Source organism: Enhydra lutris, unplaced genomic scaffold (assembly GCF_002288905.1).
Source record: "Enhydra lutris kenyoni isolate GAN:26980312 unplaced genomic scaffold, ASM228890v2 scaffoldscaffold94, whole genome shotgun sequence".
NCBI lineage: Eukaryota > Metazoa > Chordata > Mammalia > Carnivora > Mustelidae > Enhydra > Enhydra lutris.
This window is the reverse complement of record NW_019154178.1, coordinates 619,677-750,034: the sequence shown is the minus strand read 5'-3', so window position 1 is coordinate 750,034 and position 130,358 is coordinate 619,677. Positions and strand designations below refer to the sequence as shown.

Here is a 130,358-nt window from a genome sequence, read left to right as displayed (position 1 = left end):
CTTTTTTTTTTTTTTTAATTATTTATTTATTTGACAGAGAGAGAGAGAGAGAGAGAGGTAGGTCACAGTAGGCAGAGAGGCAGGCAGAGAGAGATGGGGAAGCAGGCTCCCTGCCGAGCGGAGAGCCCGATGCGGGGCTCGATCCCAGGACCTTGAGACCATGACCTGAGCTGAAGGCAGAGGCTTAAACCACTGAGCCACCCAGGTGCCCCTGGAAACTTTCAAACATATACAGGAAATAGTAAGACAAACCCTACATGCCCATCCTCAACATGGGCAATTCTCGTGGGCATCCCACGTTTGTCTACACCCTCCTACCCCCAGGCCATCCTGAAACAAAGCCCCGGGCCCCACACCACTTCCTGTGCCAGCGTTTTGGTACCCAGCTCCAGGGAACAAGCATCCTGCCCCTAATTCAGCCTCCCGTCCTTCCAGTGAAGCCCAGAGCTTTCTAGCTGTTGTAACAGCTCCAGGCCCCAAGTTGGCCATTTCTGTGAGAAGGCCCGTCTCCTCGCGGGGTACGCGGTGTTTCAGAGGGCACCAGCTGCGAGACCGAGACATCGGGAGGTTTTTAACCCATTTTGCATCATGTGTGCCCCCTGTATTCTCAGCAAGGAGAGACGCAGAAAACCAGGGAGGGTAGGAAGCATGCGTGTGGCTCCTCGAGCAAGTGGTGATCAGTTCCAAAGCTCACTAAGAAGGCACAGTTTCCAGAAGCTGACTCGAGGACAGACGTCTAGATCAACGGAACAGAATGACAGCCCAGAAATAAACTGCCACAATGATGGTCATTTCGACAACGGTGCCAAGATAGTTCCACGAAAGAGATGGAGACGGCAGGATGTCCCTGCGTAGAAGAAAGAGGTTGGCCCCCACATCACACCACACACAGGAGCAAATCCAGAAAAAAAGTCATAGGCCTAAATATAAGTGCTAGATCTATCCAAACGCTTGCGGAGCCTGGGGGGCTCGGTGGGGTGAGCATTAACTCCTGCGCTCAGCTCAGGTCATGATCTCAGTGTCATGAGATCGAGCCCTGCATGGGGCTCCACGGGGGGTCTGCTCGACATTCTCTCTGCCCTCCCTCCCCCTGCTCGTGCTCACTGGCGTTCTCTCTCTGGAAAATAAATATTTTTAAAAATACAACCATAAAACTCTTGGAAGAAAATATAAGTAGAGGCGCCTGGGTGGCTCAGTGGGTTAAGCCTCTGCCTTCGGCTCAGGTCATGATCTCAGGGTCCTGGGATCGAGCCCCGCATCGGGCTCTCTGCTCAGCGGGGAGCCTGCTTCCTCCTCTCTCTCTGTCTGCCTCTCTGCCTGCTTGTGATCTCTGTCTGTCAAATAAATAAATAAATAAAATCTTAAAAAAAAAAATTCCTCCATCTCTTAAAAAAAAAGAAAAAAGAAGAAGAACCTCGGTGATCTCGGGTTAGGCAACAGACTGTGGATAGGACGCCTGACGCACGAGCCCCTGAGGAAGACACAGAAACGCCGGAATTCGTCAGAACTAAACAGTCTCGCACCACGGAGCAGCGACGAAGGCTGCGAACACACAGCCGAGGGGAAGGTCCGCGGCCACGGCTGTGGTGAGAAACTTGCATCCAAAAGTGCGCGAACTCTCCCCCGTCGGTGATGAACAGACAGACCAGTGAGGCCCGAGCGGAGGACTGGAGGCGGTTCTCTCGGGTCAGCAAGCAGAGAGGATGCTCCGTTGTTAATTCCGGGGCTCCTGCAGGGCTCAGTCAAGCGTCGGCCTTCGGAGTCCTGGGATGGAGCCACGTGTGGGCCATCCCTGCTCGGCCGGGAGCCTGCTTCTCCCTCTCCCTCTGCTGCTCCCCTGCTTGTGCTCTCTCTCTCTCTCTCCGTTAAATAGACAAAATCTTTAAAAATAAATAAATAAATACAATCCTACTGCTTTGGGGCGCCTGGTCGGCTCAGGCGGTGGAGCGTGAGACTCTTGATCCCAGCTTGTGAGTTCAAGCCCTGCACTGGCCGCAGAGATGACTAAGATGAATTAAGTAAAAGTAAAATAGTGCGGCTGCTCCATGTCCGGCAATCAGCGGCAAGCTCTGTGGGGAAGGCCGCTCCCTTCCTGTGAGGCAACAAAGACCACAGGTCCCCGAGGCCCCCACGCGCGACCACAAGGCCAAGCAACGCCCGGGAGCCAGGTCTTGAACCAGGACGCCCGGCGGCCCCACCCAGACACAGATGCCACAGGGGCCCCGTCCACTCTCACCGTCAAGTAACAGGTGGTCCCAGCCTGAGCAGAAGGGAGGAGGAATCAGCCCAGCACTCGATCAGGTGCTAGGAGTCCCCCAACCCACACCTTTGATCATGATGTCACTAACTAAAATGAATCACTTCGTGCTCTGGGCCGTGTCCCTCTTCGTCAGACGAAGACACGACAGGTCTATCTCCCACTTACCCAACCCACTGGTCGTGTGGTTTGGTGCTGGGGGCCAACGGGACAGGCACCAACCCCTGGCTGAAGATTCAACCTCCAGCTGCCTCATCCCCACGACGGAGACACCAGCCGCCCCAGGGCCGTCACAGGACTTCAGGTACAGCAGCGCAGCGACGGGCCCGTCTCCTGGAGCGGGCGGGACGGCACAGTGAGCGGCACCGGAGGAACCGAGTACAACCCAGCGGAGCGCTTTGCCACCGGGCGCCGAGACTGGCAAATTCTTGACACAGGTTTGGCCAGCAGCCGGGGCCCCGCGAAGGCTCCTCTTATCCTGCCTCCCAGACTGAACTTGGGACTTGGGGGCGAGAATCAGGTTATTTGTCATAAGCAGGCTGAGCCCCTGTGCAAAGTAAAAATGCTCAAAAAGACGGTCACGGGCAGGCTAACTCAGGAGGTGACACCGGTTTTCCATCCTTCCGCACCTCGGACGCACTTACTACAAATCCCGGGCACTCGCGCTGCTCTGCGGTCATTTCGGGTTCCGGGGTCTGGCCTCCCGCACAGACACAAGACCCGGGGCTCGAAGGCCACAGCTGTGCTGTTCTCTGAGGTGCGGCCGACCCTCGGAACTGGTTCGCTCCAACATGAAACGGGGGCGGTGTTCTGGCTGAAGCGCACCCCCCACCTGAGGCCGGGCCGTTGCACCCCACAAGGCCCCTCCGCCCAAAGCAACAGGGAGGGCGGCCCCCACCCAGCTTTAGGTGGGACCGGGCAGGACACGGGACCTTCAGCTCCAAACCGGCAGAGTCCGGGGCAGACGGGGAGGGATTTGTCAGCCTCGTCGCCAACCAGCGACGGCCTGCAGATTCATTGTCTCAAACAGCTTTAAATCTGGTGACATCAAGTTACTGGCCAGTTACTAATGAGCCGTATGGGGGCGACCAGCGAGGGCAGCCGAGCCCCGCACCCGTCCAGCCGCCGACGTGCACTTCGTTCCTCTTTCCCTGGGGCCTAAGAAGGGAAACAGTGTCTAGAGGCGTAAGACCAGGGGCTTTGGAGGGTCAGAGTGTGGGGTAAGTGACACGTTTCAGTGGGAACACCGCCCAACATTCCTCCCCCGGGAACACTGCCGCTATGCCGTGCTTGACCACTTGGCAGACACCTGGCCAAGTCGTGGGAGCAGCCGGGCCCTGACCGCCACAGGGGACACCACGGCCTTCCAGCGGACGGGCAAGGCTGGGGGTCAGAGCACGCCAGCAACCCAGCGCTCCCGGTGACGTCTGAGTGACGTGGGAAACAAAGGCAGAAGAATGATTAAATCTCCTTACAACCTACAGCCCATTGACAAGTTCTTGAAACAGGCAGAGGGACCTTCCCCTACGGACTCAACGGCCCCGATGCTAACACTTCGCTGAGGGCAAAAGGCTAACCTAGCCTCACCCGGACCCCCCACCCCCAGGATCCGGTAAGTCTACTTTAACATGTAAAATTTCCTTTGGAAACTTCCTTCATCTCTAAACCCCCCAAGATCTGTTTGGCAATCATCCCCCAAGCAAATGCCCACGATGGACATCTGAGGGGTCTCGTGACTCAGGTTTTATTAGATGGTACTAAATGGCTTCTCCCAGCAGCAGCTAACCCCTCAAGGCCCTGGAAACCTTGCTTCCAAATCCGTTACAGACTTACCTTCTCCCTAAGCCCCTCCCAACTTGAAAGTACATAATGGGTCCCTCCGCGCGACCCCGGTGCTGATCTCCCTGTCCCCCTGCTTCAATAAAACCACCTTTTTGCAACAAAGATGTTTCAAGGATTCTTTCCTGGCCATCGGCTTCAAGCTCTAACGTCTTTCCTGCATCATTAGGACGGGTTTCAGGACCGCAGTGTGTTTCGGAGCTAACGTGAGGAGGAGGGAAGGAAGGGCGCGGTGCGGGAGGGAGGCTGAAGACCCAGGCAGAGGCGCCTGCGAAGGCCAGTTGGGGAAGCTGCGTGTCGCACGCACGTGGGCCGCAGGCCGCGTTGAGAGAGGATGCAAGACAGCAGGCGGGGGCGAGCCAGGAAGTCCCAGGCTGTCCCATCGCGCTCACGGCCTGCTCTGCCTGTGCTCAAGGGTTCCAACCTGGGAGGCCACACCAGCCTGCTGGACTTGAGAACGACCGCTCCAGAGACCCCGGAGGGCGGCAGGGAAGGCAGGAGGGAAGAACGGGGGAGAAGCACGGAGCCAGGAGCAGGTGCCAGGGGTCTGCTCTGGGGCCGCGGCGGGGGCCCGGTGCCACGAAATCAGCTGCCGATGGGGGCAGAAGCTGAAGATCCCACGTTTCAGGCCCGAACAGACAGAGTCCCAGTCCCAGGATGTGGACCAAGGCTTCCATACCCCGAGACCAGACCCTCCAAGAGCCTCTACGCCCCTCCTCCTGCCAGAGCAGTTTCCAAGCCAGGAAGCCCCCAGTGGACATTCTGTCGCCGAGGGTTACAGCACATTTAGGGAAAGGCTGGGTGACCCCGGAGCTCCAGCACAGTGAGCCAGGCGTGGGAAAGCCACGGTGTGGGGTGGAAAAAGGATTGCTTATCAACAAAGGAGGCACCGCGGGTGCTGTGGCTTCTTCCAGCAGGCTCTCCCCCAAAGCCAGTGGGACAGGCCAGGGCAATTCACCGTCTCATCACTACTGCACGGGTCCTGGGGCTGGCAGAAGAGCCTCCCTACAAAATGGCCCATGTCCTAACCTTTGGGAGATAGTAAGGCGTCCAGTCAACAACTCCAGTCTGGGGAGAAGCGAGCTCGCACCACTGAGCAATTCTCCAGACCCCCAGCTTGGTGGCCTACTCTTCTGCTCCATTCCTGCACCACCTCCCCGGAGACAGCGTCAGATCCCACAGATGACGCGTTCAGTCCCACAGGACCGCCTCCCCACCTTCAGACACCAGCTGCAAGCCCAGCTTGTCCCCTGTGCCTCTGGCTGACCGGGTGCAGACTGGAGGGTCCCACCACCCCCTCCGTGGGTGCAGGTCATTGGCTACAGCGACTCTCGGATGGCAGAGAAGCATTTTCCTTACTAGGATGCTGGTTTATTGGGAAAGGACAGAGCTCAGGAGGAGCAGGTGGGAGAGACGCAGAGGGCAGGTACGTGTGGGAAGGAGCAGAGAGCATCCGGCCCTCAGGGCGCCCCGGTCCCCCCAATTCCCCATGCGCTCACCAACAGGAAGCTCTCAGAGCCCCATCTTCTGGGCTTTTTACGGAGGGTTCCTTACACAGGCATGACTGATAAAGTCATCGGCCACTGGTGAGGTGTTTGACCTCCAGCCCCTCTCCCCTCCCTGGAGGTGGGGGGACTCCAATCACAGGGCTGGGGCCCCCAGGCCACCAGCCTCCATCCTTAGGGGACCTACTGGCCTTCAATGCCGCCTCATTAGCATAACAAAAGACAGCTTTGGGGCTCTTATCACAGGAAATTCCATAGATTTTAGGAGCTCTGTGCCCACAGGAGGATGAAGACCAAATATATGTTTCTTACTATAAGCCACAATATCACAGCACAGATGTGTTTGGTCAAATGACAAGCAGGAACCGAGTCACCAGCTGATCTGATCGGGTGGGCCTAGCGCGGTCACTGGGGCTGGAGAGTGACGAGGCGTGGCTGACAAGGGTGTGGTCCTGCCCCTCTGGGAGCTGGAAAGGCAAGGCCGCTCAACCATCGATTTCCCCTGAGACCCAAGACCCGTGTCAGAGTTCAGAACAACAGACGTGTCACTTGTGCTGTTGAAACTACTAAAAAAGAGGTTATTTGCTACGGCAGCAAGTGGAAACCCGAGAGCAGCTCTGAAACCACAGTCCGCTGGGCATGGCGGCCAGGCAGCCCGCGGAACCGCAGACCCGGGCTCAGATGCAGCTCAGGGCCCAGCCCCCACCCCAGAGCTGAGAGACAGTGCGGGAAGCACCTGCCGCAATTCAGAGCAGTCGCTGTGCGTCTGCGGACTTCATGGGCACATTCCTGTGGCCTCGGGGCGGACAGTTTCCCCATCTGACAGCTAGAAAAGGCAAACCTCAAGGACAGCACACGATTTGCTCATGATTATAAGAGCCTGAGGTAACAGGGTCTGTGACTGTAAAGACTAGGTCCTTTTCCTACAGAGAACAAGGCTGTCAAAGTCATTTTTAAGGTTTTTTTTTTTTTTAAATTTGGAGAAACATGAATTAAACCATTAAATTTTGAAAGAAAACGGTAATTCCTGTAAATCGCTCCCAGCGGTGGGGGAAAGTGCAGGCATGGCGGCAACTGCATGGAAACGGAGCCCCGGGTCCTTAAGGCGAGCCGGAGATGCAGGTACAGGTGGACAGAGAGTTTCATGGCAGAACCGGGGCTGTGGTGTGAGGACCAGCTTCCGAGTCATCCCCGGACGAGCCTGTGGGCCGGAAGAGGGCTGGCATCCACCCCTCCCAAGCAAAGGTGCCCTAAATCTTTCAGAGAGGCCTTTAAAGGTCTGTAGGGGCTTCTCTAAGCTGTGAACCCTAGTGGTCTCATACAATCCTCATGGAAACTCAGAGCTAAGCGACACTGCTCCCAGGGCCGGTGAGGCCTTGGAGCTTGGAGATGATGGCCTGGCAACTGGCCCAAGATCAGGCCATCTCTGCTCAGACTCGGAGAAGCCTGTGTTTGAATCTAGGTCTTAGACCCTCAAAGTTATGAGCTTCCGTTCCATTGCTTGGTCGGGAGCAGTACCCTATTTGTGTTTCCAGAAAGACAAAGAATTTAAAAGGACTTATGCAACGCAATAAAAAGAAGACAATGAACTATTTAAAAAGTGGGTAAACGGGGTGCCCGGGTGGCATAGTCAGTTGAGCAGCCAACTCTTGGTTGGTCTGGACTCAGGTCATGATCTCAGGGTCCTGGGAGCCCTGGTGCGGAGCCCAGCTCCGTGCCCAGTCTGCTTGACTGCCTCCCTCTGGGGCGCCTGCGGGGGCTCAGGGGGTTAAGCGTCTGCCTTGGGCTCAGATCCTGGTCCCGAGGTCCTGAGCCCGAGTCTGGCTCCCTGCTCAGCGGAGAGTCTGCTTCTCCCTCTCCCTCTGCCTCTCCCCTCCGCTCTGTGCTGTCATTCTCTCTCTCTGTGTCTCTCAAATGAATAAAATCTTAAAAACAAACAAAATCCATGATGCTAAGGAAAAGAAGCCAGACACAAAAGGCCACGGACTCTGTGGTTCCCATTACACGAAGAGTCCAGAACAGACAAAGTTGTAGAGACAGAAAGTAGATTAGTGGCTGCGGGCGACGGGGATGATTGTTAATGAGCACAAGGTTTCCTTCTGGGGTGGTGGACATGTTCCAAAATTAGAATGTGCCGGCTGAACCGTCATATACTAAATACCTCCGAGCTCTACGCTCAGAGCAGGTGAGTGCATCAATTATATCTCAGTAAAACTTTAAAAAAAAAAAAAGTCAAGATTGTTTCCAAGAACGGCTGTAAGCAGGCGTTCCTTCCGCCGCCGCCTGTCACAGGGCACGGCTGGCGGGATCACCAGCGCCCGCAGCTCGGACGGAGCGCGTCAAGCCCCTCAGAGCGTTTAGATTTTTTAAGCTAAAAAAATCTGTAACGGCTTCGCCACGGCGGGGGGGGCGGTTGCAGAGGCATCTTCAAGGTAAAGTGCCCCCAGCTCCCCAGAGGGCGGTCTCTGGGGTCCGCTCCCACCCACCGTCCCCACCCCGACTTTCGCAGACGCACCAGACCTAGAGCAAGCGGCTGCCCCGGGGGTAACCGCGCGCCCCGCCGCCCCGGGGTGGAAATGGGGGTGCGGCTTCCCCAGCGGCCTCCCAGCGCCCTGGTCCCTCCGCCCTGGCCCGCAGCCTGCGGCCTGGAACCGCCGCGCAGTACCTGCCCGGGCCGCGCGCATCCACCTGCCGCAGCCTCGCCGAGCCCCTCGCCCGGGCTGCGCGCTCCGCCTCCTGGCGGCCTGCGGGGGCGGGGGGCGCCAGAAGGGAGGGGGGTCGGCACCCGCGCGGGGAAGAGCCCCTCTCCGTAGCCCGCACCCCCGGGCCGGCCGTCCGCCGCGAGCGCGCGGAGAGGACGCGGCGCGCCGGGCTCGTGGCGAAGCTGGGGGCCGCTCGGCGAGGGCGCGGGGGGCCGCGCGACCGCGGGGGCCCCGGGCCGGCCCGTGCGGCTGCCGCTGGTCTCCGCCCCCCACCCCGCCCCCCCGCGCCCCGGGCGGAGGCGCTGACCCCGGCGGATCTGGGCGGGAGGCGCCAGCCGCCGAGGGAGGGGCGCGCCGAGGGTGGGCGGCCCGCCGTCGGTCCCCGGTCCGTCGCGGCGCCGTCCCGTGTCTCCCCGGCGAGGGTGGGCAAGGCTGTCCCGCTTCGGTGGGGAGAGCAGGGACGCCCCGCGCCCGCCGCCCCGCAGAGCCCGGCCCCGGGCCCCACCCCGCCGAGCTGCGCGCGGGCCGGCCGGGGACGCGGAGCAGCCCCGGGGAATGAGGCGGCCGCGGCCCCTGGCGCCCCTCCGCGTGTGCGCCGCGCCCCTCGCCCGCCTGCCCCGCGGGCACCCCCCATGGCGGCCCGGTGGTTCAAGGAGTTCCCGCTGAACCTGAAGACGGCGTCCGAGCGCGCCCGGCCCGGTGGCTGCGGCGGCCGACTGCGCAAGAACTCGGAGGCGGGCGGCGCCGGGCCGGCCCCGGGCAAGGGCCGCAAGAACTCGACGGCCGAGCTGGGGAGCGGCAGGGCCGGCGTCGGCGCCCCCAGGGACAGCCGGCCGCCCCGGGACAGCCTGCAGGGCCTGATCCAGGCCGCGGCGGGCAAGGGCCGCAAGAACTCGCGGGCCACGGAGGACGAGCCGCCCCGGGGCGCGGCCAGGAGCGCGGGCTGCGGCACCTACATCAGCAGGCTCATTAAGGTGGACACTCAGGAGAAGAACGGCAAGGGCAGCAGCACCAGCAGCACCAGCAGCAGCTCTTCCTCCGCGTCCTCCTCCCCCGCCTCGCTGGGCCCCGAAGTGGACAAGGGCAAGACCGGGAAGCAGCCGGACACGGTGAGCATGCAGCCGGCTGGGGCCTCCTGTCTGAGGGGGCCGGCCAGGAGCGAGCAGGGCGCACCTGCTCAGCCCTGGGCTTCTCTGTGCGGCGGGGAAGGTGAGGGTGGGCCTCCCTCCGACATCTGGCAACAATTAAGGGACCATTTCACGTGGTTACATTTGATGTTGTTTGTTGTTGTTGTTGTTTTCATCTTGGAAAATCTTTACTCTGAGTGTGGGGGACTTTTCAGAAATGTACCATGCATTTAATTTTGTTAGCCCTTTAGAAGAGTGAGTGAGACGTTCCTGCTTTGTGAAACTTGACCTCCTTATGAATGCGGTTTATTTTAATTTGAAATCCAGGGGGATTGCAAAGCCAGATCTATCTATACGTTTATGCTTTTTGAGCAGAAGGGAAGCATGGATTTCAGAGCCCTGGGGACTAGGTGGAGGGCACACACCCGGCCCCTCCCCTGCTAGCGTGGGAGTCCAGGCATGGTTGCCCCAGCCAGTGCCCCCTCGCCAAGGTACCAGCAGCTCACATCCCATCCGTGAACGTCTGCTGGGCAGCAGCACGAGGAGCACGAGCAGCAGCCGTGCCGGGCTCCATGGGCTGCAGTGGGTACAGAATGGGACACGGAAGTGCCCTGAAGGAAATCACAGAGCAGGAGAGAAGGTGATCCCTGCCTCTTACGCCTCAGAGGTTTTCTGGGCACCGTCCAGTGCGAGGCACTTGAGAAAAGGAGCGTGACTCTGGGAGGAGACCCACTCCATCCTTAGAGAGATGAGCTGGGTTTTGTTTGCTTGGTTTCTTTATTCTAAGATTTTATTTACTCATTTGAGAGAGGGGGAGATGTCACGAATCGGGGGGGGGGGGCAGGAGGCAGGGAAAAGCCGGGAGCCTGATACAGGGTCCTGGGACCGTGACCTGACCTGAAAGCAGACGCTCAGTGACCGAGGCCCCAGGCGTCCCTGAGTGCTTGTTCTTTAAACTCACTCTTCTGGGTGAAAAAGGGGAGAGAAGGGCTCAGACGGAGCTTCCAGGCCCCGGCCCAGGCCGTCCCTGCCTGTCGTGGGAATTCCAACTTCCTCTTGCTCAGGCCCCCACACACGTCTCCCTGCGTGCCATGGGGACCCCGCAGCACCCGCCATGTGTGTCTGCACTGGGCCCTTCTGCTCGTCCCCCCTTGTCCTTCACACCCGTACTGACAGCACACCTGTGCCATGCTGGCCCCCGGCCGGGGTGCGGGGGGGGGACGAGCAATGACCCAGCTCACCCAAATACTAGCCAGTGGTCTCCCTGACTGACTCCGTCTACACAGATCAGGCTGAGTACTGCGCCTGGCGTTCCTGTCTGTCCTGGGAGTGCGGCTCCTGGGGGGGGGCGGGGGGGCAGTGAGAGCTGGGGGCACTCTGCGGAGGCTGCTGGGGCATCACTTGTGGAGGTCCGCCCTTCCTCAGGCTGTCTCCTCCCGGGCAGGCTGCCGCCCCCCCGTGTCTCTCTGTTCATTTTTTTCCTGCCGGCACTGCTGATGCTTCTCTGCTTCTCCAGAAACTCTCTGGAGACCCGAGCCGGACCGGGCCTTTCCTCCCTTGAGTCGTTCACCTTTCTTTGCTCGTTGGCTCTTACCCCTGTCTCCCTCTTCAGCTGGAGTAAAGAGTATATATTATGGGGGCACACTGCTATCCGGCAAGTGTGTGCTTTCTGTCCCCATACAGTTCCCACAAAACTGTTGCCCCCAAGAAGAGCCTATCAGGCTCAGCTGCGGGGCCTCCGTTGTCACCCAGCAGCTGCAGAGTAGAACCGACCACACACACCACCTCTCGGGCCCCTTTCTCTTCTTGAAGACTTGATGCTTTCTCCCGCAGATACCGGCCAGAACTCTGACTCTAGCCCGGGAGTTCCGGATCCCAGAACCCCCCAGTCCTGTCTGGGGCTATCCCTTAGACTTCTTCTGAAGCCCTTCCCTCCAAGGGGTTGCAGATCCCCGGAGGATCAGAGGCAGCCTTTGTCTTCCGGTGACCCCCTCACGGTGTCTCAGCAGTGCCAGTGGACGCTCGGTGTCACGGGGGGACGGACTGACTTAGGTCCGTGTCGCCCACCAGGTTGGCCTTAGAAAGATCAACATCCCAGGGAAGGGGTTGGAGTGTTGATTTCGTTCCGCTCTGCAGTGATCGCCACCCTCCACGCCCACCACCCGTCCTGCCACAGGGCCCCCCACACCCGGAACGGACTGCCGGGCAGTGCTGGGGAATGGGCAAGAGTGTGGGTGAACTGTTGCCAGTCGGTTACGCCGCCAAGACAGATCAGAAGTTTGTCCCCCGGTAACGTGGACAGTAATGTGAGCCCGAGCGAACACTCCAGAACTGGGGGAACCATGACTTCGAGTCTGAGATGATTCGTAGCCATTCTGACACCGGGGCCGTCTGGGTGTGCTAACCCTTGCCGCTCCCCTCTCCGGTTCCTTCAAGGTCATCATTTTAGAAGACTACGCTGACCCTTATGATGCCAAAAGGACGAAAGGCCAGAGGGACTCAGAGAGGGCAGGAGAGAATGACGGCTACATGGAACCCTACGATGCGCAGCAGATGATAACAGGTGAGTGCGAGGGGCGCGAGGGGGCGGAGCCTCACGCGCTGGCAGGGGAGCGGTCCTGACCCCCTGAGTGTGGGGAAGAAGTGACGGCCTGAATCAGGCCATGCTGACTGGAAGAAACAAATCAGACCCAAAGCAGGATCAGAATACCCAGTGAACTTCCTTTCTGGTTCTGTATCCTTCGGTGTGAGAATTTGCAGGATCTTCAGTGTTTTCCTAATTCTGTGTGAAATGACGCTTGTGAGTTTGCGGACGTGACCTTCAGGGTGGAGACTGGTTATGTGCATTTCTCGGCTGCTTTGAAAGCTTTGACGTTGGTAAGGGGAGTCGTGAATCTCTAGCTGGGGGCTTCACGTGGTCAGCAGGTGTGCCCATGACGAGGTCCTCTGTGTTACGGTGCAAGGAGCTCTACGGCACCAGAGCAAAAACAGGAACGGCTGCCCTGGTCTGAGCCAGCCCGGGCCCCGCACACCGCCTAAAACCGAAGTCAGCAGATGCTGGGACTTTTCAAGTTGGAACAGTTCTAACACGAGCAAAGCACTCGCTCTGTAGTTTTTAGTGTCCAGCTTTCCCCTTTTATTCGTAATTCTCTTAAGTTCGTATCAATGATACTTAAAAATATTATGAACTAAGTTACTTAGATTTATTTGGGAAACTTAGAGTAATTTATTCACCCAATTTTTTTTAATGTTCTTTAATCCATAATGAAAAAATGTGTTTCTGAGCACTGACCCACGGCACCCTTGTCTGAGCGTTCCGTGCCTGGGGAGGGACTCGTTGGCCACACGTTCCAGACTCTCCCGTTTGGGAACAGATTGAAAAACCGTCAGGCACAGGCCCCGCGGGCTTGGTCTCAGAGGAGGCGAGCACAGGGGACTCAGCATCCTGGAAGGGTCAGGACAGGCTTCAGAATGAACATGAGCTACAGCAGGAAAGGGGCGCCGTGTCCTGCTTCCCTGCGCACAGAGATAAGGCTGGGGAGGGTGTACCCTGGCCAGGCTGTGACCCTGAAGGTCACTGGACTGTGACCTCTAACGAAATCTGTGAATGAAAGGAAGTGAAAATGAACTTAGTCAGAATTTTAAAAAATATCAGAAGCTTGTAAGGAATAGAGGGAAAGTTTTACTTTTACCTAAAGTTGAGGAAAAAGATATTCTTTTTAAAAAAAAAGATAATTTTGACTTATCTTTATCTTTCTTCTGTCCTTTAATTTTTATTCTTCTCTTTCTCATTAACCGGAATAAGTAATTTATCTACACTGTCCCAGCTGTTTATTCGTGGGGCCTCACTGATAATAGGGGGGAAATGCTCTGCTTCCCCCCCCCCCATAAACTCCTCACAAGACTGGGGGCTCATGGACTCCAGTCCTCTCCTCTTGGTACAAAATCACAGAGACCCGGACTTGTCTGTGCTCATAGACCTAAGAAACAGCAGAAAGTAGACCCAGAATCTCCCCCCTCCAGATTGGATGGACCCCTTTGAAACGATGGGTGCAAAGGCACTTTATTAGGTAAGGCGTCCTTCCACGCAGACCCGCAAAGAGGGTTGTATTGAAAAATCAGAATTGTCCAACATGAAATAAACGCGATGATAATAATAGTGTTTGATATTTGAGGGTTTATTAAGTGTGAGCCTCTGTTTACAGTTTACGTGAATGCGTTTGTTTAGGAATATAAGATTAATTCAATTGGAGATTAAATTCAAATTTATTAAACTTTTAAAAAATTGATAGCTTATTTTGTCTTAAGAAAATCCATGAATTTTAAAGTCTCTTAAAACCTCTGTCAAAAAGCACCTTCTTGATCCGTGCAGAGAGTACACCACTAATTCTCTCCGTAGCCCACAGCTGGACAGAATAACAGGAAGTGAGTTGATCGGAAGCTGGAAATAAAAGATTTGCTACTGGGGTTTTGTTTTGTTTTTGTTTTTGTTTTAAACCTTCTACATTTTTGTCCAGTTGCTTCTTGTATCCTTGGTGCTCATGTCCCACTTCAGAAATGCTTATTTCTTGAAAATATTAGGGATTTTTCTTTATTTTCTGCATTTTTCAGGAGATGGTGAGGCTCTAGGGAACCCCGGGCCCTGTCCGGCCTCGCTGGTCCCTGCAGGGTGGGGTGGCCCGGCTGCCTGAATGCCGCTGGCGATGTTGCTTTCCACCGTCCAGCAGACACTCCTCGGGCGTTCATTCACCGGGTGCCAGGCCCAGCACTGGGCTCTGGCATCCGGGAAACCAGACCCACCTGACCCGTGTCCTCGTGGACCGGCATGAGGACTGACATGCCTCTTACAACCCAAGAGGCAAACAGACCTAACACCAAGAGACCAGAAAATAGGGCCTTGGAAGGTGCAGTGAGTGCCGTGAAGTCAGGATCAGAACAGAGGAAGGAACAGAAAAGGCACTACTTCCTCTCCGATGGCCCAATCACTGGAGGAATCCCTCCGAAACTTTACTCTTAACCTTGAACGCTAGGAATTGCTAAGTTTATAAATAAATTCTTCCTGAGGTTAGGGTTATGAATACAGGCAGTATTAGCGTAAACCTCTCTGTTCTGCTAAACTAGCAGGAACATTTTAGCAGAATCATTAGCAGAAAGTGTACCTAATGGAGCGTCCGGAGCTCCACGGGAAGGGTCTTTGGCAGCTCCGAGACCACGTTATTCGGTAGGAGACCCGTTTCCAAGGCTGGCACCCTGTAAGTCGGCGCCAGGCTCACCGGCCCCCTGCCTGAGCCCCGTGGCCCCGTGCAGGGGTGTTAGAAGCGCCCAGCCTGCAGCGAGGGCGCCCAAGTCCAGAACCGCTCCCGGCCGTGTCCATGTGGACAGCAGAGATGCTGGGTCCTTCCACATCCGCTTTTACTGGTCCATATCCTGTCTCGGGGGGTTTCAGTTTTATTTTTGCCCGCAGAGGGTTTTGTTGGCTTGCTCAAACAGATCCAGAGGAGAACCTCCGTGGGATGCCCATTTAAAAAAACCATTATGGAAAAAAATACAGAAGATTTCTGACTTATGTAATTAGTCTTTACTTTCTGGTAAAACTTAGATTTCAGGGCTCCTGAGTTACGTCTGCTTTTGTTCGGGCATTTAGGTTTATTCAATAAGAAAATACACAAGTCGTTTCACTTATTTTTTAGAGAGCAGGGGAAGCAGCAGAGGGAGAGAATCTCAAGCAGACTCCCCCCGAGCTTGGATCTCACGACCCTGAGATCACCTGAGCCGAGAACCAGGAGCTGGACGCTTAGCCGTCCAAGCGCCCCATTCGTCATCTTATTTTTTATTTTTTTAAGATTTTTATTTATTTATTTGACAGAGAGAGATCACAAGCAGGCAGAGAGGCAGGCAGAGAGAGAGGAGGAAGCAGGCTCCCCTCTGAGCAGAGAGCCTGATGCGGGGCTCGATCCCAGGACCCTGAGATCATGACCTGAGCTGAAGGCAGCGGCTTAACCCACTGAGCCACCCAGGTGCCCCTCATTCGTCATTTTAAATCAAAAGCAATAGTAGGAATAAAAGATGTGACCAGGAACATCCCTTTTCTGATTCTGAGGGAGGAACAGCCTCCAAGCGGGTTGATGGTCGTGCCAGCATGGTGACCGACGCTCGGCGTGAACCACGGGCGTCAGGGCTTCCAACGGCCCCCACCATGCCCGCCCCCGGTTCAGTCACCTGTGAAAATGGGATCACGCGTGTCCCATGCCTGACACTGGTGTAACACGCCTAGTACACGCGTGTCCCATGCATTTAGCCATTGCTCGGACGCCGCAGGGAGCCTTGTGTCTTCCAAGAGAATTCCGGACGAGCGCGGAGGACCCGCGTCTGCCGACGACAGCCGGCTTAGTGAGGGACCGGCTCCGTCCTGCGCGGGCTCCTGCGGCGGGCGGTGGCGTTCGTCTGCACTCTGTTGTCCCCGCAGTAAATGGCCTCTGTCGGCAGGGCCGGGGCGTGGCTTCCTCTCTGCTTCCTCCTCCTCGGCCGTTTCCTCCCGGGGCCAGCCCTGCACGTCCCGGGCGCCTCTCCCCCAGCAAGGCCGGCTCCCGGCTCCCGATTGTTCCTGTGTCCACAGCGTCCCAGGTGGAGGACAGGGGGGGCTGGGGGGGGTGGAGGGCGGTGCAAGCCCTGGTTTCCCCCGACGACACCTTGTTGAGAGGGGCTACCCGAGGCCGGCTGCCCGCCCGCCCTCTGGGCCTCCCCCACCAAGTCCCGGGGGCACAGGCCCTTGCCGCGCGCAAACACACGTAGTAAGGACTCTGGACCCTCATTATCGTACTTATTACAACACAAACCTGGAACTTTCCTTGTGAGCAGGACTTCTGTGTCTTAAAGTTGGAATCGACCCTCTGTTTCAGTCAGCCGGGACAGAGTTGAGGGCAGGACCATGGGAAAACGGACCCCTGCCTGCCCAGGCCGTCCAAACTGAGGGCACACTGAGGTTTTGATCAGAAACTTACGGTTTCTAAGTTCACCCTCTGAAGTCTGTGTCCTGTCTTTCCTTTCTCTTAGCTCTACAGAGACGCTCTTGTTAAGTTCCAGCCCTGTCTTCCCGAACCAGGAGCAGGTTGTGCTTCTCATTCCCTATAACTCCATCTAGAATAATGTAAAGGAGGGGTGTGGACGGACAGGCAGCCCCACAGGGCCTCACATGGCCCCAGGCACCAGCCTGGCCCCAGGGTGGGACCTCCCACCCTTCGATGTGGGGGTTCAGACCCAGGGAGAACCCTTCTCCTTGCTGGGGAGCTAGCAATGACGGGAAGGCTTGGGGGCAGGAGGAGCTCAGATGGAGGCCCTGGGGACTAGGGAGTGTGCAAGGGCTTCTCAGGCTTCACGTCCCGTAAGAATCCCGTGCCCCAGACCGGCTAGCTCGGCGCCGGGACCGGGCAGTGGGTGCCTCCGACACCACTGACGCAGGGTGCCTGGCTGGAGCGGGCTACGGTCGGGGCCCCGTGCAGTCTCACTCTTTTGAATTTAGTGTCCTGATGTTCTCACTTTCCCTTGAGCGTTTTGCCCGCTGCCCCTCCTGGTGACAGAAGTCAGCTGCTCTGCACCCGAGTGTCACCGTACCGTTGTACGTTACTGGCACTGCGCCCTTCTGCCCCCCCCCCAGCTCCCCTGGCCCCCATCCGCCCGCCCAGAGCTCAAACAGCGCCACTCTGCCTTTGACCCTCTCCTTTTCTCTTGGTCACTTTTATTTCACACCCTAACCCTTCACTGATTTGTGAGTGGCTCCGTGGTGCCCCTGCGACCTTCGTCTCTCTGAGCCCGCATCCCCACTGCTGGGGGCCTCCTCCCCTCCCTCCTCTTAGCGCGACGGCGTGTCCTCCCCAGGTAAGACGTGACAGTCCCACCGTGCTGGAGGGGCAGACACAGCAGTGATCAGTGTGTGCGCCCAGAGGAGGGCAGGCCCAGAGCCGTGGGCACGTGTGGCCATGGAAGGGGGGTGGCCGGAGAGCCGAGGAGCCCAGGACGAGACTTCGACGGGCGTCCCCGGGACACAGGGCGGGACAGCGTGAACGGAGTACGTCCGCAGTCCCACCTGCCTGGTGTCAGGAAGTGGACTTTGAGGGAGTGGGACGGGCTGGTGTGAAGAGAAGAAATTGGAGGAGAGAGGTGGTCTGGGCATGGCCGGCGTCCCAGGCCATGTGGAGACCGTGGGGGGCTCGCGGGCTTGGGTGGTGCCCTGAGATGCTTGTGCTCAAGGGTTCTTGACTGTGTCCGGGGGCTTGAGGGCTTCCCGGAGGGCCTCTAGAAGGGCCACAGTGAGGGCAGATGCCCCCCCCCGCCAAGGCCTCTGCTGAGTCCCAGGCTGCCGGCTCCTTCCCGCTGTGGCTGCCTAGCTGCTGGGTGCCTTCTGGGGAAGGCAGGGCTGCGGTCGATGGGACCTGTTAGCCCAGGTGTGGGCTGTGTGCCCCTGCCTTGGAGCCCAGCATGCCCACGCTCCAGCCCCCACCCCTGGCCCTCCTGGCCTCTGACCTTTGAACTCACCTCTCATTCCCCCTTATGGGAACAAGCCCTCCGTGGTCCCCAGTGCACTCTAACTCACACAGCTTCCTACCTTGGAAGTGACCTTCTGTGTCGGGGGACACCATCTCCCACTTCTCTTCCACTTGGAGTCCGGCCAGGGGCAGCCATGGGGAGCCCGGCTCCCTGCCCCTGCGTCCAGTCCCTGCCACGTCTGGGTGAGGACAGCGTCCTTCACCCTCTGCCTCAGCCTTCCCTTCTGTAAATTAGGAAGGAGCGGCACAGCCTCGCCGGAGGGTCGGGGACCACAGCCGGTGCCGCTGGGGGTGCTGGCTGCTGGCGTCCGTGCCGCCGTCGCTGGCCAGCAGGGTTAGCTATGACCGTGTCTGGCTTCCTCTGTCTGGAAATGCCTGGAAGTCCCGAACTCTGTCCAGCAGACGTAGATTCCCTCCATGCGTGCGGCCGGCGCTGGGAACAGAGCGAGCGCTGGCGGCGGCAGAGGACGTCCTGGGGTCTGAGCCTTCCACCAACGTGTAGAAACGGGGCAGGTGAAAACCACGCCGCCTGGGGGGGGCGGGGAGCAGGTGCCCGTGGCCTCGTGGCTTTCCACAGACTGTGGAATGGGTCTTCAGGGACTCCCCGCTCATCGGGCTTGCGGGACAAGCAGCTTCCCTGCAGCGCCCGTGCAGCCCGCCGGAGGCCCAGCGGGTCCGGGAGGGGCGTCCGGGGCCTGCTGCACTCCAGCTTCTGTCCGCGCGTGTCTTCCAGAAATCCGGCGCCGAGGCTCCAAGGACCCCCTGGTGAAGGCCCTTCAGCTGCTCGACGGTCCCTGCGAGTCGGGCGAGAACAGCATGAAGGCGGAGACGGCGGCCAAGAGACGGAGCTCCAAGGAGCTGGTGGGGAAGGCCCCCCAGCTCTACGACACGCCCTACGAGCCCCCCGACGGGGCCCCCGAGCGGAGGGCGCGGCTGCCCGCGGAGGACGAGCGGCCGGCCGCGGAGTACGAGCAGCCGTGGGAGTGGAAGAAGGAGCAGATCGCGTGGGCGCTGTCAGGTGAGGGCCCAGCCCGGGCTCCCGGGACCCCTGTGCGCGGGGTCCCCGGCTGAGGCCCTGACACGGCGCCGCTGAAGAATCCCTGTCCGGCCGCGGCCTCCGTGCTCAGCCACTCGGACTGCCGGGTCGGGCCACGGGACCAAGTCCGCTCCCGCCTGTGGAGGGCCCTGCGAGTCCGCGGCGGCTCCGCACCTGGCAGACTGGGATGCCCGGGAGGCCTGGGGGGGGGCCAGCAGGCGGTTCTGCCGGTCACCCTCCCCCAGGAGTCCGCCCTTTTAATGCGCGGAGGGACTCGGGGGCGGGAGATGGGAAGGGCGTCCAGCACCTAGTTTGTCGCTGAGCCAGAACCTCCTCTTCCTTTGAATTAAAGACGTCAGGGGTCTCTCCCCCACCAGTAAAGCCAGGTTGGCGAGGGGCAGTGCCGGCCATGTCAGGACTGGGCGGACAGGGTGAGGTGCGTGACCGCAGACCCCCGGGTCCGTTCTGAGGCCGGCTCTGGAACATCTGTGTTTGTCCAGCCCAGATGCCACCGGCTGCCCAGGAGTTTCTGTCCCCAAGCGTGCTTCTCTCTTTTACCATTTCCTGGTGGAAACGGCTTATTTGGTTTCATATAATGACACGGTCTTGCATCGTTTATTCTAAATACACTGAAACTCCCGGTTTTTAGAAGTCACGGTAAACGGGCCCATTCCAACACGACTGGGCACAGAGGAGCGTCTCCCAGGAGGGTGGCCGTCGGGGACCCTTGCGGTGACGCCCGCCGTCCGGGGTCAGGCAGGCACCTAACAGTCGTGAAGCCAGCGGGGAGGGGGTGTCTGAGGCCTGCACAGTTGGCCCCGTGGGCTCTGTGCCCGACGAGCCTTCTTTCCAGTTCAGTTTGAGGGCTCGGACCGGCCGTCCGTCAAGGAGGACCCAGCGAAGCAGCACCAGCGGCAGAAGAGCTGGACCCAGAAGGTCCTGAAGCCGGACCACGGCGAGGGCGAAAAGGTGGCCCTGGGCCTGCCGCTGGGGAAGCAGCCGTGAGTCCCATCCGTGTCCTCTCACAACAGTGACCAGGAGCCTCTTGATGGGGGGGGGGGCCCGCTCACCCATTTTACCTGATTATCTTTGTTCATGAATTCTCGTCTGGGAGGGGCTTGTGAATGAGAACCTGTGTTCGAAGCCCGTTGCGCTTGTGCAGAACCGAAAGCGCGCTGCCGCCCGCGAGCCCGACTTCACGTCCTCCTGCACTGACTGCAAACTTTTCAAGGACCCTAGTCCTCTTAAGGCCGCTTGCAGACAGATTCGGTGATCCAGATTACCCCTGTCTGTCTCCGTCTCTCCTGAGCGTGAGACAGGGTCTGGATCAGGCCACTGACCTTCCGAGAGAAGTGCGTTGAAAGCCTCTGCCTTCGGCTCAGGTCATGATCTCAGGGTCCCGGGATCAAGCCCCGCATCGGGCTCTCTGCTCAGCAGGGACCCTGCTTCCTCCTCTCTCTCTCTGCCTCCCTCTCTGCCTACTTGTGATCTCTGTCTGTCAAATAAATAAATAAAATCTTTAAAAAAAAAAAAAAAGAACCGTCCACGGTGTGAGGCCCCACCTGGGTTTGTGTTTTGACGTGGGCGCCCCCCTCACAGTTGGTATCACCCCCCCACAGTTGGTATCACGGCGCCATCACCCGCGCAGAGGCCGAGAGCCGACTCCAGCCCTGCAAAGAAGCTGCTTATCTGGTCCGAAATAGCGAGTCGGGGAACAGCAAATACTCCATCGCCCTGAAGTGAGTACCGGAGCCCGTGGGCTCTCCCTGGGGGTGGAGGACGGGTCCGAAAAGAGCTGATCTCAGGGTGGCCCGCGGGGTACGTACTGTCAGAAAGTAGGGTGCTTTCGCTCGGACCACAGGATTTGAGAGGCTCGGATCCGAATGCAGGGCCGGTCCTGGTAGACGTCCCCGGTCTCCTGTGACTCGGATGGCCTCTCTCCTCCCGCGTGACTCAGTGCGTGCCACCTGTGACCTGACCTAGCCCAGGCCCTCCGCGAGGCCCAGCACAGACGTAATCCCAGACAGAAGGGAGAATTTCCAGGGGGACAACTCGGTGACTCTCTTGTTCCCTAGTGTTCGGGACTTTAGTGAGTCTGATCCCTTGACGTCAAAATGCCGCCACACCTCGGACACCAGCTTCTCCTGGGGAAGGAGGAGACGCTGACTTGCTGTTCCTCCCCCTCCTGATTCTGCCAGAACGTTCGTTTTGCCCAGTGGGCCTGGTGGGGCTTGTATCATGGAAATTCTCGTGGCTCCGCTGCTGGGGCTCCGGGGAGCCATGACGGAGGGTGATTGTCAGGCCCAGGCAGCGTTTCCTTCCTGAGGAAGCGGGTCCCAGCAGCTGAAACAATCAGACTGGAGGGAGGAGAAGCTGGGGGTGTCTGAGCAGCGTGGCTCGGAAGGCCGGGCCGGCCACCGGACGCACGGCGCCCGGAACAGCCGGGCTGCTGAGATCCCGGGCCCCCGTGGCCGGCTGTCGCTATCCACAGCGGGAGCAGGCTTCACGGCTTGGGGGATGGGGCAGGAGGGAGGAGGAAACCAGGGGTATTATTGTTGTTGTTGATATATTCTTTGGGGAGGAAAGAAAGCGGAAACCTTACATACGTCCTTGTCCCGTGATGAGCGGGGAGTTTAAACCGCACCCCAGTGTTCTCATTCACGGCGTAAGCGCTAGTTGGTGATCTAGGAGACAGGAGATGGGAAATTGGGCTTTTTCTTTTGTTTTTTTTTTTTTGTTCTTTCTTGTCCAGGACCTGATGACTTGTGTGTTTTAGGGACAAACACCCCAAGGATGACCCACACTGAGCCAAGGGCCTCGGGGACTCTGGGAGCCCCTGGAGAGCTGAGTTTGGAGCAGTTCTGGGGCAGGCAGGAACTTGCCTGCCGTTCACTCTGGCTGGGAGTGCTGTCGGGGGCAGGGACCCCTGCTCGCTCACTCCTGTGTCCTCCATCCTGTTCTGTTTCAGGACTAGTCAAGGGTGCGTCCACATCATAGTGGCCCAGACCAAAGACAGCAAGTACACACTGGATCAGACGAGCGCCGTCTTCGACAGCATCCCCGAGGTGGTGCACTATTACTCCAACGAGAAGCTGCCCTTCAAGGGGGCAGAACACATGACCTTGCTCTACCCAGTGCACAGCAAGGGCCACTAAGGTCCAGCCAGCAAGAGCCCTGGCCAGGCCCCTCCTCCTGAGCAGGGCATCAGCCCCAACCAGCACCGGGGGACAGGGCTGGACTTCCCCACAGGGATCGGTGGGAAGTGGGAGTCTCCACCTAGAAGGCAAAAATCTTTGGCCTGACAGCCATTCCTCGACACTTGGTTACTGACCTGTTGCTTTTCTACAATAAGAAATCCTAATTCACCAGCTGCCTCTGCTCTCTGGAGTAGGTGTTCTGTTTGCGGGGGTACTTTCAGGAAAGGTAAGTCAAGAGTCCAGGGATATTAAGGTTTTCCAAAAATGCACTAGGTGTTCCCTGGAACACGGCGCTAAGCAAACCCACAAAAAAATGCAGCTGGCTTTATGCGGGGCAATAAAACTTGATCACGTGGACCAGAAGAGCGTGCACCACGGACCCCTTCCTGGGGACAAAGACGAATAGTGGAAAACACGTGGATATGGAGGACTCGGGGAAGGCGTCCTGGTTCAGCTCTGGAGTCCACGAAAATCCACAGCCCCGACGAGAGTATTTGGGTGGTCAGCCTGCGAAGAAAGTTTTATTTTCTCAATCTCTGGGGACTTTTCCATCATCTTTACTATATACGTAAACAGGAAGGAAGATGCCCCCAGATTAAGAATCAGCAACAGAAATTAAACATCGGCATCATTATAATTCTGAATTATAGAATAAAATAATTTCATTTCTGATTTTTTTTTTAAATCTGAAAAATGTGCGAAGCTCAGCAGCCGTTTCCTTACAGGAAAATCATTCGGGACTTCGGATGTCTTTGGGGTTCACCTTCCGGCATTCCTGTGGTTAGGGAACGAGTTTTAATTTGTGCCCCCGGTTAGATTTGCTTTGTATTTTTGGAGTAAATTTTTAGTACATACATCCCTGTCCCTTGGAGCTGAGTGCCTGTCCTGTGCAGATCAGACCCGTTCTCACCGCACAAAACCATCTTAAAGAGGCGGTTTCTGTTTCACATATTCCCTTAATAGTCATAGTAGCGTTCTCTTTGTGGTTTATCGTGAACTTTAGTTGCCAGTTTACTTACTGTGAAAAAAATAAGTAAGAACCCATGAGAATGGCGTTCCGGGAGGGGCCCCCGCCCAGTGAAGCAGCCACAGTCCCCCGAGCAGCGGCGTCCGTGGTCTGGCCTTGCTGGTGGCCCCCAGGCCTGGACCACAACATCCCTGAAGAATTCACTGTTGTCGCCTCTGTTACAGACACACGAAAGGTTGATTTGGTTCAATTTTAGGAAAGCCTGTCCTTCCAGCTCTTAGTCACCATTCTGCTGTTAAAATTTACACATTAGTAGACACTTGCTTCTCTGTTAAGGTTGTAGCCAGATGGTCATGTGATCTTTGATTTAAAAAATGGGAGGGGAACCTTTTCTTACTGAATCTCAATGATTTTATTAATAGACTGTTTTTTTAAATACTGATAGAATTTTTTAAATGTGCATTGGTTCATGTGTGACATCTTATTGTAAGATTTTTTTAAAAAGCATTTTTAGCACCTGTAGTTCCAATTCCATTCAACAAATATTTATTATCTTCCATATACAAATAATTCATTTATTAAACTTATTTTTAGTTCAGCATTCTAGAAGTGAAACCTGATTTTTTACTTAAACCTATCCCACAAAGTATAGCAGTTATCCTAATCTTGATGCCAAAAAGTTCTACAGCCTTTCTCTGTGCACTCTCAATGGTTTTCGGCGGACGCCCAGCAGCCGTGATGAACATATAATGAGACAGCGGCTTGAAGGCAGACCTGATGTGTTAAATGTTCATGAAGCTTCTGTCGTGTGCTTTCTCTGCACTGTTTTCCCGTGACATTGTGTCTTGTTCTTTGTGGAGATGAAAGTGGAGATGTGGAGTCTGAATGTGGTCTAGTCCCTTCTCACCGTGAGGGGGTTGGAGGAAGAAGAAAGGTCTAGAAGGAGCTGAGCTGCCGTTTTCTCCCTGAGGCCATGAGTCACCGGCAGCCGCAGAGGCCTCCCCAGCAGCAGGTGCCTGTGCTCTGAAAACAGGCCAGGCAGGTGTCCCTCGTCCCTGATGCTTCCTCATGGGGCCTCCAGGGCCACTTATCCAAACCCCTGTGACGCCTTTCCTCTCTGAGCTCTGAATGCTTGGGCTTTCTGTCATTTTGCCCTGGTACACGTGTTTTCCCATAGTCTCCATTCTTCTCCGTTACCTCTGTCTCCCAGAATCTTCTCCGATTCCTGCTGAAGAGAATACTGCCCTTTAGCAAACCCTTGCCTGGAACATGGCTCCCCAGACCCCCCTCCCGGGCTCCTTCTCCAGCACACCCCTTCTTAACAAATGCTCTGCCCGGCTCAGGAGACGACTTTATTTTGTTGCTTCTTCTCAGGCCTATGGGACATTTCCATCTACTTTGCTGCTGTAGTGGTTTCCACCAGGATGGACTCCAGCCAGTGGAGTGTATATTTAAACAAGGAATAAAATAGTGGAGCGGTGTATAATAAAGGAAAATATCGGGGCTCCTGGGCGGCTCAGTTGTTGAGCGTCCACTTTCAGCTCTGGTCATGAACCCAGGTCCTGGGACTGAGTCCCGCATCGGGCTCCCTGCTCAGCAGGGAGCTGGCTTCTCCCTCTGCTGTTCCCCCTACTTGTGCTCTCTCTCTTCCTGTCAAATACATAAATCTTTTTTAAAAAGAAAAGAAAAGAAAAAGGGAAATAAGGTGCACCTGAGTGGCTCAGTTGGTTACATCTGACTCTTAATTCCAGCTCAGGTGCTGATCTCAGGGTCATGAGACTGAGCTCAGCGTCGAGTCTGCCAGAGTTCCTCTCTCTCTCCCCTTGTCCCTCCCCCTACTCGTCTCTTTCTCACTCTCTCTCAAATCGTTCTTTTTTTTTTTTTAATGAAAATACTGATATGCCTACTGTCTTTTGGGGAGAGGAGTGTCCTTTTAAGTTACCCAGAGTACTTTCTCAGGCATTTATAAGAAGAGCCTTTATTCTCTCCTGAATCGTTACTCATTTTTGGGGTCTGTCTCAGGATGGGGAGGTGGGCACCAGGGGTTGGGACAGGCGGGGCAAGAGTCATAATGTGCCCATGGGGTTGGTGACGGCTATTACTCTCTGAATGGCCATTGCGAGTAAATGTTAACGCTCGATTCAGAAGAGCCGAGCACTTGAGACTTTCTTTAAACAAGCTGGCATTTCTGCTGCGGTCAAATGTCCGTTTTCAGTCACAGATAACGCCTCACTTTTCCATGGATCTGGGGGGAAACAAGGCGTCGCGTGTGGGCTCCGTCTCGCCCCCGCGCGAGAGGCCGTGACGCTTCCCCACGCAGGGCGGCTCTGTCCCGGCCCGTGACCCGCGCCCGGTCTCCGCGATCGCCCTCCACGCCGGCGTCTGATCTTTGGTCCCCGAAACCTGTCAGCGACACGGGCCGCACTTGGTCGCCCCAGGCCCGACCCCGCAGGGAGCGGCGGTGCACTACTGCCACCTGGCGGCCGGAGCGCGAACTGCGGGCGGCGGCGGCGCGGCGGGGAGAGGATGCGCGGCGGCCGCCGTCTTTCCCGGGGGAGGCCGCCTTGCGGCCGGGGCAGCCAGTGCGGCGGGCGCCACGGGGCCCCTGGGTGGCGGATCGCATCCTCGTCCTGGAGGTCATTTCGTCCTTAACCATTCCGTTATTTTGTTAGGGGCTTTGACCCGTTCACATAACTAACCCACTCCTCCAACTCCGGAAAACCTCTGAAGACGGCCCGGGGCGCCAGTGCCTGCCTGTGGCGCGCTTTGGTGCTTTGGTAAATGATGTCGGAGAGATTGTGTAACATTTCTGGATGTGTCGCCGCGGCCAGTACCCCTGGAGATGGCGGGCTCTGAGATGTAACTTTAAATGAGCACTGTTCCAAGAAAACCGGTGTGTTTGCTTGATTTGCTTCCTTAGGGGCATCCCCTCCCTTTGCAAATGCTTCCTGGGAGGGAGCAACGGTGCGGGCTGTCCCTCACCTGCAGCCATGGCACACAGAGGGCAGAGGACACCGCAGACCCCCTGGCCGACCTGATGGCAGTTGCCTCTCTCAGGTCACCAGCCCTTCTTGCATGGCTTCCTCCCAGTTGGCTGTGGCCCTGGGAAGCTTCACCCTCAGTTCCTTGGCATCTTCTTGAGCCGCCCTGGGAGCCAGCCTCACCCTGCTCTGAAGGTCTGCTTTTGTTCCTCTGTTATTCATACCAACGCCCGTCCCACCCTTGGGAGTTGATGCTTTAGTCTGTCCTGAAGCTTGAAATCTGTCATTTTTTAAACTTCTACGAGGTGATTTTGATACTCTGCCATGACCGAGCACCACCAGTGGAAGCTACTGTTTAGAAACACGCAAATACATGCATCTGAGGTTCTAGAAGGTTCTAGAAGGCTATGGTACTGAGTCTTTCAGGATCAAATTTTTAATTTCCATTAAATATTCACATAAATTGCCACTAGGTGGTACAAGTGCCTGCCAAGTTTGCCCATCTCTGTGTCAGAGATGTTGGACACCCACACCCCCCCAGCAATCAGAATAACGTTTCTCAGAGTCCAGGTGGTGCCCGTGTGTGTAAGGTCCTAGGGTTCGGCGCTGCCGCGTGTCAGATCCCAAACCTGTGGAAGGTCACGGTGTGAGCAACGAGACTAGACCTCACTGCCTCCCCTGTGCTGCTGCAACAGTGTCTGCCTTTAACCCCTCACCTGCTGAGCCAGGGGCGGCCTTGTTCAGGACACTCGTAAGAACCCAATACCTGTCCTGGGTCCGTCGCGGAGTGCGTGCTGGGGTGCAGACCGCAGCCTCCTGCACATTCCTGTCCACACAGGAGGCCGGCAGAATCCCCCACGTTCGAAGAACACAATCAAACCAGTGGGACAAAGGCTGTTAAACGAGACGCTTGGCATTAGTTAACAAGAGAAAAATAACATTTGGAAAAAAAACACAGTAGCCAAGAAGTGGAAATCAACCAAGTGCCCAGGACAGGCAGACAGATGGATGGAGAAACCCGGAGTGCCAGCCACACAGAATGGAGGATCCGCCTCCCAGGAAAGTCTGACCCCACGAGAGCAAGGGTGGAGCTTGAGGATGTCCTGTGGCGTGACGTGAGCCAGTCCTGAGAAGACAGTATGTAAGACTCCACTTCTATGAGAAACCCAGTCAAATTCACAGATATGGAGTGGTGGGCACGGGGCCTGGGGAGAGCGGGGACATGGGGAGTGCTTTAATGGCTCGGAGTTTCGGTTTTGCAAGATGAAATGTTCTGGAGGTTGTGTACACGGTCACGTCAGTGTGCTTCACACCACTGACCCGTACACTTAGAAACGCTTCAGTGGGGGGACACCCGGTGGCTCGGTCCGGGAAGCATCTGCTTTCAGCTCAGGTTGTGACCCATGTGGTCCCAGCCACATGCCATGCCCCCGTCGGGCGCCCTGCTGGGTGCGGGTCCTGCTTCTCTCTCTCCCTCTGCCCGCCGCTCCCCACCCACCTGCTCCTGGTCTCTCTCACAAATAAATAAAATCTTTATAAAAAAGAAAAAGGGTTCAATGGAAGATTTTGTTACGGTCTTCTACCACGGGGAGAAAAAAGTAACTAGAAACGATGCCCAGTGCCGCAGACATCAGAGACCAACGTGCTCTCTCTCCCCGCGTGAGCCCGGTGGACCCGGGCCGGGGACATGGAATCGGGTTTGAGGCCTGGAGGCTACGGCTGGGCAAGCCCACGCTGGGTCTGAGGGCCTCGCCCTTCCCCAGCGTGGGGGAGGCGGCAGCACGGAAGCCCTGACAGCCCACGCGCCATCAGCTGCGGAGGAGCCGCCCTCAGGAGCACGTGGATCGTCACTTCCCAAACCCACAAGGAGCCCCAGAACGGGAACCCCTGGGGGGCCGGCCACGCCCTCCGCTTGCTGTGGACCCAGATGCCTCCCGAGGACATTTTACTGATTCAGCAAAATGACTCTGACTGGGGTTCATAAACAGGACCGCTGGCGTGGATTAAGCCAGAAGATGCGTTAGTATGTGCGCGTGGAGGCTTAAATCATCAAGGTGTCCACCAGCGGTTGTCCACGAGTGAGAATCGCAGTTTACGTTAAGGACAGTTCCAACAGACTTGCTCAGGGGCCCCTGTGGCCTCTGTCCCTCTACACGCAGCTCCACCTCCGAGCTGTGAGGTCGAGCCCCACATTGGGTGTGGAGATTACTCTAAAAAATAAAATCTTGGGCCCTTGGGGGCCTCAATTGGTTGAGCACCTGCCTTCGGCTTGGGTCATGATCCCGGGGTCCTGGGATGGAACCCCACATTGGGCTCTCTGCTCAGCGGGGAGCCTGCTTCTCCCTCTCCCACTCCCCCTGCTTGTGTTCCCTCTCTCGCTGTGTCTCTCTCTGTCAAATAAATTAAAAATCTTCCAAAAAATAAAATAAAAATAAAAAATAAAATCTTGAACAAAAGAAGATGTGTTTATATTCATTTTGGATTGTTTTAAATGGCATGTTTGCAAGTGAACCATTCTCCCCAACGTCCTTGCATTTTCTTTTTTTTTTTTTTTTTAAGATTTTATTTATTTATTTGACAGAGAGAGAAATCACAAGTAGGCAGAGAGGCAGGCAGGGGGCGGGGGGGAAGCAGGTTCCCTGCGGAGCCGAAAGCCCGATGTGGGGCTCGATCCCAGGATCCTGAGATCAGGACCTGAGCCGAAGGCAGAGGCATAACCCACTGAGCTACCCAGGTGTCCCCTTGAATTTTTTTAAATGGAGAACATCAAGACTTTGGAGAGACTCACCTAAGACTCTGGCTGCTTTGCACTGGCTATCTCCATCCTGCTGTGTGTAGCCTCTGGTTCCCACCTACTTCTACTTCTCAACCAACACTCTTCACAGCACAGTGTGGCTGAGCTGTGCAGGGGACTTTAAGCGCTTAACGAAAAGCTTTCTTTAACTGTAAAAACATATATGCCCATGAAAAAGTGTTTCGTGTGCATTGCAGAGCTGGGTATCTAGTCTTTAGTGACTTCCTTGCTTTTGAATATCACAAAATTGTTCAACCCAGTGTGTGCACGAGGCAGCCCCCAAACTCCCACCAGTAGCCCAGCCAAGCTGTGCCCATGCAGCCACACTCCCCAGACCCGTCCCCCAACCCCCACAACACACTGGCTGTCTGCTCCCAGAGGGAGCATGACCTCTGCTCATGAACTCTGGCAGACGGCCAGCAGCCCAAGGAAGCTCTGGTCCCTCCCGTGCCCCAGCAGCCGGCACCACAGTTCGGGAAACTGTCCTCAGAAGTCTCACCATCCAAAGAGAAGCGCCACTTTCAGCATGGTGACCACGACCTTCCAGAGAGAGTGGGTTACTCCGGTCCCCATGAGCACACAGGGAGCATTTCAAGGGAGTTCACCCAAGTGTCCACCAAGGAAGCAGCAGGAGAAAACCAGACCGTCACGCGGAGCTCGAAGCGAGAGCTGGTACCGATGGGGGAGGTGGCGGTTTGATTCAGCTTCCCACCAAGGGTCGCCACCAGTAAGGACCTGGCAGCTACCCCTGCCGTCCACAGCTCATCTCTTGGGGTTTGCCTGCTGCAGGGACGTGCCTTGTGGGCTCCCGACTCCCACAGGCTTGGCCTCCAGCCCCCGCTGGCACGACAGGGTGACCAACCACATGGGGCGTTGGGGTGAGTGGGCCTGGACCCCACCCGCACGAGGGCTGGAAAGAGGGCCATGCTGGTGGTCACCAGTGCCGGGGAGGGGGGAGGCTGAGCCACAGCACGACAGAGCACTGACTGGTCTTGGGCAGACCTGGTTCATGGCCTCCGTCGGGCTCTCCCCTCGGTCCCAGCCCATGGCCTTCACCTCGGCCGCCTCACCTGCGAGCGGCGAGAACACTTCCCCTGCAGCGCCATTCGGCTGAGAAAGCAAACCCCGTTTGTGAAGCACGGGGTGGAGGCCCACAAGGGCAGCTGTCATTATCCGCTGACTTTAGCACCTTTCTACCGAAAAGGGGCCAGGGACTTCCAGGTGACAGCAGGGCCAGTAGTGTCCCTCTTTGCTGGCCACAGATTCTGTTTCCCAATTAACACCACATGTTGCCACGGAATCCCACCTCCGGCCTCGAGGTCCGGACCCCGGCACAGCGACCCTCAGCGCGGCCTGTGCGGCAGGGAGACAGCACGGCCGGGGTCCAGAGGTCTGCTGCCGGCGCCCGAGCTGCTCCTGACCCCCAGACCCGCTCCGCCATCTGCGGAGATGATCCACCAAAGGACGCCACGCCCTCACGTGGGACGCCCCCAGCAGCCACCTCACCCCAGAAAGGGCCGTGGTCATCCGGGGGTCCCTCACCACCTTCCTCTGAGCCATCTGGGCATTACTTAGCTTTCTGCACCCACACTGGGCCTACTAACAGGAGTCCCTGCCGGTCCCCTCTGTGCCCCCTCCCTCTGCCAAGCAGGGGTCTGTGGGGTGCCGCCTGCCTCCCCACTGCCCCCTTCTTCTCTGGGCACAGACTCCCGGGGATCACGCTTACAACATCCAACATTTCAAAATCCCTCCTGCACAGCACTTCAACTTGAAAACCAGAACACCGCGCCGCTGTCCTCCTGAGGAATTCTTCTCGAAGTCCTCCGGGCGCTTCCAGTGCACAGCACGTCCCCCGTGAACACAGGCCGCCATGTGGAGCGATCTGAGGTTGTGCTGGAACACGCTCACATGAGTATTACACACATCTGGGGTGTGAATGTGCCAGGATTTTACTTAATTTTACCCACATTTCGGATTACCACCCAGGACTACTGGTGTGATTCGGACCTGGCTAGGGTGTCGATCCATCCGCGCTGTGACAAGCAGGGACGTCCACAAGACACGAGGGACTGGTCAGCATTTGAGGACAGCACAGGGCTCAAGGTTGGCAGCCCTCACTACGTGTGAGCAGCCCCTCAGGGCTCCCAAGGTGCCGGGGGCCACCCTGAGCCCCAGGACCCCTCCAGCAGCAGCTCAGGTAGGCTTCCTGCCTGTAGCCTGCCCTTCTCTTGGACGTGGGGAAAGTCCTGGTCTCCTCCTGCTCCGAGCACTTCCCTCCACCATCAGCCAGTGACTGGGTCCTGTCCGGCGACCCCCGCGACGCTCACCCGTGGCTCCTGGGTTCTGGCAGAGAGAGCCTCATGACCGCATCAGCCCAATGGGCAGGACATGTTCCTCCTTCCCTTTCCTGTCCTCATGCCCGCGCCCTGCTCGGCTCACACGGCCCAGCCACCAGGGGAGACATCTGTTTCCTGGGGCACTTTCTGCACCGTGGGGACCGGCCTCGCAGGGATGGTGGGTGGGCGGGCGCAGCCCCGTGGTTTCTAGGCCAACATGCGCTGTCTCTGGGCTCCCGGCCTGGCTCTCATCCACCCGGCAGCCGCACGATGGCTCTCCTGTCTGAAGACAGGGGAGGGCTGTGACCCCAGGTTTTCCTGCCAAAGACCCTTTCAAAAGGGGACAGGCTGAGGCTGACGAACAAGAGGGCAGGGTCCCTTTGTGATGCCGCTCCCACCCGGTTCGATAAACATCCGATGAGCAGAGGCCCCTCCTCTTCCTTCCCCACACGCCCGGCCCTGGGCTGCCAGGCTAAACGCAGCAGGAGCACCCACACCCTTCCAGAAAGCCCAGGACTCATTTTGGGAAACATTTTCATAACTGAAGTCTTTCGAGAAATTGCTATTGTTTCTGGAACCTCCTTCTAGAGGTAACTCAACCATCCCCAGGAGGAGGCCCACCCAGTCCCACTTCGTTTCAAGCCTGTTCCTCCAATCCTGCCTCCTTATTGGGCAAGTCTTCCCTCCAAACGGCCCAAGGGCCCAAAGCATAATTCCGTCTCAGGCACCTTTTTAGAAATTATTTATTTCAAACATTTACAATTTTCACTTTGAATGGAAAATAGCTGATAAAAAGAAAAATATTGAAAAACATTATACTGACCCTTTGCCCCATATACAGATATCAACCTTTGGTATTTGCTTTCAGGTAATTAGAGAAAAAATAAAAACAAATATTAAAACTATTATTTTTCTCAAAAAAAAAAAAAAAAAGAAAGAAAAAGAGTTGAGGTATTACATTTGACAGATGTGTGATCCGCATCCGACACGGCTCTGCCCGTTCCCAGCCCCGCTACGTGCTGTTCCGCCCGCTCCCCGCAGCAGACTCCGCGGCAGCACAGGCTCATGAAACTGGTGTCCGTCATCATCCGTATGGTTGTCCTAGAAACTCCCGGCTCTGCTGTCAGGCCACACTGAGGGCGCGATGCTGGAGGGACGCAGGGGACACGCAGGCAAGACACTGGCACAGACACCCAACCAGCTGGCCTGCATCCCAACAACGCCCCCCACGGACGCCTGCCATGTGGGAAAGCCGGTGTGACCTCTGAGGGGCCATCACACCTGCTTCTCCAAATGCTTCTCACCAACTCTGTGAGACCAGAGCACAGACTCCTCCCCAAGTGGGTCAACCTTCAGTACCTCTGAGGCGGCAAGACATCCCTCACCGTTCTGCAGGAAACCCACAGACCGTGACCCGGCCCAGCCTGCCCCACACGGCTCTGCTCACCTCCCTTCTCCCGGTGTCCTGCCCCCGGGACAGCAGGAACGGGCAGAGGGTCTGTGAGCTGAGCCTGGCAAACAGGCCTCAAGGGAAAGACCTCGTCAAAGTAGAGAGCTATCGGGGTCACCAAAGGCTTCGTCGGTCCACTCAATGCCACCCCTTGACATTTCAAAGAATTTTCATTAATGCTACAAGAATTACTGACCACACAGATTGAGACCTTGGACCAGCGTATTTTCAGCTCGTCCCACCCAGCAAGAGGAGCTGTCCTCCCACGTCAGGCTGTGCTCCAGGTCGGGGGTGGGGGTTTGGGGGCGGAGGTAACACGGGGAGGAGAACACACAGCAGGTGCCCCGCAGGACACAGGGGCGGTGGCCGTGGCTAGGACCACTCAGGGCACAAAGCTTAGAGGATGCACCTGTGCCCGGGGCCCAGCCCACAGCCCAGAGAAAACACTCTTCCTTCATCTTCACTAGCTTATATAGAACTCGAGGGAGAGGCCCTCTCCAATACAAAAAAAAAAAGGCAGCTTCATTACAATCATAAGGAGAGCAGTGACGGTCTGGAGATCAAAGCGGCCGGGGGCCAGGCACTACCTGCGGGCCCATCTTCCGTCCGCTCCACGCGGCCCGCCCGCGCCCAGCGAAACCCAGCCTCCCCGGGAGGTAAAGACCTCTCTCAGGCACATTCTCCTCCTGCGTATTTCCCTTTGACGGCATTTTTGCCGTTCTCAAAGAAACGTTCGAGAAAGACAACAAACAGCCTGCCTGACCCTGGTCAACCGGAGGCCCAAAGCCGAGGGGCCGGAGCGGCCGCTGGGCCGCAGCACCAGCACTGGGCAAACCCAGAGGAAAGCGGCCCCTGTGCCTTCTCCCCACCTGTCTGGGGCTGGGGCAGCCGCTGTAGCGAAGCGGCCGCTAGGAAAGCCGTCTGGGCGCACTCCGCGGCGGTCACGAGGCCGGCTGTACTCCCAGCTGCGTCCTGGGGCACCCTGTGCTGCCCGAGGGCCCCGGCTGGGTGACCCCGCGCAGCCCCAGGTGCCGGAGCCCGGGTTCAAGGAGAGGGTGCCAGGGCGGCCGGCGGCTGCGGTCCGTCAGTGCTCCCATCCTCGCGAAGCTGAATCACATCACGGAACTCAGTAAGACCACGACCCTGAGGCAGGGGACTTTGGAAGGGCTCCATGGGGGTGGTGGAGTCTGGACACCCCCTCCTCCGGGCTGCCTGGGGGACAGTGGCTGCTTTCTCCTAAGTCAAGGGAGACACACACTACGTTCCCACAAACACAATGTAGAAACGGGACTTCCTGCTCTAAAAGGAAAATGGTCTTTTCTCCTCCTTCGCACCTGACTCAGTTTTGTGCTAAACAAGGTGGTTGTGCTTTTCCCCCAAGTTATTCATACATTGGCCCTGGCTCTGCCCACCCTCTAGATAAAACAGTAGTTTAAAAAAAAAAAAAAAGTTGAAATACATTCTTGCCGGGTTCTTTTTGTCTTTTCACATAAACCTTATCTTCCCTTGCTTCTCGGGCTCAGCTGAAAACAGAGCAGAGGAAGCTGGGGTGCAGCCGTGGCGACCGCCGTCCCCCCACAACCCCAGCTGCTGGTCCTCCTCCTGGGGGAGCTGGGGAGGACAGGGGAGGGGGCTTCCAGAGGCAGGTCCCCCTGGCAATGCCGCCTCTGGGCAGGGCCACCTCCGGGGAGTACGCGGAGGCCGGTCTCCAAGCCCCTCCTTCCTCTGCTTCTCTCCTCCTGAGTCCTGGGAGCCGAAGAGGGACTTCAACCCGAGCACCAGCTCCTGGATTCGGTGAGGGCCGAGGCTCGCCCTTCACACTTAGCAAAATGCCACTGAGGAACTGTTTCAATTCCGCTTCAAACCACCAGGCCGAGACACTACCCAAGCCCCTGTGCAGGGAAGCGGGCCTCACGCCTGGAAAGACAGACGGAGAAGGCAGGCGGCTTTGAGAGCGGGGGCTGGAATGCGGAGCTGCAGGACAGGCCAGCAGGAGCCCGGGGGGTCTGGAAATCTGTCCCCCCTGACGCTGGCCGCACGGGTGGCCTGTAGCTCGTCCACCCAAGCGTCCAGCACAACGGTGACCTGCCTTCTCTGGGGGTTCCCAGTGGACTCCAGCCCCTTCAGTCACTGGGGAAAGGCACAAGCGGCAGAGGCAGCAACCCGGTTTGGGGCAGTGGCGCGCCTTCCGCAGGGCCCCGGCACCTGAGACGAGCCGGCCTGGCTTCATCAGTCCCGCCAGGCGGGGGCCCCGTGGCCGCTACCCGGGGAAGAAGTAGTCTCTGTTGCTGACGTCGTAAGGACTCTGAGGGCCCCTGGCATCTGGTCGGCTGTGCCTCGAGGCGCTGTCGGACCCAGGGCTGCTGGGGGACACTGGCGGGGAGATGAGGGGCACCAGCCCCGGGGTGGGCTTGGGCCTCTCGGGGACCAGCTGTCCCAGCGAGTGTGGCGGGCACCCGCTCGCCTTGCCGGCCTTCAGCGCGCGCAGCCTCCACGTCTTCCTGAACCTTCGCAGGGACAAAGACAAACCACACAGGTGCTTAGATCCCCCCCGTGACGAGCCAAGTGAGAAAGAGCAGCTCTTGGCTCAGAACAGGGACACCACTCATTTCCTCGCAGAGGCACGCGACTCTCTGAAGAGCCGGGGCTCTCAGCGACACTCCGGGGACAGCAGGCATCACTGGTCCCGCTGACAAATGGGGAAACCGCGGCCTACGTGACCGCAAGTGTCCCTTACAGCACTAGTGACTTAACTGGTCCCGTTCCAGAGCTTGGTACACATCCATGGTCCCAAATGCATTTACTTACAGAAGCAGAGACAACTCTTCCCATGTGGAGGGAGAACGGGCCCCTCGCCTCTGGGGCAGGCGAAGGCGGGTGGGGGCAGGGAACGCGCAGTGGGCAAGGGCCGCCCCCGCTCCCTCAGCAGCCCTGCCCCTCGGGCAGGTCCTCCCGGGCTCTGCCGTGGGCACGGCGCAGGCACAAGTGACTCATCGGGCAGGAAAGGGGACGCCGAACAGGAAGGAGATAGACATCTCTGCCATCACAGCTTCCCTCATCAGCTCTGCACCAGGCCCACGGCCAGCGCTCAGGAACCCAGCAGCAGCCCCCGGCAGAGCCGAGCATGAGCTGGACACAGCCGCCTCCAGAGTTGCACCAGGGCCCCTTCCCGAGGCCCCCGGACCTCGTCCCCTGCTCTGCACAGTCCCCCACCAACCCCAGAGCAGGGCCACACACCTCCCTCAGTCCCACCTCACATCAGCCGCTCCGGGAAGGGCTCGGAGGGAGGAGGGAAACCAAGGTCAAAAACAAGGTTCGGGGGTTTTCCTTGGGCTTCTTTTTATATCAACAGGCTATTCCTGTCCCGGTGACGATAAACCATTGATAGTTGGCTCCAAGTCGGCCCCTGGCATCCGGCCTGGGATTGGATGGAATAAACAATGTGCGGAGTGTGGCTGAGGCTCCCCGCTCGGGCACCGGCACCCCCGTAGTGGGGGCTCTGCGGCCGCCAGGCCTGGGTGGGGGGACTGCCCTCCCTCGGGACACGCGAGCTTCCAGAGCACTCAGACCCTCCAACCCAGGAGCTCGGCTTCCGGGGACGCACCAGGAGGAAAGCAAAGCCTGACACACGAGGCCATTCCACACCGTGTTGTCTGTGACAGCAAGCCCCCCACCCCGCCCAGAGCGGCCAGGGCACGCCCGAGTGAGGGGCCGGGCATGCCCACGTGGCGTCCTGCATCGAGGTAAGCCAGCTTTTACGGTGGAAATGTGTTTCTGTTCTAGCTGATGCTAAAGGTGAAAGGCAGGACTCGGGTGTGGAAGCCGTGTCCTCACAGGGACATGGAAACCCCAGGAGAGCTGTGCAGCAAGCTCGCCTCCACATGAACTCGTCTCCTCTGGGCACACGGGCAAGGCTGTGCACACCTCCAGCACGCTCAGGAGATGCACACTCGGGACCTGAGCTTCCTGGGTGTGTGCTGGACTTTGGTCACACTCACGTTTTTAGAAATCAACAGTGGCTGTTTCCGGAGAACATGCGAGCTTTTCTGCTTTCCAGTTGTCGCTACGTAGCACGTGAGCACGGATCACAATTTCTTTTAAAGTCTCTAGCGGTGTCCGACCTCTTTCTCCAAAGCAAGGGACTGGATGGTAAGTGAGAAAGAGGAACTTTTCTGCTCTTGAAACGCTCCGAGTGAACGAGACGCTTTCTAAAAATCACTGAGCTCAATGCGCCTTCGGGAGAGCCCGGCTGGGGCGTCTGGCACGGGTGCTGTTCTGGCCGGGGGAGGGGGGGGTCTGGGGGTCCAGAACCCGCGGCCGGGCCCCAAGCTCCTCAGCCGGTGTCTTCTGTCAGCCTTACCCATCTGTGCCTCGTGATGTTTTACTTAAAGAAAAGGGCTGCAAATGCAACAAAGTTTTATAAACCACAAGACGACCGTCGCCTTTTACACAAGTGACAGAGAGACTGAGCCCTCATGAGAAGTGACTCGGGGAGCACCCGCGGACACAGCCACTCCCGTGGCCGGCCACCAGAGCGCCCTATGTTTTCAGTAGTGGCTTCGACTACTGGACCAAGACACACAGTTGGGTCACAAGGATTTAAGCATCCACGACTTAGAACCCCTGCTCCCAAAGGCGCCACACCTGTTTTCAGTGGCACATCTGCAAGTGTTCTAATTGTCACTGATAATGCTGAGAAAACATTTAGGAGAAGCTATGCTTTGAGATGCAAAATAAACACGTTGCACAGAAAAACACGGCCTCACGGGCGGGCGGGTTGTGGTCAGCCGGCCTGTCGCCTTCCGCCAGTTGTAACAGGGCCATCCCAGTGGCACCGCAACTCTTCCAAATACCCAGTTTCCCCAAGTTAATGCACCTTTCTTGACATGTGAGCTTTGGGGAGGGGAGAAGTTTTCATACTTGAAATAACTGGCCGGTCCCCAGTGCATCTGCCGAACACGAGAGAAAACAGAAACTCACCGGCGAGCAGACAAGTCCCTGATGCGACAACACAGGGCACAGCCCGTTCACGCTCCCAGACGCTGGCCATGGAGCCCCCAGCCCGTGTCCCGCACCGCCCATGGCTGAGCACACCGTGTCTGAGGAGTGGGCCAGTCGGTCCCCAGCCCCGCGCTCCGCCATCGGGGCTCCAGCACTCCGCGACAGCGCCCACCTCTCAGCCAACAGTGGACCAGCCTAGTGGGCAGGGACTCTCGGGACTCAGGGTCTAGTCCTGGCTCTGCTGGCAACAAGCTTGCGTCCTTGGGCAAGTCACCTCACCTCTTCGTTAGTCATCTCGTGTTCCCCTGACTGACTGACCCAGGAGGCCCTGTACAAAGAGCTTCGGGCTGGGGTCGGCTTTCTCAGCCCCAGCAGTCGGCTCCTCAGCCCTCCCAGCTCCCGTCTCCTCTTCCACCAGGTGGACACGCTGTCGGGCACTCTGGAGGGTCTGTGGCGGGTCTCCCAGAAGGCAGGAAGAAGGACGCAGCCCGCTGGCATGGCCGTCTCTGGCCCGCACGAGATGGTGAGCTCCGAGCACCCCCACAGGCCAACCTCCACACGTGTGGGGTCTTATCTCCCGCACACGCTCTGGGCGACGCCCCTCTTCCCTGGGACAGTAGAGCAGACACGGCCGAACCCAGTCTGAGATGTCACCTTACTCACCTTCCAACCCAGACCACCTTGGCACCAAAGCTGGTTCAGAGTCTCTGGGGGGTCCCACGAGTGAGGAAATGTCTCTACCCCTTCCTCCCGGACACCCTAAAACCTCCCCTCACAGTCGCCGGCAAGAACCTCAGAAAGCCGCACACGAGGCAAGAGGGACAGACTGAGGCTGTGTCCTGACGGAGAGCCACCCTCCGCGCCCGGCCCGACGGCCCCCGGGTCTTCAGCTCGGGCGCCATCGCAAGGCCCTGCCCTACGGGAGGAGTAGGGCCGGCGGATGTGTCCGCAAGCCTGGGAACAGTGACCAAACGACCAGCCACTGGAGACAAAGAGACATGGAGCGACGTGGCATGGCGCCAGTTCGCCGGCGCCGGAGGATGCGCCCGGACAGAGCACTGGGCAGGGGGCCTCCGGCTCTGCTTGTTCTGGGACATGGAACATCTCCAACGGGGTCTGGCCAGGCCCCTCGGCCCTGCCTGTTCACAGACTTCCGTGGTGTTTCTCACGTGGCCCACAACCACGTCGGTATGTGGCTCTTGGAGGACAGGCAAGGTCACATGACAGCAGCCTCAAGCCTGAGGGGCGTCTCCCAAGTGTGACGGACGCCGCCCCCTCCGCGTCAGCAAACAGGCTTCCCGGTCCCTCCGCGTCACACAGGTTTTCAACCTCCGAATGCCACTGGGACCATCACAGCCTCGTCCACATCTGCCCACACGCGGGCAGTGATCCCCGCCACCTCCCAAACGTGTCCGGCCGGGCTTCTCACAGGCGCCGCAAATGCTGTGCTCCCAAGTCGAGTCTCTGCTGTGCTCGGCTGTCCCCTGCCAGCGGCTCCGCGAGAGTGACAATACGGCCGTCTACTCAACTGCCGAGGCCGGAGACCCGAGGGTCACCCTAGACGTGCCCCCTTCCTTTTCCTCATCTAACGTGTCATCCAATCTCGTCAGTTCCTCCTCTGATACACCCCGAATCAGCCAGGTGAGGTGGCGGCCCCCCAGGCCTCCCCCAGCCCCCCAGCCCCACTCACCTCAGCACGACACCGACGCACAGGAGCGTCCCGAAGGCCAGGCTTCCTCCGGCCACCAGGAAGGTGGGCAGCGGCCCTGAAGGCGAGTCTTGCACTAGGAGAAACAGGAGCAGGAAGGGAGAGGGATGCCGCTCAGCGGGACGGTCCGGAGTCCCGGAGGAACCGCAGCCCCGCAGGAGGGGACGGCGCTGGCCAGCGCTCCCACCTGAGCCGACCCTGGAAGACGGGTCCCTGGCAGAATGGGACCCCAGGATTCCACCCACCAGAGCTGGTAGGAGGAGGAGGGGCACCTCAAGCTCAGAGCCTCCGAGCTCCTGTGGCCACAGACACCCTCCCAGTCAGCATGGCCTTTCTAGTGGGGCTCGGCCTGTCCCCGCTCAGCCTGTCCCCACGAAGCACAGGGGGCGCAGGACTCCGAAGGCTCTGGGTGCCCCACTGAGGACAACATCAGGAGCTCAGGTCAGATGACATTTTCTCCACTGGGTGTCATGTCTCATCTGTCCCTCCACTCGGTCCTCAAGCAGTGTGGAACCCAGCGTGGGGCTTGAACTCACGACCCTGAGATCAAGACCTGAGCTGCGACCAAGGGTCGGGTGCTCAACTGACAGAGCTCCCCAGAGGCCCCCCTGGACCTTACATTCTAATCAAGGGAAAGACAAATCTGTACTATGACCTTAGTAGTGACAGGGCAATGATGAAAATCAGAGGAAGAACAGGGGTAACTGGGACAGGCCCCCTGACAAGGGACATCTGAGCAGAGACCTGGGTGTTGTGAAGCAGCTAGCCACGGGAGGCAGTTATGTGCAAAGGCCCTGAGGTAGGGCATGTGCTGCAGAGCAAGGAGGGCAGAGTGAGCGACAGGGAGAGTAGAGGAGGCGAGGTTAAGGGTGGGGTCCTGAGCCAGAGACCAGAGCTTGGACGTGTGATTTCAGAGTCTCCCTGGCCGCTGGTCACAAGAGTCTGTTGAGCATTAATAGAGAAAGCCGGGAGACCAGCGGACAGCTCCTAAGTCCCTCGGGGGAGGGGAGAGGCAGTGGCAGCAGCACGGCGGAGGGGGTGAGAAGGGCAACTCCCAGAAGTGTCTCCGGGTACAACGGGGCCTGCTAAGGGACTGGAATCGGGCGGGGGTGGAAGAGGAAGCCTGCCTGGACCCCGGCTTGAGCAACCCCATGAACGTGCTGCCAGTCACCAAGATGAGGAAGACAGAGAACACGTCCGGGCTGGCAAGGAGAGGCGGCTTCAAGGGTCCGCTTCAGACCTAAGCTTGTAATTTGTAGAATCACACCCCTCCCTGGCAGGTTACCCAGGCCGCTGGATAGTTGAGTCTCGGTTATCAGATGTGGGATCTGAGTTTGGGAGTCATCAGCCCACAGATGGCCTTTCCTGTTACAGATCCGGCTGGAGAAGCCCGTCCCCCAAGGACCCCATCCCCACTGGAGCCCCGGAGCCCCACCCTGCCTCCCCACTCCCCCCACCATGACTCAAGGCCGGGAACCTTCTGCGATTCCCCCAACTGGACACGCCCTCTGCTATCTCTCAGCTGCCCTTCGATTTATCTCCACCTCTGTTTTGGCCTGTCTCCCAGGCTGTTCCGATTACACCGTCCTCTTTGTCTGAGCCTGACCCCACAGAGCAGAGTCCCAGAGAGAAGGGGGGAGGGTGCAACCTCCGCCAGGCAGCCTACATGGGAGCAGAGGTCAAGGATGGCCTCAGAAAGCCCAGAGCTGGCAGAGCTGCCTCAGGGCTGAGGCCCCGGAGCCCAGACCCTGGAGTCCCGCATGAATGGCAGACCCCAGGCTCTTCTTGGTGCAAATGTTGGTAAGCTTTCCTGGTCTTGCAGGCAACAAAGCAGATCTCTGGGGTCAAGGGCACCCGAAATAAAGGCTTCCCCCAACATGTATTCCATTCCAGACTCCGATAACATGGTCTGTGGCACAGGCATTTGTATTCTGGGCCAACTGAGGCACATTTCACTGGTCTGTGCCCTTCTGTTAATGGTTCCCTCACCATCGTTCAGCAAACGATGTCAGACTTGCACAGATAGAACATTTCTGCCACTGCCCCCTTCCTTCTGCACACTGGCTTCCGGCAACATTTCCAAGTCAGAAAGGACTTTCTGCAGAGAAGCGTTTTGTGCCCCTTAGAAGAAAAAGCACCCAGTCCTCACCTGGGAGGCTGGTTGCATTTGCAGAATTTTCAGAGAGATTACTTCCACTGTCCTCGCTGGTGGTCGGTGCCTGAAAGACAGATTCCCCGTCAGCTGGTTTCCACAGATCCCATCCCTGGCACCCCTCCAAGTCCACCTTTCCTCTGTCTCAGGACCTCTCTGTTCTGACCAGTCACACTCAGCATCTGCACTAGTATTTGCATTAGTTGTATCTACACGTTGCCTGCCCAAGATGGGACTTCTTCCCATCTGCCTCCCCACCAAGAGCCGGGGGCGCAGCCCCTTCCCCAGAAGAGATACCCAACAGACAGGCGAACGCAGCACTGTCCCAGGGAGTATGTGCCACCATCCCCTGGGAAAACCAAAGACTAGGATCCTGGACCCATGCTCACTAGCTCTGCATCCTTGGACAGATTTCGGAACCGCTGTGGGTGTCCCGTTCCTCTTTTCCAGGCACAGCCCTCCTGGCCCTGAACCCCGTTAACAGCTGGAACAAGACTCCAGGTGCAAGCCCAGAGCAGAGCACAGCTGGCAGACCCTCTGCAGGAGTCCGTGCCCACACCCTGGCTTGGCTGGGACCATTGGGCCACACTGCACAGGCCTCCCCGGGAGCTTCTGCCAGGGCCCGGACAGCCCGGTGGTCAGTACGGGTACAGCGCCAGGCCCTGCGCCCCCTCCCAGGGCCACCTTGCTGCAGGAGGCGCTGAACCTCACAGCTCAGCTGGCCCTTCGGGGACTGAGGACCCCAGGAGGACGCGCAGCTGGAAACGAGATTACCCGAGGATTTGCTAAGCAGCTTCAGAGGTAATCCTCTTTCCAGGAAATTATGACGCCAGGAGCCCACAGAGGAAGGGCTTAGAGGGACTGAATCTGAGTCGCCAGCGAGGCCATCAGCAGCGTCCGCCAGTTCGGAGGTGAGACAGCAGCCATGAGACCCAGGGACTTTGTGAGCTGGGCCAGCACTCCGCACATGTCATGAGGGCCACAGCAGATCTGGGACGCCCCTACCCCGTTTTACAGAGGCTTGAGGACGACAGTAACACCCATGCCACATTTCCAGTTAAGTGCCAGAGCTGGGATTTGAACCGACTCCTGTCCGGTGCCAGCCCACAACTGCTCCCCAGGTTCTGCTGCCCTGACACCCCACGAGGACTCAAGCTCACCTGTGTGGAGGAGGACGCCTCGCTCTCAGCTGGAGGGCTCCTGGGTTCTGTGGAGGAAGATGTGTTATGAATGATCCATGGACCCTGAAGCCCCATCAGATGGGCCCCAGGAGCAGAGAAAGTTCATTGCCACATTACTTAAGAGAGCCTGATGTTAGAAATGACCAAATCGTCAACCCCAAGGGATTCGCTGTATAAATGAGGATATACCCAGATGTGGCAACGGTCTCTAAAAATAAATCAGAAAAGGGGCACCTGGGGGCTCACTTGGTTGAGTGTCCTACTCTGTTTCAGCTGAGGTCACGATCTCGGGGTCATGAGATCGAGCCCCACATCGGGCTCTGCACTCAGTGTGGAACCTGCTGAAGATTCCCTCTTCCCCTCCCACCTCCTCCTGCTCACATTCTCTCTCTCGCTCTCTCTCAAATAAATAAATAAATAAAATCTTTAAAATCAATAAATAAATGAAGTAGAAAAACGTTGAGGATATAATGTATAAAAAATGCAAGACTGGGGCACGTGGGAGGCTCAGTGGGCTGAAGCCTCTGCCTTCCGCTTGGGTCGTGATCTCAGGGTCCTGGGATCAAGCCCCGTATCGGGCTCTCTGCTCAGCAGGGAGCCTCCTGCCCTCTCTCTCTGCCTCTGCTCTGCCTACTTGTGATCTCTCTGTGTCAAATAAATAAATAAAATCTTTGGGAAAAAAAAAAAAAGGCAAGACATGGAAAGGCTCATGTGGTCTGATCTAAAGTCCCTAAAGAAACATATTTATAGGGGCACCTGGGTGGCTCAGTGGGTTGAAGCCTCTGCCTTCCGCTTGGGTCGTGATCCCAGGGTCCTGGGATCAAGCCCCACATCAGGCTCTCTGCTCAGCGGGGAGCCTGCTTCCTCCTCTCTCTCTGCCTGCCTCTCTGCCTGCTTGTGATCTCTGTCTGTCAAGTAAATAAATAAAATCTAAAAAAAAAAAGAAAGAAACGTATTTATATCATTATTATTGTGCATTATATCATACCCCATAACACATATTCACACACAGGAGGAAAAAAACACAAGGACACATCACCAGACAGAAGCACTATTAACATCTGAACGTTCTCCCACTCATCTTTTGCAATAAAAAACATCTGAACAAGTTCTCATGTGCCTGGGTGGATTTGGGAGGCTTGGCCCAAGAAGGGACGTGGATCGGGCACACACATGAAGCCCCCCTCCTGGGAGCAGGATTTCCGCAGAAACCGACCCCCACCCCCCGCAAGCATCAAGAGGTCAAGCATGGAAGCAGGAGCAGGAATGCAAGGCCGGGCAAATGTGGGCCCAAGGGACTCGGAACTGAGCTGTGACAGGCAATGGGTGGAATGCTCTGGATTTTAAAGTATTTTCTTTTCAGTCCATCATGTTTCCATCTAGAAATTAAAACCACCACAGAAATGGTTCACACAAAGATGTGGAGCCTCCCTGAGGTGGGAGTGGAATAAGGGACAGAGGAGAAGTGCTCCTACTTCTGCTCAGCGGAGAATTTCCAGCAGGACAGGCCTGTCCCCAGGAGGGGAGGAAACCAGAGCATGTTCACGCCTGCACTGTACAGAGGAAACAGAATCCCAAAGAGGGAAAGCAACGTGTCCAAGATCACACAGCAAGCCAGCCCCAAACCAGCCTGGGGTAACTGGGAAGGATCCAGTCTGATTCCCGGGTGCTCCTCCCGAGCCGAGAACGGGCAGACCCACAGCAGGGGTGACTGGAGGAGGAGCAGAGGGTACGGGCACCAATAACAGCGAAGACCGGGAGTTGGGGCAGCCCTACTTAGGGAATACAGCTGATCGCAGATGGCCACTGGATCCAGGGCCTCCCACACTCAGCCACATGCAGCATCATCTGTGGCCTCAAGGGGCTCCAACCTTGCCCTATGGCCTCCAAATCTGGGGGATGGGACCCAGACATCAGGGGCTCCTAACAGCTCTCCAAACCCACAGAGACGCTTCAGTCAGAAAGGGTGACCCATCTACTCTCTCCTGCGGCTCTGACGCCCAGCGTGGCACGTGACCCCGAGTAGGGTGCTTAACTTTTGATGGCTTAGATTTCCGGGTACAACGTGGAAATTTTATCTCAACCCAGAACAAGTACAATTTTTCTAATGCATATCAGAATTAAATCTTACTGACAAGACTTGTTAAAGACCCCCTAGATGGCCACGGAGCCCCCGATGCAGACCATCTTGTCCCCAGACATGGAAGGTAAAGCATGTCTGCATTGTTAGGAATAATCGTCATTTCATTTTACAGACGAGGAAACAGGGCCCGAGGGACGTCAGATGACTGCCACTGGGAAAGTGTCCCTAAATCATCAGCACCCCTCTGTGGGCAGCTCCACCGGCCACATCCCGGCTCATCTGTGCGCGCTGGGTTCCATGTCACGCTCCTGTGGTGCTTGTGAGGTGGGCCCTGCCATCTCCATTTTACAAAGACCCCGAGGCTCAGCATTTAGGCAAATGTATTTCCTATTTCCTAACGCCTCCCTTCAGCAGGCACGTTGGGCAAAGAAGGGAAAGGAACGGACAGCCATGGCCCCCGAGTGCCTCGAAGTGACTGGTGGCAACAAAAGCGCACCAACTGTAACCATCTCCAGCATTTACTGAGCACCTGATGTGTGCCAATCTCCGCACCTCCCATGGATCAATCTCTTTAGTCTCCACAACAATATTCGGGAACAGTATCACGATATTCCCCATTTTACAGACGGGGAAACTGAGGCATGGGCAGCTAAAGAACTTGTCCAAAGTTTTGTAAGAAATAAGTGACAAGGGGGCGCCTGGGTGGCTCAGTGGGTTAAGCCTCTGCCTTTGGCTTGGGTCATGTTCCCAGAATCCTGGGATCGAGCCCCACATCGGGCTCTCTGCTCAGCAGGGAGCCTGCTTCCCCCTCTCTCTCTCTGCCTGCCTCTCTGCCTACTTGTGATCTCTCTCCCTCCGTCAAATAAATAAATAAAACCTTTAAAAAAAAAGTGACAAGTCTTTCTGGCTCTAAGAATGATTTTTTTTTAAGATGTACTTACTTACTGGAAAAGGAGAGGGAGAGCATGAGCAGGGGGAGGGGCAGAGGGAGAGAGTGAGTCTCCAGCAGACTCTCCGAGGAGCACGGAGCTCACAGATCTCCTGACCCCAAGATCATGACCTGAGCTGAGGTCAAGAGTCACACGCTTATCAAACTGCGCCACGCAGGCGCCTCTGGGCTTTTTTTCTCCTTTATTTTTAGAACCATCTCTAGATTGAGCATTCCTCAAATTCAGAGACTGTACCGTACTCATCTTTGTGAGCACAGAATTTAGCACATCTTGCCAAAAAACTATGTAGTTAGTAAATTTCAATTATGGAAAAGCATTTAGGAAAGACTATTAGGAACCTTAATGGTAGTTGCCACCGTGTGTTCTCCTTGTGTGAGCACCTCCGAGATTACAGGAGACACTTTCACATTCGTAACAGAATGAATGACAAGACCGACAGACCACACAGGAGGGTTTGGGTTTTTTTGTCCCCACAGGAGTTTTTAAAACAAGAAGCTCATTTCCATTAACTTGAGGATTGGTTTGAGTTCACGCGCTTGGGTTTTAGGATAGAGAAATCCAGCATGAAAGGCGGGAGAGGCCCCCGTGACAGATAAGTGATCTGGGTTAAGACACTGAACCTCTCCTAGACGCCGTTTCTTCATTTCCGGCCCAGCCGCTTCCTCCGACACACCCGCGCTGAAGGGCACAGAGTCCCGGTAAACACCGAGCGCGCACTGACCCTCAGCGCTGGGCACGGAGGGGGCTGTGCCGCCGGGAACGGACAGATCCCCACTGCGCCTCTGGGGGCGGCCGGGAGAGGGGACCTTCACGTCCTCACCAAACGGAAAGACACCTGCAGCACCTCGGTGAGGGACGCTAAGCAGACGAATGCGTCAGCATTCGGCAACATAGTATCAAACTCCTGACACTCACATAACTTGGTGTTACAGGTCGATTACACTCAATACAGATAAGAAATGTGGGGGCGGGGGAGCAGAGAATAGAAGACATTTTTTTGTGCTCGTCAACTGTATTATGACCAGTTAAGGGCAGGGCTTGGGGGCAGGAGCCCAGAGCGGGAAGCGGGACGAAGAAATAAGGAGGTGGAGGGTGGTGGCAGGGAGGCGATCTGAGGTGGGGCGGGGAGAGGGGCTGACCGAGCAGGAAGGGGGCCGGGAGGGCGGGCTTCCGGCAGGGCCTCCCCCTCCAGCTCGCGGCTTCACACCTGCGAACCACCCACCAGCAAGTCAATCACTGCCGGCCTTGCCTCCCGCCTCCCGCCTCCCGCCGCCGCCCCGCCGCGGACACCACAAGCAGCAGCGGGAGGTCTGCGGGGGTGGGGGTGGGGGGGCCGCTCTGCGGGCCCAGGGGAACCTCCCGCGGCCGCGGACACGCACGCGCCCCAAGCGGCCCCCTTTCTGTGAAACGGCCAAGAGCCGTTTCCACTTAACTGTGTACGTCCTTCCTCAGCAGAATCAAGCGGCCACTGGCCACGGTCCCCAAACACGCCGGAGCCCCAGGGCCCGGACCCGGCCAGTGGGAGAGAGCAGCGCACCCGCAACTGCGGCCGGGCCGGGTGTGCGCGCACGTGCGTGTGCGTCTAGACCGGGTGTGTGTGCGCGTGCGCGTGCGTCCAGGCCGGCTGTGCGTGTGCGTGCGCGTGCGTCCAGGCCGGCTGTGCGTGCGCGTGGCCAGGCCACTGTGCGTGTGCGCGTGCGCAGCCCGGCCGGCGGGAGGGCAGCAGCGAGGCCCGGCTGGTGAGGCGGGTTAGGAGCGGCGCTGAGCGCAGCGGGCACGGTCTCTCCGGAACCGCGTGCCGGGGCTCTTGAAGGCGCAGACTCTCCCTCGCAGGACAAGAAGGGGGCCAAGGGTCTGAGCTCAGGGCACCCAAGGACCCTCGGTGTCACTTGTCTGCTGAGCGCGGGTAAGCAGCGAGACCAAGCCCACTTACCCCCGCGGGCTTCCCGGGCCCCTGCCCGAAACTCTCCCTGCAGAGGGGCTCCGGGGCCGCAGGCTCGATAGAGGGAGGAGAGGTCCGGGGAAGCCCTCCCACTGGCGAGAGGGGCGGCGGCCATCCAGCTGTGACCCGTCCTTCTGGCCGGACGTCAGGGGCACCGTCTCCCTGTGTCACTGCTGCAGGTGCCGGCAGGGGTGATGGCCTTACTGGACGGAGTGGCCCCCCTTGCCCCTCTCCACCCTCTACCCCACCTGCAAGGAGGCCTTCCACCATGGGCGTGCACCTGCCGGACCCTGTGGCTCTCACACCTGGGCTCCAGCCTGGCCCAAACCCCCCTTCCCACCTGTGCGCAGACAGCCTATAATCCCTGTCTCCATGGAGACACTCCTCCACCGTCTGCCACCCAAAGACCTCCTCGGGAAGCGTTTGCTCCTCCTCTCGGCCCCGCAGCCTGCCAACATGAGGGTCAGGGACGCGCGGCCCCCACCATCCATAACCACCGGGGAAGTCTCCCCACTCTGCCCACTCCACGCCCCCTCCATAGTCTGAGTGGCTCGGGGTCGGTGTCCAGGACAGTGATCCTGGGACACCCACAGCCTTCCTCCTGTCACCCCAGGGACCAACCAGCACCGTGTGGCAACTGCAAACACCCCTGCAGCAGACACGTCACTATCCCTGGAGGGTGTCTTCTCTCTGCGCTCACAAAAACTTTCGCAAGGGGCCTCCGTCCCAGCCATCTTGGCAGTGGCCCTTGAGGTAGGGAACAAAAAGTCACTACAGTCCATTATCTCTAGGCTCTAGCGTTTCAGGAAAAGGGGATAGCATGTGCCCAGCCACAAGCAGACCCTGAAGATGACCAGACAGGCAGAGAGAGACGGGCCGTCCTCCTCAGCACCTGCCTGGACCGGGGTAACGGGGACCAGAGCCACACACACATCCACCCATGCCGGGGCCCCTCCCACCAGGAGCGGCACACATGGGAGATGGCCATCACCTATGCAGACGTGTCTGCTGTCACGAGAGGCACGCCAGAACAAGCTGGTGACAAGTAAATCACGCAAAGAATTTCTTCAATGAAACCAGCCAGAGCTTGTTTTGAAAACAGACCTGGAAGGGAACCAGACAGGTCTCAGCATCCCCACCTCACATGGGCAAGGCTCAGGCTCTGAGAGGCCCTACAGCCTGACTCCCGGGTCCAGCGTGTCTCCCATAACCTCCCTGTCCCCCAGAGGTCACCACTCCCACGCCAAGGCTGGGAGGCAGGAACGGCCTGCATATTTGGGTCCCGGGTAGCTGGGACGCCCACTGGTGCCCCAAAAGCCAAGGAACTGCCTCCAGACAGCTCCCCGCTCTCTCGCACCGGCCCCCGGCCCCCCACTGCCCTCAGCAGGGGGGACAGCCAGCTTCTCTCTTGGGGGGCTCTGAGGATCCCCCAAAACCACATGTGCATAGGACAGGGGGTCCCGAAGGCTTCAGTCACTGATGGGAGACGCCACCAGGTGTCCTGTCCAAGCCTCTGCAGTCACCGCAGCAAGGCACAGCAGCACAGCCACCCCAAGCTGGAAAGTCAAAGACCAGATCCAGTGCTGGCCAGGCGGCCCAGCTCTACCGCCGCCCACTGTGGGGGCGATGTCCGTAATCTGAAGAGGGACAGCCACCAAGGACACCAGGTGCAGAGGAAGGGAGCACAGGCTCTCCGCATGGCAGCCAAGGACGAGACACCTGAGAAGACACGGGTCCTTGGGAGCCGCCGAGAACTTCGGAAGACCAGACCAGTGGACTTGTCTCGGGACTCGTCTACCCCAGAGGACAGGGTGGGGCTCATGTGAGAAAGAACTTTCTTCCTGAGCAGACATGTCTCCAAGGAAGACACACAAATGGGCCAGAAGCACACGGAAACGTGGTGAACATCACAGCCCTGATGGAAACGCAGACCAGCCTCACACCCACTTCACGCCCGGGGGTGCTCTTACCAGCAACCAAACACAAAGAACAGAAAATGCCGAGTGTGGAGGAGGCCGTGATTGGAACCCTGTACATTGCCGGTAAGAATGTAAAATGGTGCAGCCACGGAGGAAAACAGTGCGGTCGTTCCTCAATAAATTAAGAACAGAACTACTGTCTGAGGCAGCAGTTTTTCACTTCTGGGTATTTACTCGAAAGATCCGCAAGCAGGGACCCAGACAGATGCTGTCCAGCGGCGCTCACGGCAGAGTCCGCCACAGGTGAGTGCGCAAGCCACACGTGGGCCACTGTGCCCCGAATAGGCCTCAGCCTCAGAGGAAGGAAGCTTGGACACTTGCTACAACACGATGAACCCGAAGGACATTACACTACGTGAAACAGACCTGTCACCGAAAGACAGCTCTCCCGGTTCAAGAGTGCGAGTACAAACCTCTCCTTGATGAAATGACACAATTAGATACTTCAACATGATTCCTTACAATCTTATCAATAATTATTACTCTATTTTCTACATTTCAACCAGAAGTATCAAAATGTAATTTTCCAGAAAACCGTGAACCAAACTTAATTTCAGCATCAATTAGCACTTGATCGGCACTTCCGTGAGGAGCGAACCTCAGAGACAGCAGGTGGCGGTCCCCTTCGCATCTAATGGGGACAGTTTTGGTTTTGCAGCAAGAAGAGCTCTGGGAGCAGACGGTGGGACGGCATGTTAACCACGCAAATGTGCTTAACGCCATTGAACAGATATTCAGAAACGGCTACAGTGGTCAAAGTTGAGTTACATGTGTTTTACCACATTCCAACATTTTTAAAGACAAAGAAAGAGCTTTCTAACACAAACAGAATTCCTTAAAGCTGTTTGTGACCGTCTGAGCAGAGGGGTAAATAAACAAGCCTCAGCCTGAGTCCGAGACATTCCCTCCGCACAACGCTGTCAGCCATTTGCCCCCACGCCAAGGCTTCCAAGGCCACAGTAAGGTTCGGCATTCGGACGATGAGCCTGCTCTGGCTCAAAATGTACACGAATCACAGAAAGTCACGGACAGGTCAACACGAGCTAGCCTGAGGACGTTCTGATGCATTTACACGGTCTCCCTGTGGGAGACAGACCAGTTAGGCCTTCCCCGCTTCCTGTCCGGGCCTTCGCAGGAAAGGAGCTTTTGAGAAGAGGGTCCGACAGAAACCTGCCTCCTGCTCTCCACGGGCAGCGGCAGGAAAAGGACCAGCTGTGATCTGAGCCCGCAACCTCACGTGCGTCCAATTCAGAAGCTCCTTAACCCAGGCCTTCTCTGGCTCCCCCAGGACAGGAAAGAAGAGCGTCACGCGGCAAAGCAGGAAGAGGAAGAGCCACCATGCGCCAGCCTCCTCTCGGGGGCGGAATGCCAGCCTCTCTGTGCCAGTCTTCTCCCCAGGGCCGGGGTAGGAGAGCCGGCAGGGCAGGGACGGGCCCGGCCGTCACTTCTATTCCTGTCTTTCTGTTTTACCCACACGTGATCAATGCACGGGTACTGTATTTTCTGTTTTAATTAACTGGTACTTAAGAACAACTCTTTTGGCTCAACCCTGTTGCCGGGCTAAAGAGATGTGATGCTGAAGCTGCCACCATTCTAGGACGCGGACACCAGGAGCAACGGAATGGGCTCCTGGAGTGGGGGTGAGCCCTCCATCTCTGGAAGCATTCAACCAGACACCAGATGACCCTCCCCCCGGCACTATAATCCAGGAAACTCCTGCACTGGGTCTGGGTCTGCTCAATCCTAAGCTTTCATAGGAAGGAATCCAAAGATGCCTTAAATTGTTTTCTCAGGAAACACGCGTAACAGTTGTGTTAGCTGCTGCTCCGTAGGCACCAGGAGAAGAACGGGAAACAGAGGCCAAGCAGCTCCCTCTGGGAGGCAGGACTGGACACGGGAAGGGTTAGGACAAGAGGCACTGGTATTAGAAACCTTCCCAGCTTCTTGGCTGTGAGAATGTACTAACTTGATAAGAATTTCAGCAGTTAAGGGTGACTTGGCTCAGTTGGTTAAGTGTCTCCCTTCGGCTCAGGTCATGATCTCTGGGTCCTGGGATCAAGCCCCACATTGGCTTCCTGCTCAGCGGGGAGCCTGCTTCCCCCCCATCCCAGCCCCACCCCGCCTGCCTCTCTGCCTACTTGTGATCTCTGTCTCTGTCAAATAAATAAAATCTTTAAAAAATTTTTCAGCAGTTAAAAAAACACATTAATCACAGTTACTAAACACATTTTCAAAAAACACCTGGTAACATGAGAGCACTCACGGTGTTCTCCACACACATACTTGGAAAAGGAAAGCAGCACACTGAAATGTTCTCACTGGGTTTCTCCAGGTGGTAAAAATACTGATAATCATCATTTTTCATACATTTGTGGAATGTTTCACGTTTTCTATCAAGCACAGTTATTTCAGTAACTCCCCAAAGGCAGTTTTATCACCTTTAACACCTTTTTAAAAATGAGAGATTAGTAACCGTGGACACTAAGTACAGCTACATGTTCTCCGCGGCTTCCCCATGAAGCTGGGGTGCTGCGTGCCCCGCCCCCCATCCCCCCCGCACCTCTGCAGCCAGGAAGGGGACCCGCGTGGTCAGAGCCGAAGGCCCCAGCTGCCAGCAGCACCACAAGCGGCGTGTGCGCCCCACACAGGAGCTGGTGCCGGCCTCCCTCCCAAACCCGGGTGGCTGCAGGCTCGCCGTGACAGCACCAGTTGGGGGACAGTAACACAGCGGACACTTCCCCGCCACGCCCACCATGGTACCTGTCCAAGGGGTGCCGCTGGCCTCAGGGCTCCAAGCGCTCCAGGAGCCGTGCCCAAACTCCTCCCGAGCCCGGAGCTGCACCACGTGCCGCAGGCCCTTCCAGGCATCATGGATGGTGCACTGGTGCCGGGGCTCCTGGACCTGTGGGCAGGGGGCCCAGCAGCAGTGGGTGAGGCCAGGGGGCACCAGCCAGACAGCCCTCCCCTCCCCCCCAGCGGCATCCTCTGTCAGACGCAGGGAGGGACCAGCTGCAGAGGTGCTCAGAGCCTCTGCGCAGGACCCCACCAGCCATGCCCTCGCCCTGCCCACGGCCCAGCTGCCTATCCCGGGCACGCGCATCCTCTCAGGCCGGTGAAGGCGCGGGACAGCATCCTCACTGCTGTGCGCTGAATGAGACAACCCAGCCTCCCGAGGACCCGGGCCTCACCCACGCCCGCACAGCAGGGAGTCACATGACCACAGAGAACGGGTGTCTCATCCCAGGAACCCTGAGTACCCAGCCACTCTTCTCCGTAAGTAAAAGGATTTACCATCCACGTGGTAAAGGTCTTCGAGCGCTCAGCCCGGTACCGGAGCTCAAACTGCAGCCTGTAGAAATAGGAGTTCCAGGAGGGGGGGTCTCTCCAGGTGACACGGAGCCAGCGGGGATTTCCGTCCACAGCCGTGACGGTGACGTTGGCCGGCGGGTCGGGCTGCACTGCGGGCGAGGAGGGCAGGCTCCCATGCAGCGGCAAGCATGGCCACCGTCCCCCCGGAACGGGCCGGAGACACCCCAGTGCCCAGACCAGCCCCCCGGTGTCACCTGCCAGGGCACAGGAAGCCCCCAGGGCACCAGCCCAGCACACCACAGCGCCAGCCCCTGCGCCCCCCAGCCGTCTGTGAGGGGCGTCAGAGGGGCAGGGGCGTCTGGCCGGGGCGCACAAGAGCTTACTCACGGATTCCATAGCCCTCAAATGTGAGGAGCCTGCTGGACTTGGTCCCAGCACTGCTACTGATGCACAGGGACACCACGTACAAGGAACTGTCCCCCTCCGGGACCTCCAGCTGGCAGGAGAACTTGCGGAGCCCCTGGGTGTAGGGGCACGGCTCCTGGGAGTCTCCCAGCGGGCGGCTCTGACTGTGGACACAGGACGAGGACGGGCTGGCTGCTGGCGTCCGCCCTTGTTCGGGGCCGCGAGGCTGAGATGCCCCACGCTCAGCAGCACTTAGCAGGTCTCGTGATTTCTGTCGATTATCCAACCTCACCAAGCCTCTATTTTCTCATTCAGAAATGGGAATATCGGTAACACCCACCCCACGGGGGCATGTTAGGATTTGCTGACCAGAGAGGGAGACAATCAGGTTAGTGCCTGCGCAGGCAGGTCCCAGCGCCGAGCTAGAGCATACCCCGCCCCTAAGGCATTGGACGAGGGAGCCTCCGGCCTCTGTCCCCAGGGAGGGGCAGCAAGGAGCCCAGGGAGGCCCCCTCCCCAGCCCTGAGTCTCTAACAGAAACCACTTGGCCTCGGGGGACGAGGACAGCCCATGGAACAGCCAGGCACCTGCTCCCCGGCTTCCCAAGGAGGCCAATGAGCCCGGAAGAGAATTCTGGGCAGCTACAGACATTCAGGGTGAGTCAGACACTGTCCCACTGGGCCTGGAAGCCTGACGCGGCCATTTAGGACATGTGTGGGCGCAGGAGGGGCGGGCAGCCACTCACCCGGCCGCTCGCCGGGGCTACAGGTCCCTGCTGATTCAGGGGCCGACCCCTGCCCAGAACAAGCTTCCCCCTGCTTGTCCACTCCCAGGCAGAGTCAGAGCCTCCATCCCACCTAACGCTGAGGGAGGGTCACCAGGGGTACTGAGGGTGGGCGCCTCTCCAGCCGTCCTGGTGAGTACGCAGCCCAGGGCCCGCGCTGGGAAGAACGGGAGAGCCAGCACCGCGGGGCGAGCGTACCCGGAGCAGGAGCAGCGCGCACCTTCCCCCCACAGACTGGCAGCTCTCCTCCCACTTCCCCAGTCCAGGAGCTGCTGTGGGGACCCATGAGCCTGCCCGGTGTTTCCGTGGCAGGTCTGGGCAGGGCAGGACATCCTGTCTGGGGACAAACACCTTCTAGGTCCCAAACGACGACACCCATGACCCGAGTCTGCGTTCCGGAGGTCCCGATTACCCCTATGGGCTGCCGTGCCACTCGCAGGCGGTCTGTGGGCTCAGTTGTGCACAGAGAACGGGCAGTAAGGTCGGCCCCTGACGACACTCGGCACACAGACACCAGCAGAAACCAAGCCCTGGAGTCACTGCCCGGATCTCTGACCCTGACGACCTCCAGCTTACACTCAATAACCAGCACCCGGACACGTGGCCAGCATCTCCCCCCACAGCCTTCCCAGCTCCTCCCGGGCCCCGCGGAGCCCCCCGCTCCACACCCCGACCTCCCTCCGCGCCCCCCCCCACCATGGCTCTCAAGGCCTCTCCTAGGGAAGGGGCCTGACAAAAGGCTCACACCCCACACTTCTCAGGAGCTGCCAGCTCGGGTCAGAGCCAACCCCAAACCTGGCATTTTGAATAAACTCAGACAGACTGGGCTCTGACCCTAGCAGAGCCACTTACAAGCAAGATGACCTTAAAGTGAGTTCATGGATGGCTAGACATCAGCCTCTCCATCTGCTGAACAAGGGAAGTGACACTGCTCCCCCCACGGCTACGGGGTCACGTGGTCACGAAGCAGCACCGCCCAGCCGGCAAGTTCTCTTTCTGTCCCCCAGCCCCTCCGTCATCCCCAAGTGGTGAAGTCTGGGAACCCCTGCCCAGCCTCCCACTGAGAGCCGGCACCCCTCCAGGGGCCTCCGAAGGATGGGGAAGATGGACACACAGCCTGGCCCAGATACTCACAACTTCCTCACCAGTAACGTGGCCCTGGTGGTTGGGGAGGGTGGGTTCCGGGGAGCCCACTCACAGGCTACCTTGCTGAGCGGACTCTTCCGAAAGCAGGTGAGCTCGGGCTCCTCGGGGGGCACTGAAGGGAGAGCACAGCCAGAATGAGGGGGAACACGGCCCTGCAGCCCCCCAGCCAGCCCCAAGACCACACCGAGCCCCCCAACACACACACACACACTCGTACAATCTTTGCCACAACAGTAAGGTAATAAAATTAACCACACGAACCACCAGGGACACTGGGCACAGGGGTGACGCTGTGAAGGAGGAGGAGCCCCCAAACCCAGGCCTCAGGCTGTGAACCGCTGGCCTCGGCCCTAAGCACTCGGGCCAGGAGGAGGGTGGGGTCCCTGCCGGCCAGATGCCCCCGCCAGCCCCGAGCAGCCTCATCCATCTCAGGGCTGGCGGGCGGCAGTGGATCTTTCCTGATTTTGTCAGGCCAAGGAAATCACAGGCGTTTAAAGGGACAGCTGGGACCCGTCCCCTAGCACTCTGAGCTCTCAACTCACCGTCCACCAGCAGATGCACGGTTCCGGCCAGGCGGCCGTCCTGGTAACAGGAATAGTTTCCAGAGTCGCTGAGCTGCACAGACCTCAGAAGCAGCCTTCTTCCCACAGCAGCCCAGCTGCCCCGCGGGGAGCCGGCCACAGGATGCTCCAGCTGCCAGTGAACGGTGGCGTCGTCTCCCGGCTCCCCGCCCGGGCAGGTCAGGGTCACGCTGGCCCCAGGCAGGCTGGTCATCGCACCGCTCGCCACCTCTGTGGAGGGAGAGGACGCTCAGTAAGCCCACAGTGGCCAAGAAGGGCTTTGCTCCTGGTCTGGAAAGTCACGGGGGCTTCAGAACCACACGCCTCTCTAGCCCAGCCACTGGTCCCAGCCACGGCCCCCCAGGGGCCTCGGGAAGCCACCTGACTCCTCTGATCGGAAAACCCTCGGGGTGCCTGGGGGGCTCCGTAGGTGAAGCGTCTTAGGCTCAGGTCATGGTCCCAGGGTCCTGGGATCGAGACCCATGTCTCCGGCTCAGCAAAGAATCTGCTTCTCCCTCTGCCTCTCCCCGACCCCACACTTGCACTCTGTCTTCCAAGTGAGTAAAAAATTTAAAAATAAGTAATAAAATCTTTTTTAAATGTATAAGTGAAGCAAAAAAATAAATGAATTTTTAAGAAAAGAAAAAAGAAAACCCTCGGGGGCCTGCCACTGGCCACAGCATGAATTCCGAGCATGAGGCCTGACGCACAGGGCCTTCCACCACCCGTCCCCGCAACACTCGCAGGCCTCACCTCTCCCCGTGCCCCTCGAGGGTACAGAGTCCCGCCGCTGCCCCCATGACCTTCTCTGTTAGGTCTCCATACCGCCCACCCCAGGCCTTCCCTCACCCCCAGCTGGATCAGGTCCCCACCGGCGCCGCCCTCCTCGCCCGGCCCCCACCCGCTGCCACAGGGTTACCACATCTGCCCCCGTCTTCCCTCGAAGACTCTAATGCCACAGGAATCGACAGCCTGTGCTCTGATCTGTTCCGTGTCCGTGCCCAGCCCGCTGCTCGGCACACAACAGGGGCCGCTGGGCACCCGGCGGGCGAGCGACTGAGCGAACGCACACACCCAGCTGCTCAGCAGGCGCAGGGCCGCACCCGGACTCTCAGGACAGCAGGGGACCCTTCCACACGCGGTCAGACGCGCAGGCGTCAGGAGGCTGCGCAGCGGCGGGGCGGCCCCTCTGTCCGGGGACCCGCTCCTGCTATGAAACCTGCCGGACAAGGCTACTTTCATCCTTGGGAGCAAACCAGAAGGTAAAAAAGAACAAATGTGCTCCCTCCCCCTGAAAAGTATCATGTATGTGCGACTCGAGAGAAGAATACTGAAAATTAAAGAAAGGTGAACTTTCTTCAGTACAGGTTAAACAGAGTCGCAGAATTTGAGATAAAATTAGTCAACCAATTAACTAAATGCATCCCCCAGCTAGGGGAATGGAAGCCAGGAAATACAGCCATTTTCTTATTAAGCACACTTGGGGGTGCCTGGGTGGCTCAGTTGGCTGGGCGACTGCTTCGGCTCAGGTCATGATCCTGGAGTCCCGGGATCGAGTCCCACATTGGGCTCCCAGCTCCATGGGGAGTTTGCTTCTCCCTCTGACCTTCTCCCCTATTGTCCTCCCTCTCGCTCTCTCTCATATTAATAAATAAAATCTTTAATCAAAAAAATAATAAAAGCATACTTGGCCCTTCCAACCATCTGTTAGCAGCAGCAGCAATAAATCCCACCAAAGATTTAGGAAAAGCCCGGCAGGAACCGCCCTCGCCTTCCCCCAGCTCCCGGCCTGAAGGGCCAGCATCAACGGGTCTGACCTGCTAAGCCTTCCTCTGGGGAGGAGGAGCTCATGTCACACTTGGCAGGCTGTCCTTCCTGCTCCACCACATCCAAGGTGGCAGACAGAGGGACTAAGGGTCAGTGAGACCCCCAGTTGGAGAGCACCCCCAGAGCGACCGCTGGACAAGGCACGGCCTTCAAGAGTCCTCCTCACTTCACCACTTGGAGCCTGACACGTCCCTCCCCAGCACCCTCTACCCGGAAGCTGGCCACTCGGGGATGGGGACAGGGGCAGGGTAGCCACCGGTCCTCACCGGGTTTCTTCGCCAGAGCTTTGGACTCTGGAAAAACAGTCGAATCTCACCGTGCAGGGAGGGCCATTCGGGCTGGTTCGTTACACCCCGCGGCCTTGATTTCTCCTCCCTCTCTGACCTACATCCCACAAATATTCCAGAAGGACCCCAAGGAGGAGGACACCGTCTGGCAGCAGAAAGACCCTGCCCTCGAGACAGGAGATGCATTCCCCACGGCGGAACGGGGACTCGGGAACCAGGCTTCCCCAACAGCAGCACAACCCAGCCCCTGAAAGCCCGGGTCCCCTGAGGATGCCTCCCTGCCCAGATGGCTCTAGAAGCCCGAGCCACAGCACACCCTTCATGTGGGACCCTCGGTAACGGTCAGATGCTGTTTCTGAAGCCACTGAAAAATACGGCCCCCACCATGGGAGCACACGTCCCACCACGAGAGCCCCAGCGCTCGCACAGCCACCACCCAGAAGGCACCCTGCCTTGGCAGTGTTCCAGTGTTCCAACCCGTCTTTACTGTTAAAAATAGGTTCGCTGCACACAGATCCCTAATTTTTTCTGGGCCTTGATTGATTTGGAAGCTTTCTATAAAAGATGCACACACAGTCTGCTGAAGCGAGCTTTCGTCATTCATTACGGGTCTGGGACTCATCCAAGAGCAGCCGTAGCTCACCCCCTTGTGCCTGCGATACCCGCCACCGTGGTTCTCCCGCCCAGGGAGGGCTGGGAGCTTCCAGCGTCTGCCGCATCAGAATGCGGCTATCGGCTCCCTCCCACCTGCTCCTGGTCATTTGCGCAGGACTCTCCGGAGTGGGGCCACTGGTCCCAGCATGTGTGTCACATGTGTCCTGTTCCTTCATGACTGGACACGCAGCCGAGCGTGCGGACGCCAGTGGGCACCTCATGGGCACGTCTGGTCCAGAGTCCACAACGACTTCCATCTGTGCCCGATGAAGCTATGTTTAGAAGACCCACCCAACGCTGCTTCTTTTGGAGATTTTTTTTTAAAGATCTTACTCACTTGACAGAGATCACAGGTAGGCAGAAAGGCAGGCGGGGTTGGGGTGGGGTGGGGGGAGGGGGAAGCAGGCTCCCCACTGAGCAGAGAGCCCGATGCAGGGCTCAATCCCAGGACCCTGAGATCATGACCTGAGCCGAAGGCAGAGGCTTAACCCACTGAGCCACCCAGGCGCCCCTGGAGATTTTTTTGTAAGTAACCTCTCTATCCAAGGTGGGAATTGAACTCACAGCCCTGAGATCAAGCCACGTGCCCTATTGATGGGGCACCAGGCCCGCTGTCTTCTGTTCGTTATTTTTAAGATTTTATTTTTACCATCCAACACTTCTGATCACCATGTCCACATTTTGGCTTCTCCATTTTCCACCAGATGAGAGTTAACACAGATGTGACGCTCACGCGCAAGGTACCACCGCTGTAGGAACCAAGATGCAGAAACAGCCGGAGGACCATGCGGGTCGGGGCTGACCTTCCCGATCCCCCTTCAGCTGACGAGCAGAAATCCGACTTCACCAGGCACCAGAACCGACAAACACGACAGACAGACACGGGTGGCTGCAGGAAGGTCCGCGCACGGCTCCTCCTTCCACTGACACTTTCACAGGGCACGGCTCCCATCCCCAGCCGTGACTATGAGACATTCATCAAAGAACTCAGTAGGTGCTTAATACATGTCTAATGCAGGGTGCTGGAGAGGGACCCACAGGGACAGGGCCTCCCCACTGGAAACAGCCAAGAGAGCGCGTCAGAGATGACACAGTGGTCTGGGGCCAACGCTGACCCTGCCCTAGATGGGGGAGCTCGTCAGACCAGGAGCTGCGGGGAGCCTGGAGCCAGAGGGAGCTCTGTCCTGCTTCTGCACTTGCCAGTTCCAGGAGACTTGCTTCTCTGCCCACTTCCCTCCCCCAGGTCAGCCCAGAAGCTGCCTCCGTGTGTGGTGACCAACCGGCCCCTCCCTGCTTGTTCTAACAATGCCCACAGCACTGGGGCAGCTCGAGAAAGAGCAAAGAAAAAGGCTTTTTTTTCTCTTCCACAAAAGCAGAGCTGGGGAGCAAGCTGATGGCCACTCCTTCTGCCAAGTCGCTTGAGTAATGGTTTTCTGAGTCCTTAAAACTGAGTCACCGTTTTTTTTTTAACAAGGAATGATTAATTATAAACCACCCATTGGCAACTATTGCCTGTCCCAGCCCTTCTTCCAAATGCGCTTCTTCTGGGGGCGCCGGGCCGGCTCAGTAGGTAGAGCAGGCAACTCTCGATCTGCGGGTTCAAGCCCCGCAGCGAGCACAGAGGGCCCCTCAAAAAAAAAAAAAAAGTGTGCAAACTGTTTCTTCTAGAACCTGTGAAGAACACTTTGTCAACTACGCTTCTGAAAACACTCTGCGCAGGCTGGTCAAATACTCAGCCAGGAAAGACGGCAAGACAATAAGGGACTGAAGCCAGGGCGGGCAGGGCCGTCCCTCCCGCCGGCTCACCCTGCTCCACCGGGACCTCCACCTCCCTCCGAGCCAGGGCCAGTGACACCCGGGCCTCGGGGCCTCGACCCAGCTCTCTGCAGGGAGGAAGTGCTGGCCCCTCTCAGCCCTGCCCGCCTCTCCAGAGGGTGGGACGGGAAGTGACTTCTTTTTCTGCCTTCAACCTTCTTGCAGATTTTAGATCTGTAAGCCGTGTGGTTCTCAGAACCAGTACGTGTGCATTTAAAACAAAGGAGCAGCACAGCCTGGGCCTCTCCAAGTTACTCTGCCTCAGGAGGAGGAGGGACATGAGGCAGAGCACAAGGGGACTGGGAGGGAGAGAGTGGGCACCTCAGGACAAGTCCCTCTGGGTCACAGAGGGTTCGCCCATCCCCGGGCTCCAGGCTCTGTCCCTTGTCGCCTCTGCTGGGCTCCACAGCCCAGGCCCTCAGCTCTGCCGGCCGGACCCCTGTCTGCTCGAGGTCACAGCTCCTCCCCGTCAGCCCAGCCAGCTCCCCCCAGCAAGCAGGCCCCTCCCCAAGCAGGACTCCCTGAATGAGTGAGCGGAGTGGCCCTGTGTGGCCCCTGGGGCCCCGCCATCCCTCCAGATGCACCTCCTGGCCCTCACTCAGACGCTGGGCGCTGGGCGAGGGGGCGGCAGGGAGGGGGCGGCCCCCACGCTCCAGCACCGACCCGAGAGCACGCGGGGCCGAGCCACAGCTCCGCAGTCTGGGGCAGGGCTGCAAGCCTGCACCCGGCCCTCCGGAGAACGCGAGGGCGTCTGTGTGCCACCACGGCCCAGGCCGGAAGCCCTCGCCGGGGCAGCACAGACAGTCGCCTCCACTGTGCGCCAAGCCTCCTCATCCTCCTTGTCCACGGCGGCACCTCAGACCCCACGACGCCCTGCAGGGAACTCACCACTGCCTGTACCACCGGCCGTCCGGAGCGGCCCCCAGCGCACTGAGGGATCCGGGGACGGGGGATCTGGGTCGGGGGTCTGAGTACTGGGGCCACAGCGACTGGAGCTCTGATGGGGGGAACAAATGGAAAGGGCACCAGAAAGCGAAAGCCCACAGAGGACAGGTGGCCGGAGAGCCCTCAAGGGTGAGACTAGCCTCTGCGGACGGAAGGGCACAGGCCCAAGGCCCCCAGCCCAACCCCAACAGGAGCCAGACTGCGCCTTCCTTCTATTCACCCTCCCATCACCTGGGAACGAGCCTGCTGTCCCCCAGGCCCCAGCACTGAGCACCATGGAGGCAGGGGACAGCAGGCGGCACCAGAGGACCGGGAGCCTCTTCCACTCCTCCCCAGGCTGGCGTCCAAAGCAGGACGGCAGACCCCTCACCCCGGCTTCCTGTGAAGGCAAGGGGCCCACCGGAGACAAAAGCACATCCCCGGGGACTGAAGCCGGAGGTGTCCACTCCGGAAGACAAGCCTCCCAGCAACACCCCCCCGAAGGCCACCGTCCTCAGCATCAGGGCTGGCCCACCACTTACCAGGAACCATGCATCCAGGATTAGGGACAGCCCCCCGGGGAAGGGACAGGAGGCCCGAGTCCACCCCACCCCCCGCCCCCATCTCACCACAATTCTCAGGCAACCTTGGGCTCCTCACAGAGCCACTGGCCAACCCCCTGTCGGACCGTGAAGTGAGCCTTTGGACCCCCACTCCTGCCCCCAGCATCTGTCCGTGTGGACTCATCAGCTCTCGCGGGTCAGGAAGCACGTCTGTGTCTGCTGACCTCGGACAATACCAGCCTGAAAACACGTCATTCATCAACAGGTTTATCATCCTAATAGTGGATGACTTTGGTTTGGAGAGAGTTGACAGCCAGACCCCAGAGCCCTCGGACCAACACTGCTCCTCTCCCTGGAAAGCTCCAAGGGACGGGAGCTCCCACAACCTGCCTGCGTCCCCGTCCTCAAGAGCAGTGACCCCCCGGCAACCAGCCCCACACCTGCAGGCCCTTCAGGCCCAGGCCACCCCACTCTCTGGGACGCGGCCCCACAGCTCTGGGAAATGGGGCCCCTCCCCGTTCAGGACCTCAGGCTGGGTGCCAAAAACCCAAACAGCTCTGCTGTTTTCCTCCTTTTTTTCCTCTTCAAGTAAACTCGCAAATGTCAATAATCAGAAAAACATGCACACGGAGACATATTTCTCAACTCCACCACGGCCCTCTCTGCTGCGGCTGCCAGCAGAAACAAGGTCAGCTTCCCAGCCCCGCTTATGTAAGCAGTGAGCTCGCGACACAGCCAGCGGCCACCGAGCCCGGGCGCGCCTGCTGATCCCAGGGCCCTGGAGGCTGAGCAGGGACTCAGGTCTGGCCGTCGGGCCCCCCCGGCACCGCAGAACAGACTCTGACCTCTTGGGCTACAGGGGCCCGGGGTTTCAAGCAGGTCACTGAGAAACCAGGTCCCTTCTCAGCAATAAAGGCCTTCAACTGAAGGGAATGGCCGAGGCAAAGTATCCAAAAGGGCGCGGGTCCCTGTAACCAAACGCAGAATTTGGTCCCCGGGGGGCCTAGAATACGTCCTCAGTGCTCTCCATCTACCCCCGAAACAGCTCTCCGGACTCACGCGTTGTAATCGCACGCTCATTAGACGACAAGAGCATCAGAACTCCCGGGCCTGTCACTCCTCACAACCTCCTCGCCAGGAAGGGAAGCTCATCCTGTAGGGCGACCCAGGCACCAAAGTTCGGGAACCTGCCAAATTCAAACAGCATGGGCTCCAGGTCTGTCTGGCTAAGGGTCTCTCTCCCCCGGGACAGGTGCCTCTCTGGGCTCCCCCCCAGCTCCCCCTTCTCTGGGCTGCCCGCCACCTGTCACTTCCTGCTCTCCTCCTGCCTTTCCACCCATCACAGCAGCTCGGGAAGGGAGTCCCAGGTGTGAGGGACAAGAGGGGAGCAGGCCTCCCCGGGCACAACGGCTGGCTGGACTAGGGCCCAACCCTGACCTTCCCTAGGGCAGCAGCTTGTAGGACACACACACACACACACACACACTCTCTCTCTCTCTCTCTCTCTCTCTCTCTCTCTCTCTCTCCTGCTCTCACCAGGTCACCCATTCACGTGCCTAAATGCTAAAGTCCGCAGGTCCCAGGGAGAGGCCCTGTCTCCTTCTCTAACTCAGTCCCCAGCCCCGCCCCCCACACCCCGACCTCCTCGGGCTGTGCCGCCCCTCCTCTCTCCTGTTTGCGAAGCTGTACCTGCTCCTATCGGCCTTGTCTTTGGCAGATTTGGTATTGACTCTGGCTCTGCGCCATGGACTACACCCTGCTGGGGAGAGAGAGGAGGCTCCTCGGGACCCGTACAAAGGAGGTGCTGGATGCTGGCTCTCAGACCTGCGTGGTGACCAGCTCCAGGGGGAAACATGTCATCCCGCCCCTGGGGCCTCTCAGGGAATCCGCAGGCCCAGCCAGGAAGGTCTGGCCAGGTCACCTCTCCGAGGTTATCACCTAATTGGATGAAAAGATACCAAACAGGGCAAACAGCCCAAAGGTCCCAGAGGCCCACTGAGACTGACTCTGCCTCCGGCCAGAAAGGGGCTAGGCTGGGGATGCCGCCCCAGAGCCACCCGTGGGGGCTGCGGCAGGCCGGCTGGGGCCCATGGGTAGGGTGGCCGGGACAAGTCGTGTCCACCCCTCAGCTCCCCCCCCCCCCCCCGAACACAGCCATTCCCATCTCTGAAGTCAGCCTCGGTGGTCAGCCAGGAGCCTGTCCTGGGGTGGTGCGTGTTCGCTGGAGGCGCTACGTGGGGCCGGCGGGCTGATCGGGTTCTGTTCCTCGCCGCACTGCTGGCCACATGGGCGTGCGCTCTGTGAAAATGCACCAAGCTGCACTTCCACGCCCGGCGCTCTCTGTTATGCAGGCCCCGAAGTCGGCTCCCGCGGTCCCACCGCTGCCTGAGCTAGGGCCTAGGTCACGCGCCCGCATGCACCTCACCGGGCACACGCATCTCACCGCACACACGCGCCCGCGCACCTCGCCGGTCCCTCCAGCTCACCCGGGGTCCCTGGGAAGGACGTGGCTAGAATCCCGTCCCAGGCCCCCCTGCCCTGCCACACTCTCTGAGACAGAAGACTCGGCCTTGCTGGTGCACCCTACAGCAATCTGCAAATCCCACCTGATGCTCATAAAAAATACTGTCGGGAACGTTTTAGAGCCAGACAGGCTGACTCGAAAGTGAGCAAGGACCACCTGCGAGAATGAGGCGGCGGAGGAAGGAGGAGGGGACGAGCCCTCCGAAGCTGCCGTCAGGGAAGCAGCACCGTGCGCCCCAAACAGACTAAAGTCACGGAAAAACTAGAAATGGCTCAGAAATGACAATCGCCGAAACTCGCTTAGTGTGCACTAATGAACTGCACACTTTAACATGGCTGAGATGATCCCTCTGATGTGTATTTTACCACAATCTTTTACCGGGCGACTGCGGGGCTCAGTGGGTTAAGCCTCTGCCTTCGGCTCAGGTCCCGATCTCAGGGTCCTGGGATGGAGCCTGCTTCCCTCTTTCTCTCTGCCTGCCTCTCTGCCTACTTGCAATCTCTCTGTGTCAAAGAAAGAAAATGTTTTTTTAAAAATTACCGTTAAGGGGCGCCTGGGTAGCTCAGTGGGTTAAGCCTCTGCCTTCAGCTCGGGTCGTGATCCCGGGGTCCTGGGATTGAGCCCCGCATCGCGTCGCATCGTCATGGTCATCGGGCTCTCTGCTCAGCAGAGAGCCTGCCAGAGAGCCTGCCTCCCCCCTAGCTCTGCCTCCCTCTCTGCCTACTTGTGATCTGTCTGCCGAATAAATTAAAAAAAAAAAAAATAGGGCAGCTCAGTCTGAGTGTTGGCTCAGCAAAGACCCTATTCCAGGCCTTCCCCCCCACCCCTCCCAGCAGGACAGTCTGTCTCAGGGATGAGCCTGGATTCAAACCCTGGGCCCAACTGCTCACCACACCCAGAAGCAGGTGAAACCCAAGCATTTAGGCATCTGGGAGACCTGAGAGGTGACCTGCAAACTCAGTGGGGCAAGGGCATCCAGGTGGCTCAGGGGTCTGAGGGACCCACTCTGCATTGCCCCTTGGGTCGTGCTCTCAGGGCTGGAGTTTGGGATCCTGCCACTCTGCACTCAGCAGGGCGTCTGCCAGAGACTCTCTCCCTTTCTGCCCCTCCCCACTCTAACTAAATTAATAATAAAATAAAACCAGCGCGGGGGAAATGATTTTCACTAAATTGTAAAGGGACATTAGGTTATAACTGGGGAAAAACAGCCACTTCTTATGCCTCAGTCTATGATAAACTCAAAACAGATCAAATATTTAAATAGAAAAACCTCTTCAAGCCATGAGGTGGCGGGGGGGGGGAATAATCTTTTAAGATAATATCAGCAAAAGGAAGATCTTATTAAGTGTGAAACGACACCTCGAAGCTGTAGAGACTGCTAAACCCACCTACAGGTTTAAAAATCAGCATGGCGAACACCGTCCCCCCCGACAGTCAAAACACTAATTGACAAACCAGTGAAAAAATTCATAAATCACATCATAAAGGCCTAAATTCCTTAATATATTAGGACTTCCTGTAAACAGTAAGAAAAAGACCAACAACCCAAATTTCTTAAGTTGAGAAACAGGTGATGCAAATGTCTCTCAGACATGGAAAAACCCAACGTCTCCCTCAGATAAGGTAAATGCAAATTAATTCCACACAGACTCCGTTTTCTGTGTAGATGCTAGTTTAATAATACACTCTGGGCAAAGGTCTAGACAGGGGCATTCGCTCATTGCGGCTGGGGGTCGGAACAGGTGCAGCCTGGGCGCTCTCCCGAAATTACAGACTGTCCAGGGCCCGCAGGCTGCAGACTGCCCCAGGGAGCTCACCCCGCAAGGGTCCTCCTCACAGCCCTGCCGTCAGGTGCCCACCGGGAGACTGGGGAAAGGACTCCTGTATCCTTGTAACCTGAAACCGAGATCTTAATCTGCGTTCCTTCCTCCTCGGAGGGCTGCACTGGTGAGGCCAGCCCAGGGCTCAGAGCCAAGTTCCAGCCGCAGGGCACAGGGTGAGGAGCTCCGTGATCTCGGGCTTCTCAGGCTCCTCAGACCCCCCGTCCCATCCATAAATTGGAAATAAAAAGACAACGCACTTCAAAATGATGTTGTGAGGCTCACATCCGGTAATTAAGGTTAAAACCCCAGCCTTATTTTACAGACGTGCCGATCTCTCGGAAATACAAGCCATGGGAGAGGGAGCGCGCGCCAGCAAGCGCAGGAGCGGGGTTGGGGGGGGGAACAATCCCAAACAGAGCCACGCTGAGCACAGAGCCCAACGCGGGGCTCGATCCCACAACTTCAAGACCACAACCCGAGCCGAAACCAAGCCGCTTCACCGCTGGAACAGCCCGTGCGGCTCAGCAATTCTTGTCACCACTGCCCCAGTGGCCTCCGCTTTTCTGCAAGGGAGTCCTTGGGCTCCAGCCGCCCCTCCTCCCGTCCGAATGGGCTCCCAAAATCTGTAACATCCATCAAGCCCCACTTGTGTGTCCACGTCTTGCCTGCCGAGGCTGGACATGCCCTGCCCCAAACTGGGGGGCTGGCGAGCGGCCTGCCGCACCGTTCCACACTGAAGAGGAGGCGGCAGACCCCGCCTGGGCCCCGGCGCGCTCCCCGCCACGCCAAGTCATCGTCTCGTGGCGGGCCTCTGATGCAGGCGCTGGCAAGAGAGAGGCGACCTTGGCATCACGGCCCCTCCAGCCGGGCGGGGGTGGGGCGGGACTTGGTAGCACATGTGGCTTAGGGCAAAGAGCCTGTCACTTCCTTGCGGTGTGATCTCGGGCACCCCACAACCTCTCTGAGCCTCGGTCTCCTCTCGCCCACTCAAGGACGGTTTCCGCGGCTCTCACCTCCATCAACGTGCCCCATCGTTTCCGGCCGCACGCACACAAGCGGACAGTCGTCGTCTTTCTAGAAGTACCTTTTCTTGGCCCCACTTTTCCAGCGAAGGCGCACCCCACCGCCCTACCCATCTACAGCTCACCTCCTCCAAGAGCAGCCCACGCCCGCCGTGCCAGCTGCCCTCCGCCGGTGCCCTCACGAACCCCTCCCGGCAGCCCCGGCCTCCAACCTCGCACTGCAACTCCTCCTGTGAAGGTCACCAAAGGCCTGCCTGTTTCTAAGCACACCAGTCAGGGCCCAGCCCTGCTCCGGCGTGGCCCCCTGCCCCACAGGACACTGTGGGACACCGAGGACTGCTCCCTCCTCTTCCCCAAGCTGTCCCCACTGGGCTGCCAGACCCCAACGCTCCTGGCTCCCTGCAACGTCACCAGTCTCCCCTCCTCGGTCCCCTCCTCCCCAGCCAGCCCAAGCAGGCCTCTTCTCTCCTGTTCCCCAGCGACACTCAGCGCGTGTGAGGCTGGCCACCCTCCAGGCCTGAAATGACAGCTGCCACGAGACCGCTCCCACGGACCTACTGCAGGCGCAGGCCCTGTCCTCATTCCCAAACTCCAGCTCCCACGTCTCCCACTGCCTGATCCATGTCTCCGTTCCCGTATGTCCCAAACTGACCTGATCTTCCCCTCCAACAAAATCTGCACCCGCCCACCCAGCCCCCGCCTGTCCCATGTGGCCTGGGGCAGAAGCCAGCGCTTCTCTGCGTGTGGCTGGCACTCGCGGCGCGGTGCTGCTGAGCAGGGAGGGAAGACCAAGCATGCTCTTCAGGAAAGGCGGCTGGGAGGCAGAGGGACACAGTGCAGGGGCTGGAGGGACAGCCCAGATGCAGGGCCTCAGGAGCACCGCACCCCTACAGGCAGAGCCCAGGGAGGAGCCAGCAGAGGGCAGGTGAGGGTGGGGGGCCCTCTGGGGACCCAGCAGCACACTGGGCAAGGGCGACCGTGCCAAGGGCCGCGGACCTCGTGGGATCTCGTGGCCCAGGAGAGAGTGAATCACAGATTCCACACCCAAAGGAAGCGCCCACTCCAGCCCTCAAGCACTCTCTTACAGACCCTACCTGGATGGCAGCTTCCCCGCTGGTGTCCAAGGGGCACCAAGTGTCCCCACGGAGCCCTCTGCCCAAGAGCCTACGAGGCCCTTGGTACCAGCCGCATCAGGGTGCAAGGCGGCGGCTGCAACTTCCCAGGGGGAGTGCGAGGGATCCCTACTGAGTTCCCTCAGGCCCCCTTCACATGTCACTCTCTCCATGAGAGCCTCCCCTCGGAAAGGCCAGCTCCACAGCCTGTCACATGCACACAGTCCCAGCCCCCCACCCGCTCCTTCTGCCCCCCAAGCGCTTGTCCCCTGTCCCCCACTACCCAGCTCGTTTCCCTCCCCGACGCCCCCACCCCAACTGCGGAACCACTGGTCCACGTATTTAACTCTCGTCTCCAAACTGAAGCACAGGGAGCCTGGGACTTCGGTCTGTTTTGCCCATGTTTGCATCCACGGCTCTAAGAATAGCGTCGGGAACACAAGTAGTCGGAACAGTTTGCTCAAATGCGCGGACTGTCAGCTCTGGGACGTCAGCTCCCCCATTTGCACAGCTGGGCAGAGAGCTGGGGTGCTGAGCTGCTCCCCGTGGAGAAAAGGAGGTGGGGGGAGGGGGGCGTTGGCCGCAGAAGACTCGGGAAGAACCGGTCCCCCCTCCACCCCGGGCCACACGCCCAGGAGAACTTCCCGCAGTGACAGAGACTCTCCGTGTCCAGGACGCGACCGCCACTCGCGCTGCTGAGCAACCGAGGACGGCGGCAGCTGTGACCTGACTTCGCCGTAATTTGTTTAAACAGAGCAGCCACACCTGACCAGTGGCTGCTGGCATGGGGGCACACGGGCTGGGTCGGGGGCACACGGGCCGGCCGGGGCGAGGGGGAGGCGTGCACAGTGCGGAGCGCACAGCTCCCCGGGGACCCTCACACACGCCGCAGTCTGTCCCTGGGGGCTTCCTCCGCACCATCCCGCCTCCAGACAGTCTGTCCTTAGAACGCTGGCACCTCCAGGCCTCAGGCGGCTGGGCTTTCTCGGTCCCTTTCAGGGACTTACTCTTGGCCATGTTCAAGCTCCTTTTAGGGTGGAGTCTGGGTGGCCGGTCCCACACGGGCCTCACAGTGCTTTACGCGGCCTCAGTGTTTGCTCAAGTGAATAAACAAGGGCAGAGCCAAGGCGGGGAGAGACTTCTGGCGACCAGAAGCCGGAGGGCGGAGGGCCTGCCTTCAGCGGCCCGAGCACCACCGGAGCCGGCCATCCCGGCCAGCGAACCGCAGGCACGTGTAGAAAGGGACCCTCCCGGCTTCCAGAGCTCTCTCTGCAGTGGATCTGGGGTGGGGGCCAAAACCGAGCCAACACAGCCTCGAACTCTGGTACACCGAGACCCAAACCACCCAGCTGGGGAGGCCCAACAGGGGTGAAGCTAGGAGGGCAGGCAGGCGCTGCGGCAGGAAGACGCGCCCCGAGGGAGGTTCAGACGCCCAGACAGGACTCTGGAGAGACAGGCAGCTGCACGCGCTTGCCTGTGCCCCGTGGTGCTCCACAGCAGGCGGCAGGAACCTGAGTCACCCGTGTCCAGGCCTTCCACGCCCAGGACCCAAGTCCCAGCCGTGCCACGCCCCTGACAGCGAGGACACCTGAGCGGTGCCCTCAGCCCGGCCACGCGGGCAGCCTCTGACCGCGGGGAAAGTGGGGCCCCGGCTGCACGAGCCCCCGCCCCGAGACCCACCGGATTTCCCCTCTCGCCCAGCTCGGCTTCTGCTGGCCCCTCTCCTCCCCGAGGCGAGATGTGCACACTCATCGGGGGCCTGCTTCCTGGACAAGATCTTCATTTTTACTCCCCAGCTTGTGGGCCGAGTCTGCGTGGGTGTGGGAGGAGAGCGGGGTATTTTCTGCTTCTCTGCATTTTCCTTCTGAACTGGGCTCTCACTTCCTCCCCCAGCTCTCAGTTCTGCCTTTCCTGGGCTGTCTGGGCCTCGAGACCACCACGCAAACAGGGACTGACTGCAACCTCTTAGGAGCCAAGGCAGGAATCCCCCTGAGGCAGGTGCCCTGGGGCGTGGTGGGAGGCGCACAGTCACAAGCAGGGGAGCCCCTTGCAGGGGGCCGGGAAGACAACGGACACCATAGAAGCCTCCACCCCACCCTGCAGGCCTCTGACACCCCCATGGGATGAGCCCAGGTCTCACTTCCCTTCCGTCGGCCCCTCTGGCCCCAGCGCTCAGCTCCCCTCCCCACAAACAGCCCCAGCTCTGCTTCTGGGGGGACATACAGCACTGGAGCCTCAGGAGCCTGGGCCTCCACCAAGGGTCTGCCCACCTCCCTTCCCAACCTCTGTGAACCTGTCTCCCTGGCACCAAGTGTATTTTAGACCCAGCAGAGGATGGGGACACAAGTGTATGGTATCTGCGGCCCCAATCAATGGTGACTGCTCCCTGCAGGGGTCCCCCGTGTGCACTGACAGAGGGAACCCCTTTAGGTCCCTCCACCCAGGGCCAGGGGCACCACCAGCCAGAAGGCAGCCCGCCCCCAGCCTCTGACTCTGGAGTCCTCTCCCGGCAGAGAGATCAGGCTGAGGATGTCTGCCCAGGACAGGAGCCATCGGTTCCCAGAAACCTGCAGGCTGCCGCTCAGAGAAGCCCTCGGAGCCTAAAATAAGCTTCTTGGGAAGAAGCAGTGGCCGCTGGGCTAGAGGAGAGCCTGGACACGCAGCTGGGCATACTGCCAGGGCCCACAGAAGGGCCTGGCTGCCAAGAGCTGATTACAGGCAACAGGAGCAGCAGGGCCCACTGCCCTGCGCCGCGCCCCTCCTCTCTGGAAGGAGAGCCCCGTGTGTGCCGGCCCCAAGACGACCGCTCCTGAGCCGCCCTCCGAAAGCCGGTTCAACGCCCAGCGCCACGGTCTGCCGAGGCCAGTGCGGGCAGCGGGACCTTCGCGGTCGGGGCTTGGGGGGGGGGGGGGCAGAGCCAGTCACGCGGCCCCACGGCTGCCGGCGCAGAGGCGCTGGTACACAGGACCCCCGGGCGGGAGATCCGCGCCCCCAACCCCGCGGGGACCTCTGCCCTTTAAGGACTCGTGGGGGCGCAGGGAGGAGGCTCGGGACGCGGCGTTCCCAGAACACGCCGGGCCCGGGGCAGCGGGCAGCGCGGCGGCCTCCGCGGCCAAAGGCGCAGGACGCGGTAGGGCGCACGAGCGGCGGGTGGGCGCGGGACAGGGGCGCCGCCCCCCTTCCTCCCGCCGGCCGCCCCCGCCCTCCAGGCGCGCGTGGAGCTCTTACCCGGCGCGGGGCAGCCCCCGGGGACTACGACGGCCCCCAGCGCGGCCAGCAGGGCTGTCAGCAGCGCGCAGCGCAGGGCCAGCATGCTTCCTCCACGGCCGAGGCCCCGGGCTCCCGGGGCGGCGGGGCGGGCGGCGAGCGGGCTCCGGCCCCGAGGGCAGCGCCGTGGTCCCCGGGGGCCCGCGCACGGCGCCCGGCGAGTCCCCGTGCCCCCTCGGCCCCGGCTGGGTGGCAGCTCCCGCGGGCTCAATACGCGGAGCCGCCGACCGTCCCGGCGCCTGTGACACTGGAGGAGCGGCCCCCGCCGGCCCGGGGCGCTGTTACGAAAGCCGAGCGCGTGGCGCAACCGCCCCGCGCGCACCCGACCGCGGGGGCCGCTTCCGGCCGCAGCGCCGCACCTGCGGGTCCGCACCGGCGACCCCGGCCCGGCTCCGGCGACCCAGGCCCGGCTCGGCCCACCGTGCGGCGGAGCGCGGGGGAGTGAGCGCCGCGCTGGGTTTTGAATTTTGGTTTCGAGGCCGGGATCGCGCTGTCAAAGCGGCACCCGAGAACCCGAGGGAGCCGGCGACGCGGGGGCTCAGCGGCGGATGCGCCCAGGGAGCCCGGAAAAGCGCAGAGGTCCGGGCCTCCCCCACCGGACCCCCCCTCAGGCTCGGGCGTCGGAAGACCCGCTGTGGTCAAGGTCGGTTCTCTCTCCGGCCTGCCCCCTGGGGCGCGCGCTGTCGGGGGCCCATCAGACCGGGTCCGCACCCAGACCCGGTCCGCACCCAGACCTCTACGGCTGTGTCTCTGATCGCATTTCCGAGTCTCTGGCTTTTCACTGTGTTCTCCTTCCCTATGCACATAACAAAGTCTGTATGACCCCGGAGACGACATGGACACCCCCGGACACAAGTCTGGGCCACAGGTGTTCGCCGAGGTCGGAACGTGCGAGACTTCCCCGCCTGACAGAAATGGTCCTCACTTTCAGGAGCAACCACAAGGACTTTTCAAAAGGATCCACCTGTGCTCCCGGGTGGGGGGGCCTGGACCTGATAGGGGGGCCTCAGAGCTCAATTTGAAGAGGAAAAAGTCCTGAAATAAGGTCTAGGTTGAGAAATTTCTGGAAAACCAACTACTAATTAGAACTAATTAGAATGTGCTTTTCTGCTTTGGGCTTCAAGCTGACCCTCCCCCAAATCTAGCTTCCAAACAGCTGGAACCTGCATGGCCTGACTGGAGCCCCGGGGTGGACTGACCCTGACATGAAGGGACAGAGCTTCTGGAAGGCAGGCCCCAGACCCCATGCACCTGGGTCTCATGGGAAGGCCCATCAGCACTGCTAGGCAGAACCAGGCACAGGCCCTGTCCCAGCTCATGGCGGAAGCTGCTTCCCGTGGCCTCCTTCAGCCGCACCCACAGACAGGGAAAGAGAGGCCTTTGGAGAGCAGATCTTTTGGCCACTGGCCTTCTCTTCCGCTGTTTTAAATGGGGTTGCAGCAGGGCTGGGACGTGGTTCCCACTGCGGCTGCTCCTTCCCCTCCATCTGTAGCAGGTGCACACCTGAGAATAACCAGAGGGACGGGCTGCCCACCTGAAACCAGAACGCGCAAAAAGCCGTCTGCTCAAAGAGGAGGGTCTGAAAGACAGATGTGGAAGCCCAGACCCCGCCCAGCTGCCCTGCCCACACAAAACTGGGCCTCCGTCCCTAATCCACCGGTGGGGACCCTGTGTTCTAGACTCAGACAGACTGAGTTCCCATCCCGGCTCTGCCACGTGCTGACTGTGTAACGTGGGCAAGTTACTTAACCTCTCTGAGCCTCTGATTGCCGTTGTTAGAGGAGAGCGACGCTGTGCCAAGCGCTGGTGTTGTGGTTCCGGTGAAAAGATCTGGCCCGTCTTTATTCTCTCAGCCTCGTTTTCTGACCTCCGTGTCTTGAATACAGTTATGTTCTTACAGTGTTATGTACGGCTCCTCGCCTCGCACTATGTCCTCTACCAGATACTCCGCCCTGTGTCCTGCACCCTGCCCGTCCGTAAGATGCATTGGGATGTCTCCTCCAGGAAGGCGTCCGCTCTCTTCCCCACTTCTGGAACACATTCGTCCACAAAGCCAGGTTACACGGCCCATCTCTGGGGTTCTCCGAAAGCCCACGCCAACTCTGATCACCATCCTGATGGCCCCAACACAACACAAAGCCCATCCGTGTGTCCTCACGGCTGAGCAGGGCCTGGCCCGTGGCGAGGGCCTTCACCTCCAGGGGGATGTGGTCTCCACACTCTCAGACCTCCGTCAAGCCCTGCCAGAATGCTATGCTAAGAGGAGACTCAAGATTCTATTCTGTCTTGTTTTCCTGTTTGTTTGTTTGTTTGTTTGTTTAAAGATTTTATTTATTCATTTGACAGACGGAGATCACAGAGAGGCAGGCAGAGAGAGAGGAGGAAGCAGGCTCCCTGCTGAGCAGAGAGCCCGATGCGGGGCTCGATCCCAGGACTCTGGGATCATGACCTGAGCCGAAGGCAGAGGCCTTAACCCACTGAGCCACCCAGGCGCCCCTCCTGTTTGTTTTTTAAAGATTTTCTTTATTTGAGAGACAGTTAAGAACACAAGCAGGGGAGGGGCAGAGGGAGAAGCAGCCGCCTGATGCGGGACTTGAGCCCAGGACCCGGAGATCAGGATGTGAGCTGAAGGCAGACACTTCACCGACGGAGCCACCCAGACGCCCCTCAAATTCTTGAGACCACATTCCAGACTTTGCTCTGAAAAACACTGATAAAAAAGGTACCTGCCCTCACCCCGTCCTCACCCTGACCCGGTCCCTGGTGCCAGTGCTTGCCTTCTCATCCCTGGGGAAGAGGAGAGACTCATTCCCCCAGGTGAATGGCAGGGTGGGAATGGGGGTGTCACGTCACCAGGAAGCGGGAATGAGAACCCAGTGGGCTGAAGTGAGCCAGGTCCCGGGACCCTACGCTGCGCACCGGGACACGGCAGGGCCTGCCTGCGGAGGCAGGAACACGAGGACCAGATGCAGACCCTCCTCAGATAACCCAACGCCCACAGAGCACTGGGAGACGATGCCCCGGTTTTCAGATGAGCACCCTGAGAATGGGCGGCAGAGGGCGGAGTTCAAGACCCACGGCCAGACGCCAGGCTCTAGTGAAGTCCAGCTCCCGTCGCAGAGCCGTCCCTGCCCTCGGAGCCGGGCTCCCAGACAGACAGGCTGGGAGAGGGGAGCACGAGAGTGGGGACTGGCGGGTGGGACACCCTGCCTCTGGTGCCCCCACCCGCTGCGTGTTCCTGCAGTCTCCCTTCCCCTCCCCCAAGAGGAGCTGCGGGCTGGACCATTTTTCTCAGACCCTTCCCCTGAGTCAGCTCCCCTCCCACCCAGAGCCAAACCTTGACTGAGGTCCTGCAGAGACACCACAGAACACAGGGGATGTGAAATCTAAATGGTAGTTAGCATCACCGGCTCCTCCTCCCAGGGCCTCCAGGGGTGGACTGGTTCCTTCCTACGAAGGTGCCTCAGGCCAAGACCCCTATCCCTTAACTCCAAGGAGTTGTGTCTTCTTCTCCTAATTGCGCTACTCCCATCCCTCGGGCTTGGGCTGTCCTGTCAGCAGCGGGAGTTGGAAACAATACCCTTTGTTCTCGGTCCCCTTTGGAGGCGATGACCCTGAGTGCTGCAGACCCCTCCCCTGACCTCTGGCCAGGACAAAGCAATCATTGCCAGAAGGTACTCATTATTCCCGGAAACCTTCCTTGCCCCTTTCCTGTCAGCCTGGGAAGAAGTGACCTTCTGTGGCTCTTGGGGTGTAATATGGGGACCCCACTCTGATCGGCAGAACTCCACAAGCTAGGCCAGTGACACCCGTACAGCCAAGCCCCCGCAGGGCCCAGCACGTAATACTGTGCCTGTGGCGTCCCGGCTTGTGCTATTGTTAAAGAGTGTTTTCTGCTCCAGGGTTTCAGAACACTTTCCGAGTGTTTCTAGAACTCCCCTTATCCTGCGTTACTGGAGGTTTGTTTTCTATATCATTCTGTATATCATTTTCATGACACATACTCTTGGTCAGCTTTTGAAAGGAAGACCTAATATCTGTGAGCAGAAACACAGAAAAAACGCGTCCTAAATCTACTGTCCCATTACTTCTAACTCACAGACACTGTTACAGAAAACCAAGGAATGAAACTCAGGGTCGTCCCTACGTCTGGCCCTATGAGGGCGGATATCAGGGTCACTGGTATTTGAAAAATACATCATTGACTATTTGCAGTTATGTGGGTCAGAAATCCCATATGAATGAACTAAAGTTACTTTCTGTTTTCTTGAAAATTATCTCTGCTAAAATGAACGCAACCTTTTATTTCTTAAAAACAAACGAACAAGCTAGCACACTATTTCCTAAACCGCGCTCCCCGCAGTCGTAGTGGGATAATTTAATTCACTGTGTGTCTAGAGTCTGCCACCTTGCAAATGTTTCTTCTCTTGTTAAGAAAATAATAAGCAAAAATAAATAAATAAACAATAAAAAAATGGGGCGCCTGCGTGGCTCAGTGGGGTTAAGCCTCTGCCTTTGGCTCAGGTCATGATCTCAGGGTCCTGGCATGGAGCCCCGCGTCGGGCTCTCTGCTCAGCGGGGAGCCTGCTTCCCTCCCTCTGCTGTTCCCCCTGCTTGTGCTCTCTGGCGTGCACACTCTTTCTGTCAAATAAATAAAAAGGTAATAAACATAAAAATTATACATATTTTTAAATGGTGAATATTATCTTCTGCATATTTTACCAGCTTTTTCACAAAGCATCACAACGTTAAGTTTAAACAAACTAGGAGCTTGAAAATTCAGATACACAGAACAGATGCACGTGAGCTGCAGAAGGGGTAACCTCTCCTGTAAGGACATGATGTGACATTCCTTGAGAGAGCGGACTTCCTAAATGCAACACACAGCATCACTGTAGGTATGCGGACCCCGGAGCCAGACGGCCTGGGTTTGGTTCCCCTCTGCCCCTCAATAGTCGTGTGCTCTAAGACAAGGTACCTAATGTCTCTGGACTTTGGGGTTTCCATCTGCAAAACAGGGAAAGTAAAAAACCTTCTTGAGATCTTATGAGAATTAAATTAGTTAACATACGTAAAATGTTATAACAATGTCTGACTCATGGTAAGTCCCATATGAGTGTTTATTAAATAAATGTGAACGTGTAAATTTTCCCAAAACACCTTCTTGCTAGACAGGAAACTCGATCTGAATATGTTTTTAGTGACAGCTCATTATGTCACCTGTCGAACGGACAACTGGAATAGAATTTGGCCCCAAGATGCTCTGGGAAGCCGCTTCCAGCTCGTGGGTTTGGTCATGTTCTGGATTCGAGACCAATTACGGGCAGACGTAGACATCCAACCGGGGTTGCTTCTGTGGTCAGCAGGGGTCCCCTCTCAGACCTGGGGCCTCCGACTCCCATGTCCCCTTTCCCGGAAGACGTTTTGATCTTGGATGCACAGTTGGTTCTTCTACTTCCCAGCAGAGGCCGAATCAAGCTCTGAAGTTTCACAGAATGAGGAAGGAGGAACAGCGACCTCTAGGTCGCTCGTCACCGGCACACTGTGACCCTTGGCGGGCCCCTTGGTGGTCGTTTCTAGATGTGCGGCCGTGTGCGCACTGACAGGCTGGGAGAGCAGGTCCCTGAGTCAAACTGCCTGAACCCAGGTCCTGCTCTGCCATGACTGGATGGGGCCCCTGGGTGTGGCCAGCGGGAATGTAAAATGTAAGCGGGGGTTCCTCGAAGTAAGCATAGTCACCACTCACACAGCAATTCCGCTCCCAGGATACACCCGAGGATACAATACACCCACAGACACTTGTACACCGATCCTCAGAGCAGTCCTCGTAATAGGAACACACAACTCTTCCTGCCTCATGGCCTTCAGAGTAGACTTTTTCCTGTCTTTGGGCTTGAACTAAAACATCAGCTCTTCCCAGGTCTCCGGCTGGCCAGCCTTCGGCAGTGGTTCTCCTGATTCTCTGGCCTTCAGGTGCGGACAGCACGACATCACCGGCTCTCCTGGGCCTCCAGCCAACTCGCCCTGAGGATCTCAGGACTTGTCATGTGAGCCAGTTCCTTTTAATAAGTCTCCGCTATGTGTTGTAATAAATAATATAACGAAAATATATATGAAGAGATCTACTGTGCACATATAAAGGATATATGCATCCCCCATATATGCACCTGCGCTAGACGTCTGTGTGCACATAAAAATACCTCTCCCACTGCTTCTGTTTCTCCGGAGACCCTTGACTAACACCGGCAGGAATGCGAGCAAGAAAGCGACAACCGTCAGCAAAAGGCCTGAGAGTCTGGGAGTTTCTCTCTGGTTTGAGGGAAACAGGCTCCTCGTGGAGCTCACCCTTAGCTGGGCCTTACTGGGATCATTTCTACAGACGGGGGTAGGAGGGCTAGAGAGGTCAGGGAAGAGAGAGGAAATCCCAAGCAGAAGCAACACTGAGCAAATACATAAAGACAGGAAACTTCTGGGTCCTTTGAAAATGCGTGCAGCACTGTCTAGCCCATCCTTGCTTCCTGCCTGCTTGAAGGTCACCCGGGAAGCGGTAGATGGGGACCCCTGGGACCTAAATGGTAATGAACTTGCCAGACATCGCCATAGCGAGTCCTGTTGTAGCTCCCACCCTGAGACCCACGGCCTCTGGAGTCGAACACCATCTACTCGAAACGGTCTGTGGCCCGGCCCCAGCGCGCCTGCCCTTCTCTTCCCCACGGGCCCCTCCAGAGACACCGCACTTCAGCCCGAGAAGGCTCGAGGTTTCCGGAGAAAGCCACAGATCCTGCGTGTAGCTGCAGCTGACTCGGCCAGACTGCGAGAGCCGCCGCTGCTGAACCGCCCGTGACCGCGGGGACACACGGGACCTCCCGGGAGTCGGCGGCCCCGCGGGCTCCGTGCCCGGGCTGTTGGCTGCCCCTTGCCCCCACGGAGGAGACCGGGAGGGCTAATCCTGGACGGGGCAGAGCAGAGGGTCTCCCAGGTGAGAGCCTCCCTGTGGTCCCGGAGCTAGAGGGCGGGCTGTGTGCAGCGGGGGTGCCTCCTCCAGCCGCCGAGACACTGGGGGCCAAACCTTTCCCCTCTGGGAAGGAGATTGCTGGATTCTTCTCCGGGAAGTGGGACCAGCCCAAGAGGGAAGACCTAAAGCTCCAGCTGTTTGGGAATTGTGGCCGCAAACAGCCCCATCTGGACTCCCGCCCCACATGGCGCTGCCCCGGGAGCATAGGGTCCCCACACCCTCTCCAGCAGCCGTCCCCACGGGGAAGCTCCCAGGCCTGGCCCGCCCCAGCAGGCTCCCGCACTCCCCGACTTCTGCTTGGTTCTGCCGGTGTGAGCCCCAGGAGGAGGGGAGGCTGGGGTATGTGTCCCTCTGTTTCCTCAGATGGGTCAGCTCAGCTGCCTTCGTCTTGCAGCCCCAGTGACCTCTCTCCTACCGTCGGCCTTTGTAAGTAAATCCTGACATGATCCTGATTTGAGAGAGCTGGACGGTCACTGCCCCGCCAGTTCCCTGCTTGGGAATGAGCAACAGCCCAGAAAAGATACAAACAAACAAAGACAGGAAGAAGAGCGAGCCACTTGCACACAGCCCGTGTAGGGGGGAAAGATCACGAATGTCCTCAGGGAGACAGCAGAAGATCTGGCGACGGAGAATCAAAACGGGACACTCTTCATAGGGACAGTCAGAAGTCAGAAGTGTGGCACCAGAAATGAAAAGAGTTGAGGTGACAAAGTTAAAGATAAATGAAGTGTGGAAAGATACAGGAACGTCCCGGAAACTAGAGCAAGAAAATCCAAAGAAATGAGGAAAAGATAAGAAAAGTAAACAAACAGTCCAAGAAGTACGGGATTTGAATGATAGAGGGAAAAGGAAAAAGAGAGAAGAAATAAAGTAATTCGGGAAGATTTTTCTGAATTCGGGGACCCTGGTCTCTGTCCTGAAGGAGCCCGCTGGGAGCCTCACACAAGGGACGGGAGTGGACAAACACCAAGGGGCCTTGAAGACAAGGAAAGAGGGACAGTTGCCCCCACAAGGGACCCATGTGCCAACCTCACGCTCCACAGCCTTCAGTGCCTTCTCAGCGATAACCAGGACTCCCGAAGCATTTCTCCCTGCAGAAATGCTCAGCCTCTGGGTAGAAGGAGCTGGAGGGACGTTGAGGAAGGGGCTTTTCCTTGGGTTCCAGCAGCAGCGCCCTCCGTGGAGATGGGTGGAAGGACGCTGTGCCCTAGACACGCACGCCCCCCACCCAGTCCTCCCTTCAGACAGGGCCCTGTGTGCCCCAGGCCTGCTGTGCTCTGCACCCCAGCTGGCTACCAGGGTCCTGAGGCCTTGCTCCGTGCCTGCTCCTGGACTGCAGACCGGCTCCGGCCCCACAGACCCCTTGGCTTCCCCCATGCGTTGCACCGCAACAGCCCCTTCTCCAGTGAGGGGTGACCCATGCCATGGGGAGGGTCCCAGCCAAATGGGTTCTTCCTTGGCTGCCCTCAGCCCTCGGGGACCACAGAGTTCTCTTACGTTGCATCCTAATTATTTTGTCATAGTTTAATATCTCTTTATGGTAAAAGTCCCTGTTTGTTTGTTTGTTTGTTTGTTTGTTTTTAAGATTTATTTATTTGAGAGAGACAGAGCAGGTGAGCAAGGGAAGGGGTGGAGGGAAAGGGAGAACCAGGCTCCCCACTAAGCAGGGAGCGGGAAGCGGGTCTGAATCCCAGGACCCTGACATCACGATCTGAGCCACAATCGAGATTCGGGCTCACCTGACTGAGCCACCAGGCCGCCCTAAATCTCCTGTTTAAATCACTGTGTGATTCTGTCTCCTGATCAGTCCCAGGAGTCAGAATACCTTGACCTCAACAGCGATCCTAAAAGTGACGGAACAAAGCTTTCAGAGTCGTGCCGGGAAACACTTGCAGCTGAGAGTCCTGCACGCGGCCAAAACACGAGTCAGGCGGGCAGAGTCAAGACATTTGAAATAAAGCCCTGAGAGCTTGGTGCTTCACACACGATGTGGCCCGCACTAGAGCAGGCCTGTGGGATCTACAGGAGGGGGCAGGCGGCACAGACCCACAGGCCCACCCGCAGCGGGGCCGTGGGGAGGAACGGGCCGGCTCCTGCCCGCTGGCCGCGGCTGGGGGTCTGCTGCAGAGGGCAGCGCTCGAGGCAGCACCGAGCTCATCACGCTCCAGGCCGGGCTCTGGCCTCCAGACACACTCAGCGGCCGGGCTCACGGGGCTTCCCAGCACTTCCCCTCCCCAGCAGGGCCGCAGCCCTGAGTCCCGAGTTCGACCATCACACCCCGTCCCCTTCCTGGACCCCCACCTCCCACCCCAGGGATGGCGGGAAGGGGAAAGGAGGGGAGAACGCCAGACTCTCATGAGAGGCCGAGAAACTGGCGGTGGGCCGGCTGTTATCAGGGAAGGGCAGCGCGGCCGGGAGGGCCTGGGAAGCTGTGAGTCGCACAGCCCAGCTCGCTTCCACTTTCTATGCCTCAGGCTCCCACTGATTGTGGGGAGGAGGCTGTGCAGTCGGACCAGGTTCCAGAACCGCCACCTTCCGTCTCCAGGTGAGCTCTGGCCGCGGCTCCTGACCGCTGGGCTCCTGATCACTGGGCTCAACGGGCTTCAGAGCTCATGCGCGCTGCCCGGCGTGCATGTGTGTGCTTCTTGCCTGGGGCCCCACACGTAGAGTGCCCTGCAGCAGGCACGCCCCCACGCGCACGCACACGCACGTGCACACGCACACGCACCCGCACACTCAGGTGTGGCGCTGCGCGTCCCCAGGAGGCCATGTGGTTCAGCGTGAGGGCAGGTGTGATGTCTGCCCCAGGAGATCCCCTCCTGGCTCTGGCCCATGGGGACCGTGATGAGTGCGCGTGTCAGGGCTGTTCCTCCCGGTCTAGGAGGAGCCAGCCTGGGGCCACCATCGCCCAGAGGACAACCACAAACGGCTGAACTGAAGCCCACTGACCACTGTTCGGACCTTGCTGACTCCAGCCCGGGGTCAGCAAACGCCCGCCACCCTCACCACCCCCAAGCCCGCATCGGGCCACCGCCTGTGTTTTAATAGCACACGATGGATGGATCTCACAAAAGAAGCCAGACATGAAATTGTGCAGAGTACATGATTCAATTTCTATAAAATGCAAAAACTGGCAAAACTGATCGACGGTGGTTGGGGCGCCCGGAGGGCTCTGCCAGTGAAGCGTCTGCCTTCCACTCAGGTCATGATCCTGGAGTCATGGGATCAAATCCTGCATGGGACTTGCTTCTCCCTGCTCCTGCTTCTCCCTCTGCCCCTCACCCAGCTTGTGCTCTCTCTCCCTCAAATAAATAAATAAAACATTTAAAAAAAAGACATATGTACAAGAATATTCACAGCAAATTTATTCACAAAAGCAAAAGAGTCAAAACAGGGGCGTCTGGGTGGCTCAGTGGGTTAAAGCCTCTGCCTTCGGCTCAGGTCATGATCTCAGGGTCCTGGGATCGAGCCCCGCATTGGGCTCTCTGCTCAGCCGGGAGCCTGTTTCCTCCTCTCTCTCTGCCTGCCTCTCTGCCTACTTGTGATCTCTCTTTCTGTGTCGAATAAACAAAATCTTAAAAAAAAAAAAAAAGAGTGAAAACAACCCAGCCTCCAAGTGTCTACCAACAGGAGAGGTAAACCAGTTGTCCGCTCACAGGTGAGAGCCCGCACAGAAACAGAGAACAGACGATGGATACATATGACAACAGGGGTGAGTCCGCAGCCATTATGTTGAACAAAATAAACCACACACAAAAGATAACATTCCATATGATTCACTGTTGCCAAAATGCAGAAGGGGCAGACCCAATCTGTAGTGTTGTCAAAGTAGTGGTTCCTCTTGTGCGGCGTGGGGACACGAAGAACCTTCTGTTTGAAATAGTCTATATCTTGGTCTGGGAGGGGCTTTCCTGGATGTGTCCTATGCAAAAATTCACTAAGCTGTACACTTAAGTTTAGTGCACTTCATGTCTATGCATAACATATGTCAATAAAAGAAGTATTTAATTTTTAAATTATTTTTTTAAAGATTTTATCTATTTGACAGAGAGAGATCACAAGTAGGCAGAGAGGGAGAGAGAGAGAGAGGGGAAGGAGGAAGCAGGCTCCCTGCCCAGCAGAGAGCCCGATGTGGGACTTGATCCCAGGACCCTGAGATCATGACCTGAGCTGAAGGCAGAGGCTTAACCCACTGAGCCACCCAGGCAGCCCAATTTTTTAATTATTTTTTTTAAAGATTTTATTTATTTATTTGACAGACAGAGATCACAAGTAGGCAGAGGCAGGCAGAGAGAGAGGGGAGAAGCAGGCTCCCTGCCAAGCAGAGAGCCCCACGTGGAGCTGGGTGCCAGCACACTGGGATGATGACCCGAGACACTTAACAATGGAGCCCCGCAGGTGCCCTTAAATTGTAGGAGTTCTTTACACGCTCTGGATACTAAACCCTTATCAAATGAAAGACTTACGAATTATTCTCTCCCACTCCATGTGTTGTCTTTCACTCTTTTTACAGTGTCTTCTTTTTTTTTTTTTTTAAAGAGAAGCGGGGGTCAGCTTTTCCCTCTCCCTGCTGCTCTCCCTTCTTGTACTTTCTCTGTGTCACATAAATAAATAAAATCTTTTTTTTAAAAGATTTTATTTATCTGACAGACAGAGATCACAAGTAGGCAGAGAGAGAGAGAGAGAAAGGGGGAAGCAGGCTCTCCACCCCACAGAGAGCCCAATGCAGGGCTCGATCCCAGGACCCTGGGATCATGACCTGAGCTGAAGGCAGAAGTTTTAACCCATTGAGCCACCCAGGTACCCCAAATAAATAAAATCTAAAAAAAAAAAAAAAACAAAACTCTACGGTTCAAAAACAAAAAGACAAAAAAGAAATGGGGAAAAACTTGAATAGACATTTCTCCAAGAAAGCTATACAAATGACCGGCAAGCACATGGTCAACATCCTTAGTCATGAGAGAAACACAGATGAAAAGCACATGAGACAGGATGGACCTAAGGGTATGACACTAAGTGAAAGAAGTCAGACAGAGAAAGACAAATACCATATGATTTCACTCATTTGTGAAACCTAAAAAGCAAAACAAATGAACAAACAAACAAACGAAAAGCAGAAGCGACTCATAAATACAGCAAAGAATCAGGCAGCTACCAGAGAGGGGCGTGGGGGGCTGAGCACACGGCTGAAGGGGGGCGGAAGGGGCACATTTCCAGTCACGGAATGAACAAGTCTTGGGAATGAAAGGCACAGCATAGAGAAGTGAGTGGTATTGTCGTCGTGCCGCGTGGTGACAGCAGGTGCCACACTTACTGCACAGCGTAAGTACAGACGTGTGGAACCTCTGTGTTGCACACCATTGCACGTCAACTGTACTTCAGTGGAAACATAAAGCACAGGGAGATACCACTTCACGCCCACAGTAGATGGCTGTAATGAAAACTTAAAAAATAAATTAAGAAAAAAGGATAAAAACAAATGCTGGCAAAGATGTGCAGAAATGGGCAGAGTTGCACATTGTTGACGGGACTATAAAATGTTGCGGCCGCTGTGGAAACCAGTTGGTGGTTTCTAGGTAAGTTAAAGACAGAACTGTCAGTATGACCCAGCGATGCCGCTCCTTGTATGTACTCCAAAGAGCCGAAATCAGATGTTCAAACGAAAGCTTGCAAGGAATGTTCACAGCAGCCCTATACACAATAGCCGGAAGCTGGAAACAACCAAATGTTTATCACACGTGAATGGACAAACAAAATGTGGTCTCACACGACGGAATGCTATTTGGTCCCCAAAAAAGAATCAAGTACTTACACGTGCTATAACACAGATGAGCTCTGAAAACATCACACTAAGTGAAAGGAGCCAGAGAAACAAAAGGTCACATATTATATGTTTTAATTAAATGAAATACGCACACTAGGCAAATCCATGGAGACAGAAACCAGACTTGTGGTTGCCAAGGGCTGGGGCGACGGAGAAATGGAAGGGACTGCTTCCCGGGGCGAGGTTTCCATTTAGGATGATGAGTGGGCTCTGGAACCAGATAGTGGTAATGGTGTGAATGCACTTAATGCGTCTGAATTGTGTGTGTTTTTTTTTTAAAGATTTTATTTATTTATTTGACAGACAGAGTTCACAAGTAGGCAGAGAGACAGGCAGAGAGAGAGGGGGAAGCAGGCTCCCCACTGAGCAGAGAGCCCGATGTGGACTGGATCCCAGGACCCTGGGATCATGACCTGAGCCGAAGTCAGAGGCCTTAACCCACTGAGCCACCCAGGCACCCCTGAATTGTGTATTTTTTTAAAAAATTTTTTATTTACCTGACAGAGAGAGATCACAAGCAGGCAGAGAGGCAGGCAGGGGTGGTGGGGGGGAAGCAGGCTCCCTGCTGAGCAGAGAAACTGATGCGGGGCTCGATCCCAGGACCCTGAGATCATGACCTGAGCCGAAGGCAGAAGCTTTAACCCACTGAGCCACCCAGGCGCCCTGAATTGTGCATTTTCAAATGATTATAATTGTAAATTTTATGGTAACCTATTTTGTAGCAATTAAGTTACTGAGGACCCCACAGAACTGTCTTTATGTGGATTATATCTAACAATTGCTATCATTCAGAAAGTAAAATTGAGAATTTAAAAACATGCATACATTGACTTATTCTAAAATAATAATAACTAGACCATTTCAACAAACATATATTTTGTTTTTTTATTTGTTTAAAATAACAGAAATTAGCATGACATTTACATTCATCTCTTTTTATTTTAATATCGGCAAGAAGAGTTGATCTAGAGGCCCCATCAGCACCACCCCCATAGTCCTCACCTATGGAGGAGAGAGGTCTCCCCTCCCGTAAGACAACACAGCAGCAGAGGCCTCCGCTTTCTAGAGCCTACGTTGACTCCTTCTAGAGCTCCTCGAGGTGTGGCTGGCCCCTAACTACAGCCCGTCCACAAACTGCTCGTTGCTGAGCCGCCTGGTGTAAGTATCGAAGCTGAAAGAAAGCATTTGGAAATTTTAGCACAAGACTGTGATTGGAGTCAGAGTTGGAGGACCCTAGGCTCACAGAGTCCCACCGATACAGACGGATAACTACCAAATCATCCTAAATACCCCAGAACTCGATCTGAAGACTGGCAGAACATTTCCACAACTGCCGACGGAGAAGAGGCCGCGGCGTAGGTAGCACGTCTAAGACACAGAGAGGGAGAGAAACAGTGTCTGCTGTGGTGGGGAAGGAGCCAGGGCCCTGGAGAAGCACAAGAGACAGACTAGCACATGGGGAGCCCGGTGTGGGGAGACAATTCCTCATAGCTACTGGCTTGGAAAGCGGAAGGTGAGAGAGGCTGAGTTTCATGAGTTCTTGCAACCACTGGGTCTTAAAGCCTGGAGTTTTAAAGGTCAATGGGCATGGTTCCAGGAGGGCCGGGGTAGGGGCGTTGTGCTGCTCCTGGAGAGAAGGCAGAGCAAAGAGCCACGGACGTACGGCGTGGAAACCGCGAGCTGAAGAGCACCTGGGGGGCTATTGGCTCTTCTCCAGCTGTACCCCAGCATTCACAGAGACCCCTCCAGGAACAAGGGAACCAGCAGGCGCCAATTCCTACCCTGCCTCCTAACACAAGCACAGGGCCACCCGCCGGAACCAGGGCAGCAGCAATACTCCCTACCTAACTGGCTCACACCAAGCCCCACCCCGTCGTGCTCTGGTGGAACGGCCACTCCTGGTCACACTCGCCTCAGTCCTGGAGGCCTCAGTTCCCTCGGTGGTGGCGACAGGTTTTATCTCACAAGAGGACCAGAGCACACCCAGTTAAACTCGCCACATTTGCGTCAGTGCCCAACACCCAGCAGAGAGAGCCTCAGCAGAAGACTGGCCTGAAGGGTAGAGTGGCCAGGACACGACAGCAGGGCACATGCAACACACCCTGGAGCCACCTCTGGAAGTGCCAGGCCTGAGGGAGAGGGGACAGTACTCTGCCGGACACTTCTTCACAAGCCTGTTACCTTCAACAGCAGAAGACGAAGCGGACTTTCCTAACGCACAGAAGCAGGCACAGAGACTTAGACAAAATGAGAAGACAGAAAGCAATGAAGTTCAAAAAAGAGAAAAAAGAATTACACAAAACAAGAATAGACTTAGGGAATTCAGTGACTCCATCAAAAGTAATAACATTTCTGGGGCGCCTAGGTGGCTCAGTGGGTTAAGCCTCTGCCTTCGGCTCGGGTCATGATCTCAGGGTCCTGGGATCGAGACCCGCATCGGGTTCTCTGCTCAGCAGGGAGCCTGCTTCCTCCTCTCTCTCTCTGCCTGCCTCTCTGCCTGCTTGTGATCTCTCTGTGTCAAATAAATAAATAAAATCTTAAAAAAAAAAGTAGTAACATTTGTATGACAGGAATCCCAGAAGAAGAAGAGAGAAAAGGGGGCAGAGTATTTATCAGAAGAACTAATAGCTAAAAACTTCTCTAATTTGAGGAAGGAAACAGATATCCAGATCCAGGAGGCACAGAGAACCCCCAACAGAAGCAAATCCATACCAAGATATGTTGCAATTAAAATGACAGAATATAGTGATAAAGGGAAAAATCTTAAAAGCAGCAAGACAAAAAAAGATAGTCACATGCAAAAATTTTTTAAAGATCTTCTTTGCTTATTTGACAGAGTGTGAGAGAGAGAGCACAAGCAGGGGGAGCAAGAGAAGGAGAAACAGGGTCCCTCCTGAAGCGGGGCTCGATCCCAGGAGCCTGAGATCCTATGCCAAAGGCAGATACCTAACAACTGAACTGAGCCGCAGGTACCCCAGTCACATGGAAATTTTATTGCAATTCGCCTTTGCTGCAACATCCAAGCTCCTGATCATTTTCCTTTGTCCAGTGACGCTAGTGTAATACAGTGTATTGCCAGTACCCTTGCTAATAAAATACATCGTCTTTTGTAGAAATATCAGCCCATCACAGCTTGGAGACTGAAAGACGGGCTGCTTAGCAGAAACCCTTTCAGACCCTGGCATTTTCTGCCCAAGTAGCCCTGAGCCCACTGCCCGGGTCCCTGCCTGGACCTATGCTGTCCTCAGGTGGGCAGCCTCTCGGTCAGAGTGCACACTGGCCCCACCGGGGTGGGAGGTGCGGGCTACTGGAGCCTGGACTTGTGAGCTCGGGTGTCGGCTTGTGTGCACACAGGTCTCTCCCAGTGCAGAAGAGAGAGGGGACGGGGGAGGAGATGGGAAGAAAAGAGCACAGACTGAGGGTCGGGAAGCCATGGGTGGCAAGTTCTAAATACAAACCTGGCCTTCCAAACTGTTGAGAAGATACACCTGTCAGGGCGCTGGAGGGCTTGGTCAGTGAAGCCTCTGCCTTCAGCTCGGATCACCATCCCAGGGTCCTGGGATCCAGTCCTGCATCGGGTTCCCTGCTCAGCCGGGAGCCTGCTTCTCCCTCTGTCCTTCCGCACTGCTCGTGCTCTCTCTCTCTCTCAAGTAAATAACTAAAATCTTAAAAAAGAAGAAGAAGAAGAAGAAGAAGAAGAACCATCTATTAAGATAGGGGATAGACCCTACTCTAACATCTGTTAGCCTGAACCCTTAAGTCCCTCAGTACTTACGCAAGTGGTGTGCGGACCTCCTTGTGTCATTCGCCCCAGCCCCACCATGCCCCAGGCCGGCCCACCCCGAGTGCCCCAGGACAAGCTGCTAGGAGCCCACGGGCCCCAGACAGGCACCCCAGCGACTTACCGCCCAATTTCAAGGGGCTCCTGAGCCAATGTGGTTAAGAGCCATCAGCTGGGGGGGCGCCTGGGTCAGTCAAGTGTCCAACTCTGGATTTCAGCTCAGGTCATGGTCTTGGGGTCATGAGATGAGGCCCCACACAGTCGGCTTGTCCCTTTCCCTGCCCCTCCCCTCGTGCACTCACACTCTCTATATGGGTATCTAAAATAAATATAAAAATCTAAAAAAAAAAACAACTCTCAGTCAAGAGGCGGCAGAACACCTGATGGGACAAGTTGGCGCCTTCTAGTGTCCTAGTTCCAGAGTCAGGGTCAGGGCTGTCGCTTCTTGGGTGGGGTTGGACCAAGAGAGTGGCCGTCATGGGTGGCTGAGGTCCCCTGTCATCTCCCTGTGTCCGTTCTGTCTTCACAGAGCGGTTTCTGCTTTGCTGGGAGTCGGCGCTTCTCCTCCAGGAGAGACCCCAGCTCCAGCTCCTGCAAACCCAGCTTGCGGGGCCCCTTTCCTGCCCCGGGAGCTGCCGGAGTCCTCCTGACCCCAGCCAGGGCCCTGCATCTGTGGTCCTTTCCTTTCCCCGGCAGCCCCCTCCTCACCCCTGCAGGACCTCAGTGAACCCAGAGTCCCACGCGCCTCCTTCCCATACTCGGGCTCACGCAAGCCATCACGGGGCCCCGGGGGACAGAGAAAGTGTCCTTCCCAATGTGTCTCAGGGCCCCCAGTCATAGCAGGGTGGACAATCTCTGCAGACTCTCAGGCCCAGGAAGACCTCGGGAGGGAGATCGGCCCCTCCCTTCGGCTCCAGAGGGACGGGGCCGGGTCTCTCCCAATGGAGGGTCCCCTGAAGTGGAGGCCACGCCCCCCCCACCCATCCTGGGTCGTCGTCAGGGACCCGCTCCCGCTGGCATGGAGGGGCTGGAGCCACCGCCCGCCTCTCCCCATCCCCTGGCAGGGCCCGGCCGGCCTGAGTGCGGCGCCTTCCCCGCAGAAGGGTCTGTTTTGAGTCTCCTCTGGGCGTGCACGGGGCTGCCGCGACCCGGCCTGGGTCACAGGCCCCGCAGCAGCGGCCAGGACCCCGTGCTCGTACTCACTCCGTGCGCCATCAGGCGTGCGGCCACCTTCCTTGGGGACCTGCGTGGTGCCCGGTGCGGGCGGCCTGAGGACAGCGCGCCCCTCACTGCGGGGTGGGGGGGGGCCTGCGGCAAGACGAGCCAAGTTGAGGAAAATAATGTCCCGTGTGGGGCGTGTTGAGTGAGAGGAGCTGGGGGGTCCGACCGAGAGCTGAGCGCAGAGGCCCGGGCTGTGCCGGGGGGGGGACAGAAGTCCGTCTGGAGCTGGACGACGACGGTGACTCTCTCACTTAAGGACCTGGAATAAACCAAGGAGCTCAGAGCCCAGAGGAGCACTGGCGGAGAGGAAGCGCCTCCAGGACCTTAGAAGCAGGGGTGAAACCACACAGAGGAGGAGGAGGGGGAGGTGGAGGCCAAGTCGGGGGCAAGTAAGCTCAGGCCTGGAAAGGTCCAGGGGTCACGTGGAGGTCAAAGGTGATCCCAGGGAGGCATTTGGGGGGCGCCTGGGCGGCACTGTTAAGCTCAGCCTTCAGCTCCGGCAAGTTCTCCCGAGGAGGGGGCGTCCTCTGTCTGCCGTCTCCCCTCCCGACTTCACACCTGCTCAGAACTCGGAGAAGACGGTCACCGTGACAGGAAGGGCTGCTTAGGTCAGCGGGGAACCGAGGGCTGCTCCCAGCACACCCGGGACACAGCCTCCCCTGCTCTGCTCCCGCCAGAAACCTCCCTTCGTCTGGGAATCTCAGACTGGGTCTACACCTTGGCTCCTTCATGCTCACTTCTGTGAAAAGCCAGGAAGACGGAGGCTAGGAGGCCGGTGCCCGTGGGAAAAACAAGACGTCGGGGTACAGAAGAATCAACACATATTTACCTGGTTCTTTCCCTCCCCCAGCTACCACGCGCTAGGAACGTGTAGGCGGCCTATTTGAAAAGCCGATGGTTCCAGGCCCTGAGTGCCCAGCCTGGGCGCACACGGGGGCCCCGGTCTGCCCACGGCCCCGTCCGCCGAGACTCAGTCCCAAGACAGGTGCGAGACCACCCGGACTCCGCTTCCTCCCCTCAGCACAGATCCACCCACTGAATTCTGTTTAGGAAAGTCTTTGCGTTTACCACCAGCCTCGATTAAAGATTAGAAAAGAGACAAACTACACACTTCTCAGAAATTGGGATTTTATAAAAGGCATTTTTTTCTCTTATGTCCATAAAATGATATAATTCTTGCAAGTATAGAAATGTGTCATAAATTATACAGAATGTTCCTTAATTACAGCTCAATGCAACTTGGTACTGCTTCCCTCCCTAAAAAAACGAGAGAGAACCAAAAAAATAATATATATATAACTGTATATATATATATATATATATATATATATATTTATATAATATAGACAAATCAAATATGAAAAAAAAATCATCTCCTCTTTGGTATAAAAATCAGACTCTCACCTTGAGAGACACACAAACAGACATGATGTTGGGTTTGTAAACTGTGTGGCCAAAAGGGATTTCCCTGTTAAGCTTCCCCTCCCCTTGGTCCCTGCCCAGCCCACCTCCCTTGTGGCTGCCACACTGAATGAGACCTAAGGGCCCCTCCCAACTCCACACCAGCCCTCAGCAACCCCTCCACTACCTGGACTGAACTGGGAGCAACTACCCCAGAAGCCCGATTTGGGGTGTGGCTGGTGGGAAGGAAGGACAGGCACGCCCAGGCCCAGCCAGGCACCGCTGCCCCCAGCTGGCTGGTCCAGCCCTCCTACTCCTCCACACCTCTTGCCAGACGCTGGGCCTAGAGGGGAGGGACCCCCATGTACAAGAAGGGAGAAGCAGAGGTCAACTTCCCCTTTCAGACCCGTCTCTGGTTCCAGGTGTAGATGCAGGAAAATGCCAGATGATGTGAGAGGAAGACAGGCAGGACTCTGCTAACGAACTCAGATCAAAATTTAAAATGACAGAAATCTTTTTCTGGACATCTCACATCGGCCTTAGGTCAGAGATGACAGGACCGTGCACCCGGGCTCAGCCCGACACCAGCAGGAGTTACGGACCAGGGACAGACACGTGTGTTGGGGGAGGAAGGAGCACTTCCCTCTCAAGATGCGGAAGGAGACGGCACCAAATCCTCCTCCGTGCTCTGCACACCCCTCGGGCAGACGGGTGCCTTCCTCCCTGAGCGGTGGTTCCTGCGGATCCCCCCCAACCCAGCCAGCCAGGGCACCCCTGGGGGCCGGCCTCCTGTTCCCACAACACAGAAGTCACTCAGTAACCCCCTCTCCTGCCAAATAAGAAACACAAACCCAAACTGGACACAAACACAAATCAAGGAGAGACACACACAACGTGCAGGGCCCGTGGGCCGCAGCAGATCTCTGGCTTCCCGGCGTGATACATTCTTGTGTAATTCAGGAACAGAGGCTCTCGGCCCCCTCTGGGGAGTGGGAGTAAAAAAATACAGAGATTATAGTCTGCCTGCGGGATCCACGCAGGGCTGGGGCAGACCCAATCTCAACTTCTTCAGGTTTTGGTTCCACGTCGGACCCTTCCCTGGGGCGCCCGCTCGGAGGCCCCGCCCCCACCCCGCGCCCCGCACCTGTCCGCAGGTGCCGGCCGCAGGTGCCCGCGGGCAGGACGGAGCCCGCAGGGAGGGTGTGGGGCGCCCCGGGAGCAGCCCTCAGCCCTTGAGGGGCTTGTCAGGCCCCGCGCTGGGGCTGCCCGCGCTGTCGCTCTTCTTGCGCCGCAGGCTCTCGAGCCAGCTAGAGCTAGAGCGCGTGGTGAAGCCGGCCAGCGCCAGGGAGCTGAGCCGCATGTTCTTGCCCGACATGATGAGCTCCCCGAAGCCTTCCTGGTGCGAGAAGGCGTAGCCTGACCGGCGGGAGCTGGTGCGGCCCACGCGGCGCAGGCAGCGGTGCTGGGCCTTCTGCTTCTTCCTCACCAGCTGGCTGTAACGCACCTGGGCAGTGCAGGGAGGGGCCGGGTTGGTGACAGCCTCGGTGTCGCAGGCAAGGGACCCTGCACACGAGGGACACCACCCCCCACGCCCCCAGCCCCGGGCGTGAGGAACCCAGAGCTTCCGGGATGCAAGGCTGCACGGCGGGGGGGGGGGGGGTCTGTCCCAAGAGACAGCAGGGGAGCGCCACCCCACACGCCACCCACGCACGCGTTCCCTCCACAGGGCTCCCTGTCCCGCCCCAGTCCCCCAGAGCACGTGGCCAGCGGCTCACCGTGTCTGAGAGACCCGGCTTCAGGCTCAGCTTGAGGAATCGGAAGGCGACCACGGGCATGACGCAGACAGCCGTGGTGAGCGCGATGGTTAGCCACACCGTGGGCTGCGCCAGAGTGTTCTGGGCATTGCCTGGAGACACAAGCAGCCGGCGGCCTGGGGTCACCCAGAGACAAGGGGCAGCCCTGCTGGCCCCTCTCAGCTCCGGAGTCCTCCCTGCTCCCCAACTCTGCTGCAGGGACCTTCCCCCACAGCCCTCCTCTGCAGCTGGGACCTCCCCTCCACACCCTCCTCTGCTGGGGAAACCCCCAGGCAAGCCCCCTTAGGACTCCTCTACCAGTCCCTCCTCCAGGCTCACTGCCCCCCTTTGTTCAGATTTCTCTGTGCCAACGTCGTCTTTTCAAGGGGTCTTCCCTGACTACTTTCTCTCTCTCTACCCTGCTTGATTTTTTCCCTAAGACTCATTAATTCTAGACGTTCCATTCTGCTAACTTGTAAACTGTCTCACGGAAACATGAAGCCCAGGAGAGTGAGGACTGTGCCTGTCGTCCGCTGCCGCCCCCTCAGCGCTTGGGACCATCAGTGGTACAGAGCAGGTGCCGGCTGAACAGTGGCGAAGAACAGATCGGAACTGACGCACCCCTGCACCCGTCCTTCCCGTCGTGCCTCCTGAGCAGCCCCTCTCTGCTTCCGCCACCCCGCCCATCCAGACGCCAGGCGTCAGTCACTAAGGTAGCTCCTCACTGGCCGCCAGACTCCTCTCTCTGAAGTAACCCTATAACGCCACTCCCCCTCTCCCTCCTCAAAAAAGAGACTCCCACTGGAATAAATCAGGACCCAACAGCCCAGTGTTGGTGCCTCCAACGTCCTTTCTACCTTTCCAACCTCTCACCTGCCCCGTCTACACTTCCGGCTCCCCGGCGTGGAGTGGGCCTCACAGCAGCCTCCCCTGTGGACTGTCCCCCGCCAAGTCCCCCCCGACAGTCACCTGCTGATCATGAGGAGGTCCGCCCTCCCTTTGAGCCCGACCCCCCACGGCCTGGATACGGAGGCCCGCTGAGGCCCGGCCCGCGTCAGAGACGGCCCAATGTGCCCCCAGCCGCTTGCCGGGCACCCGGCGCACGGGGCCAGCATTCCCAGTGTTCCCGCGGTGCTTGTGGGGCGCCCGCCCCGTCCGTGGGGAGCCGCTGCAGGGACGCACCCACAAACCGGAACTGGTTCGGAAACATGTCGAAGAGCCCGTTGCTGTGCATGGCAAAGAGGATGGCGAAGTAGACGGCCAGGCTGCCCCAGATGAAGAAGTGGTTGATGGCTGTCCAGTAGCCGGTGTCCAGCCCGATCTGAGGAGGACATGGTCACAGGCAGGAAGAGCGATCCCCCCACCCGCCCGCCTGCCCCAGTCTGGCCGGCCTCATACCTGCACGCTGACCACAATGACCAGGGACGTGGCCACGGTGACGGCGAATGACTGGTAATCGGCCAGCTGGGAGCCGTCGTCCCGCGTGGCCTCGGCGAACACCCCATACGGTATGAAGAACGTGAGCACGGACGTGTAGATGCCCTGCGCAATGCAGATGAAGAACTCCCGTTTGTTGAAGAGGAGGTTCAGCTGGCCCGGCTCGTAGAGCTTGGGGTACTCCATGCTCCGCTGCTCCGGGACGTCCTGGGCGGGGACCACAGGGGCCTCAGGACACCGAGGGCAGACCCCGTCCAGCTTCCTCCCTTCCAGAGTCTCTGACAGCTAGACCCCACTCCACCCCCCGTCCAGGAAAGTCCCAGGGCGGCGGTAGCCGGGCGGGAGCAGAGCCGTCCCAGCGCCCGCCCCGGCCCCCCTGCCCTCACCTGGTCGAAGACCCCCATGGCTAGGACTGGGAGGGAGGTGTACACAATGTTGTAAAGAGTGATAAAATACTGATCATAGACGGTCTGGGAAGAGAACATAGAACAAGAGAGGGTGAGCACACGCTCTTCCCCACAGACTGGGCAGGGAGAGACGGCTAAGCGGGGCCTCGGGAATCCTCTGGAGCCCGTCTCTACACCCTGAACAAGTGTTCATTTGTTCTCATTCTATTTTCTTTAAGTAGACGCCACACCCAGTGTGGGGCTAGAACTCACAACCCGAGACTGAAAGTCGCAGGACTAGGAGCCCCTGGATACGTGTTTTCTTAACGCACAATCCAGACAACGCTGGGCCCCAGAGGGTGACGCTGCACAGAGGACAGCTGCCCCGACAGAGCTCACAGACGGGACGCAGCGGGCCACGGGCGCCCTACCTGGGCGGAGAAGCCGCAGAAGAAGCCAAACCAGAAGTGGACCATGGTGAAGGCGAAGTTCTTGTAGAAGAAATAGCAGAGGAACTTGCACATGCGCAGGTAGGACCAGCGGCCGTGCACCAGCAGGAGGCGCTGCAGGAACTTGAACTGGGAGAAGGCGTAGTCTGAGGCCAACACAGCCTGGATGCCCTCCTGGCCGCTGATGCCCACGCCGATGTGAGCCGCTACGGGGACAGGTGGTGGCAAGAGGAAGCAGAGGGTCACACACTCGGAACCCCAGCAGGCTGGAGCCCCTCCCCCACACACATCCATACCCACTCTTGATCATGCTGACATCATTGGCTCCATCCCCGATGGCCAGCGTCACAGCTTTCTTGTGTTTCTTAACCAACTCCACCACCTGTGCCTTCTGCAAAGGGGTCACGCGGCAGCAGATGACGGCCCTGCAGGCACAGGCCGTCTCCAGGAACTCCAGCTCCATGTCCGCCTCCAACGCGTGGGCCTGGAACACAGAGCCTGAGAGAGCCCCCTCTCCCCTGGGCAGACCGGGAGTCGCGCTGAGGTCAGGGGACTGAGAGCGAGGTGGGATGGACCAGCCACGCGAAGAGCAGGGCTCCCGGCAGGACGCTCACCAAGCTGTGCCCACTGATGACCAGGGCGTACTCCCCGGCAACGGCCTCCAGGACAGAAGGGAGCTTGGCAGACGGACGCTTCTCCGGGCAGGTGAAGCCATTCCCCACCGCGTGGGGCGAGTCCAGCATCTTCTCCCGGGCTTTTCTGGGGAGGGGAAAGGCACCCGTGGGCTCCAGCACAGAAGCAGGGACTGCAAGGGCAGGACACCTTCCGCCTTAGCCTGCGTCTACCTGAGCTCCTCCCGCACTTCCAGGACGGTGTGGCCAGTGACGATGAACACCTCCGTCATGTCGTCCGTCAACATCTTGCAGGAATAGCCGATGTTCACGGCCGTTTCTACAACAGAGACCAAGGAGCTCGGCACGCTCTCCAGCCTGAGGTCTAGGCTCACGCAAGGGCCCGACAGGGCACTGGGAACCGGGCTCTCACCTTGCTTATCCCCAGTCAGCACCCAGATCTTGATGTTGGCCAACGTCAGGAGGGCGATGGTCTCCGGCACCCCCTGCTGAAGCTTGTCCTCGATGGCTGTCGCACCCAGCAGCTGAAAATACCACAAGGGTTCTGGACAGGAGAGTCCCAGCACAAGCCCCCCGGGCCCCCCTCGGCCCACTGTACAGCCCGTACCACCATGTCGCTCTCCACCTCCTCGTACACGCTGGCCAGCCTGTCCTCCCGGCTGTCCTGGGCCAGGCTGGCCTGGAGCCGTCTCTGGGCCCAGCCCCCGTAGTACTCTTCGTCCAGGTCCTTGTACGCCAGGACCAGGGTCCGCAGCCCTTCCCCGGCGTACTCCTGGGGACAGAGCCAAAAGGGTCAGCTGGCCCCTCCTCACCCACGACGCAAGCCCCGCACCACAGGGCCCGTCCAGACACCTACATTCAGGTGGTCCGTGGTGGTGCTGAGCAGCTCCTGGGGGGAGGGGTGCAACCTGTCCAGCAGGATCGTGTCGGCCCCTTTACAGTAGAGTCGGATCCTCCCTTCTGGATTCCGCACTACGATCGGGGCAGGGGAGATAGTCCCAGAAGGACTCAGGCAGGCCAAGACCCCCAACTGACCTCATCAGCCAGGGCCCTCAGCACCCCTCCCCCGCCCCAGCCCTGCCCCAGCCTCACCGATGACGGACATCCGCTTGCGGATGTTATTGAAGTCCAGGATGGCCAACAGCTGGTAGGTGACGGCTGTGCCCATCTCGTGCACGGTGATGGTTTTGGGAGTGCGAGAGCGGAACACAAAACCGAAGTTCCTGGCCGCGGTGACCAAGGCACCCTCGTCCGGGGACTGTGCCTTGTAGTATAGCTCGCCTGGGAGGGCAGCAAGAGCACAGGGTCTAAGTGGCCACCCCGGCCGTGACCTGCCCATGAAGGCCTGCCTGGCCGCACCCCAGAGCAGACCCAAGGTCCGCCATCGGGCCAGGAGAGCACGAGGCAGGCAGGGGCTCACCTTCGTTCTTCTCTTCAGACATGACGGTGTGACACAGAGAAAGGAGGCGGAAGAACTCGTGCGCATGGGGGTCGCCCGTCTTGACGGCCTCCAGGAGGCTGGGGTCCCAGAAGACGAACTTCTTGTCGGCCAGAGGATTGAAGGAGAAGTCCACAGGCTCTGGCCTCTAGGGCAGGAGGAGGGCCATGAGCTGAGGGCGGCCGTCAGGCTGCACCCCAGCCCCGCCATCCCCACCCCGCTGTTTCCTGCTCTTTTGCAGCCCTTGACCCCACCCGCCACGGACCCCAAGTCACCCTCCTGCTCCCGAGTCTTCCTGAACACACCCACCTCTCCCAGCAGTCTCCACCCCGGGCCCAGAGCACCCCGTCCTCACTGGACCCACAGTGACTGGGCTTACCTCTCCCAATTCGGCTTTGTGTCCCAGGACATCGAACACGTCCCCTACACGCACAAGACAGAAGATGAAGGCGCATCAGCACTAGGAGCCACGGACGAAGGGCGCCAGCGCAGAACCCACAGGCACCTGGAGCCCTCGTCGAGCGCCGCGGCCCCAGCACGCCCCTTCCGCTCTCCTGCCAGGCCCCCAGCCCCCCCAGATGCCTTTCACCCCACAGGCCGAACAACGGGCAAACCCCACACACAAACCACAGGCCCGGGTTAGTAGAGAAAGCGGTGAGCCCCACACACCCCCTGACCCAGGTCACCCCGGGGCCCGGCCACGAGCCCATGGCAGCAAGGCCACGCTGGGGACCACAGTCGCATTCCAGAGACGCAAGAGGGCCCAGGATGCAGCATGGGAAGGGCCGAGCACTCCATCGCCACCCCATATCTGCGGCCCGACCCGGGGCACAAGGCAGACGCTCCCCCGCTCTGCCCCCCCGCCCCACAGGTCCATGCAGGGAGGCAGCCAAGCCCGTGTCCAGACGGCAGCGGCGGCGGGGAGCCCCGGCGCGGCCCTACCATAGCTGCGGCCACTGACGGAGCACTTGCTGAAGACCATGATGTTCTGCGTGAGCGTGCCCGTCTTGTCGGAGAAGACGTACTCCACCTGGCCCAGCTCCTCGCTCAGGGTGGTGGTGCGGGCCTCTGCGGGCGTCCGCTTCTTAGCGCAGAACATCTTCTTGTCCCAGTTGATGAAGTAGCTGTGGCCCAGGCGGATGACCTCCACGCTACACGGGGGACAGGAGGTCAGGCTCGGGCAGGGAGCCACGGACGGGACCCACCCGCACGGGCCTCCGCGGCAGGCCCTCCCCCGCCTGGGGGCAGACAGGACGGACGGACGGACACCTGGGCACAGAACCTGGGAGGGAAGGGCAAGGAGAACCTGAAAGTGGAGCCGGCCACTCACTGTGGCCGCCAGGAGCTCCCTGACCCCGACCCTGTGATGCTCTCCAGACAAGAGGGGGCAAAGGGCCTGGGCAGGTGGGGCACACAGCACAGGCGGAGGAGGAAGGGACTGCAGACAAGGCGCTCGGCCAGCTCTTACCTCAGGACTAATTACACAGAAACCATGCAGAGAAAACAAGAGAAAGCGTGTGAGGGAGGGATGAGTAAGACACGGCGAGGGCACAGGCCCCCATTGCCGGCCGCAAGCACTGTCCTTCCTCCACCGTCTCGCGCGCCACCGCTCTGGCCTGGCGACCCCGGCAGGGTGCCCTCCACCAGGTCCGACACGGACCGTCGGCCCCCCCACGCAGGGGACCGAGCCGGGGGGCGCCGCTGGAGCCCTGTGTGGCCTGACCGAGGACCCCAGCCGGCCAGAGGGGTCTTCTCAGCCTTTTCCCCGAGGAGCGGCTCTCGCCCCCCGCACAGCCCGGAGCCCGAGCAGAAAGTGAGAGGCTTTCCTGGCAGCCACCACGGACGCCTTCCTGGCAGCCACCACGGACGCCGGGGGCAGGGACGAAGCTCAGACAGAAGCCTAGCGTGGGGACGGGCCAGACGTAAACAGAAAAGCGCCTAAGCAGGCCTGAGGGAGCAGCGGCGGCCGGGACGTGGCCCCCACCCCGCTGTCTCATCCTAATGCGCATCTCGTGTCAACGCACCTCAACGCATGGGGAAGAAGGTGGGACGGGGCTGTTCCCACATTACATGCGGAAACCGAGACCCCCAGCGGCCGGGAGCCTCCTGTCCGTGTTCTAGAAAAGCCCAAGTCTTGGCACAGAAACGCCGTCGGCACCAGGACTCAGGGGAGAGCACCCGGGGCGTGAGTGTCAAGGAAACAGGCCGGGCCCTTGGGAAGAGCCCCCCGCCTCCAGACAGGCTTTTCTTGCACAGGTCTCGCGCCCTTGCCCCCAAGGGCAAGGCCTTAGCACGTGGAAGTTTCTTTCTTCCGACTATCTTCCTGCAGCCTTCTCCCGGCCGGCGCTGTTCACACGCTCCGGGCCTCAAGCATCCCCGATGTGCCCGAGCTCCTACTCGCCGCGCTCCGCCGCCAGCCAAGGCTTCAGACCCGTTCCTGGGACTCTTTTCTAAGGACTCTCAGTGTTTACTAAGGACTGACAAAGCGTCAAGACCCTCTGTCAGGAACCAGGTCAGCGGGAACCCGGTCCTGCCCTGTGCTGCTGCCAGAAGGTGACCTTTCTGAGGGTCGCGCCTCCAAGCCTCTGTGCCTGTTCTCTCCCCCAGGCCCCCCTGCACCCGCCAGCCCCCTCTTCAGAGAGGCCCTCCCTGATGAATGGCCCAGGGGCTGAGGCTCCTCACCCCTGTGCTGTCACAGTGGGGCCGCGGGGTCTCGGCGTCTCGCACCCCCTCCCAGCCTGCGGCTCCCGAGGCAGACACAGGGTTGCACACCTGCGTCCCCTGTGCTCACACTCACTGCAGGGGGAGGGACTCCCATAGCACTCACTCCCGTTTCGTTTCAGAAGGCATTTAGATTTTTCTCTCTACGCGACTGAAGCTCCTGCAGGGCACGGGGTCTGTCCCTAACATGTCTCTGTGGCGTGCATGGCCGAAGTCAGCATGCGGGCAACCCGTGCCGGATAAATCGGGCTCTTTCTGTCACGACCATCCAAAGTGCCCGAAAACGGTGACAAAGCTTGCTCCGCACACAAAGGTAAACAGCTAACAAGATGCTCGAGGCACAAGGAGCTCCAGGTTCCTTCCCCAAGGGTCCACCTTCACCGAGAGTCTGCCGAGGGACCGCCCGAGCTTCCCGGGAGACCCAGGCAGAGCGAGCACCTACCTGACATAGAGCGATATGGGCACAACGGTGTTGAGGATGATGATGTAGGACCAGAAGGAGAGGAAGCCAGAGAAGAAGGCACTGTCCACCGCCTCGTCCCAGGGCAGGTAGGCCTGGAAGCGTGTCCCGACCTCATGCTCCCAGATGGCGTTGCCGATGGCCAGGATCACCCCCATGCAGACCAGGAACCCGAAAATCTGGTGAGGAACAGGAAACAGGCGATGTGGCAACTCAGGAGGCCCCCAAAATCAAGTGCATCCCTGAAGGTCACGGCCCATACCCCAAACCCTCAAAGGCTCAGGCATCTTTAAAACGGCGCCACGCTCGCCCGAGAAGCACCCAGGACTGCTGAGAGCACGTGGTCCGCCAACCGTCACATGGTCCTGTCTCTGAGCACCTGTGTCCACTGTGTGATGAGGGAGCCCTTCCCGGACGGTCAGAGGGTGCGAGCACACTCCTCTCCCCGGGGCGCTCACGGCAAATCACCCATCTACTTGAACTAGCTCCCCCGGACAGGAGACAACGCCAGGCTTCTGCGATGTTCATTATCTCATACAGATCGCCAGAAAAGTTTTTAACCAGGGAGACAAATTTTATCTTCATAAATTAGATTTGAAAGCAAAAAAGTTTAAAGATTGTAAAAGATCGGGCGTCTGGCTGGCTCAGTCCATGCAGCATCTGCCTTAGGCTCAGTCATGATCCTGGGGTCCTGGGATTGAGCCCCACAGTGGGCTCCCTGCGGGGAGCCTGCTTCTCCCTCCACCTCCTGCTCCCATTTGTGTTCATTTTCTCTCATGCGCCCTCTCCCTCTCAAATAAATGAAATAATGAATAAAATAAATCTTGCAGTCCCTGAAGCAGGACCATAAGAAAATCCTGGCGGTTAAAAGAAAAAAGAGACCACTGTCTGATTTCAGACATCTGTTTCCAAAGCTATGCTCACCATCCATGCTCTGGAACCCAACAGGAACGACCCAGGTGCCCAAGGACTGCCAGGGGGGCAATGCGAGCCCTCGTGTGAGACTTAACCACTCTCTGGGGTGAGGTTTGGCAAACCCTTTAAGGCCGGGGCGGACCGGCTCTGCAGAGGCCGGTCCAACCTTTGCAAGCTGGCGTGTGGGGGCTGGGAGCAGGCAGCGGGGGCGCCAAGAAGGGGAGGAGAGCCCAACAAGGACCTCCAATTTCCAGGCAAACAAGACAAGAATTCAGGAATGGCCAGAAACTAAAACAGTAACTTTTCCTTTGGGATCCTCCACTCTGAGACGTCAGGGGAAAGACCCGTTCATTATCCAGCCACCAAATGGAAATTTTTCGTTTAACTCCTTTTCCATCCCTGTGAAGGGCTCCTTGTCCCCGGCAAACGCAAACAGAAGTGGACACGCTGTGCTAAGTCGCCACTGTAACTGGAACCTCGAGAAGGGAAGACCTGTTTCAGCTCTGTCCACCCCTGATTCACTCAGGTCCCTAAGGTTCTTGTAAATAACGTCTTCCCTGCCCAAAGAGAGCAGAAAGGAGCCTCTGAGCAGGGAGGAGAGGTGGGAGCAAGGGCGGGGGGGGGGGGGGGGGGGGGGGGGGGGGGGGCCCCCCGGGGGCCGGGGGGGGCCGCGGGGAGGAGCCTTACCCAGAGCACCAGTGTATTCATCAGGCGATCGATGCTCGTTCTCTTGAACTTGGTCCTGCCGCTGTTCTGCATCAGCTTTGTGTCGGGGCCTGGAAAGGAAGGGAAGACGGGGGAAGCCAAGGGAGCAACGGGCCGCCTGGGCCAGGGCGAGGAGCACTGCGAGCTGGAGAGAGGAGGGCTGCGGGCGGGGAGGCTCCGGCCCATGAAGGCTCTGCCCCCCACCTGGAGTCCAGAGAGCTGGGGGGCGCGGCGGCGGGGGGGGGGGGGGGGGTCGCACTCAGGTTCCGTCCTCCGGCCAGAGGCTCGGTGTTATGCGGGCCCGCCACCCCTCCTCTCCCCTCCCCCACCCCTTCTCCCCCTCCCCGCCCGCTCCCGCCCACTCCCTGCCAGCCTCCCCGCCCGCCGCCGCGCAGGCTCACCCGCAAACACCACCAGGCCGAAGCACCACTCCGTGTTGCGCAGCACGCAGCCGCGCAGCAGCATGTTCTGGTTGCTCAGCGGAATCTTGCTCTCCTTCCAGTACAGGGTCCCGCTGAACCTGTCCAGCTTGTTGTTGGGCGGCTCGCAGACCACCTCCCCTGCGCAGACACAGAGCGGACACGCGGCTGCGGGAGGTGGCCGGGAGTAACTCGTGGCCAGGAGCATGGGGGGGGGGCGCAGGAGCGCGGGCGCGTGGGACAAGGTCGCTCGCGCACTCCGGCCTAGGGACCCCACGGGGGGGCCCAACTCTACAGAAGTGACAGCACAGGTCCCCACAGGTTTACTGAAGCCGCCACTGAACAGTGAAAAACCAAAAACCAGAAGCAACTGCGCGGTGGAGGCATGGCCCAGTGAGGCGGCCGAGGAAGGAAGCCAGTCTCTGGGAACTGCCAGGCGCCCACGTGCCTGAAGGACGCAGCAGGTAAGGAGAGGCCTGTGCGGGGACTTGAGGGCCACAGGGCCCCACTGCTTTGTGCTTGGGTTTGTGCAAACACAGAGCATGCAAGGACACCCACTGAAGGGGCTGTGCACCTGGCCCAAGGGTGAAACTGGGGTGCAGGAGGCTCGCTTCTCACACAGAACATGGTTTCTTCCTCTAGCAAAGGAGCAAACATCATCAACCAGGACCAAATGAGAATGAACTGAATTTCTCTCTACACACACAGCCAGGAGGGAGCTAGCGGCTGTGAACTCAAGCAGACGGGGGCCACCCTGCACTGCTGACACTCCCCCACGAAGAAAGATCTGGGGAGCCGCAGCCCAGTGAAAAGGAGCCGGTGCAACTGAAACCCCAAAACCCGCCCCACTTCCTCCACCCAAAAGTCACTTCTCCAAAGTCACTCACCATCAAATTTGGCGAGCCTACTGATGTCTCCCAACTCTGAGGTGACTGGGATCGCCTGGCGCACTTTCATGTTGGTCTCCCTAGAAGGACAGTGTCCCTAAGTTCTGGTTCCCATCCCTTCCTCCAGATTCTACCTGGGAGCACCTGACCTCCGGGCATCACCCACCTCCATATACCCGAAACTCTTCTGATTCCTAAAAATTGTCCAAAGGGTATAGACCCCAGACCTGGGAATCTATTCCAAAAAACAAGCTTTTTACCCTTAAGGAGGCAGGAGATGAGTGGCGCTGGGCATCTGACCTACCCGTCGAGTTCTGCTGTCTCTATGTAACACAGGCCATGGGGCTCACTGCTGGAAAGGAGGAGGAGATCCGCCTAGAGAGAAAATCCAGTGAGGAGCCCAAAGGCCCAACCCTCCACTTGCGATGCACTCTTTGCTGATCCCTACTTCCCCTGAGCCTTCTTGGTTTGCTTAGTCCCAAGCGTGATGGCTAGAAGATGCCAGTCCCAGGCATATTAATATGACACAGAAGCTCCCCACTCAGGGAGCTCCGGGAGCACTGTCGGTTAAGCTCCGACGCTTCATGATCCCAGTGTCCTGGGACCGAGCCCTGCATGGGGCTCTCTGCTCAGGGGGGAGCCTGCTTCCTCCTCTCTCTGCCTGCCTCTCTGCCTACTTGTGATCTCTGTCAAATAAACGAATAAAATCTTTAAAAAAAAAAAGCGTCTGACCCTTGATTTCGGCTCAGGTTGTGATCTCAGGGTTGTGATCTCGAGCCCCATGGTGGGCTCTGCACTGGGTGTGGGCCCCGCTGAGGATTCGCCCTCTGCCCCTCCTCCCACCATTCACACAGGCACGCACACATGCGCTCTCCCTCAAAAAATAAATAAATAAAACATATGGGGGAAAAAAGCTCCACCCAAGGAAGTTCAATCCATGCGTGATTACGAGGCTGCAAGAAATTAGGAAAGACTCATTTCTATCTGCCAATGAAAACGGAAGAGACATGCAGCCCTAGAGGGCCACCTTGTCCCTTACCGCCACAAACTGATTATTTTCCAGCTTGATGATATCACCAACACAGACGTTCATCCACGGCTCTTGCTGGAGGCTGAGGCAATGAGAGGTCAGGAGAGGCTGTCAGTAGCGAGAGAAGTTCCTGGGGAGCCCCTCCTCCTGAAGGCCCTCGGTCCCCACCAGGCACTCACCTCCCGCGGATCAGCACTTGGGATTGCCGGTTATTCACCTGGTTGTCACTCTTGTGGCGGAACTGCAAAGAACGAGACGTCAGACGCCTTCCCCACTCCCAGGCACTGAGACGGTCAGTGGGATGCAAAGCGTGCCGGGTCCCGCCTTGAGTGCACCTGTCCACAGGCGTGCTCTCTCCCTGGCTCCGCCCCCTGCCCGTGGCCAAGGTGCTGCAGGTCTAGGGGCCAGGTGGGGGATGGCAGCAACTTGCTCTCCTCTGTGGGCAGAGGAGAGCAAGTTGGGAGTGGGGGTGAGGAAGAGGGGCAGGAAGGGGAGAATGGAAGCGACTCACATAGTCATCGGTGGCATCTTTAACAGCTGTGATGGCGAGGACGAGAACCAAAGGCACGATGGTGGTGAACCAGGACAGGGAGGACACCTGGGGGATCAGCTGCAAGGGGAAAGAGGGCGTGGCTCCGAGGCCCCGCCCATCCCCCCACCCCCACCCCACCTCCCTCTTCCTTGACTCGGCTTCAGGAGGTGCCGAGGGTCTACCTGCAGAATGAGAAGGAACAGGAAGTAGGTATTGGCAACTTCCTGGAACTGCTCGAAGAGGTTGACAGGCAGGAAGGTGAGGATATTGTACTTGGAGGTCTTGATGCAGTTACTCTGCGGCAGGCAGGCAGGAGAAGATCACCACACAGCCCCCACCCCCACCCCGAGCCAGGCAGTGCTGCCCCCTCCATCCACCCTCCCCAAACCTCTGCCCCCCAAAGCCAGCAAGCACAGGCCTGGGAGGGGGAGGGGCAGCAAGAAGGGAGCCTCCTGGGGTCCACCTGTCCTGCAGCACCACCAGGTGAAGGTGGGAAAAAATCAGCACAGCCTCCAAGGCAAGCGGCCCCGGGGCTGCTTCTGTCCCCTGACCCCCACCTCAAGGGGGCCACCCCCCCACACACACTCAGGAGGAGGGAGCAGGCCAGCCAGAGTCACTCACCGCATACTGGAATTTCTCGTTGTATTCCCGGTCGTTGGCTCGAGCCCGCCTTTCTTCTTCTGCAACAGAATGAGGATGATGCGGCAGTCAGAAGGGGCCCATGGGGGCCCAACACCCTGTCAGGGCTACCCATTTTGTGGGTTTTCCACTGAGGGCTCTTGGCTCCTTCCACAGGACAGTTTGAAGGAGCTGGTGCCCCACCTGAGGTGTCGCTCGTTCTTCCCTCCAGTCCCTCTCACCACCAGCCTGGCCTTTTGGCTCCGCAGGCATTCATTCCCAGGACAAGACCCACAATGTCAAGGTCTTCTGTTAGGGGCACTCAGTTCCCCTCCCCCATCCCTTTAATTAACACCTTAGCCTCAGGGATCCGCAGAGCAGCAGCTGCAGACCAAGAGGAGCCCCTGCAGGCCCAGCCACTGCCCTCCTCCTGACCTGGGGGTGGGGTGGGTGGCAAGCCAGGGGTTCACCCTGCTTCGCAAGTGCTCTGCGGCAGCCTCCCAGCCCCACAGCCCCACGTGCAGCAGCCCCTCTGCTTGTCACATGTCACCCGCAGAGCCTTCTGACTGGCCCACAATGACATCACCTTATTTCAAAGCTCATCTTCCAGTCGGAGAAGGGGGGGGTCAGGGATGCGGGTCATGCGGAACAAGACGGCGATGAAGGAGGCAGGAACGGGATGTGCTTTAAAGGGCTGCTCTGACTGTAACCCTTCCTGTGCCATCTGCGCATCTCACCCTTAACACACCTGCCACCCACGGAGTGACACCTATCCTGAACACTCGCTCATCTGGGGCTGCAGGTACCAAGTTCATGTCCCAAAACGCGGGGCTGTCCTGTAAAGGGATCTCCAGACCACCTCTGGGGGTCACGAGGACCACAGGCTGAAAAGGGGGGCTCCCTGGCGCAGCAGGGAACACAACGCATTCAACCAGCACAGGAGCCCAGTGCTGCATTACAGACCCCTCACCCCTCCAAAGACCCCTGCAGAGCACATCACAGGAACAAAACCTCGGCACAGAGCTCCCTCCGCCTACTCGGAGGGCTCCTTCCCTCCCAGGAACTTCCCCAGCCGGGACCCCTCGCTCTGAGCCCCCTGCGTTGTCTCCAGAGACCGTGCAAGCGAGAGGCAGAGGCCAGACCGTTCCGGAGCCAGATCTCTGGGTCTGGAAAGGAGAGGACCAGGGACAGCTGGGGACAGCCCAATGGGAGAGTGAGAGGAAAAAGCACGGACCCGGGAGAGCTGCTAGGGGCTGCCTCCTGTTACCTGTCCCCCAAGAGGGCTTCTTTCTGCTCCAGGAGGGGGGCGCCCCGGCCCGGGCCCACTTCTCGGGCATCTCCTTGGGGACCGTCATGATCCCAGTTTGAGCGGGGGAGGGCGGGCTGTCTGTCGGTCTGTCCTCGGCCTCAGCGGCGCGGATGCGGCGGCCCCCCGGGCAGGCTCAAGAGCCGCGGCCGCTCAGAGGGGAGCCCCGGCCGCCAGGCGCGCGCCCCACCTGCAGCCCTGGCCATCCCCGCGGCCGCCACCCCCAGGCCCCGCCGCCCGCGCGCCCAGTGGCCCGAGCGCGGCGCGCGCCCCGGCTCCGCCCCCCGCCCGCCCCCCGCCCGCAGGGCAGCGCCTGCCAGCGCCGCGTAGGCGAAGACCGCGGAGCCCCGCCCCCGGGGGGGGAGCCGCCAGTGTTGTCCCGGCAACCGCTTACATCCCGCCCCCGCCGGCAGGGAAAGGGGCGGGGGGCAGGGCGGAGAGAGACTACAAGGAAGGTGGAATCGCAGCGCCCCAGGCCCGAGACTAAGCGCTCGGGTGCCCCGAGAGTGAGGGGAGGAGAGCCCAGCTCAGGTATCCGGGAGACGACTTCGCCTCCTAGGCTCCCCGCCAGGATGGGCAGGGCTGCGATCGACCCTCCTCCAGACTCAGTGCCAGTCGTCCCTCCTCCCTCTGCTCCCTGAGCCATAGTAACACCCAATCTTGATGATCCCAGGGATTCCAATCCCCCTGCCGCCCCCGTCTTACCTGGGGGGCGCTTTTTTGCACACAGTGCCATCTCACCCAGCAAGGTCCCAGCAATCCCATGGGAGACCCTGCAGGAGGGTGACATACGCGTAAGGTCAGAAAGCCAAGGGCAACCCTTCATTCCGCTCTTCGGACCCCTCCTGGAGGTTCTCTTTCCCAGGTCTGGCCCTCCCCATGGTGTCCCCCTCCACCCCCCGCCCATGCCTCAGCCTTCAATGGATGGGGGTGTGTGTATGTGTGTGTGCACGTGTGTGAGGACTGGCAGATTACAGAAGCTGAGACCTACGGGGAAAAGAAGGGGACAGACAGAAGTGGCCAGACAGGAGGGGCACAGCTCTCAGGGAGCCCATCCCTGGGCCCATGAATGCCCCCATGTGCCCTCCTGGTGGTGATGAGTGGTCCCTGTGTTTACTGGAAAGCAGTTTCCACCAAAGGGTGGTGTTGAGGGAACCTGGGCCAGGAAACACCTGGCAGAACCTCAGGAAACCAAGTGGGCAGGCTCCACCCTTCCCAAAATGCTTATAAGGCCCCCATCCCCCCACTGCTGGGCCTTCCATCCTCACCTCCTGCAGGGGAGCTCACGCTAAAGGCATGGTCTGCATTTCCTGAACACAGTCCCCAAACCACTTCCTCTCAGTCTGGGTCAGCTGAGGGGCCTTGCCCAGCGGTGCTGGGGAGTGGCCCTTGCTCCCCCCCCCACCCCCCTGCAAGCCCAGACTGCTAGGGATGGCAAGAGGTGCAGGCTCTGGGAGCATCAGTCAGACATGCCTTTGCTCTCCTTCCACCTTTCTGTGTCCCTTTCACCCGGAAAGGTAAAAGGCCTGGCCTCCAAAACAGGATCACAGAGCCTCATCCCTCTTGCCAGCCGGGTCCCAGGTCCTCCTGTCGCCCCCTCTTTCTCTGTCTGGGTGGAAAGCCTTCCCCCTCATCGGTGCCCCTGACTCGGGCCTCCTAGGCACAGCCTGCCAGCTGGATGCCGAAAAAGACACCGACTGCCTGTCTGCCCGACCTCTGTAACTACAGGCTCTGGCCGCAGCCCGTCCCCTACACCCATCAGCCCTTCACTAACTCACCCTCCCTTTCCGAGCCCCAGATCAGGCACAAAGCCACAAGGCCTTTTCCTCCCGACCCTTCCCAACACCAGTCGCCACGGGTGCCTGGCTAAAGAGGAAAAACCTCATCCACAGTTTTGGAGATGCCAAGCCCTCCTCCGGGAGCCCTCGCCAGGGTCTCCACCCAGTCCTGAGTATGAGTCATGGCAGGGTGGGGTGTGGAGGGAGAGGTTAAGGAGAGGACGGAAGGGTGGGCACGGCAGGGTGGGCTGTGGAGGGAGAGGTTAAGGTGGGCATCCCAAGTTCCATGCCAGCCCCACCCTCCTAAAGGGAGGCAACTGAGATACACCACCAGCCTGAAGATCTGGGTTTGAGTCCCATGAGAGAATTAATGAGGGAACTACACACACCTTTAGGAGTCAGGAGTCTGGACACGGAGCAGGAAAGTTGTTTTACCTCTAAGACCCTGGGGAGAATGAGAGCTGACTTGGTCCCAGACCTCATCCCCTCTGCGGGGCTCTGACAGGGAGGGAACAAGAGTGGCAGAGGGGAAACAGGGAACCCCTCTCACTTCTCCCCAGTCTCACACAGCCTGGGTTTTTTGAACAATCAGGCACACCAGCCACGTCGCCCTGCCCATCACCCTGCCCCAGCCCCCTCTGCAGCCACATTTGGGATAAAAATAGCCAGCTCTGGGAAGAAGCAACGCTTCATGGAGGAAAACGGCTCCTCCTCTCGGCCTGGCCCCTGCTCCCTTCCAGCCCAAGCCCGGGAAGACGAACCCCTTCTTTCAGAGGAGGCTGGCAGGGGTATGTGTGGGCCGGTCAGGGGACAGAAGGAAATGGAATCCTAGATCCCCAGCTCACTTGCCACCAGCACCCCTGGCCACCTGACATCGCCAAGGACAGATGCCAGGGCTCGGTTCCCAGCCCCGAAACCCCAGAGCTACTGCCGCTTTTTGCGCCCCTGCTTTGGCTCACGCACAGACCTCCACCTTGAGAAAAAGCCTACCAGCCCGCACTCCCTTCTCCAGGCGCCCAGACCCTCGGACCAGGGACACTGCCCTCACCCCACAACTCTCGGGAAGGCTCTCCCCTTCTCGCTGCCCCACAGGCTGCCCCGCGCCCCCCACTTGGGCAGCCCCTCCTCCCGCGGTGCGGGCAGCCTCTGGACCCCCATCCTCAGGCACCCGCACCGTCGTCCCTGAGAGCACGCGCGCCCGCCCCGCCTCACCTCAGCGCGCCGCGCCTGGCGCCCGCCCCGGCCTCCCAGTCCTGCCCATGTCGGGGGCTGCGGCGGGGGGCGCTCGGCTCGGCTCCCCGCGGGCTCCCGCCCCCAGCTGCAGCCCCGCTCCCCCGGGGCTCGGCCCGCTACTTTGTGTCAGTTTCGGCCGCGGCGGGGCGGAAGTGACGGAGGAGGCGGCAGAGGCGGGGGGCGGGAGGGGGTTTTGGGGAAGGGAAGGGAGGGGGAGGGGAGGCGGGACCCGCCATCTTTGTGCGGGGCGGGGCGGGGGCGGGGTCTTTACCCACCCGAGGCCGTGTCCCCTCACCCCCACTGTACATCCATCCCACAGCCAAAAAGCCAAATCAGCCAGCAGAGCAGCGAGCCCGGGCGTTTTTTGTTTTTTCAAGTTTATTTATTTCAGTAATCTCCGCGCGCAACAGGGGCTCGAACCCACGACCCCGAGCTCGCGTCGCAAGTTCCTCCGACTGAGCCAGCCCGGCGCCCCTAAGGGAGGGCCGGCGCGTTTATTCGCTGGAAAGGGGCCCCGCAGCGCGGCCCCTGGAGGGGCATGAGAGCGAGCATCCCCCTCCCGCTCACCCGGCTCCCCGCGGCTCACCGCACCCCTTTCCGGGACCGACGGCTGGAGCGTCTGGGCGCTGGGCCGTGCCTCAGTTTCCCCCTTTGCGCTCCCGGCCGCCAGGCAGTCCCGGCTCGCCCCCTCTCCATCCAGAGAGCCGCCCCGCGAGGGCAGGGCGGCCGCACCGAGGTCCGGGGCTGGGAGCCTTGCGGGGGGACCGGGCTCAGCAGCAAGGGCCCCTCGCCGCGGCCGCCCCCCGGCCCCCCGTGCCTCTCCGGGGCGCGCCCTCTGGTGGCTGCTTTGAGGCGCTACGTCCGCAGCAGCGGTGGGGTCCAAAGACCAGCTGGGGGAGCAGGGGAGCAGGAGCAGCGGGAGGAGCGGAGGAGGGGAGGAGAGGCCGCGGGGAGCGGGGAGGAGCGGGGGAGGCCCGGAGGGGCTGGCCCGGGATCGCCCGGTGCAGGCATCCTCTCCGGCTTAAGAGGAAAGGGTGCCTCGATAGCCGACCGCGAAGCCGGCGCATTCGTCAGAGGAAGAATGTCCGGTCCCCGACGCCGGACTTCTGGCCCTCCGCAGCGTCCACGAGGGCGGTGAGGGCTGTCCTGTGGGAATCACAGCTGCGGCCGCCGAGCTGGGGCAGACGTTTCCCAGCCTGAGGCTTTCCGTCGCGCGAGCTCTAGATCCTGAGCTGGCTCTGACTCCTCGGGGTGGTGGAGGGCCACCAGCAGCTGGTACGTGGCTGTGCCAAGCGTAGCCCCCACCAGAGGGGCCACCACAGGCACCCACCACCAGCCATTCCCGGCACTACAACAGAGGGCCAGGAGGAGGGACTCAGGGCTGACTCCCCTCGCCTCCCCGCGGAGGACCGGCCGTCGCATAGGCGCCCTGAAAGCAGTTCCTGGGGAGATGGACGCCAGAGGAGTTTGGCTCCGCAACGAGCACAGCGCTTGGAGGGGAGCCCCTAGGAGAGCCTTGGTCCAGCCTCTTGTCGTAGGGGATTATCTGAATATACCCCTGTTGCCGAGGAGGTCACTAATGCCCAGGAGGTAATGACACACCCAAGAGCAACATCCTTACAGTTTGTGGGGGGAAGGGTGGGGGGAGAGGAGAAGGGTAAGAGAGAGAGGGAGAGCTACGGTGTCGATGAGGGACACTGTCCCAAGAGGCTGAGAGAACTACGCAAAGGGGGAGCTGGGGACCCAGACTCTGAGGGAGGAGAGTGGAGGGACTGCCTCAGGGGAGGGGGCCATAGTCTCCCACCTGAAGACTTCAGGGCCCCAGCCAGCCACATAGGTGAAAAGCCGTGGGCCCAGGTCGCGGGCAGGGTTGAGTGGGAACCCACAGTTGACACCCAGGGATAGCCCGATGGCTAGGATCAGCAGCCCCACAGCCACAGGCTCCAGACCCGCAGGCACTCCCTTGTTCCGTGTGTCCGTGATGGCCAAGATCCCCACAATAAGGATTCCTGTGCCCAGAACCTTAAAAGTGACAGAAGCAGAGGGGCCCCCATGAGCTGCCAGACGATCCCTCTGCCCTTTCTCACCCAAGGATCCTAGGCCACCAACCCTTGTCATCTGACTTTGTCCAACATGGGTAACTGGGGTGGGGGTGGCTCAGAGAGGAACCCAACCCCCTCAGCCCAGGGAGTTTCAGGGGACGAGGGCAAAGAGCCAGGCTCTCCCAGTCTCTCCCTCACACTCACCTGATCCAGGAAGCCATTGTTCAGGGACAGATAAGGGGCAGGGTAGGTGGCAAAGATGGAGGCTGTCTCCCTGGGCCCAGTCACTGTCAGGTTCCCACCTGTATAATTCTGGAGGGCGTCTGCAGGGGACGGGGACACCGCAGATTCCCATCTTCGTTCATGCAAAACCATTGCCAGGCGCGCCCAGCTACACACCAGTGTGCCCGACAGCCTTACCGTAGTAGACGGCATAGGTGGCTCCGGAGGCACAGAAGGCCGACAGAAGCTGCACCAGGCCGTAAATGGGCAGTTTGGCCCAGGGCAGACGTCCCAGGAGGCACATGACCAGGGAGAAGGCCGGATTCAGGTGGGCCCCTTCAAGGATCCAGAAAAGGAAACCAACATCCATGAAGTGTCCCACCAGGCACTCACCAGGTGACGCTGCTGCTCCTCACAGCTTTTTAATTTAATTTTACTGATCTTTGCCCCCAGTGTGGGGCTCGAACTCACAGCCCTGAGACCAAGAGTGGCCTCTTCTGACTGAACCGGCCGGCACCTCTGCTGCGTGCAACTCTGAAGGCAGACGCTACTGTTCCCGTTGTGTCGGGAAGCTGAGGCTCAGGGAGGTCATGCAACTTGTCCGGGTCACAGAGTAAAGCCCAGGGTCTGCCTGCCCTCTCTACAACACTGTTCGTGTTCCAGGCTCCGGCCGGGCACACTGGCATAGCACGTGTCCAGAGGAGGAGCAGGTGAGGTGCTGCGCAAAGATGACCCCCGGGGCTTCAAGAGGGGGACCCAAGAAGATGGCACCCACCCCGATGCCTCGCCACAGATCTCTGTCTAGGTGAGTGGCGGACACACACGAAGGGGAGGGGCTGGACCAGGCCAAAGCCCTATCTCCGTCCGGGGCACTAGCCAAGCTCAAGGAGACAATGTCCATGAATCACCAAAGGATCTGCCTTGTCAGCATCACCACAGACCCACACTCCCGTGCACGGTCCACGTCTCTGATGACCAGACCCCGCCCTTCTCACCTGAAACGTTACCGCTCACGTAGGTGGCCACCGTCACGGCCAGGGAGCTGGCCAGACACATGGTGAAGAAGTTGCCTTTGCTTTCTCCGCTGGTGACGGCCTGCGCCACAGACCCCTGGGTGAGGAGCTGGTGGGGAGAGGGCGGATGAGGAACAGGAGCCGGAACAGGGGGACCGGCAGCGGGGACAGAGGCTGGGAAGGCAAGGCGCCAGCGGAGAGAGCTGAGCGCGTGGGCTAGGGAGAGGGAGAAGCAGACAGAGGGCGATAAAAGGGAGACAAGGAGGACGACTGAAGACAGGGAAGGAGAATGAGAGATGGACAGGGCCAGGCATAAGTTAGGGAGGAGGACAGGAATGGCAGGGACACGGACGGGGAGAGAAGTGACGGGTGGTTGGAAGACGCGAGACACCTGCAAGAAGAAACAGAGACCCTGGAGGAGCGAAGAGCTTTTGCCCCCGCCCCCACCCCCGCTCCCCGTCCCAGCTCACCAGGAGCACGAACACGCCGAGAAACTCCGCCAGGCACTGTCGGCCCAGCTGGCTGCGGAGCCGGAGCCGGCCTTTGACTTGGGCCAGGGGCCAGCCGTAGGCCATGGTGAAGACAGCCCGTGTCCGCCTGCCGCTGTCTGTCTGCACCGGCACACAACTACTGACCCGGGAATCGATAAGGAAACGACTTTAAAACTGATTGGCTCAGCTCCAGCACAGCAATATCTGTACCTGTACAATATCTGTACCTGTACACGTGTACAGGCTGGGGAGGTAGAGATAATGGGAGAAGGTCTAAGGGCAGGCCCCGTGCATGACCAGAGCCTGGAGTTTGCCCAGGCTCTGTCCCCTTTGTCACCCCCATTCCTTCCAGGAGTAACCTCTTCCTATGCTGCCGGGTTGGAGGGAGTGGCCCGCGTCGGTGCTCTTGGCCACCAGCACCTCGAGAGGCAGCACTACCGTTCCCACTCTGCTTGTGAGGGTCTCGAGAGCCTCGGGACTCCCCAAGGCCACATGGCCATCTAAGGGCTCAGTCTTTCTCCCCATCTCCTGCTGCACGATGCCTCTCTCCTGCGGAATGTGACACACCTCCCCCACCTGATGTGGGAAACAGAGGCAGAAGAAAATCATTAAATCTCCTTACCTACTGACAAGCCCTTGAAACAGACAGAGTGGCTCTCCCCTGGGGACTCAACTGCCCTCACCTTGAGGTTTTGCTAAGGACGATCCTAGCCTGACTGGCCCCCTACTCCAACAGGTCCAACCAGGATCCTGTAAGTCTACTTTAATAATTCCTTTAGGAAACTTTATCTCTAAACCTCCAAAATAGTGTCAACAATCATTCTCAAGCATATGACCCACTGATATACATCTAAAGGGTCTCACGAGAAGATTTTTATTACTGGTGACAATAGGTAGCCCCTCAAGGTCCTGGAGACCTCGTTTCCAAAATTCCTTAGAGACTTACATCATCCATAATCGCCTTTGTCCTCACCCACCCCCAAGTCCACCCCTACTCTGCCTTTAAAAACTCTGTCACCTGGTTCGGGGTCCAAGTCCCTACCCCGCTGTGCCGGGTACACTTGGGCCCAAGCTTAAGCTTTCAAATAAACCCTTATGTGATTGCATCGGTGTCGGCTCCTTGGTGGTCTCTTGGACGTGAAAACTCGGGTACAACACCACCCATTTGGACACTTAAAATAAAACCAACTCGTTGCACGTTTGCCCTTTCATGCAGAGTCTCCCCTCGGTGAGAAAGTGCTCGAGCTTTGTGTCCCCTGCCTCGGCTCCGGACAGAGCGGACAGAGCGCTTCCGGCCCCGCTGAGCCCCCCCCCCCCCGCCCCCGGGGCCCCCCCCCCCCCCCCCCCCCCCACTCCTTTGGGGCCAATGCACCCATCACCAGGCTGGGACTCTCAGATGCTGAGAGCACACAGCTCCTTCCCGCACGGGAATACCTCTCACGGCCGGGACAGCCTCACCCAAGGGGACATGCCCCCTTACACGGCCCGTGTCAATGACTGGTTGGTGCAGGGATGCAAAGATCTGGCCTCTTTGCCTTGAAGTAGAACAACCACAAGGGCCGCTCCAGCTTCCAAGTCCCCGTAGGATCAGCTGCGGCTTCTCTTGTAACTTCCTTGTGTCCATCTCCCTTTTTGCCTAATCCTGCTCTCCTCACCTTCTTACATGTGCGCCCCTGAGACCATTAGCGCCCCCAGGAAACTGCGCATGTCTCTTCTCATCTTGGTCTTTTCCCAGGGAACCCAACACAGTGGTTCCACGAACTCTAGAGTGGAATTTGGGTGATCACTTACGGGCTGGTTGACGAGAACCCTGTCGTGGTAGCAGGTAGAAGATGGACAGTCTGTAGCTTGAAGCAATGCAATGGTTAAAATCGCCAGCTGTCGTCCGTTGGAAGCCGTCACTGGGTGAAGGACAGGCACCTATGTAGGACCTCCAGCACGGGAGAGGCTGAGGGAAGCGATCCTAGGTTCCGCAGAATGGATCACTAAGCCGCGGCACACTACAAAAGCCCGTGGTCTCCCTTACAGCACTTGAGGAAAGCCTAGCCTCTTGGCGTCCAGTGGGCATCAGCGTGGGGCACCAGCTCCGGCGTGAATGGGAGGAGTAGCTGAGCTTTAGAGAAGGTGGAATTCTCAGCCCCAGTCGGTTTCCTACGTCAAGGTTAGGATCCTAAAAGAAAAAGGGTAGGACTCTGACACTTGAAATAGGGACATCTGGGTAGATGCAAATGAGAATCTGGAATTCCCAGATTCCTCTGAACCCTCTCTCAAATCATCTGGATTTTCCTTTTTCTCTAGTGTTCTGAAGTAGAGGTTTTGTTTGTTTGTTTGATCCTTGCTGTTTAGCATGTGGTGGGTCTTTCAGATTAGAAGTAAATATTCCTCACTTCTGGGATATTTTCTTGGTTTATTTCCTTGATGGTTTATACAATTCCAGTTTTCCTTTTTTATTCTTTTTTCTTTAAAAAAATTCTTTTTTAAGTTGGAGTATCGATAAGTATGTTAGTTTCGGGGTACCTTTTTTCCTGTTTTCTGTCTCTGTTACTTGGTCTTTCCAGAGACTTCGACTTTGTCATCAAAATCTTTGGATAGTTTTTCATTTTTGCCGTCACATTTAACTCCTCGAAGTTCATTCTTACTTATTTCTCCTTTGTAGGAATATCTTCTGGCTTTCTGAATATATCATATTTCTAAGGACATTAAATGTGCCCTTTCTAATTGTTCATCTTTCTGCAGGTCTGTTGCTCCCAAGTTGCTTCTCTTCTGCATGTCCACCACCCTTCAGGCTCTGGGCTATCCACACGTCTGGCAATCTCCAGCTCCATGTGTTTATGGTGATGCGCTGAAAAGCGGACTCGAAAAATCGATTACAAGGGAGCCTGGGTGACTCAGTTGGTTGAGCATCCAATTCTTGGCTTTGGCTCAGGTTATGATCTCAACGTCATGAGATCGAGTCCTGCAGCAGGCTCCGCACTCAGTGGGCAGTCCGCTTGAGAGTCTCTCCCTCCCTCTGCCCCCTCCCCTGCTCACATGTGTGCTCTCTCTCAAATAAATAAATAAGTTTTAAAAATCAATTGTATTTTTTTAACTTAAGATTTTATTTATTTCTTTTTTTTTTTTAAGATTTTATTTATTTATTTGACAGAGATCACAGGTAGGCAGAGAGGCAGGCAGAGAGAGGAAGTGGAACAGGCTCCCCACTGAGCAGAGAGCCCGATGCGGGGCTCGATCCCAGAACCCTGGGATCATGACCTGAGCCGAAGGCAGAGGCCTAACCCACTGAGCCACCCAGGCGCCCCAAGATTTTATTTATTTCTTTGACAGAGACACAGCAAGAGAAGGAACACAGCAGAGGGAGAAGCAGGCTTCCTGCCCAGCAGGGCGCTCGATGCGGGACTCGATCCCAGGACCCTGAGACCATGACCTGAGCTGAAGGCAGACACTTAACAACTGAGCCACCCAGGCACCCCAGCTGCATTCTTACATACTAGAACTTGGGGAAAAATGGGAGGACATGTTCTACTAAATACAGCCCCGCAATTTTAAAATGTGAGTAGGTACAGAGGTAGACAAATAGATTAACAGAAAAGACAGAAAGACCCAGCAAAGGGATCCATGTGTATTTGTATATATGTGTGTGTGTATAAAATATATTCATAGTGTTTGTACATATTTATACACACGTGTTCATTTTCCCAAATAGAAAAAAAACGAAGTTGATCCCCTGGTTCATATCAAATAGAAGAGAAAATCCTGGTGGACTTAAAAACCTAAATGTAAAAGGAGAACAAATAAAACCTTAGAGAGAATAAATAAAGGAGAGCATTCTTTTCACCTTGGGTTGGGGAAATTCCTAAAAGATATAGAAAGCACTAACCATAGAGAATATAAACTTAGCTACAATAAATCAACTTCTGTTCATGAAAAGATATAATAAAGAAAATGAAAATACAAAATTTTATTGCTGTACCTTTTCTCTTTGTTCTTATGATTGGCTTCCTTAGAAAAATCCCTCATTTGAGTCATTTCAAGAAAACAGGTAAATGAATGTGTAAGATCTGCCACTCTCAGTCACAGGACTACAGTTTGTTGTTGTTGTTTCTGTTGTTTTTAGATTTCATTTATTTATTTGACAGACAGAGATCACAAGCAGGCAGAGAGGCAGGCAGAGAGAGAGGAGGAAGCAGGTTCCCTGCCAAGCAGAGAGCCCAATGTGGGACTCGATCCCAGGACCCTGAGATCATGACCTGAGCTGAAGGCAGCAGCTTAACCCACTGAGCTACCCAGGCGCCCTGTTGTTGTTTTTTTTAGATTTATTTATTTGAGAGAGAGAGAGAGAGAGAGAGAGAGAGAGGATATGCACGTGAGCGTGGGGGGGGGGGGGGGGGGGGCACAGCCCCTGCTGAGCAGGGAGTGGGATGTGGGGCTGGACCCTAGGACCCTGGGATCATGACCTAAGCTGAAGGCAGATGTTTAACACCCAGGTGTCCAAAAGGTTTCTTAATGAGAAGAAAATCTAGCAACTTTTGTGCTAGTTACATTTTCTCCAACATACATTTAAAAAAAAAAAAATTTGCCAATGTAGTTCCTTGAATTCTCTCACGAACTGTCTGATCATAGTGATCCCAGAGCTAGGGAAGCAAGTGTCCCTACATTTCCATACACACTCCCTCTTTTCAGAACCCAATGTGTCCCTGTGTAGAAATTTTCCTGGAATTGTCTCCCTTTCTAAGAATAATCATTTTCTACTGGTACCTGACCCTATTTATCAAATCGGTTTTGGAAGTGGAACAAAAAATTAAGAAATAAGAACACTGTGGGCCAAAATGATCTGGAAAGCCCTGGATGGTACTAGGAAGTGGAACAGCCTAGACAAAACTAAGACCAAAGAATTAGCATAAATAAAGGTTTTATTGGTCAGTTTGGGCGAGTCACATACTGCATACCCCCAATTCACTGTTCTTCACACCCAAGGCCCTGAGGCGGCAGGAGGGAAAGGTAAGCCCACTGATGGTGCGCCAAGGGTGGAAAGAATCTGAAGGCCTCTGAGGGTTGACAAGGCTACCGGGACCGGAACCAGCGTCCTAGAAATAAATCCAGGATGGAATACGCACCATCCAGGGCTGCAGGATTTGGTGATTCTGGATCTAAGGAAGAAAGTGATACACAGAGACACACTAAATGAAAGAGAATGGGCAAAGGATAAGGAGAGTAATAATATTAAAGGCTAGGAAAGTACGGGTTCCCCCTTCTCAAAGAAGTAAGAGATGGATCCCTTTGATTCACACACTTTACTTACCATCTCTAGGACGGCCATCTCCTTCCTGATGGGTTACCGTGGTCTCTGTCCGGCCCTCACTGTCCACCACAGTCCGGCGCTCCTCTACTGTCTATAAGGAGAAGCCCGAACCGTGTCTCTAACATCAATAAAGATGAGTTCATGGTTTCTTTACCTAGATTGCTCTCTCCATGGCATCCTCTGGCCACAGTTCTTTCTACCCCTCTCTTCCAACTCACCCCATCTGGCTTAGTGATCTTGGTCACCGAGACGCTCTTGAAATAGGATTTGGGCTGAGGTTGGAGAACTGGGCCGAGGCCCTCCTGGGAAACTTGGGAATCAAGATCTAGAAGGGCAGAGAGAGGAAACACGAAATCAAGAGTCCGAGGAAAAGAGGGGGCCAAGTATGACAAGAAACTTCAGGGAGGAGAGCTGAGGGCACTTTAAACGGCCTCTGCCTCCAGACTCACCATTGTCTTCTCTGGCTCTAGAACGGGCGGTCGTAGGCCACATATCATCGAACTGTAGAAAAAAGCAAAGTAGGTGAAATGATACCTTTCACTCTGAAACTTGAGGGGTCACAGGACACAAAGTACCCCTAAGATCCAAAACCACCTTTCCCTGGGAGAGATAATCGCACTCGGGGTAGCTTTACTTACTCACCCCTTTCTCCTCCTTATCTGTTTTATCTATCCTTCTACCAAAAGGCTCTCCTGAACTGACACTTCTTTTTTTTAGACCTTTTTTTTTTTTTTTTTTTGGAGATAGAAAAGGAAAAAGAGAGCACGAGAAAGGAGAAGGGCAGAGGGAGGAAAAACAGACTCCCGGTTGAGCACAGAGCCCACCACGAGGCTCGATCCCAGCACCCCGAGATCATGACCTGAGCCAAAACCAGACCCTTAACTGACTGAACCATCCAGGTGCCCTGATTTTTTTTTTTTTAAGAGAAAGCAGAACTCCCATCTCTGTGTCTACTCCCACCAAAATCCTACAAGGAGCTTAACACAGAAAACAGACATGAACACTGAGCGGGGAGCCCAGGACCCCACCCCAAGTCTGTCAGACTCCGACAAGCCTCCAGTCTGTGCTCTATTAGCTGTCCCCCACAGGCCCTCACTCTGGGCCCAGAAGCACTCACCACACCGAAAGGTCTCTGGGAGCCCCAGTCCTGTGCTGGTTTGGGGGATTCGCTTCTTGCGTCACTCTCCAAGACCCCCCTGAAGGTCCCGGGCTGCTGACTGTCTGGATACTTAAGCATCGAGTCCCGGAGTGTCTGCCCCTCCCGTCGCCTCTCACCGGGTGTCTCAGACTCAGGACCAGGACCCGGAAGTTCTGCAGAAAGAGGGCAGATGGCTGCTGGGGCTGGAGAGGACCTGGGCTCTTTACAACCTTGGTATCACCAGTCTTCTCACGCTGCCCGCCCTGACTCCTTTCCTCGGGCTCCTGATCTCACCCACCAACCCAGGAGAAACCACAGGTTGTCCGGGGACAGCACACACCCGGAAGGCGGGAAGGCAAGGTCCAGGTCCCCATCTCGCTGAAGATGTTATTGAAATCCCGAATTAGGTCGTCAAAGCCGAAGTTATCATGGAAACGCATCCCTCCTCCTGGGCTGAAGCTGAAGCCGAAGCCAAACTCCTCGGGGGGCTGGGGGCCCTCAAACCTGGAGCTCCCACGGCCCCACGGGGCTTCTTCCTCCTCGTCCTCGTCGTCCTCTTCTTCATCTCGAGTCATCCCTCCAAAAAAGGGCTCTCTGTGGCTGGGGGTGAAGGCAGATTTGAGCACCAGGACCTCAGCACCACCGTAAACCACACCGCGAGCTCTCGGCGGGAGGGGCCGAGGGCAGGCGGGGGTGCGCAGAGCCGAGGTGCGGGGGAGAGGCGGGCCGTGGGGTCTGTGCTGTGGTCGCGCCGCCATCCCAGGCAGGCCTCACCTCGCGGTCCCCCGCGCGCCCGGCGGCCCTCTCCCCTCACCGGCCCGCCCCCCAGCCCCACCGTCGTCCCCGGGGCCCCTGCTGCATCACCCCAGACTGGAGAAAGCCTTAAACTGCTGTTAGTCCTCCTCTCAGCGGCCGCCCAGGTGACTGCCGCCGGGTGAGCGCTCAGGGTGCTGACTTCCGTCCCGGCCGCAGCAGGTGAAGGGGTGACGAAGACGATGCTTTCCCAAGAACCGGGCGTCAGGGGTCACGCTCCCCTCAGAGGACCCCACCCTCGTCCGACCCCGACCCACTCTAACCTCCGAGGTCCAGAAAGGCCGAAAAAGCCCCGAAAGAGATCAAAGAGGCTCATCCCCGTTTTGGGACTCGAACCTGCGGACCCCTGCGAAGCCCATGCGTACCCGGCGGCAGCCTGCGTTCCGCGGCCGGAAACGCAGCGAAGCGTCGGGCCGCCTGCCGGAAAGCAAGCCTGCGACCCGCACTGTCGTAAAACGACCGTCCGCACGACGCGGGGGGGGGGGCGGGGCGGAGCGGATCGCCGGGTCCCGAGCCGCGGGCCTCCGGTGAGGGCGGTGGGCGGCGCCGCGAACCTGCCGCCGCCCGGGAGGGCCCCGCCCCCGGAGCCGACCCCTCCCCGCCGGACGCGCGGGGCCGCCGGGGCTTCCAGGCCGCGCGGGGCTGGCCGCCGCCGCCGCCAGGGGTCAGCCTTCGCCCCGCGAGCCGGCCGCAGCAGGTGCCCGGGGCCGCGCGTGTGTTCCCCCGCCGGGCCGCACGGACTCGGCGCTCCGCACCCCGCACGCAGTCCTCACCGCTCCGGGCGGGCTCTGCAGCTTGCGGGGCGGACGCTTGGTGCTGGAGCCCGGGGGACCGGGCCAGTGTCGCGGGGGCAGGAGGCGTGCGGAGCTGTGAGTATCCCCCGGCCCGTCCCCGACCTCCCCGGCCCCCCGCCCCCGCCACGCAGACCCCCCCCCCCCTTCTCGCGGAGCGCCCGGGCTCCCTTGTGTTCGGCGGCTGCAGGTAACGCTCCCTCCTCCCGCGCGTTTGCCTGCGCCCGTGTACACCGCACGCCCCGTCTACACCGCCCGCCGACTCTTCCAGCTCCTGCTTCATCTTCTCCTCCCGCCCAGTATCTGCTGTCCACTCCCTCCCTTCACGGCCCGAAACCTGCCGCGGGGGGCGGGGGCAGCTTCCGGAGGGAACGGGGTCGTGCAGCGGCTCCTCGCAGGTGTGAAACCCTTGGGGTAGAAGGAAAGGGAATTCCCGGGGGCAAGATCCTGGCGGCACATTATGGCCAAAGAGCTTTTATTCCCGCGACTCGGGAGCCCCGCCGGGGGACCGGCTGGCACAGAACACCCATTCGCCAAGCTGGCCGACGAGACCGTCCTAGACGGATCAAGAATGGGCAGAGGCTGAAGGTAGAGGTTTTCTTTTTATATATACAAGACACATTAATCCATTAAATTTGAGGACACAGTACAAAAAAAAACACTTCAACTAATTCATCTGACAACGCTGTTCATATTCATGACGCCGTTTTTTGTTGTTGTTTTGTTTCCTAATAATAAAGAAGACGACTCAGGGCTGTTGGGCTGATATATATTTGGGGGTCCCCCCTCCCCACCTCACCCATACACCACCAGGGTGAATAGGAGGAGGAAAAGGAAGGCAGGGCCCACAGCAAAGTTTCATAATCTTGAATGCAAGGGGGTAGGAGAGGAAAGGGAAAAAAAAAAAAAAAAGAAAATACAAATCCTATAATACATACAACAGAGTGGGGATGGTATGGGAACGGGACAGACATGAAGCTGAGGCATGGGGCGGGCCGCTGGGGGTAGGGGGCAGCGGACCCCCCCCCCCATTCCTTTCTTTGATGCTGTTTCCGTAGTTGCCAGGCTGAGAAGCCCTCTCAGAAGATGGGACCGGGAGAAGAAGAGGGTCAGGGCCTCAGTTCGCCCCCCAGCTGTAGCTGTTGTAGGCAGACTTGTTGGTCTGGGGCTTCTGCGGGATGGAGCTGGTCTGGCTACGTTGCCCGCTGCCCGTCTGCAGGGAATGGGACGATGAGGAGGAAAAAGGTGTCTAGTTAGTGGGACAAATCTGTGACATCTTCAGATGGAGATCTGGAAACTGTCTTGCTCTCCCATTCCCCCTGCTTAGAAACTACTCCGAAGTTTACTTCCCAACCCCAGACAACCTGGTGTGTAGAGCTGCTAGAGCACCTGATAGGTCGAACAGCATTTTCAACCTTTCAACAGGGCAGCAGTGTAAAGACGGCAGCTACCTTCTGAAGACAAGACAGTGAATGAGTCCTACCCACTTTCAATCCCACCGTCTCCCCCCCCCCCCCCCCACACTGCTCTGAGAAAAGGCTACTCTCTCTAAAGAGAATTATGGCCTCTTGGAGAGGAGTGATCAAACGGTGATTTCACTGATCCCAAGAATACCTGAAGTCGGGAAGCTGTCTCTGAGAGCCAGGAAGCCCTTATCCCGGCTCCCCGGCTGCCTATGATGGAGGACAGGTCACCTGTACTACCGCCACAGCTCCCCACCCCTACCACACAGCAGCGCTGAGAGCCCACTGCAGGCAAGGTAGGAGACACAGTCTGAGGCCCCAGGCTCCAGATGCTGCCCCAAGAATCCTTTCCATGCCAGTAACCAAGTGTTTCCAGAGTCAGGGAAGGGCAGAAAGAAAAAAGAGGGCACTGGGGAGGGGAGGACAAGAGAGGGACGGGAGGCCAGAGAGCTCAGCAAGGTGTCTGTGTTCGTGTGTCCTGATCTGTGACCGTGCAGCCTTTTCAAGTTCCCTGAGGCTGTGGAGGTGAAATGGGGGCTGGAAAGGAGTGGGTTCAAGCACACCATCATTCAGTTTCATTACCTGCTCCTCCTGCTGGCGCTGGCAACAGAGAACCATCTGCAAATATGGTAGCTGAGGCAGAACCAGGATATATGGAAAATAAAGGGACAAACTTTGACAATAGAACTCCACCATTAGAAGGGAAAGCTACAATGTCAGGGAAGGGGGGAGGCTGGGAGAGGTCAGAGGGTAGGTGTGACCCAGGTCTGATGGGATGAGGGCAGCTGTGCTACAGGAGGTAGAGGAGAAAGGTACCAAAGGAACAGGGCAAAGGAGGTTTGAGCCTGACCCCTTCTCTGACCTCTCCTCAGCCGCGGCTGGTGTTCTGTGCGCTTGTGTCTGTGTGTGCTGTGTGCCCATGGCTGGCGCTGGGAGGGGTGGGTGAAGGTGGTGCTGAGGAAGGGTAAGAAGAGGAAAGGGGGGCAGTTTTAAGGGACAGGAAGGAAGAGGAAGGGAAAGGAGAGGGGAGGGCTGTTACCTGGCCGTCCTGCTGCAGGTGATGGTGGAGGATCTGGGAGTGCGGCTGCTGATGGGGGGTCAGGATGTGCATAAAGGGGGCAGGCGGGTAAGCAGCAGCTGTGGCCGGATTGATGGGCCCCCCACTTCCTAGGGCTGAAGGCAAGTTGAAGGAGGCAGCAGGAGTACCGGAATGAAAACCTTGTTTCTCAAAGGACTGCTATGCAGGGGGATGGAGAGACAGTAAAAGGGGTCAGCAAACCAATCCCTGGAGTTTCTGAGCCCAAGCCCCCCACCACCAAGAGCCGTACGCGTCTGCAGAGGAGCCCTGCACCTGGTGCCCGGTGCTCGGGTCTGTCTCCGCTCAGAGAAGGACTCGCTGTCTCTGACTCCTGTTTCTCACACACAACACAGGGGTGCTCCTGACTTCCAGCTGTCAGGCCCGCAGGAGAAGATGGCTGTGAGTGTGCCCTGTGACTCTACTGTCGCCCCACCCTGCAGCCGGGCCCATCCGCGGCAAGGCTCTTGGCTAGGAAGGATGTGCTCCAGCACACCTCCTCTAACATCCCGTGCTTCAAAGAGTACTTCCTGCTCCTTGTTTGTACAGAGAACGGAGCGAACCAGTCTCCCTTCATTCCACATCGTTCCCTTGGAAAGTTGCAAGAAGACTGGCAGTGGGTAAACAAAGTCAGGACAGCAACACAGGGAGTCCCACAACACACCACCGCGACCTGCCACGCCTCATCGTCCTGTCACACTTCTCTGGCTTTTTCTCAGAGGGTTAGATTTCAACTTCTTTGAGAAACTGCCCTCCAGAGACCATTCATCTAGGGTTGGTTTCCGGGCCCCCGTCAGGGTCGTGCTTGCTCACTGAACTTCTGTCACTGCCACGCCACCTCCTCTCTGTCCCTACCTTCCCACTTCTCTCCAGAGCTAGGCACCTACCTGGGTTTTGGAGTACACAGAACCCGAGATATCTGGCACGCCCGTGTTACTGGAGGTGACTGATACACCTGGGGGAGGAGGAAACAGACAGGAGGATTAGCTCAGCTGGCCGCAGGCCCCTCTCCCGGCGAGGAGATCACGCGCAGCCTTTCTAGCTACCGCTCTGCCAGGGAAGTCTGGTCTGTTTGTCCAGCTCAGGTCAGTCCTGAGGGAGGAGAGAGCTCATGACCCAAGTCTCTTGCCCTTTCCAGGCATATACTGAGTATGTGTGTCAGGAAGCAAGGCGGCTGCGTTTTGCGGAGCAAGGAGACAGCCAAACCCCACTAACATACTTTCCAAAACACTTCTGTGCCAAAGCCCAAAAAGAAATGGATTAAACTTTTAACGTCCATTTCAAATCAACCCACCCAGACTCCACTCAGTCCTGCTCCTGGAAGACAGGTAGTCTAGGCTCTTTCTGTTCATGAAGAGACACTTTCGGGCTCAGGATCCGTGCTTTCACAGCATAAGGTAAGAGCTGGAGGAGCAGTCCGGTCCAACCCCAAAAGCAGGGCGCATGTTCGGAGTCTCTGCTCCCCTGGCCCAGCTTCTCCAGTCTTGGCTCTTCTAGGCTGGGTACTTACAACTTAACGAGCAGACACTGAGGTGCATTTCCAGCTAAGAAATTTAAGCCTAAGCATGGGGGTGGGGGAGGTTAGGAAGGTGGTGGCGTAGGCCATCTCCTATGATCTACGTGGAACACAAAATCCGACATCATTTTCAACTTGAGCTGCTCCGTGGACACAGGCTCTGACCCCTGCTCCCAACAACCTGCGTGCTTCCCGCCGAAGAGCTCCCTACTACCACTACCACTTCAAGGAAACCAGAGCAGTACCACTCCTCGTTTTAATTTCTACTCCTGACACTGAAGTACACACACTGTACCCTTGGGAATGGGGCCACGGGTCAGGCGACAGAAAGAAGCCATCAGATAAAATCAGTGAGCATCTTACGAGAGAAATTTTATGCCAAGATTTGAGGAAAAAGAACTCAAATGTAAAGCACGCTTTTAAAGATACATTCAATCTCATCACAGGAGATAATTTAAATGAAACTTCAGGAAAACCTTTCAGCCTGTATCCTTGGACCCTTCTCTCCCGCTGTGAGGGGCACTTCGATGCAAGAGTGTTTAGAACCACTGTGCTTACGTGACCAAACCACAAATTCCCCCCAGAACCCCGATCCTCCCGATGCCAAGGACAAAGGCAGCCCTCAAAGGTTAAGCCCTCCTTGGAGGACCTTCCTAACACAAGTGGCACCTTAACCTGGAAAGCCCTCCCAGAGCACAAGTCAAAAGGAACAGAACTACAGAAACAGAGCATGAGAAGATACTGCGATCTCCAGAGCAGCAACTCTATATTCAAAGGCACTGAAGTAAAAGAAAGGGACCATACAGGGACTAATGGGGGTAGTCTGGCCCCCTCCTCTTCAAACCCCATGTGCCCATGTACACATCATGGGTAATGAATGTAACTTCAACAACAGTGCGTTTACGGAAAAGGCTAAGCCACCGAGGTTTGTGTGGAAGGGGCTGAGAGTGCGGTGGGACAAGAGTACTAACATTTTTGAGGGAAATCAGAGACAATGACTGATCTTTACTGCAAAGGCTCAAACACCTTGCAGACGCCCAGGATTACCCCATACTGGATGAGAGGAACAGCCACCTTGTTTCTCAAGCTGGGTGGGAGGGAGGAATTTAGATTGCCAGCAACCCCCTCCCCCCCCCCCCGCTCTCCCCACACCTGGCCTCGTTCTTTCCAGAGGCCAGACTAGCTGAAATCCAGCTTCTGGTCCTGAGACTCAGTCTGGGTATTGGCTGAAGGGACTGGAGATACAGGACAAGAGAACACTCTACCAGCCCTAACAGTCTGAGTGCGAGCACGAGACGGAACAGGCGTTGGCTTCTCCACTTACCCTTCACCAGTTACGAGAAAGCTCCTCAGACCAGAGTTCTCTTGCTTTCCTTCCAACAGTCCACGCCCCGTCTACCCCCACCCAACTCCCAAGCAGTGGTGACCACACTGACATGATGTGGACAGCACCGAGAAGCAAGAACCAACGTCTCCCAGCACGGCAGCCCCTGGGAGGTGCGGTCACACTCACAGGAAGTATCACTCCAGAGGGCTGGGAACAAATACAAAGGAAGTGGAGTATCTGGGTTTCCAATTAAGCAAGGATGGTGTTCACACCATACAAGTGAACTCTGAGCGGCTGGACTAAGGGGTAAGAATTTCCCCGGTCAAGGAGAGGTCTAAGCAAACCTCTCCCGCACATGCGCAGCCACACCCACAAGTGCAGAACAATGCTAATCCGCCATCCCTGAGGAGCCCTATCGAGGGTCGAAGCGTAAGAACAATGTTGCCGCTAGCGCAGCTTCCCAGCGGCAGTCCTCGACTAGCTGGTCACTAAAGGCTTCTCGCATCTCCACCAGCCACCTGGCTGGGGCCTTGGAAGCCACTTCCCTAAAGCAGCTCTGAACGCCACCTCTTCCGCCTTTCACCGAGGCAGGACACTGCAAAGCTGTTTCTGGCCTTTCCCTCTGCCTACGTCAGAGGCAGGGGAAGAGCGGGCGGAGAGTGAAGGAGCCGGCGTTAGCAGGGACGCCAGGCACTTCCTACAAAGTCGCGCTCTTTCCCAGTCAAAGGGCTGGGAACTGAAGGCCGCTTCCCCTCTCCCACCTGAATACAATCACCATGGCGAGAAGCTAACGGTTCTTAGCTCTTTGGCTATGCTGGTTTGATCAAAAAGGCCCCCCTCCACCCTTCATCCACAGCACAACGTTGGCTCCTGGTGTCCAGAAAGACATGCACGGAAAGAACGCCAGAGTTAGCTAAAGAAATACCACAGTTTATTGAAGACTACAAATGTTGTGTTACAAGGTGAAACTACATGCCTTCCAGAAATCAAAAGCGACAGCAGGTGTGCATTGAGGCTTCGGAGGGGCTGCGCCGCTTCAACTCGAAATGGGTCAGACAGGGCCAGACACATGGGGGAGAGGGAAATGGGGGAAGGGCAAGTTCAAAGCCCAGAAGGTATCCACCAACTCATTTCCCCCAAGCCACGCAGGCCATGGCCTCAGCTCAGCAGGCTCTCCTCAGTGGTCTGGTTTCTGAAACAAGACTTCAGTGCAAATTTATACACACACACAAAACACAGCCCCCAGCCTTGGGCCAAATTAGCTCTCTGCCGTCCAGAAATGCTTGTAAGGGGGTGGATATTTTCTTCCTAAAAGGAATCAAATACATAAAAATAAATGAATTTAGAGGTTGATGAGGAATGGGATGATAAGAGCCCTCTGTGGGGTTGGGAACTGGGGGTGCTCAAAAGACTGTTATGGCAGATTTCTGAAATCTTAAGGGGAATAAAAATGTGGTACGCCATTCTTTAATATTATCAATCACCTACCTCTTAAAATTCCTGAATCTGGTCCAGCTAAAACTTAAATCTAATGTTCTCAGAATGGGGCCACTCCAAGTGAGAAAGCTTACAATCGTCCCCTCCAAGGATCACGGTGCACCTTGCTTGGTAAGAGGGGAAGCCACAAGGAGTGGGGTGCCTCAGGATTTCTCCAGGTTAAATCCAGACTCATTCCAAGTTGCTCCAACACAGTTCAAAGGTCTGCCTGGCTAGTGGTTGCTAGATCTATTGCCCCCTGTGTTCAGCTCAGCTTCCCAATCACCGAGAAGCTCGGACGACCGACCCACCTGGAGCCCACACACGGGTGAAGCACACAGAGGCAGCTCCATCCCAATCACCATGACAGCACAGCTCAGAATTCGGAAAAACCCTTGATCCCAACTCCCTGCGACTCCAACGAGCTCCTCCCTGTGTCTGTCTACAAGTCACTGAAGAAAGTGCATGAAGCCGCTACGGAAGGGGCGCAGACATCAGGTACGGGGGCCGGGGCTGGACTAGTTATCTGTGCGGCCAGTGCCCATGCAGAGGATTCCTGCCTTTCCCTCCTGCCATCAGATGTGCGCACAGACTTTGCCAAAGAGATCAGCCATACAAAGGAGGGATCTGAAGGTCCTACTCTCCCTCTGTTGGGCACTTGTATCCCATGCTTTCTCTCCACATCCTGGGTTTCCCAGCTAAGGAACAGAGAGGGGCTGCGTGAAAAAAGGAGTGAAAAGCAAACCCACCCAAGTCTGCCGTACAGCAAGCACCTCGCCTTCCGTGCTACCTACCGGTACTGGACACTCTAGCGCTCACTTCCACTGACGTCTCCGTGACACCTCGGGGCCCCTTGCCCTGCCTCCCCCGCAGAGTTCAGGCCAGCCAACAGAACAACAGCCAACACATGCCCCGGGCTATTCCCACTATGAGTGCTGGACACATGCTCTCTGTCAAGCCCTGCGGCTGCTGCTGCTCGGACAGACCCCCCATCAGTCGCACAGGAAAAACCCTCTGCAGAGCCGCTAACAGCATGCCTCAGCAGCCCCGTCTCTCGAGCACGTCTTGCTCCCTGAAACTCACTGTCACGTCCTGCAGAAACCACGGACAGCCGGGGTCAAGGGGCGCTTACCAGTGTTGTATCCGTGAGACCCATATCCACTTGGCTGCTGGAAAGGGGCGGCCGATGCGTTCACACTGACATTCACACCATGCTGCTTGGAAGAGGTAGGAGCCACCTGAAGACAAAAGGGCTAGAAATGAGGTGACGTGGTGGCCGAGAACCATCCCCTCACTGTGTCCTACTCCAGGGACTGGGCAGTCAGATGCCTACCATCCTGAGATAGGCTGGCCAGTCTGCTTAGTGAAATGGGCTCCCTACAGAGCTTTATAAAATCTACCAGTGAAGTCAAGAAATGGTAGTTCGGAGGAAGGGAAAGGGGCAAGTTGCCACAAGGAATGAAGACAGTCTGGGGACAAAGCCCTGTGGGGTCACATCTCTTATCCTCTTTAGGTAATTCTAAGAATAGGTAACCTTCATCCCAGTACCACCAACTCTAGCCCCACTCCCTCTGCCAGGCCAGCAATAGGCCAGAAGAGGAAATGTTTCTCCTCCCACATTATTAACAAGTCATCCAGCCTTGAAGGCAGCTAGGCTAGTGCCCGGGGGCTGGGATTCACCACCACCGCATGGAAAGATCAAGCCCAGGTACTCACAGGGAACACAGCAGGCCCATACTGGAAGGTGCTGGGGAGGCCCGGAACCCCTGTGTAGTATGGCAGGCTGGTGTAACTGTAGCCAGGAGGCAGCGCCGGGTTCAGGAATGTCTGCTGCGTGGTGTGGTGAGTCTGAGTCTGGTTCTGTTGGGGTTGGGCCAAGGTTGTGGCCGGGGCCGGGGAGGAGGCATCCCCACGGCCAAACTTCGTGAGGTCACCTACGACAGCAGAGACTAAATGACC

The 130,358-nt window shown here is 57.9% G+C and overlaps 6 protein-coding genes across 29 annotated transcripts in view; 1 reads left to right on the top strand and 5 right to left on the bottom strand.

Annotated features, from left to right (window-relative positions):
• The first annotated feature begins 8,739 nt into the window (after positions 1-8,739).
• On the top strand, positions 8,740-22,954 carry LOC111138954 (Src homology 2 domain containing E). The gene is made up of 6 exons (XM_022490986.1): positions 8,740-9,412; positions 11,867-11,993; positions 18,707-18,991; positions 19,863-20,010; positions 20,629-20,748; positions 21,978-22,954. Exons 1-6 carry the CDS (start codon positions 8,936-8,938, stop codon positions 22,162-22,164), a joined length of 1,344 nt encoding a protein of 447 aa, XP_022346694.1. The 5' UTR covers positions 8,740-8,935; the 3' UTR covers positions 22,165-22,954.
• A 112-nt stretch (positions 22,955-23,066) lies between these two features.
• Positions 23,067-71,850, bottom strand: LOC111138952 (interleukin 6 receptor). Of its 5 annotated transcripts, none has more exons than XM_022490981.1 (10): positions 71,714-71,850; positions 55,917-56,165; positions 55,363-55,486; positions 53,427-53,608; positions 53,022-53,188; positions 52,491-52,632; positions 42,756-42,802; positions 41,593-41,662; positions 39,426-39,519; positions 23,067-23,388 (listed from the first exon to the last, which is right to left on the bottom strand). In XM_022490981.1, exons 1-10 carry the CDS (start codon positions 71,796-71,798, stop codon positions 23,163-23,165), a joined length of 1,386 nt encoding a protein of 461 aa, XP_022346689.1. In that variant the 5' UTR covers positions 71,799-71,850; the 3' UTR covers positions 23,067-23,162. The 5 variants fall into 5 exon arrangements, with proteins under 5 accessions (XP_022346689.1, XP_022346692.1, XP_022346690.1 ...); XM_022490984.1 differs by lacking the exon at positions 23,067-23,388 and adding an exon at positions 31,980-35,241 and having other exon boundaries at positions 71,714-71,822; XM_022490982.1 differs by lacking the exons at positions 23,067-23,388; positions 71,714-71,850 and adding exons at positions 31,983-35,241; positions 63,064-63,177.
• Positions 71,851-90,704: 18,854 nt separating this feature from the next.
• On the bottom strand, positions 90,705-109,853 carry LOC111138842 (ATPase phospholipid transporting 8B2). Of its 5 annotated transcripts, XM_022490744.1 has the most exons (29): positions 109,713-109,853; positions 108,890-108,945; positions 107,428-107,495; positions 105,420-105,478; positions 104,981-105,094; positions 104,778-104,876; positions 104,446-104,507; positions 104,276-104,348; positions 103,541-103,611; positions 103,237-103,316; positions 102,332-102,490; positions 101,913-102,001; positions 100,293-100,489; positions 98,072-98,280; positions 97,509-97,552; positions 97,112-97,277; positions 96,784-96,972; positions 96,548-96,663; positions 96,299-96,463; positions 96,104-96,215; positions 95,905-96,010; positions 95,674-95,818; positions 95,360-95,543; positions 95,042-95,265; positions 94,611-94,694; positions 94,186-94,431; positions 93,970-94,108; positions 92,770-92,900; positions 90,705-92,498 (listed from the first exon to the last, which is right to left on the bottom strand). In XM_022490744.1, exons 3-29 carry the CDS (start codon positions 107,456-107,458, stop codon positions 92,220-92,222), a joined length of 3,573 nt encoding a protein of 1,190 aa, XP_022346452.1. In that variant the 5' UTR covers positions 107,459-107,495; positions 108,890-108,945; positions 109,713-109,853; the 3' UTR covers positions 90,705-92,219. The 5 variants fall into 5 exon arrangements, with proteins under 5 accessions (XP_022346452.1, XP_022346453.1, XP_022346451.1 ...); XM_022490745.1 differs by lacking the exon at positions 108,890-108,945; XM_022490743.1 differs by lacking the exons at positions 107,428-107,495; positions 108,890-108,945; positions 109,713-109,853 and adding an exon at positions 106,684-106,932.
• A 1,035-nt stretch (positions 109,854-110,888) lies between these two features.
• LOC111138811 (aquaporin 10) lies at positions 110,889-114,102 on the bottom strand. Its single transcript, XM_022490713.1, has 6 exons — positions 113,481-114,102; positions 112,993-113,119; positions 112,196-112,333; positions 111,980-112,098; positions 111,538-111,755; positions 110,889-111,081 (listed from the first exon to the last, which is right to left on the bottom strand). Exons 1-6 carry the CDS (start codon positions 113,583-113,585, stop codon positions 110,889-110,891), a joined length of 900 nt encoding a protein of 299 aa, XP_022346421.1. The 5' UTR covers positions 113,586-114,102.
• A 4,291-nt stretch (positions 114,103-118,393) lies between these two features.
• On the bottom strand, positions 118,394-121,178 carry LOC111138898 (HCLS1 associated protein X-1). Of its 6 annotated transcripts, none has more exons than XM_022490870.1 (7): positions 121,088-121,178; positions 120,279-120,538; positions 119,918-120,111; positions 119,250-119,301; positions 119,019-119,125; positions 118,801-118,891; positions 118,394-118,648 (listed from the first exon to the last, which is right to left on the bottom strand). In XM_022490870.1, exons 1-7 carry the CDS (start codon positions 121,108-121,110, stop codon positions 118,563-118,565), a joined length of 813 nt encoding a protein of 270 aa, XP_022346578.1. In that variant the 5' UTR covers positions 121,111-121,178; the 3' UTR covers positions 118,394-118,562. The 6 variants fall into 6 exon arrangements, with proteins under 6 accessions (XP_022346578.1, XP_022346577.1, XP_022346576.1 ...); XM_022490869.1 differs by having other exon boundaries at positions 118,801-118,887; positions 119,015-119,125; positions 121,015-121,160; XM_022490868.1 differs by having other exon boundaries at positions 121,015-121,159.
• A 947-nt stretch (positions 121,179-122,125) lies between these two features.
• Positions 122,126-130,358, bottom strand: part of LOC111138910 (ubiquitin associated protein 2 like) — a 41,300-nt gene continuing 33,067 nt past the window's right edge. For 4 of the 11 annotated variants that reach the window (XM_022490897.1, XM_022490894.1, XM_022490896.1 and 1 more), the window contains 5 exons: positions 130,116-130,333; positions 129,532-129,637; positions 124,968-125,035; positions 124,045-124,242; positions 122,766-123,638 (listed from right to left, as the gene is read on the bottom strand). In XM_022490897.1, the coding sequence (XP_022346605.1) occupies positions 123,384-123,638; positions 124,045-124,242; positions 124,968-125,035; positions 129,532-129,637; positions 130,116-130,333 (845 nt within the window). In that variant the 3' untranslated portion in view covers positions 122,766-123,383. The other 7 variants (XM_022490903.1, XM_022490899.1, XM_022490902.1 and 4 more) reach the window with 4 other exon arrangements.

Bases quoted from the DNA above. Each gene is read 5' to 3' on its own strand.
- LOC111138954 (XM_022490986.1), top strand. From the start codon at position 8,936: ATGGCGGCCCGGTGGTTCAAGGAGTTCCCGCTGAACCTGAAGACGGCG. The intron at 20,011-20,628 runs GTGAGTCCCATC...ACCCCCCCACAG, and splicing joins CTGCCGCTGGGGAAGCAGCC to TTGGTATCACGGCGCCATCA. The intron at 20,749-21,977 runs GTGAGTACCGGA...GTTCTGTTTCAG, and splicing joins AAATACTCCATCGCCCTGAA to GACTAGTCAAGGGTGCGTCC.
- LOC111138842 (XM_022490743.1), bottom strand. From the start codon at position 106,771: ATGACGGTCCCCAAGGAGATGCCCGAGAAGTGGGCCCGGGCCGGGGCG. The intron at 97,278-97,508 runs GTAAGCCCAGTC...CTCCTGCCCTAG, and splicing joins ACAAAGCCGAATTGGGAGAG to AGGCCAGAGCCTGTGGACTT. The intron at 95,266-95,359 runs GTGGGTATGGAT...CTGTCCCCGTAG, and splicing joins TGATGTCAGCATGATCAAGA to CGGCTCACATCGGCGTGGGC.
- LOC111138952 (XM_022490984.1), bottom strand. From the start codon at position 71,798: ATGCTGGCCCTGCGCTGCGCGCTGCTGACAGCCCTGCTGGCCGCGCTG. The intron at 55,487-55,916 runs GTGAGTTGAGAG...CTCTCCCTTCAG, and splicing joins CGTGCATCTGCTGGTGGACG to TGCCCCCCGAGGAGCCCGAG. The intron at 35,242-39,425 runs GTGAGTGGGGCT...GTCCCTGCGAAG, and splicing joins TGCGTCGGTGTCGTGCTGAG to GTTCAGGAAGACGTGGAGGC.
- LOC111138811 (XM_022490713.1), bottom strand. From the start codon at position 113,585: ATGGCCTACGGCTGGCCCCTGGCCCAAGTCAAAGGCCGGCTCCGGCTC. The intron at 112,334-112,992 runs GTGAGAAGGGCG...GGATCCTTGAAG, and splicing joins CGTGAGCGGTAACGTTTCAG to GGGCCCACCTGAATCCGGCC. The intron at 111,756-111,979 runs GTGAGTGTGAGG...GTCACTTTTAAG, and splicing joins ACAATGGCTTCCTGGATCAG to GTTCTGGGCACAGGAATCCT.
- LOC111138898 (XM_022490867.1), bottom strand. From the start codon at position 120,696: ATGGCGGCGCGACCACAGCACAGACCCCACGGCCCGCCTCTCCCCCGC. The intron at 120,112-120,278 runs GTGTGTGCTGTC...CTCTTTCTGCAG, and splicing joins CTTGCCTTCCCGCCTTCCGG to AACTTCCGGGTCCTGGTCCT. The intron at 119,302-119,917 runs GTGAGTGCTTCT...TTTTTTCTACAG, and splicing joins CCCAGAGACCTTTCGGTGTG to TTCGATGATATGTGGCCTAC.